The 144,179-nt window shown below is 36.4% G+C and overlaps 5 protein-coding genes across 12 annotated transcripts; 1 reads left to right on the top strand and 4 right to left on the bottom strand.

Annotated features, from left to right (window-relative positions):
* Window positions 1-4,481: 4,481 nt before the first annotated feature.
* Window positions 4,482-7,621, bottom strand: LOC148880001 (membrane steroid-binding protein 2-like). The gene is made up of 2 exons (XM_088961790.1): window positions 6,834-7,621; window positions 4,482-5,137 (listed from the first exon to the last, which is right to left on the bottom strand). Exons 1-2 carry the CDS (start codon window positions 7,133-7,135, stop codon window positions 4,777-4,779), a joined length of 663 nt encoding a protein of 220 aa, XP_088817916.1. The 5' UTR covers window positions 7,136-7,621; the 3' UTR covers window positions 4,482-4,776.
* A 20,702-nt stretch (window positions 7,622-28,323) lies between these two features.
* On the bottom strand, window positions 28,324-42,048 carry LOC148880000 (F-box/LRR-repeat protein At3g48880-like). 3 transcript variants are annotated; one of them, XM_088961787.1, is made up of 4 exons: window positions 41,882-42,030; window positions 41,097-41,149; window positions 29,285-29,693; window positions 28,324-29,148 (listed from the first exon to the last, which is right to left on the bottom strand). In XM_088961787.1, exons 3-4 carry the CDS (start codon window positions 29,641-29,643, stop codon window positions 28,536-28,538), a joined length of 972 nt encoding a protein of 323 aa, XP_088817913.1. In that variant the 5' UTR covers window positions 29,644-29,693; window positions 41,097-41,149; window positions 41,882-42,030; the 3' UTR covers window positions 28,324-28,535. The 3 variants fall into 3 exon arrangements, with proteins under 3 accessions (XP_088817913.1, XP_088817914.1, XP_088817912.1); XM_088961788.1 differs by lacking the exon at window positions 41,882-42,030 and adding an exon at window positions 41,271-41,419; XM_088961786.1 differs by lacking the exon at window positions 41,097-41,149 and having other exon boundaries at window positions 41,882-42,048.
* A 7,961-nt stretch (window positions 42,049-50,009) lies between these two features.
* On the bottom strand, window positions 50,010-63,787 carry LOC148879999 (putative DEAD-box ATP-dependent RNA helicase 48). The gene is made up of 10 exons (XM_088961789.1): window positions 61,270-63,787; window positions 59,239-59,345; window positions 58,635-58,690; window positions 58,311-58,535; window positions 57,796-58,002; window positions 57,616-57,702; window positions 56,769-56,864; window positions 56,481-56,696; window positions 55,873-56,055; window positions 50,010-50,631 (listed from the first exon to the last, which is right to left on the bottom strand). Exons 1-10 carry the CDS (start codon window positions 62,298-62,300, stop codon window positions 50,401-50,403), a joined length of 2,439 nt encoding a protein of 812 aa, XP_088817915.1. The 5' UTR covers window positions 62,301-63,787; the 3' UTR covers window positions 50,010-50,400.
* A 12,804-nt stretch (window positions 63,788-76,591) lies between these two features.
* Window positions 76,592-114,913, bottom strand: LOC148879998 (Vacuolar sorting protein 39). 5 transcript variants are annotated; one of them, XR_016104418.1, is made up of 15 exons: window positions 113,336-114,790; window positions 110,234-110,509; window positions 109,520-109,716; window positions 109,202-109,343; window positions 108,695-108,967; window positions 108,535-108,607; window positions 105,014-105,062; window positions 103,589-103,877; window positions 96,107-96,162; window positions 95,916-95,984; window positions 90,526-90,637; window positions 88,685-88,774; window positions 78,372-78,456; window positions 78,084-78,254; window positions 76,592-77,018 (listed from the first exon to the last, which is right to left on the bottom strand). XR_016104418.1 is itself a non-coding variant. In XM_088961782.1 (14 exons), exons 1-14 carry the CDS (start codon window positions 114,623-114,625, stop codon window positions 76,926-76,928), a joined length of 3,180 nt encoding a protein of 1,059 aa, XP_088817908.1. In that variant the 5' UTR covers window positions 114,626-114,913; the 3' UTR covers window positions 76,592-76,925. The 5 variants fall into 5 exon arrangements, 4 of the variants coding, with proteins under 4 accessions (XP_088817908.1, XP_088817910.1, XP_088817911.1 ...); XM_088961782.1 differs by lacking the exon at window positions 78,372-78,456 and having other exon boundaries at window positions 113,336-114,913; XM_088961784.1 differs by lacking the exon at window positions 78,372-78,456 and having other exon boundaries at window positions 110,234-110,531; window positions 113,336-114,798.
* A 13,018-nt stretch (window positions 114,914-127,931) lies between these two features.
* Window positions 127,932-138,417, top strand: LOC148879997 (uncharacterized). 2 transcript variants are annotated; one of them, XM_088961780.1, is made up of 3 exons: window positions 127,932-128,065; window positions 128,214-128,419; window positions 138,143-138,417. In XM_088961780.1, exons 2-3 carry the CDS (start codon window positions 128,237-128,239, stop codon window positions 138,215-138,217), a joined length of 258 nt encoding a protein of 85 aa, XP_088817906.1. In that variant the 5' UTR covers window positions 127,932-128,065; window positions 128,214-128,236; the 3' UTR covers window positions 138,218-138,417. The 2 variants fall into 2 exon arrangements, with proteins under 2 accessions (XP_088817906.1, XP_088817907.1); XM_088961781.1 differs by lacking the exon at window positions 127,932-128,065 and having other exon boundaries at window positions 128,092-128,419.
* Window positions 138,418-144,179: the final 5,762 nt, after the last annotated feature.

Below are 144,179 nucleotides of genomic sequence, written 5' to 3'. Positions count from 1 at the left end.
AAGGGAGTGGAGCATTCACAGGTGCCACTGTGAGAGGCACGTTCATGCTGGGGATCCCGTCCACAGAGAGGGGAACGATGAACTGTTCGATGCAGACAGTAGGAATCTGGGGTTGCTCCCCATAAGCATTTTGGCTGGCACCACGTTCAGCGTTGCTGGAGGAGGCCATGAATGCTAAGTTCTCAAAAGGAAAATGTAGAAACTTAGAGGAAGGCTTTTTTGAAGCGTTTCCCACAGACGATGCCAAATGATGCTGTGCAATCTGGGCACTCCTAGCTAGCAATTTACTGGCTCCCTGCTGGTGACGGACGGTACTTGAGAAAAAGACGGTGAAGGATTCCCGGGGGACTTGCCTAGTGGGAATACTCCGATGCTTAAGTTAGAACGCTGGAGAAAGCAGTAAAGAGTGCAAAGAAGGCTAAGAGTGTAGGTCGTGCTAGATCACTGAGTTAGCTCGAGAGAAAGTTCGAGTAAGTTCAAGATAAGATATCAGATGTTCGAGAGAGACTTTTCCTTTAACTAGGGGGCTCTTAAATACGAGCGTTCTTGTCAAATCGAGCGTAACCACCACTGGACCTCTGTCACAGTCGTCATCTGTTAGGCCTGCGCAGGTGATCGTTATAGAGTACTACCCAATCGGATGAGTGACACGTCCTAGAAGGACAAACACGCCACCATCTGTCGAGAGACGTGGGCGCAATCCTGTCGGGCTGGCAAGGATTGCACCATCGATCAGGAGACGTGGTGTAGTCTGGCGGGTGCGGTCTTGTCAGATAGAAGCTTCCTGAAAACATCACATCGCTTAGTAGCGAGTTGCCTTGTGGCGAGTTGTTCTGTCGCGAGCTACCTTGTAGTGAGCTCCTAGGGGTGCTTTGAGGTGATTCCTCTAAAGGTTGCCTTTGGGGTAGTTTTTCTGCCTAAGTATTGGAGCGAGCTGGTTATCCTAACTCGCGAGCTGGGATAGACTTTGTCTTGGAGTATTCCCTTTCAGTTCATCGGGGGTCCTCGAGCTCGCACTATGGCGAGCTCACCCTATGACAAGTTGTGATGTAGCGAGCTATCCTACATGCTCATTACTTAGTCGCGATGAGGCTATTGTCTTGAGCTGTCACTTGTACTGAGTCATGTCCACGTGTCACCATCTCAAGGGGTTGGGTCAAATCACCTTCCATCAATTGATATTAGTAATTTCAGAAAATAATTTTAAGTAACTAAAACTTCCTACTTACAATTTTTCAATAACAATCAGTATTAGTAATATAATAATAATAATTTAATAATTATAAAATCAGTAGTAATAATAATATTACAATCATAATTATAATGGTAATAATAATAACATTATTATTATTACTACTATTATTATTATTATTATTATTATTATTACTATTATTATTGTTGTTATTATTATTATTATTATTAAGTATATTCTTATTATGTATGTACTTAATTTGTGTATAGTAAGTAATTAGTTTTTTACTATTAAATTTTTAATTAATTAATGAATAATTGATTTTATAATTAATTTAGTTTAACAATATTGAATAATTGAAAGTTTTATAATTTAACATTCACTAAATCATATAATTATTGGATAATAATTATATTATTAATTATAATTATTGATAATTAATTAAACTTGATTTGGTTGAAAACCAAACAAATTCATTTGATTTTTTGATAGATTTTTATTTAATTGAAGAGATTTTCCATATTTTATCTAGCGCTTGGCCCCGTTATGGGGGAGTCACATGTAAGTATCATTTTGGTTTTTACATTTTTTGTTTATTACAGTAATATTATTTTAAATGGGTTTCACTATTTATTTAATAGATATATTTATATTTGAATTATTAATTAATAATAATATTATTAACCAATAATAATAATAGTAATATTATTATTATTTAGTAATTAATTTGTTACAATTAATGTTTTTAGTTAATTAATGAAATAATAATTGCATTTATAATTAATTTATTTTAATAGTATTGAATAATTGAAAGTTTTATAATTTGAATTTGACTAAATCAAATAAATATTGGATAGTAGTAATATTATTTATTATAATTACTGATAATAATTTATCAGTAATTAATTAGCAGTAAGTAATTATCATTAATATATTAATAATATATTATTAATTATAAAACTAGTAAAAATAATTTTATTATTACAATCATAATAATAATAATATTAATAATAATGATAGTATTATTATTTTTAAGTAATAATAATAATAGTATTATTATTATTATTATTATTATTATTATTATTATTATTATTATTATTATTATTATTATTAAGTAATAATATATTCTTATTATGTATGCACTTAATAATATTTTAATAATTATTAACTGAGAAAAATAATATTAATAATTAATATTAATGATATAATTATCATTTAATGATTATTCATTAATATGAATATTAAATAGTGATTATTAATTAATATGGATGTTAAATAAATATTATTAACATCACTATTAACTATCAGCATTTAATTAAATCGGGTTTGGCTTAAAAACAAACTAAACTAATTAATGTTAATTATGATTAACATTTAATAATTAATCCGGGTTTCGTTTAAACCCAAACGAAATTAATTAATGGTAATGATTATTAATGTCATTATTAATTATCAGTAGTTAAGTATAAATACTTGTTATTAATTATTAGTAGTTAATTAAAGTGGGTTTGGTTTAAAAACAAACTGAATTAATTAATGTTAATTATGATTAACATCTTTATTAAGTATCAATAATTAATTATATGTTCCTAGTTAAACTGGGTTTGGTTTAAAACCGAACCGATTTAATATTTTATGATAAAAACGGTAAATCCGCAAATATGAATTGGTCGAACCTGACCCGACCCGAACCAAAAACTGCCACCTTCTTCTTTACCCGACATTAATATGCGCATGTGATCACAACCAAAAGATGACCATTGGCGGCTTCATAAACACAAGGTATGAGCCACTCGGTCACCAGCGACCAAACGTATATGATTGCCGGTGGTCGGTGAACTCATCAGATATTAATGAAGAACAGGTGGTTGCTTGTATTAAAAAAAAAAAAAAAGAAACACATCCCCTGTTTAGCTGAAAGTCGACCACCGATGGCTTCATAAACACAACCTTATGAGCCTCCCAGTCACCGGCGGCCAAACGTAAACGATCGTCGGTGGCCGATTATCTCATTAGATATTAATGAAGATCCGGTGGTCGCCTGTATTTAAAAACACACACACACACACACACGCATCCCTATTTGGCTGAAAGTCGACCACCAACGGCTTCATAAGCACCACCGTATGAGCCTCCCAGTCACTGGCGGCCAAACGTAAATGATCGCCGGTGGCCGGTGATCTCATAAGATATTAATGACGAGCCTGTTGTCGCCTGTTTAAAATAAATAAATAAATAAATCCTTATATGGCTGAAACTCGACCACTGGCGGCTTTATGTACATGGAATGTATGACAGTCCCGACCACCGGAAGCCACACATAAATGACCGCCGGTGGTCGGTGGAGAGTGCAGTAGATCACCGGTGGTCGCCGATGGTTTCTAACCTTTAAATAGCAACTGTTGAACATACTAACGCCAAACTGTTGAACAGAAATTAAACTGAGCTAACCGATTGAACGTTAAATAAGCACCACCGTATGAGCCTCCCAGTCACTGGCGGCCAAACGTAGATGATCGCCGGTGGCCGGTGATCTCATAAGATATTAATAAAAGACAACATAATAATACATTAACCGATTGAAAGATTGCTAAACCGAACACCTTCAAGCTGCAGACTTCTCTGTTGTTGCAGTTTCAGAAACCGGAGACCTTAAGTTAGAGATTTCTCTCTTGTTGCAGTTTCAGAAACCGGAGATCTTAAAAGTTACAGAATTCTCTCTTGTAGTTTCAGAAACCTGACACCTTGAGAGTTTGTTGAACCGATTGGAGGAGACGAAAACTCTTTTGTTGCAGTTTCACAAACTGAACATTCAATGAAGCACACGATTGAATGGATTTTCAAGTCAGACGTCTCTGATAGTTTGGTTATTTCTTAATTTTATTGCAGTTATTCTAAGTTTAGTTATCTTTTACTCTCTTGCATATTGCAATACAGTGGGTTGAGAATGGAAGGTTTCCATTTTTTTAAGGAAAACATTGAGAATGGAAGCTTCCCATTTCTCACGTTTGGAGACTTACAATGTCGCACACTTGTAAATACAGTGGGTCTGAATTAGTGGCCTATGAAAGAGAACCACATATTTGACTGGGAGAGACTTTGCCCTGATTTCATTACTTATATATATATATATATATTTATATATATATATATTAGATGTGGAGCGAATTACATACATCCATGTCTCCAGAGAGACCAACAGGAAAGGACAGGCAAACTTTCCGTGTTCATTCCTCTGTAAAGTTGACTAGGCATTATAGTCCATAGCGAGTACATGAGAAGAATCCACTCAGGAAAGCTGACTAGGCATTTCATTGATCCCAAATCATCCGTATCCCATTTGCGAGTTTCAAATAAATGATCCAGGACATGGTATATCCAAATATACCATGCTGTCTTTATTTCATAAACATATGGAGCTTGCTTATAAGGGGAATATCTAACTACACTAACAAGATAGGACAACTAGTTGTACCAAGTTTGTCCATGCTAGCAATATTTAACTACACTAACAAGAGATTACACTTGCAGAGATGGAATACAATTGTAACCACTTGGATCTGTTGCTTGTAAAAGGATGGGAACTACTCTTTTTCACCAGCGCTGCCACTGCTGACTTCCTTGGGCTGGTGCACCTCCACATGTTCTACCTTTGTGCCCTCTGATGGCCCATCTCCTGCAGGCTTTGCAACACCTTGCTCGGTAGCTTCAGATGAATCACCAGCAGAGGCATCAGTGACTGCAACAGTCTTCTTAATGGTTCCGACCTTGACATATTTGCTCATAAACTTGTATTCCCAATCTTGCAAGGCCTCTATTTCAAAAGGACCAAGACCTGAGATATCACCTGTCAAATCCTTCTCTTCAAAGGACATCTTTGCAAGAGCCCTACTTGCATCTTTCCCAGTGAACAATGCATATGGCCCACCGGGTCCATAAAACATCCTGCAGGCAATTTGAGAAACATGTAAATTAATCATCACAGGTTATGGATCATCATGGGAAGCCAGAAACAAATCTTTCTTTGTTTTCCATTCCTTGGTTGGGTAGTATACTAGCTTTCATGTTATTAATCATTACGGGTTCTATTTTTTTTTTTTTATTGTTGGTGAATTCCATTTTTTCAATCTTATGCTTTTTGGACTAGCTTCACTAAGAAAACATGGCATTGAATCCTCAACTGGAAGTAACTCCAGATTTAAAAACCATTCAAGGGAATGAAGCATAAAGAAAACAAACAGCTAGCAGTACAGCAATAACCAACACAAGAAAATGAAAACGAGAAGAGATCACGTAAAATTATTAAGGCAAATCTGACTATCTGAGTCATTCCTGTTGGAGTTGGAGTGAGTAAATAGACAATGCCAATGCAATTGGGTTACAAGCTCACTTCTGAACTGCAGATCAATCTATCCAGACAGGCAGGCATCCATGCACGCATATATTAAATGAAGCAAATAATAGACCTTCTACAAAGTCAATTTCGTTGCAAGATTAAGGATAAAAACCACTGAATAGATGGATCTTTGCAGATATTGAACTAGAATTCTGTCAACACCTACGAGTCAATATGACATTTAATCACTGTGGCAATGTAACTGTATCAGAGCGGAATACCAAAATCTAACAATCAATTAATTCCATCTGTTATCTGTTCTATGAAAGAATTAAGGGTTCATTTGGTTTGCAGTTGGAATCAGAATCTAAACCAGAATCAGAATGGTCTATTGCCACAGTCTGTTTGGCTCAGACAAGAATAAGAATTGGAATCAGATGGAATGAGATTTCATTCCGAAGGGAGGGGAGGTAATGGCCATTCCCTCAAATAAGGGAATGCCATCCCATCTGGGATTCCAATTCCACGGAACCAAACAGTTGGACCATTCTGATTCTGAATCCAGACTCCTATTACCGCAAACCAAACGGGCCCTAAATAACACCAAACCCCGTGAAAAGGAAGGTAGGATTGCACCTATGTTCAATTTCTAGATATCTAAGTTGAAGCAAACCATGCATAGAATCTTCTGAACCGAAGATAAGGACTAAAGAAATAACCCTAATTTCATGACGGGTGAAAGCTAATCTAACTGGCGATTTCTTTAGTTATTAAGTAAGAGAAAAATGATACAGATCAGACCATGAAAATACTTGAAGAACACTTGATCGTATCATTCGACAGTCCAGACAAAAAGGAAGTAAAAAGGAGAAAAAACAGAAGAGCAAGTTGCTTTAGTGGTCAAATTTCAAATTCCCGAAGACAAAAGATTGTATCGAATTTGCTGCAGATCTCATATACTAGAACCACGCAAAAACTCATTACAATAAAAGAAAACGGTATGATCAAACAACTGGATTCCGGAGAGAAGAAAGGCATATATCAAAATCCATAAAGTATTCGTGTCTTTTCCCGCTAAAGCTGGAAGGACAAAATCACCTAGAAATCGGAAAGTTAAAGAAAAGGGATGGAAATAGAGAGAATCAACAAGGGGGGAAACATAAAGCAACCAGGGAATATGAAACCCCAAAACGAACACAGACAAACAGTGAAGAGAAAGCCCGCTAAATAAGAAGTTTATTTCCTAACCAGGAAAATCGAAAAAAGTAGAATGAAATTGGGAGAAAAGAAAAGTTAACTAAATACCTGCTCTGAGATACATCATAGATCTGGCCCTTGATAGCCATAAGCAAGGGCTTTTTAGGGTCGGATCCATCGTAGGCCTTGAGCTCCTCTTCTGTGATTTCACCAAGCTGAACAGGAGGAGGTAGAGGCTCCATCTGTTCATGGAAATCCCTTGACTTTGGAGGTTCCGAAGACCCAAAGAAGCCAGAAATGGCATAGTAGAAGGCTACAGCTAAAGCCAACACCGTGAAAAAGGTGGCGGGAGAGAACCCTGTATACGCTGTAATCGCTTCTTTCAAAGTTGCCCAAAGCTGCAAAGCCATGCTTTTCAGCCAAAAATTAGCAAACGAGAAAGAAGAGAAGTAAGGAAACAAAAAATAGAGTAAGCGTCTGCCGCAACAGGAAAACAAAAAGGCCGGAGAGACAAAAAAGAGAAGAGACTCCCTCGATATTCTCAATCTATCCCCACTTAAAAATCTCTGCAAGTCGGGAGTCAGCACAAGCCTGAGTTCACATCGGCGCCCCACATCTCTGTAAGTCGGGAGATATTGGTAATATCTCTCGGTGATTTCTTATCGTCTTTTTCTTCCATACTATCATCGGAAAACGTGGCGTTCGATGACAAATGAGATGTTCTCGGTACACGGTTGAGATCCCAATATATGGTGGGTATGTGCTGTGGAACGTTGTCGGGGGCAATGTTGTGTGTAGGGATTGCAACGAGTCAATCTTTTAATGAGTTGTTGGAGCTCAAGTTCGAGTCCAATGATTCGATTATTAAATGATCGAAGTCGAGCCTATTAGAATTCGGTTCGTGAGGTTTGTGAGTGGGTTCGAATATATATATATATATATATATATATATATATATATATATATAATTATAATAAATAATATATATAACAAAAATATTATAATTCGTAATTATTATAATTTTTAATTTTTAAATATAAAATAAAAAATTTATATATAATTTTTATTTTTATAAAATATTTTTATAATAAAATATTTATAAAATATAAAACGAGCTAAATTAAGCTTATGAACTTTTAACTCGAGCCTTGTAGAATAGTCTTGAGTCAAGCCGAGAGCTTGATACTATTTGACTCGGCTCGACTCCAATCCATCCCTAATTATGGGGATTGATTTAAATTCCAATATTGCATGTGTTTGGTATACCTTCCTTTATTAAATAAAAGTTTGTATTTGATTTATGTTTAAAACCGAGAAAAGTATTTAATAAAATAATTAGCCACCATTAACGATAAATCATTTATTGACAATTAGGCACTACATCTCTGAAGACGGTCCTCGAGTACCAAATCCAAGTTATCTAACTAGTGACATGCTTTTTATCTTCCTCTCATTTTTCATACATATAGTTATTTATTTTTAGTTAAACTATAAAAAAATGTAAGCTAAAAAAAAAAAAGCCCACTTAAGTCTTTTTTTTTGTATGTGTATAAGGTGCCAACCAGCTAGTTAGTAAGGTCTCTTGTTAGTCGTAGCAGAGACGTGGGGTCGAATCCCATCTGCACCTAGGTTAGGGGATGGGATACCCCAGTTGTGTAGCCTTTCAAAAAGAAGTAAAAAAAAGTCTTAATTTTTTTTAATAAAATTCATCACTACTCTCTAATAAAATCAATTCTTTAACTCCCTCCCCATGAAGTTATAATAAGTTAGAGATAATTAATGTTGGGTTCTAATACTAGGTACCCTGAGGCTCCATTTGGTTTGTGGGAAGATTTGGGTGGTATGGGGTGTGATGGGAAAGTATAAAAATTTAACTTTTCAGTGTTTGGTTTTACATGGGAAAATAGTAGGAAAATTATCCAAGACAAACAGAGATCTCAGAGGTTCAATCCGCCCTCATCGTCGGTGAATTCCTACCATCGTCATCAATGATGTTACCAGCAGCAGCAAATCTAGTAAAGGTAAAAGGGCAAAAGGTAGAAGACGAAACCAACAATGGCAGATCTAGTAAAGGTAGAAGGGCAGGAGGTAGAAGATGAAACCAACAGTGGTAGATCTATTACCACCAGTGGCAATTACCAGCATATGCATGAGGGACGATGAAGACGAAACCAGCAGTGGCAGATATGTTACCAGCAGCGGTGATTACCAGCATATGCATGAGGGAGGATGAAGACGATCTGTTACCAGTGGATCTATTACCGACAGTGGTGGCAATTACCAACATCAGCGATGAAGATGAAGACGATCTCGAGTTTTTCCACCAGGTCGCACAGTTTTGATGCGACCCCGAATCCTCGATTTTGGGATCTCACATCCCACCTTTTTCTCACCCCATCCCCCTCTTTCCCTCAAAATAAATATGAGAAAAGGGAATATTTTTGGAATATTCCCTTTTCTCTTCCCATTCCACAAACCAAAACTATCCCAAACCCTCACCAAAGTGCTCCTCACATACCAAAATCCCGGAATTATTCTTCAAAAGAAGATATTGTTCATCGCCTTCTTTCTCAAGATTAAACCAAAGCAGTGGAACCAAGGAAGGAGGAATGGCAACGGGGTAGGGCGGGGACAGGGAGCCTCTCCCCATCCCCGTCCCCGCTAACGAGGACAAGGTTATCCCCATCCCCATCCCCAATTCTTTATAATGCTAACCATTTTGTTTTGTTTTTTTATTTTATTTAAAAAAAAATAAAATAATTAACATTTACAATGGCATTAGAAAATATTCAAACATATTCAACCATATTTTTAAAAATATTAATATATAGATGCATGTTTACATATTTACATATATAACATATGCATATATATATTAGTGGGGATCCCACAAAGCAGGGATCAGGGTCCCCGTAGGGCAAGGAATGCTCTCCCCATCCCCGCCCTATCCCCACTAATGGGGATGAAAATTTCCCCATCCCCATCCCTGCAGGGGAAAATCATCCACATCCTTATCCCATTTGAGGCAAATTCCCACAAGGATCGGGGAAATGAAGAAAATTGCCATCCCTACAAGGAAATGCCTCTCCTTGTATTTTAACATGTTGTAAAAGTTTGATCTTTAAAATAGGTTTGGAGCCAAGTAATTGAAGCCGGTTAGAGTGTTCAAAAAACATCAATTTGAGTGCTAGCCAACAAACTGAACCCAATCAGACGTCAGAGGTCATATATGACTCTCAATTGGCAAAATTCAAACTCTATAGTTTGAAAAAATGTGTGGCATAAGAAATTTCTAAGACGCATAAAAAACAAATTTCTAAGACGACCTAAAAAATCCAAGACCAAAATCAACAAAAACCCACTCATTATACACCTCAGAAACCAAAGTAGATTCAAAACAATCAAATGAAACAAAAACTCATCTTCTAACTCATTGTGAACTAACAATCCAATTTAAATGGGAGAAAACAAATGCAATCAACAAACCAAAGCTCAAGTGAATCAAACAAACCAATTCAAACACCTGATATCGATTTAACTCAATATAGAGAAGCCAACCTGGGTAGTAATTCTTAAGCCAACATTGTAACTCAATATAGAGAAGTCTCCTCTAGTCATTTGCTATTGAACAATGACTTGGTTAAGTGGTGCTAAACCAAGTTGACTTCAGGTTAGAACCAGAGGCCTTTTGAAGCTAAGCTTTGAGCAAAAATGAAATTTCCTCACAAGTAACAAGTAACATTGTATATTATAATAGCTGGTCTTTTGTGCTTATATATATGTTTTTCATCTTTTGAATCGTTCAATGCTATGCTTCTCCAGGCTGTCTTCATTGTTGTTCAGATCATTCGGGTTATCGGAGAAGCTATAATCTCGCTTGGACGGGGATAAAGAGGAGATGGGTGAGAGAAGAGAGAAAAGTTCAAATGAAAGAAGGTGTGCTTCGATATGTTTTCACCACAGTTCCACTTGGCTTGAATCATCAAAGTTGCAAATGAGTCGGGCAGAGAAGAGGAGGAGAGCACACATCTTGCGATCGTTGTCACATTATTCTCCTATATTCTCATCATTGAAATTTTTATTTATTAATGGCTATATAAGAAAGAATAAGCGAAGGATAGTTTGGTAATTGTATTATTCACTACAACGCTCATTATTGGTATTCGATTATAATGGCATTTTTCAGAAATTTAGGCTCATTTTGGAAGGAGTACAAATATAAATATGTACAATACAAATACATATAAAATAATACAAAATACAAGGGTTTACTCTCTACATATTTGTATTTGTACTCCTTCCAAATGGAGTCTTTGATACAGTTGTATGTTTCAAAGTTCAAGTACTAAAGTGAAACTACTGAGGTAATCTTATGCAATTTACCCCAAAGAAAACTTTTCCAATCCATATAATTTATATTTTAAGTGGAAAGAATATATTTAATGGGGAAAGAAAATGTAATAAAGATTAATTATTGGAGATGAGGAGAGAGAGAGAGAGAATTAGGAATGATCTTATTTTTTAGAGCAAAAGAATGATCTTATTAGTGAAAGTAAATGATGGATTTTATTAAAGAAATGAAGGCATAAAAGGGTTTGTTGCAACTTCTTAGATTTTTAATAATTTAATTTAAAAGTAGATAACCACATGTGTGAAAAATGAGAGGAGGATGTCTATGTGGAATTGGGATTAGCTGAACGTGATGGCTGTTCATGGGCCCCACTGTAAAAGGTGCAGTCCCATGTATTTAAATATTGGCATGGAACCTTATTGTTGATGACTTAATTAGAGATCAATGATGGATTTATTAGAGGAAATTAATACATAGGAGGTTTTTTTATCGTAACTTCTTACATTTTTATAATCTATTTTATTGTAGCTTTTTTAGCCCCTTCTATTGTAACTTCTTATATTTTATTGTAACTTCAACCTCTTATAACCCCTTTCACCTGTAACAAATCACTACTTCTAACTAGATTTGGTGTTCTTCTATGCACTTGACAAAACCATCTTAGTTTACTCTCTCTCTCTCTCTCTCTCTCGCTACTCCTCCATTTCTAGGGATGGATTTATTTTTTTATCCTATCTTTTCTAGTTTTCCATTCACCCATAAAAATAAAAAAAAACTTTTCACTCTATTTCTTTTAGTCTCTTATCACTATTCATTTTTCTTTATTTATTACACCTAAATCAAAAAACCTTTTCATATGTTTATTGGAGTTGGGGAAAGTTTTGAGGAAAAATCTATGGTGTATCCTCTACATATGCAGAAAAAGCATGATTGATTGAATGAAATGGTAAGTACACCTTGTTAAAAGTGAAATTACATTTTGTAAAAAGTGAACAAATGGAAAGTAAGTAGACTATAGCATGATTGGTTGGGATCTAGATTTAATGGACAACTAATATTAGTGAATGCATTATAATTGAACTTACATTTTAGATATCCTCAATAGAATTAGAGATGCTTTAAATAATTTTTCAAAATTTTGATTGAAGAAATAGTTTCTCAAATTCTTTCTTATATTTTATATCTTGTTGTTTTTTTGGGTAAATATTCTCTTGTGACATTTAAATCTACTATAAAGGCCCAAAATGTTGGTATTGCTTCTTCCTTAAAATCATAGCATGCCTTGCAAGATCCCATCACATTTTTTACATTAATTGTTCAAAGTTTTAACTTTAAGATATAATAATCTCCTAAAATTAAGGTCTTATTGTGGATGCTAGGCATGTGTCTTTTATGAGTCCTATGACTCGCATTATGGCCTTGTTCGTTTTTCAAAAGGCCACTTACCTAGGTAAACATTTATTGGGTAACAATTACCCTTGTTGTTTTGATTGCCAAGTAAGTAATATAATGGCTTTTTTGCCCATAAAAAGTCAATATTAAAATGAGTAAACTTGTCCCATTATGTTTTATAAATCTTTTTCCCAAGTGGAAAAATTACTTACCCACTTAAGGAACGGATAAGTTTTATCCCAGTAAATGAAATTAATTTTACCACAGGGCCCAATACTTATAGGAAAAAGAACACTAAGTTGGTCAATGTATATCACATTTCCATTGACCAAATTTCCCCCTCTTATTTATTGAAAAACAAACAAGGCCTATTAAGTAAAGGCCATACAAACCACCATGCATGATTATTTTAGAGGGTTCCACTATGATGCCATAAAAACTTATAACCAATCAACCAGTATTTAAAAAAAGTAGTAATGAACCAGGTGGTATTTATCAAAATTCAAAGGGATTGATTGGTCATTGTCTTTTTGGTATCATGTCTTTTCTGCACCATATAATTTTCCTATTTTAGGCTTTCAATTAAATGCCATGTATAAGAATTCTGATGCATTCAGGCTCACTAAGGTCATTTCACAAATTTTTTTAATAAGGTTCCTTCAATTTGGTCAACTTATACTGCTTCTCTCTTATTTTCTATCAAACCAATAGCACCAAGCCACCAACAAACATTCTCATGTGTGTGATTATTCATATTAAAATTCCACTTTATTTAAAGAACTTGTTTTCAATTTCTAATTCCCGCCTTGATTTTATAATAGAAAATGTGACCCTTAAAGAACTTGTTTTCACCTATGACCACAATTCTCTATCGTGATTACTACGTACCTCCAATTAGAATTGCGGGTTGTTCACCTTCTCTTTGACCCTTGGCCTCTACTCTGACTTCATTATATGTGAACCCTCTAGGAGAAACTGATGCTATTTGGGTGGGCTTGGGCTAGAGTTTTTTGGGTAAATTCTTGATGTATCTGGCCTGAGGGGATGTAATGTTGTGTAAAATCGGAACTGAATTATATTATTGTACCTAAAATAATAGAGAAGGGCAATTAAAGCTTCCCCCGGTGTCACTGGTTGTGAAACTGAATTTTGGTCGTTTGCTATATCCTTGAATGTTTATCCTTTAATTATTCTATGCACCTAAAAACAAAATAATAAGTCATTCAGTTCACCTACTTCAATTATTATCAAACGGTTCCTCATTACAAGATCAGAACCATTCTCTCCCAGGCTGAAAAGTTAAAATGGTGTTCTAACTAATAAGAATTCGGATCATCTGCAAATAAAACGCATTCCATTAATCTTCTATCAACGTAACTTCATACCACACATTTCATACATGGCGGATTCCACTTTTATGGTGAATCCCAGTTTCATAGTGAGATGTATGGTGTTAGATCAAATTAGTAGAGGATTGGAACGTGTTTTATTGGCAGAAGATTTATATACAACTAATAAAACAGTTGCTAAAAAATAATGGTGAAACAGGATCCTCATTTTACATGCTTTTTGTGTGTGTGGGGTGGGGGTGGAGGTATATGGTGATATGCCCAAAAATCTCCCAGGGTTTATCCTCTCCAAATTTGATGGTAACTCAGGTCCCGTCTCTATCAAAACAAACCAGCTAGCATGCCATCTGAGCTATGCTATTGCTCAAGAATAAGACGTGGTAGGAAAATGCCAAATTGCCATTCTCAAGCTCAATGTGCCTTATTTGACCGGCAATCCAAACAAAGAAGATTTTTGGGGGGTGGGAAAATTATTTGTAAGACCAGATGCCCATCTTTGACCATGTTTCCATTACGACTGGGAAAAGAAAGTTGTTATGTTTGATTTGTGAAATTAATTAGTTAACTTTCTCTCAACTTTCTATTTCTCTTATTTTATTTCACATCTTAGACAGTCAGTCATTGATATTGTGAGGTTGAATGTTGATTCTGCTTATATTTTTAATTGGACAGTTGAACAAGACAATTAGGGGGATTAATATATGGTTGCCTTTGTTTTTGTTTTTTATTGATGTCACAGTTTATTTTGTTTTCAAATACAAAACTAACCACCATTTTGTCAAACACCCCCTAAAGTGCTTGACTGAGCTTTCCTTTATGGCGCTGCTCATTAATTGGCTAGTTTTTTTTTTTTTTCACCTCTTCTCATTGGCTCAACAGGTACGGTGGGGTTAAGATTTCTGAGGTGGACTGAACAATAAAAACCCTTTTTTTTTGGGATAAATAAATTGCACTCTATCTCAAAAATCTAAAATTACTGCCCCTCCTTATTAATATCGCCCTATAAATTGCATTATTCTCGTAAATTTAACATCAATCCATGAATAAGATTCATCCCACCTATATGGTGGGGTTAAGATTTCTGAGATGAACTAAACAATAAAAACCCCTTATTTTATCCCTTATTACTTTTCTAAACCTGTTTAGTCGAAAATTTGAATGAATTATTGAGTGGTAAGTAAATATATAATATTTTGTGGCATAAATCATGATTAAATGGTCTAATCGCTGGCTGGTGGTAGGTGCAAAGTGCAAATGGACAGAGATGCGAATCCATCTTTTAGTCCGGTGGTTGCCGCACCCAGCCTATAAATTTAGGTATGATATAAATATGGATTTAAATACTTCCCAGTACACTTTTGTAATTTTTTTTGTACAATATATCAAAAATATGCATTTGTAAAATATAAATACTTTTTAATTTATGTATGCATGTACGTATGAGGAATGTTTAGGAGAATTTAATGCAAAAAAAGTCAATCAAATCTTTAATTTCTCTTGATTAAATCAAAGGGTTTTTTTATTATTATTATAAATTTTACATCCGAAGTTTGTTGTTTTCCTCACTTCTCTTTCTAAGAGATTTATTTTTTTATTGATTTTTTATATAAACTAAATAAATTAAGTTGTTTCTTTTCTTCTAAATTGTTGGGGACGAGAAATCTAATATCAATTATATGAATGATTTATCATATAATCCCATTGTGAAAATGATTTTGATGATGGAGATTTTTTTAGATAGAAGATGATGCAGAATTTTTTGATAATCTAAAACATTATGATTAGTCATTTGAATAATTGGAATCTTTAGATTAAAATTTGAAATAGATTGTTAGTAGATTTGTTATCATTTTGTTTATCACTAAAAGTCTAGAACTTATGGGAAAATCAAAAGTTGGATCGAGGAACTAAAAAAAGGCTGCTCCTCGATATAAAGAATCAAATCATCAGTAAACTTATTTAACCGAAATCGTAACAAAACCACTTGCAAAAAGAACTGTGAAGGGGTAAAATAGATACCTCCCTCGATTAAATGGTTTTGTAGTTGTTCTTCATTCAAGGAGGACGTTCTTTTTTTTTTTTTTTTTGTTGCCCGTTTTCTTCTGCGTCGGTGCATTCGTCATGGCATTTTTTCTTTTGTTTTGTTCTGGTCTCGGTTGTGTTGTGGTTGCTAATATTTTTTCTCCTATTGTTTTGTCTCGAGGGTCTGCTGATGCTGGTTGGTGGCGGTGGTGGTGAGTTTGGTGGCTTCTCTACTATCTACTCCAGTGTTTTTTCCATCTCGGTTGTGCTGCGGACATGGTTGGTGCGGTCTCTGTCGTCTTTGGGTATTTGGTGGCAGTACGATGGTGGCCCTCATAGGTATTGGCGGTTACCGGCGATCACAACGCTGTGGGTTTCCCGTTCTACTTCTACATGATTTTTCTATGCACCTCTATTCGTTCCAAGGTTTTGATCACGTGATATTGGTCGGTGTTATATATATATAATATCTCTCGGGTACTATACAATCTGCCTACATGATTCTATAATGTTTTTAGTATATTTTTGTTTGGTTTCTTTTCCTGCTACACATTTAATGCACGCAATCTGCTTGATCTACTAGCTAATTTTGTTTGTCTCTTTGTTTCAGCTGAGAGTATTGTACAATTAATGATGGTCGGCTGCTGTTCTTTGATTTCTACTTGTTTATAATAAGGTTTTTAATGGGCTCTATGGTGGATTTTCAAATGTTTTACCTGCGAAGTTGGCCATCTGAATTGACAAGTTCTATCTGTTTTTTTTTTTTTTTCTTGGGTTTGCAGTATCTTGTAATCATGATTTATGCCTCCACTTCCATTTTTTTTTAATTGATGTGCATTTGCATTTCTTGCTCATCTTAGTTATATATATGCTGTTGAGATACAACATTTATCCTTCTCTTCTTGGAAATTTGAGGCATCTTAAAGTTCTTTAGTTTGTGCTCTGTATCTTGTTCTTGCACACTTGTTGTTCCTTCCTATGTAATCTACTTCATTATTTTATGTGTTTTCCAATTGTATGTTTCAACCAAATGTTTTCTTCTCTAATATTATGATTATTTTTTCCAAGCTATCTGTTTGGTATTTAGTTTCTTTCGTACCTTTGTATGCAATGTTTTTCCCTCTGGTGTGTCTGCCTTTCTGTGTCTTAGTTTCTTGTCATTTTTTTGCTTGCTTTTTTTCTGTCTTCTCAAAATTCTTTCATGTGTTTGTGTTGCTTCTTTTTTCCCTGCTTTACTTTTCAAAACTTTGTATTTCAAAGATATTTAGTTCCACCTGATCAATTCATAGCCTTGGATGAGAAGTGATACATCGGATTGGAACAATTTCATTGTGGAAGGAGACTGCCAAATTGTAACAGGTTGGGTTGCAGCAAGGTAAAGAGGCTTTGGTTCCCTTAGACAACTAAATGGAGAAGTGAGTTTGGCATCCAACATAAACCACTCATTCATGTGGTCACCTAGATTAGCAAATGTCTGGCTTTTTAGCAAGGGATGAGATAACAAGAAATACGGGTACTACTGTATAACTTGGTCCAACTTCTTATGAGGCTATAAGCATTAGCCCTTGGGCTGTTTTTCATATGGCCTCCTTTGTTTCAAACATTTGAGATGGTTGGGGTTTCTCACTTGTATCAGTCAAATTATGATATCATGTTGTTGATCAGGAATATGAAAGATATTACAAGGTTCTAAAAATTGGTAGGGGTGGATTCAAGTTGAGCCGAATCGAATAGTACGAGGCTCGAGCTCAATTCGAGCTAGAACCTTGAGTTCGAGATCGACTTGAGACAACTGCCTTATTAAAAAAAAATTATATACAAAAAATATGTTTATTTGATATTTAAAAATAAAAAATTATAATAATTAATTATTATTATATATAAAAATAAAATTATTATATATATATAATATTTTTATTATATATATAGCTATTCGAGCTCAGCTCGCGAGCCTCACGAGTCGAGCTATATTAGGCTCAATTACTAAACAAGCCTATAAATTGGGCTCGAGTTTGGCTCAAAGCTCGGTTGAAATCGAGCCGAACCGAACTCGAGTAGCTCGTGAAAAACTCACCTCGTGGTCACCCTAGGCATTGGGTAAAGAAGAAAAATACTTCAGGGTCAAGAGAAATGGAATAAATAAGAATTGGGCGGATGGTGCCATTATTAGCAATTTCCAGGTAAAGAAGAAAATTACTGGATGGTAGAGGTTGCATATCACATAAATGGAGAAAATTTGATATTTTCAAGTGACAAAAATGAAGAAAAACTTTTGGATTTTATTTATGTTTTATATTTTCTGCTTTTTTAAATAACTTACGGCTTATGTCTTTATAATTTAGAAAACATGTCTATTCAATATATTTGTCATATTTTTTATCAAGTAACAAATTTACAGGTCATCGGTTTGGGTTGGAAAGAAAATTTCGGATTTTATTTATTTTTTATATTTTCCATTTTCTAAATTTTCAGCATAAGTGTTTATATTTTAGAAAGTAGTTCCTCGACAAGCCAAGTTGAATACTCATCACCAACCCACTTAACTCATTTCTTCACTTGTTGGACTAGAGTTTTTGAATTTTTTTCTTTAACTTGTTGGACTATCTATGTTTTTGAATCATTTCTTTATACTTGTTGGAGTTGCAGCTTTCTCTGTCTCTTATGGTTTTACTCTTCAATTCAAGTGGAGTTCTTTGTGGTTCTGGATGGATTAAGTCTTTGCCTCCAACTTAAGCTACAACACGTAATAGTAGAGAGTAATAATAAAATTTTGGTTGAAGTGATGAATGGTTTAATCTCAACCCCATGGATCATTCATTATACATTTATACCCTCTCAAGATTAAAGATTTGGTCTCCTCTATGAATGTCACTTCCATTCACACTTTGGAATGGGATTCAGTCAGTGCAAAGCCCGTTCAAACAATCATCATAGCCTTGTATTGGGAATATCTCATCATGAAATAAAACATATAAGTATTGAGACATTCCCGATGCAAGGTTATAAAGGTTGTTCGAATGGGCCTTGCACTGACTGAAGCCGATCTCTCACACTTTACGTAAAAGGCTTGTGCTTTAGCAAATATAGGTATTGATGAAGAGGCATTTCAATTTTATTTTAATCTCACTGAGATCCCACGAAGAACCAGAATTTTCATTATAGAGGATTGAATTGGTCTTCACTTCGTTAGGAGACTTGTATGGGGTTGGGACGAGTGTGTGAGGGAGAGATTTGTAATCTCGAGTTTTAGGGCAAAGTCCTCCCATGTTCCTTGTTCTATCATATTGATTTTAATTAATAAAATTTTTAGATGGTCATCCCTCTACCTCGAGAAAAGTTTGGAATTAAAAAACTCATATTTTATTGATATTTATACCTTATGTCAGTTTAATTCGATATGTCATATTTTATTTTATAATTTATAACTTTATTTAATTTCTTTTTTAATTTTTGAGACTTGAGCCTACAATGCTTGAGGCTTATGTCTCACCTTTTTGGGTCATTGTGCCTTATTTATGCCTTCAACCTTTTAAAACCTTGTACGTAGTCTGAACCAAATGTTTTTGTGAGCGTACAATGAAAATGTTCCACTTTATTTGGTTGAAGTACCATAATCTATATCTATATAAATATATTAAGTTGAAATGTGTGCATAAGAAGGTAGGATGAAGAAAATGGAATCTAACTATATATTTTGTCTTTTTTTTCATTGAAATTATATGAATGCCACTCTTTATCAATTCTCTCTTTTCAAATTACAAGAATGCCACTCTTTCTCTTACCAATTCTCTCTCTCTTATAAATTACAAGAATGCCATCTCTTCTTCTCTCCTTATAAATTATAAGAATGCCACTCTCTCTCCAATTGAGGGAGACCTCAGCTCGGTTGCTAGAGGACTTGCAATCAAAGGTAGTCGAGTTCAAGTCGAGACGAGCTTGAACTTCTGAGTTGAAGCTCAAGTCTCTAATTTGAATCGAGCTCGAGTTAGACGACACCTCAACCACTGAAGGAGACCTTGGCTGGGTACCTCGGTTATTGAGGGAGATCTCGGTTCAACACCTCGACAATTAAGGGAGACCTTAGCTTTGCACCTTGTCAACTAAGGGATACCTTAGCTCGACACCTTGCCTATTAGGGAAACCTTAGCTCGATACTTCAGCAGCTAAGGGAGACCTTGATTTGCCACCTCAGCAATTGAGGGAAACTTCGGCTCGTCACCTCAATTGCTTGAGAGACCTACAATCAAAAGTAGTCAAGTTCGAACTTCCAAGCTTTTGACTCGAGCTCAAGCTCAAGTCTCTAATTTGAATTGAGTTCGAGCTTGATAGTTTGAGTGAGCCTTGCAACGTAGGACCCCCTACACTAGTAAATATATTAAGATGAAATGTGTACGTACGGTCTAAGATGAGGGAAATGGAATCTAATAGTATTTTTTGCCTTTTTTTATAGAAATTACAAGAATGTCACTCTCTACCAACTCTCTCTCTCTCTCTCTCTCTTTTGCTTTTTTCTTTCAAATTACAAGAATGTCTCTCTCCTACCAATTCTCTCTTATTTTTTTATTTCAAATTACAAGAATGCCACTCCCTCTCCTACCAACTCTCTTTCTCTCTATTTTTTTCTCTCTCCTTATAAATTACAAGAATGCCATCTCTCTCCTTATAAATTACAAGAATGCCACTCTCTCTCTCTCCAACTAAGGGAGATCTCAACTCGACATCTTGGTTGATAGGGGACTTACAATCAAAGGTAGTCGAGTTCAAGCTGAGTCAAACTCGAACTTTTGAGCTCAAGCTCAAGTCTCTAATTCGAATCAAGCTTGAGCTATACGACACCTCAACCACTAAAGGAGGCTTTGGCTCGACACCTCGATCATTGAGGGAGATCTTGGTTCAGCACCTTGTCAACTAAGGGAGACCTTAACTCGACACATCGTCTGCTAGGGAAACCTCAGTTCGACACTACAGTAGTTAAGGGAGACCTTGATTTGGCACCTCAGAAATTAAGAGAGATCTCGGCTCGAAATCTTAACTCGACACTTTGGTTGTTTGAGAGACCTGCAATCAAAGGTAACTGAGCTCGAACTTCCGAGCTTTTGAATCGAACTTGAGCTCAAATTTCTAATTCAAATCAAGTTCAAACCTGATAGTTTACAAGCGAACCCCTGCAATGCAGCCCCCTCCACTAGTTTTATTATTAAAAGACAAAGAGGTAAAAAGGAAAAAAAAAAAAGACATTTTTAAATTTTGAAAGGTTTTCATTTTACTAAATTATAATTAAATAAAATATTTTCTATTTATCATATTTCTCTATTAAAATATTCTAGTTTAATTTTTATGGCCTGGATGTGACGATAAGGTGAAAGTGTTGCAAAATCATTATTGTCGATTCAAATGACTCTTTCGTGTGCTGCAAGGTAAACGGTTATTTCCGGGTGTTATTGAAGAATCCGGATCTCTGCCCATGTCTATCCACAACACACTACCTCATAAATTGGAAACATAATCCGGATTCGTTGCTGAATTTTTTTTTACTTTTCAAACATGTTTTTTCTTTGTAAGAGGTTGTGTGTGTGAAGAGTCGGATCTGCTCCTCACCAGGGGCGTCTCACAGTGTCTTCACAACAGCTGGCTGCGCCACTTGTCCCCAGGCTCAGATGGGAACAAGGCATGAGAAGAGACGAAGAGGGAGAACAAACATCATTGACCCTTTGATTCTGCTCTCTTCGGGTCAGGGCTGAAGCTCTCCCTCTCTCCACCGGTTGCAATCACATCCCCGGTGATCACCGGTGAGATGAAACTCCGGCAATGGTCATCGATGGGAGTATTCTGCAGTTGAAAAAAAAAAAAAAAAATTCTCAATAACCTTTTCTTCTTAGGATTTTGGGAGAGATTGGGTTTGAGTCGTCGGAATCGATTCGTCGATGTCCATCACACCGGAGAGATGAGAGATTTGGATCCTAAACTTGACCTGAAGAAAAAAAGGGTTTGGGTCCTTCATGAAGAAAAAAACAGGGATGAAAGATTTGGACAGGAAAAAAGGAAAAAAAAAAAAAAAAAGAAACAGAATCGCTGGAGTATCGTTTCACCGGTGACTGCCGAAGATATGATTACAACCGGTGGAGGGAAGCCTTCGGTCCTAACCTGAAGATAACAGACGCAAATGCAAAACCATCGAATTTAGGTGAGGGGAGTAACGTCTGTCCATGCGACGTTTTCTCCCCTTCACTCGTATTTGACTCCCACATGAACTCAGGGTCGTGTGTGAATGCCAATACGTGGGGTCTTTTGGGGAAGCAAAGGTAAAGCAACAACTTAGCTCAAAATCCAAATTCTCAGAAAACTAAAAAGGCCATAATTAATAACAAACTATAAGTAATATTTTAATTGATTGATTAATTAAAATCGAGACTTCACCAACCAACTAAATTTATAGTTGGTTAATAAATTAGTGAGCCCAACTAAGATGCATTTCTAAATTTTTACATGTTATAAAGATGTCATATGGTTTATTTATTTTTCATTGATTGACGATTTGTGTAATATCATTAAAGACTATGATAATTTTAAAAATGTAACTATGACGTGTCCTTTTATCAATGGTTAGTTCGCACTTGAATTATGTTGCAGCAATTTCCATAAATGCACCATATATGTTGCTTAAATTTAAATTCACATCTGCACCCACGGAGGGCATCTCACAGCACATTAGGGGTGCTCATGGTTCGGTTAGTGGACTTATTTTTGAAACTGAACCAGTATTATCAGTTTTTGAAAAATCAGTAATCAAAACCGAATTGAAGCCGATCGGTTAACCAATTGATCGGTTTGGTTAATTATCGTTTGATTTGTTGGTTTTTTGGTTTTTTATATTTATAATATATGTTATAAAAATTTTATAAAGATATAATAAAAATCAGAAATATATATAAAATATTATATCTTAAATAATAAATAATATATTATATTATAAATATATAATGTATATTTATTAATTCATAATATATGGAAAATATATAATATATATAATATATGTAAGTATACCAAAAATATATAGAATAATATGTATACCAATCAGTTTGGTTAACTATTGGTTTTTTATATTGTTAACCGAAACTAAATCAGTACCTTTGGTTTTTTAAAAATATCGATTCGATCGATTTAGTAAACCGGGGTTTTGGTTTGGTTTCAGTTATTTTTCAGTTTTTCTTACTCAGCCCTAGAGTACATCCCATCCATGTATTGAAAACATTTTTATTTCTGTAGAGCGCCAATGTGAACTCCCTAAATTTGTACATTACAATTTGCAACCAACATCTCTACCTAAAACAATTTTCGGAGTGCCCATTTGGGAGTGGAAGCGGCAGTTGGGCTCTCCAAATTTTTCTATCAAACATAGCTTATAGGCTATTCATAAAAGGCACATCACAAAAACCCAAAACCCATTGCACTTCAGCCCTCTCAAATGGGTACCCAAATTGACTGCCAGTCAGTCATTTGAAGGGCTGTCCGCTTCAATCTCTTTGAATAGTTTGTCTAGAGCACTTAAAAAAAAAACTGAACCAACTTAGCTGAATCTTCAGCTCAACCCTCTTGAACAGGCTATAATTTGCATCAATGAGATTGTGCATCACTTAAATTAGTGGCATGACAATTATAGTAAAATGTTTCAATCAGCATCATATTTATTCTTCGTCTCTTTAAAGTGCCAGGGTTCTCTGTTAGATGGTGAATACTATTCTTTTCTTATTTGATTTTTTTTTTTTCATTTTTAGTAATACCAATTTAGAGGTAAAACAAATAGATGAAACAGTTTTGAGGCCCAAATATTTGAGCTATACTTTTTGCCACTTTATTATATTGTAAACTTTGTTTCCCTTGTCATACACATGAACAAATTAAAAAAGAATGGTAAACAAAATTTTCACTCTAATACGGGCAAAAACAATAGTGAAAATATTCCATGGTGAAATGAGAAAGAAAAAAAAAAACAAAGTAAGATTGTTTAATCACTTGCATATACAACACTCGTAAAAAGAAACGATCCATTACATCGACATACCAAAAAGGACATGAGATAAAGTAAAAAATTAAATGATTTAAACACTCATCATTTAACAATAGATATTGACTTTAAACAACAAAAACAACAATTAAAAAGTGGTGTTTTTAAGTCATGTGTTTGGTTCCGTGAGTGTTTATCAGATGAATGCTTTATTGGAAAGGGTTCGACTATGATATCAGAAAAGCGTACAGCCGATCATTTAGCATCATAAATGAGATGACCGATCAGGTGGTGTTAATCAAAATTCATGGGGGTGTTTTGATTGGTCAAAACTCTTCTCACACCATGTCTTTTCATTATCATAGATTTTCCCTATTGAAAAACATCACTTTAAACGTGTTTTGTTGTTTGGTTGGATGTTTCAAGTAACATCTCATAGAGTTATCTTCTACCTCATCTTACAATGCACTGCCAGTTCAGCATTGCATTTCGATAAATATTGGGCTGTTTGGAGAAACCAGAATTTGAAGTTTTCCCCAATGGCTAATACACATGCATCCAAGTATTTCTATTTTTTAATTTTTTAATGTATATTTGATAAATATTGAACTCAAACAATGGTTTCATGTACAATAAACACCAACGCCTAAATGACACTGATATGATATGACGGTATTTTTTCCAATAAACACCCATGGAACAAGACATACAGCAGCTAGTGTTGGAAATGATTCAACCATAAGCATGAACGACCAATATAAAATTATAAATAAAGAAATTAAAATTGTAGAATGTATGCCATTTTGTCCTTCAATTGGAAATAGGGAAAAACGGTTCAAAGGGCAAAAAGATATTGAACATTAGACAGGACGGCTTCATGTCACTATCGTTGTTTCTAATGTCGTTTATTTCGTCATTGCAAATGTCGGTTTGTCCGTTCAAATACTCTTATTGTTCTAAGTTGAAACGTCGTTCAATTAGAAACTACAAATCAGAGGGTTCATCGATCGGATATGCATGACATTTCCTCTCCTGCTAATTTATTAAGACCATATTTGTTTCTACCAAAATAAATAAATAAATAAGACTGAATTTGAAGGTTAGATGTATAATTTGCTTCTCTCTAGTACTACATGAATCTGGCATATGGCACCTTATAGGGAAATGAGAGGAGGGATGATGATGATGATGGCAGAGAAACCACAATAAATAGTAGTTCTATCAACTCACGTGACACCCAAATAACTTGGTATATTTTGAAACAGGTTGAAAATTTTGCTGATCATACGTCATTTGGCATGGGCTTTCCATCCATGTCCATTATCTACTCATCAAATGGACTTAGGCCACGTTCCGGAGTGATCTTTACATTGGAGAAGCCAAAGGCCCAAAAAATATGGTGAAATTGTGAAAAAGCTTAGGGTTTTTTGCACCAAAGAAAGCCCATTTGAGACAAAATTCCATTTGGCTTTTTTAAAAGTTCATTTAGACAAAAGAAAAAAAAAATAAACACGGCTTAAAAATGTCATAAAACTGTGGTTGTTTTGAAAAACACAACCTGGGCTGTTTTAAAACTTCATGTGCATGACATGTGATAGCATGGGTGTGGGGTAAAACAGTAATTTTGATTGATGTTTTTTTAATTAAAAAGACAAAGAAAGGACTCAATGGGAAAATGTGTTATAGGCAAGCAATATTTTGTTTGACTAAATTATCTCAATTTTTTAATTTGACCCCTCTCGAATTGCAAGGATAGAAAACAATCACTTTTTTTATCATTCAAATTCATTTCATTAAGTTTCATATTTAAGATATTAACTACCATTAATATTCATTGAATCATATTCTTGACTAGAATACCCCTCTAATTAAATCTTATGCATTGAATTTGGTCCCTCTCTAATTGTAAGAATGGAAATGTAATTTAAACAACCAATTTTCTCATCATTCCAATGTCTCTCATTAAGTGTTATATTTAAGGTATTAACTGTCACTAGCATTCATTCAATCATATTCTTGACTAAAAATACTCCTATTTTTTAAGGCGTCTCTCTAATTGTGAGGGTACAAAATATAATTTGAATGATTATATTTCTCCCCATTCAATTCCCTCTCATTAAGTCTTATATTTAAGGTATTAACTAACATTCACTCGTTGAATCCAGTATTTAACTTATTATTTTTATCAATAAATTATATCAATTAGATTTATATCTAATACTTTGGATGATATAAAATACATGCTTTTTAAAACTAACTAAAACTATTCTTCCATCTTGGTGGCAAGTAAGCAATTCAATCATCTAGGCCAAATGGGTCAATCCTTGAAATGAAATATAAATTTAACACCAACCCAAAAATAAAAATTATTTTTTGTGGTAGGTAAAACCTTGATATCAAGATTAAATAAAAATGAAAAAAGATTAAAAAAAAAACACATAAACATTATGTAACAATACAGAAATTTTGTAAAAAAAACATCTAGCCACTTATCTAATATTTTATATTATATGATTAAAGTATCGGTATCAGGTATTGAATCGTGCAATTTGGATATAAATACATATACAGATACATTTTGGAAATGCATGGATACAGACAAAAGATATGAAAATGCATGGATATGCTAGGAAAATATATACAAATTCCATAAATACATCAATTACATTAACTTTAAGGTCAAAATAGCTTATCATAAGTAAGGTATAAATACATAAGAATGTATACTTTAATACTATAGATATTATACATTTTTATTGATAATCCATCAATCAAGAGTCCAAGACTCATTATATATATCTTTACAAATTAACACATGCGTAAAGCCATTATTATGTTGTATTCTATTCAGTCCAATTATTATATTTTAATTACTATATCAATTATTTTCTATTTTACAATTTCTACTCTTCAACATTAACAAAAAAGGTAAACTAAATATTAAATTTTGAAGTGTTTGTATATTTATTTTTTTGTAAACAATATATAATATTAACATAAAATATTTTATGTTATTATAAAATATCAATTAAAATGTTATAAAATATATAATATTAACATAAAATATTTTAAATCTATATATATATATATATTAAAATTTTTAATATACATATCATATGCAAACTCATAACTTTTAATTACTAAAATAATTGTTCCTTTATTAACATTTTTATTTCTATAAATTTTTTGAAATAAGAAATCATTTTTTATATAAATGTAAATTGTGTATTTGTTAGATTTGATTTAATATTATATTTTTGAATATTTTGTAAACAATTTTTTTTGTAAATAATAAATATGTTGTTATCTAGTGTAAATTAAAATATCAATTAATAATTTATAAAAATATATTAAATTTTAAGATACATATCATGTACACTTTTATGAATTTTAAGTATTAAAATAATTATTCTATTATTAATATTTTTATTTATCATCACAAAATAAAAGGTGGCTTAGTGAAGACACTTAGTGCTAAGTGGCATATGAGTTGAGAATTGGGTTTGAATCATGATATTTGCATTTTTTTAGTAGAAATTGTGCATGTATCTGTGTATCAGCATACATTATTCCAGGCGTAGCATATCCTATATCATGGCCTTTGATTACTGATACATCTAATACCATACCTTTAAACAATTTCTTAAATCCCAACCTTATTATTATAATTGTTCCCATCTGACCACAATTTTATGGGCAACATCCTCCCTCTATCCCTGATCTCTCCCTTGTTATGGATTATCAAATCAAAGTAACCGAAAGGATTACAATGAGATACCTCTCTGGCCTCCAATCCTAAGGCTATGTTTCATTTGATAGAAATAAGATAGAAACAAGAAGTTAAGGGAAAGTTCTATTTGTTTCTTGCTTGCTTCGTATTAAACCAAACACAGTATAAGCTAATAATGAATTACATTTCTAATACCATTAAACTTAATTGTGAATATTCTGTTTTAGTCCTGGTTATTAAAAACCTAGGTACTTAACCATAAATCTAATTCTGCATTTAATCCTTCTTTGTTTTCATACAAATTAAATTACAGATGTAAGCATCTTTTATTATTTAATGGAAAGGGCTATCATGTGATTACACATTTTCATTTGTATTTTAATGGGAATTCTGCGATGGGAGATGTTGAGCCTATTCTTCAAAAACAAGGAAAACTAACTAGTTTCAAAAAGTACTTAATTTCCAAAAAAATTAAAAAATAAAAAACTAGTCTCAAAAAAGTATAGGGGAAGTTTTAAGTAATTTACTAAAAGTACAGGGAAAGTGCACTAGACAGTGGTGATATCAGGTATTCAAGTCTGAACAGTAGTGCTATAAGGTCATATGAAACACAAAAGGGAACCTATTAGATGGACCGTCTGAATCCTCATCCAAGAGGAATAGTTTCAGATCAAGAGGTCCAATATAAATTGGCCCCATCCAAGAGCTATGTCTTCAATTTTACCACTAAAATAAAGAGCCAAATCCAAAGGAGTAACTGTACACATGGTCATTGATATCTTTTTAAAAGAGATTAAAGTACAGTGACTATGGTACAATGAACTTGATGTCAGTGTCCGAGGACCTGCAAAATAAAGTTGGATGATAATGGAATGGAAAACTCAGGCATCAAGAAGACAAGAGCATATACTTTCTAGTTAACCAAAGGTTGAACTTGTTATTAAGTCATACTTGTATGAAACTAAGAGTTCCATAGAGATCCACCTAATACTATCTCACTGTGATGCTGCTCACGTCCATGTGCTAGGGATCGAACCTCATCCATGCGCCACAAACCCTCCTCGTACTTATACCACCTCATAAGACCTTCATCATTTATTGTGCGCTGACACATAATGCATGAATCTTCCTGACAAGTGATGAACTCACGAAGCCGCGAAGCTTTCTCTCTGATTGTCTCGTCAAGTTCCCTGAGTACTACTTTGGGTGATGGAGGTGGAGGCACTTCTATGAGGAGGCAATGAGAGATGTTGAGCACCTCTAGATGTTCCAAGCAGTCCAAGATAAGGATCAAGGCTTCCTTATATAACATTGAGCACCGTAAGCTTAAGACTTTCAGCTTGGGAAGGAAAGAAACTATAGAGGAAGCAAACAAGGTATCACATGTACCCATGACCTTGAGTTCAGTGAAGTTCTTGCAGCTTTCACTAATTTCCTTCATGATATAAGGGGGATAACCAATACTAGGCATTGTCATAGATTCCAGCTCTTTCCACATGCGGACAGCTTTACAGATTCCAATCTTTGTAATTCGATTCCAGGCTGGTAAGACCAATCGTTTGAGCCTTGGACACCTGCAATAAGAAGAGTCATATGTGTCAATTTTCCATTTCCCCTGGAAAGAATGGCAATTAAATTAACAGGACTCTCTAAGTGGTTTTAAAAAATTATCCCTATTATTGAATCTTCTGGTAGAAAAATGCCTAATACCTTTCAGCAGTATAGATTAGGTGATCGTCCTTTAGGTACAAGTTGAAATGAAAAATCAAGCAAGTCACTATTCCACCGCTGAGACCCAATGCAACCTTCAAGATTTGCATTAATTTCTTATCAGAACTGTCAGATACCCAAACATATGGTGACGAGGGAATTTTGATGAAGTTGGATTTCAATAACCCTAGATCAAGAGTCCTCCAAAGCTGTGGATCGCAACAAGCCAAGCGCCATGAACTACAAACTCGGGAGATTCCTGAGGTCAACTCTATGATGTTGAATGATTTGAATATTTTAACCATTATATCAATTTCCATATCCTCCCATCTCCTCTCTGTTGATTCGCCATCTTCCATGGATATCAACTTTGTAAATATCTGAGGTGAATCTTAGTGCATCATGGTGCCTGGACAAACCAAATAAAAATTAGTTAAAAAAGGAACAGTGATGTTGTTTAGTGACTTATAAGTATAAAAAATAAAAGAGAAACAATATATTGGTACGTTTGATGGAATCTGTTAGATCATCTTGTGCAGACCTGTTTGCTGTCTGCACAAATGTTTATCTCCTAGGTTTTATGAATAAGGTTATACCAACTCTGGCTTACCCTAAGAGATATTCATTAGAAAAATTCAGGAATCTAACATCCAGAAAAGAGAATGCAAGCTTCTAGATCAAGGACGTGATGAATATTTGCAATGTGGTCAAGATCCTCGTTAATTGGTCTGCATCAGGAACCATCTCAGTGGCCTCCTGATGTGGGCGCCGGCAGCAGCAACAGTAATTTAGTGCAGCAGCAGCAGTAATTTAGTGTTCTCAGCAGCAACAATTTAGTGTTGTCATCCTATCTTATCTATTCAGTATTTTTACCTTATCTGCTTTCAGTAACAGGGATTAGTAGGAGTCTTATCTATTCAGTTATCTTATCTTATCAGTTCAGTTGGATAGATTAAGGGAGTATTATCTTATCTAATTACAGTTCTATCTTATCTTATCAGTTCAGTAGGATAGATTAAGGAAGTCTTATCTTATCAGTACAGTTCAGTCTTATCTTATCAGTTTAATAGGATAGAGTTGTAGATTAGCAAGGAGTCTTCCTAAAAGTAGGATTCTACCTCTTGTAATCTCCTATTTAAGGAGCTGATATTATTCAATAAACATCGAAAATTTCAGTCAAGAAAGAGAGCAAGGAGAGTTAGGTGATCTCTTAGACAAATCACCATTAGGGTGCCAAGATAGGTTCATCAAGAGTAGGGAGGAACAAGGGAAAACAGGAGGTTTTCCCCGTGGACCGACCCGTGATGAGATCCTATTCCCGGGCCCATAACACCTCCTGGTCCATGGAGTTATCATTGATCCTTTCTGATACCAAGGCCACATTCTTCTCAAATAACTGATTTGCTACCACCACACCACTTTCTTCAAAACCATTCCCTTCAACTCCATCTGCCCTGCCATTGTTTTGAGTATCATAACCCTGTACATTAAAACAAACTGCCTCATGAGCTAAATTGTTGTTCTCCCTACCCTTCAGAGGACCACCAAAGCTTTCCTTGCAAATTCCTCCCTCTGATAAAAAACAAACCCAAGGATTTACTCACCTCCACTTCCGTATTAACCACTGTTTCCACATCAATTGTGCCCTCAACTTTATGAGCTCCGTGAATGCTAACATCTTCCTCTGAAGATTCACTCAAATTATCATTACTACATTACTATCTTTGGCCTTCCACCTTCATTTTTACCCTCTACAACCTTTGCTAATGGAACATGAACATAGTGGTTGCCAAATTGAAGGTTGAAGTGGAGCATGAACATAATGGTTGCAAGGTGTTTCAACATGTAGTGGTGATGGTCAGGTTCTTCAAAAGTCAGAGGGGCTACCGAATTTGGTTGGACAAGGAGGATGGTCGGACCTGTGGAGGGGCTGCACTAATACCCTCCAGAGAGGGATCAGGTCATCATAGTTCCAGCGACCTTCTCCAGTAGACGAGAACGAGAGAGAATGTCATTAAGAGAGACTATATGTCCAAAAGTGAGGAGGGAGGGAGGGAGGGAGGGAGGGGAAGAGGGGAGAGAGAAAGAGAGAGTACTCAGGTCCCCTTGTTGGATATGGGTACCCTTTATGTGTATTTTCTCGATCCTTTTCTGGATGAAGAATCTTCTAGAACTATGCCATGCCATCCAAGGTGGCCAGCTGTCAGCCACTAGCTTGTGCTTATACTACTCCTATAATCTACTCTAGATTACTGCTTAGTAACTGTTAACAGCTGTTATTTTTTCCTATGTATAGTACCGCAGGGGTACTATTGTACTTTTACTCCTTTTTATTTTAGTTGCTGTCGCCCTAGTATATATATTAAAAAGGCTGCGCCGCCAGCAGTATCTTTTTGCTCTCAGTTCTCTCTTCTCTCTTCTCTCTCTTTTCTCTCTTCTTCCATTCTTCTCTCCTGCATAACATGGCATCAGAGCAGGACTATCAAATCTAAAAGGAGAAGTCGAGTGAACAGTTTTTTTTCTTATTCGCACCAGATTTCCACACTGAAGTAACTTTCCTCTCTCTCTCTTACCTTTTTTTTCTGGTCGTGTGTCAGGGCAGAACCTGTACTAGGTCTGCCGATTGAATGTGGGGTGATCAGCACCTCTTTCTTTCCTTTTTTGTGGGGTCGACTGATCCCTGTGAAACTGTAGGTCGTGAGACCTTTTTGTGTGCTGCAACAGCAGCTTTTATGGTGAACTGTGGGTCAGAAAGTGACCAGTACCTCTTGTGTGTTGCAACAGCAGCTTTTATGGTGAACTGAAGGTCAGAAGTGACCAGTACTTGCTGTAACAGTAGTCCTGTTGATGCGTAGGTCAAGAGATGACCTGTATGCACTGTGGCAACACTTGTGTTGAGCTTGTAAGTCAAGGGATAACCTGTTAGTGCTGTAACAGCACCTGTAGCAACACTTTAAGACTGTGAACACCCATTTAAGAGTTATTTTTGAATCTGAAATCATGAGTGGTGAAGATTCTGCTACATCCGGTGTTTCCTCAATGCTGAATAAAATGAGTGGGGGTGTGAACCTATCATTTCCCATGACTGTTATTTCCTCTTGATGGTTTAAATTATTTAGAGTGGTCAAGAGGGATCAAGTTGTACATCACTACAAGGGGAAAGATAGGTCATTTAATGGGAGAATCAAAGAACCACATTCTGGGAGTGCTGAATATGACAGATGGAACCAGGAAAACAGCATGGTCATGTCTTGGCTTTTAGTTTCTATGCAACCTCAAATAAGAAGGAATTTCATGTGGGCTGAAACAGCAAATGAGATCTGGGAACAATCAAAATCAACATATTCAGAACTGCGATACTATGCAAAAATCTACCAGCTATAGGCAGAATCGTCTACTCGTAAACAGGGGGAGAGGTGTCTATCTGTGTACTACTCAAACTTGACCTTTGTCTGAAAGGAGTTAGATCATTATCAAAGTGTGGATTGGAAGTGTGATGAAGATGCAAAACTGTACAAAAAACTCGTTTCCCAGCAGAGAGTGTTTGCTTTCTTACATGGTTTGAACCCTACATATGAATCTATCAGAGTCCAGATCCTAGGTAGCAAAGATCTTCCATCAGTTCAGGAAGTTTATGCTCTTGTACAATCAAAAGAAAGCAGAAGGAATTTGATGAACAGTTCTGGAGGAGATGCAATTGTGTTGGCAATGAAAGGGAGTGTTACTACCAGTGGGGGAAATACTTCTAGGAAGGGGAATCTTCAGAAAAAGATGGATGGCAAGGACAAATTGTGGTGTACTCATTGCCAGAATCCCCGACACACCCAAGACACATGCTGAGATCTTCATGGGAAGCCGAAATGGGCTCAAGATCTGAATAAGAAGCAAGGTTCAGATATGAATAAAAAGTCAGGACAGCAAGGTACAAGAAAACACACTATGGCAAACATGGCTACTCAGGAGAATCAGCCCCCCATTCATACTATGACTCAGACACATTCATCTAGATCTGACCCAAGGGAAGATATTATAAATTCCTTCCACGACCATTTAGAACTCTATGGTAGAGCAATTCATCAGATGCATGCTCCTCACTCAACTTCATTTGCATCTACATCAGGTAACTCTGCCACAGCTTTCGATGTTGCTTCTCATAACCCTGACACTCCCTGGATAATTGATTATGGAGCTTCAAAACACATGACTGGTATGTCCCCTTACTTTCAAACCTATCACCTTCTTTCTGGAAGAGACAAGGTGAGACTAGCTTATGGATCATATACTACCATAGCTAGTCAATGAACCATTTCTCTCCCTCTTGGCCTTACCCTCTCTGATGTTTTTTACATGTTCCAAAATTTCCCATTAATTTGTTCTCTGTTAGTAGTATTACTAATTCCTTATACTGCTCAGTGACCTTTTTCCCTTCTTACTATGTGATACAGGATCTAGCCTCGGGGAGGACGATTGGTAGAGGATGTATGGTTGATAGACTTTACATGCTGGAAAATAAGGTTGGTCTTCAAGTCACAAAGTCTAAGAGTCAGTCCTGTAAGAGTTAAGTTTATTTATGGCATTGTCGTCTTGGTCATTTATCTTTTGAGTATTTTGAAAGTGGTGTTTCCAGAATTGTTTAATTCAGTGTCCATTTCAAATTTCTCTTGTCAAACTTGTCAATTGAGTAAGTAGTGTAGAACTCATTTTCTTTCAAAAAATAATAAATCTGAATTTCCTTTAAACATTGCTCATTCTGATGTGTGGAGCCCTGTTACTTTACCATTTGAGAGTGGCTACAAGTATTTTATTACCATTATCGATGATGATTCTAGATATACATGGGTATATCCCATGCGGACCAGGGATGAAGTACCAAAAATTATCCAAGATTTTCAGCAGATGGTCTTCACCCAATTTCAAACTGAAATCCAATTTTTTCAGTCAGATAATGCCAAAGAGTATTTTCATAGTGATCTCACGAATTTTTTTGCGTCACGTGGTTCACTTCATTGTAGCTCTTGTGCCCGAACACCACAACAAAATGGTGTTGCTGAAAGAAAGAACTGACACCTCCTTGAAGTGGCCCGGGGTTTACTACTCCATATGAATGTCCCAAAATGCTTTTGGCTTGAAGTTGTCCTTTGTGCTACCTACCTCATCAACCGTATTCCCTCTCATTGGTTAGAGTGCAAAGCCCCACATCAGCTTCTCTTTCCTAAGGCCTCCCTTCTTTCCATTCCTCCTCGTGTGTTTGGTTGTCGTTGCTTTGTCCAAAATTTGTCCCCCACTCGTAGAAAATTGGATCCTCGTGCTATTCCTTGCATATTCCTGGGGTACTCTTTCACTCAGAAGGGATATCGTTGTTTTGATCCTGTTTCTCGGAAATTATATGTTTCCATGGATGTCTCTTTCTTTGAGAGTGAGCCTTTTTTCCCTGTTTCTCCTCAGGGGGAGAGTAGGAATGAGGAGAAACTGGTTCAGATCCCTCCTCTTCCTGATCCTTCTCCTTTTCGTGTCTTCTTCTGTCGTCACAAAGGCCAACCAAATTCAAGAGCTGTGGAGAATCCAGAAATTGTACCTCCAATGCCATTAAACTCTTCGGGGGCGAATCATACTCACTCAGGTATCTTGGTTCCCATTGATGTCCCTGACCCCATTGCAATTGATACCTCTATTGCTAATGACCTTGACCTTCCTATTGCTCACAGGAAAGGTTTTAGATCGTGCATCACTAAACAACCCATTTCCCACTTTGTTTCCTATGAAAACATTTCACCCTCTTTTCGAGCATTTCTCACATCCATTGATAGTGTCTCTATCCCTAAGAATGTGGCATAAGCTCTTTTAGTACCTAAATGGACAGATGCTATGAAAGAAGAAATGAATGCCCTTCATAAAAATGGCACGTGGGAACTTGTAGATCTTCCTAAGGGAAAGGATCCAATTGGATGTAAATGAGTGTTCACAGTCAAACATAGGGTTGATGGCACGGTGGAGAGGTATATAGCTCGTTTAGTGGCGAAGGGGTTTACACAAGTGTAAGGAGTTGATTATGCAGAGACTTTTGCACCCGTTGCCAAGATGAACTCCATTAGAGTTCTATTCTCTCTTGCTGCTAATCTTGACTGGGATCTACATCAACTTGATCTCAAGAATGCATTCTTGAATGGTGACCTTGAAGAGGAAGTTTACATGATACAACCCCCTGGTTTTCAAGCTCAAGGCAATGAACAAAAGGTGTGCAGGTTGAAGAAGTCTTTATACAGGCTGAAACAATGACCAAGAGCCTGGTTCAGCAAATTCAGTGCAACAGTTCAACAGAAAGGATTCAAGCAATGTCAATCTAATCACACATTGTTTGTGAAAAGAGGAGAAGGTAAAATTGCTGCTTTGATAGTATATGTTGATGATATAATTATCACTGGCGACTGGAAGGATGAAATCCAAAAGTTGAAGAGTTTTCTTGCCATACAGTTTGAAGTAAAGGATCTAGGTCCTCTAAGATACTTCCTAGGAATTGAAATTGCCTCAAAAAGGGGTATCTTCATTTCCCAAAGGAAGTATGTCCTAGATTTACTCCAGGATACAGGAAAAATGAGAGTGAAGCCAATTAATTCCCCTATTGATCCTAATCATGAATTAGGTGACAGCCAAGGTGAACCTATCAAGGATGTGAAACAGTTTTAGAGACCTAAAGGGAGATTGTCATATCTTTCTATGACCCGCCCAGACATTACTTATGCAGTTGGTGTCCTTAGCCAATTCATGCTTGCCCCTATGACCACTCATCTTAAAGCAGCAGAAAGAATCTTCCAATACCTTGAAAGGTTTCCAAGTGTTGCTTGTTGTTTCAAAGGCACGGACATTTGAAAGTTGAAGTGTGTACTGATGCAGATTGGGCATGATCCCTAAATGACAGAAAGTCAACTAGTAGCTACTGTACCTTCATAGGAGGAAATCTAGTTACCTGGAGAAGCAAAAAGCAAAGTGTGGTAGCTAGATCTAGTGCTGAAGTTGAATATCAAGCAATGTCTCATGGGGTGGTTGAAATTATGTGGATATAGAATTTGTTGAGTGAGTTGGGTTTTTCAGTGGACAGACCTATGACCCTATTCTATGATAACAAAGCAACCATAAACATTGCTGCTAACCCTGTGCTACATGATAGAACTAAACACATCGAAGTCGACAAGTATTTTATCAGAGAGAAGGTTATCACAGGGGAAGTGTGTACTCCCTATGTCAGCTCTGAGGATCAACTTGTAGACATCTTTACAAAAGGACTACACCACTCACGACATCATGATTTATGTGACAAGTTGGGCATGATTGACATCTATGTCCCAACTTGAGGGGGAATGTTAATAGCTGTTATTTTTTCCTATGTATAGTACCGTAGGGGTACTATTGTACTTTTACTCTTTTTTATTTTAGTTGTTGTTGCCCTTGTATATATATTAAAAAGGCTGCGCCGCCAATAGTATCTTTTTGCTCTCAGTTCTCTCTTCTTCCATTCTTCTCTCTTGCATAACAGTAACCTAAGTTAGTCAATGGACCAGACTAACTTGGCTTAGTTCCAATTCAAGGTGGATTAAATCAGGTTTGTGGTGGTTTGCATGTCCATGCTCTTGTACAAGGAGCTACTGAGCTAGAGGTAAAAAATGTACAAGCAAAAAAAGATAAGGGTTGAATAGGTTAGGAAAGGTTTGCAGATCTGCCCCAAATTTGTTAAAAGTTATGAATTGGAGAAAATAGGTACAGGATTGGAATTTTTCAATAAAATTTTGTATGTAAGTTTTTTCTACATAGGTGTCAACCAAGTATGGTAAGGTTTGGAGTGCATCTTCCACAAAATGACAAAAAATCTAGGGATGAGAGAACCCAAAAACTATAAAATTTAGGGTTCCAGGTGAAACTTTGGGATGAGTTTCAGAGAAATTAAAAGATGTAAAGATGTATGGGGGAATCCAAATATGGACTAACTAGAGAAGGTTTGTCACAGAACAACAAAAAATTGCTAAAGCAGGATAGAAAGCATGGTCTTGTTTGTGACCTCAGCTTAACCAAATAGGTGCTATAATGATGAGTATTCCTAAACTTGTGTTGCTAACATGACAGTTTAGGTACCACGATCTAAGACTATAGACTAGGAAGACCAAATCCATAAACAATATGAGTGTAATTGAAGCATGGCACACCATTCCTAACTGTCTTAGTCACTTGTATTGCTTCAAAACACCTTGTGAAGTAGTCTGTAGCAGTGAGAACAATCTCTAAACCTCTTTAAATTTTAATAAACAGCTTCTTAAAAGATTATAAACTAATAAGATATTCTTTATCTTGTAATCTTTTAGTACTAGCCAAGTTCTTAGAATAATAACATTAGTTTTGACTTCTTCCCACCATGCCTTACCACTTATCTACATCATTTATACATATATCTTACAAATACATGAAACTAAGACATTTTTTTGGAGAAAATCAACCAATATGTTTATTTTTTATGTGATTAGTATAGCTAGTAAGTATTCCTCATGACCGCATGATCTTAGGCATTATAACAAAACAGATATTGTAAAATGTTCAATATTTGACTCACTAAAGATTTTTCCTGGTCAAAATAGGAAAGCTTTGAGGAGATTATAACCAAGGGAACTGAAGAAGATTAAGGAGTGATTTTTTTTTATCAATAACAGGAATCCATTAGATTAATATAAAATTTTAGTTACAGCACTCTAGAGAGAGATAAACAGGCTTAACTCTCCCCAAGAGGACAACAAAGAAAGAAAAATTACAGAACAGCCCAAAACATTTGATCCCTTCCCACCCCCTGCTTTGCCAAAGCATTTCTGTTCTCTTGACCCACTGACACTGGATTTCCAGTCCTCTAGTTAGCCATTTAATCTCCCTCCTCTCATTAGCAAACTTCCAAAGTCCACTACCTTCTTGTAACCAGATTAAGACCAGCTTTGAGTCCCCTTCAACAACTAACTTTTGTATATTCAGTTCCTTAGTCTTCCTTAGACCCCAGTACAGCATAGACCTCAGCTTTAAGAGAGTCCCCAACCCCAATGGGACCTGAATACAATGCAAGCACCTTCCCATCCTCATCTCTGAAGACCCATCCTGCACCTGATGGACCTGGATTTCCCTCACCACTTCCATCAAAATTTAGCTTTGTAAAACCACAATCTGGCGGTGACCACACAGGACCCCTCCTACACCTGATTAAGGAGTGATCATCATCATCATCATCATCATCGTCCATTCCTTATCCCAACTATATGGGGTCGGCTACATGAATCCCGTTTCACCAATCTGTTCCATTTAAAGTCATATCCACTATTAAATTATTAGTGCTTAAATCATTTCCCACCACTTCTACCCATTTCCTTTTTGGTATACCCCTAGCCCTTCTAGCCCCTTCAACTTGTAACAAATCACCTCTTCTAACTGGTGTTGTTGATGGTCTTCTATGCACATGACCAAACCATATTAGTCTACTTGCTCTCATTTATCACCTATTGGGACTACTCCAAGAACCCTACAGATGACTTCATTCCTGATCCTATCCTTTTTAGTTTCTCTGCTCATTGCTCATCCATCTTGGAATTCACATTTCTACCACTCATTTTCTGGACATATTGTTTCTTGACTGCCCAACACTCTACTCCATACAACGTAGCTGGCCTTACAACTGTTTTATAGAATTTTCCTTTAGTCTAATTGATTCGCCTATCACATCAAAGTCCAGATGCACCCCTCCATTAAGGAGTGCATGAATTTACCAATGAAATTTTAAGGAATGCCAAAATAAGTATAATAAGACTCAAAAAACTATAACTAACAACTACTGGTAGCAAGAAAAAAGTTAAGATACTTAAATATGCATTGACAAAAACATTCAGTTCATTATTTTTTGATGAATAACATTTGGTTCATTATTATCAAAAAGTTTCTTACAATCAAAAGTCCTCAAAAATGCACACAACCAGATAAGCCAAATACAAGTTTCCTTAATACCATCACACATAGAGTTTTGGGACAGGTCTAGATCATCCCTATTTGAATGAGTAGTCATAGTCTCATAGAATCCCTGCCCAACATAAGTACAACCACGTCCCCAGTTCATCATTTTATGAAATACACTTGTATTGATTATGTTTTTATTTTGTTATTAAAAATAGCAATATAGTTCCATACGATCCATCGTATATGGATGTCAAATAGCATTACTTGTATAGTAAAAATATTAAAAATAAAATCCCCAATAAAATTGTTAATTCAAGGTCTTTAGTCAACAAAATTAGCTTTCTTCTTACCAAAAGAAATAAGAAGTATATAGTTTTAGAGCACTTCCAAATTCCCTATCATGTCCAATTGGTTCCATAGAAAAGAACAATGTTTCACCAATATTGTGCCAAAATATGGAACACATGGACAACAATTATTTTTTGATACATCATATATTGTCAAAACATCAGCAAGAGTTACAAGATTATAAAAAAATTAGACTTCCTATATTCCTAGGAGATTTCATATTCCCCACTGTGAAAAAGGGAGATTTTGCTAAATCTCAGTGAAATTTGCTCCATGGGGAGTAGTTTGGAGCTGTATCGCTGTAATTGCTCATAGCACCATCAGCAAACTTGCAATAGCCAAGACAAGTAGAATCTAGAAACACTGAGAATTCTTTTAGCATGCTACTAAAATGCTCAAGTTGAAAATATGATTAACACCATCAACATATTGGCAGTAAGCAACTCACTTGCCACCAACTTGAAAATATGATTTACACTCCTAGATAAATATGTCTGAAGTGGTAGTTTGCCTAAGGGTGGTATTCTTTTCTTTTACTTTTTTAATAAACAGTAGGATCTGGAACCCTAAGATACCTGGTTACCTGTACAAGGTGTCATATCGTGTTGGATAGTGTATATTTTGTATCTGATACTCTTTCTGGCCATGTCCTTGCTGTAACCAGGTAACGCAGTTACATGGCTGGGACCTAAATAGCAATTTTATGCAAGGAGCATGAGAGAACAAATGACCGCTTTTCCATCCATAGATCAATTATTGAAGAAATTTTTTTGGATTCGCCCATAGTTTGGGGTTATGTGACCGCTTTCTAAGTCACTCTTGGACTTGGTTGAAGAGCAGTGGATTTTGGAGATAGAAGGCATGTTCTGCTTAGCCATTTCTTGGTCACTCTTGAATAAGCAGAAAATCACATTTTCTAGGAAATTTATGCAATGTTAAAAAAGTAAGGGATCATTTACATTCTGAACATCCATTCTAAATGATTTTTAATAGGTAAAGTAGGGTCATTTTATTGGAGGAGGGCCAGTTCAATTCCTCCTTTTCTCCAAGTAGGTCTTGCATTTTAGAGCATGTAATTTGGCATCATTAATTACTGAGTGAACCTCTCTTTCCTTTCTATATTCTTTTATTTCAATATTCTTTATTTTAAAATAAACAACAAAGTAAGCGCATAATGTCAACAAAATACCTGAGAACTATATAATATGAACATAAACCCTCAGCATGTCCAATCCGTAATTATTAGGACAAACACTTCAAAAATCATTCCTATCAATTGTTAACAAAATTGGAAACCGAGCGTATAAAACAACATGGTACACCAGAGGGAAAAATAGTCTGCATCCACTATACAAAAAGGAACCGATTCTAAGTTTCTAACTAGCCATGGCTGTCAACTGGAAGAGACTTAAGATTATTTATGCAGGCAACGTGCAGCACATAACTTACAGAATTTCAGTGAATTAATTACTAAGATGGAAGAGAAGTTTATTACCACATATCGCATGCATTCTTACTGGAAACCTAGTCGTTTGTCCAAATATCTTACTGAAAAAGAAAAAGAAAAGAAAAAACCTAAGATTTTAGGGGCATTCCAATCAGCCCATTTCAAAGTCAATGTAACTCGTAACAAAATCAACAGGATAAACTTTGTATGTCGCATGCGTACTGCTTTATTTAACGTTTCTTTTTTGCTCCCCTTGAACCTTGATCAGTGGTCGCTTATGTATCAAAATCTGAAAATTTTGTCAAATTCCTACTGAAAACTTGAAATTTCAAGGGCACCACAATCAGCACATGTGAACGATCTATGCGCCCCTTCCGCCAAAAGAAATAAATAAATATGCAAAAAAAACAACTGAAATTGAAAGAATTGAGAAGTTCATTATTTTCACAAGCACTGGAATATGCCCAGTTTCTTCCTAAATAATTCTACCTTTCATCTTTCTAATTGATGGGCTTTGTAAAATTTTATCAGAGATTATTCCTCCAATCTCTCATTTGTCGAGGAGACAAAAAAGTTTTTAACAAGAATGCTGAAACAGAACCTTTACAGAGCAAATCATCCGCAAGATTTACATCTAAAATTAAGACAGAAAAATTTTAACGGAGAAAATCCCTCCAATCTCGTCACTTGTCGATGAGATATAAAACTTTTTAACAAGAATACCGAAACAGAACCTTTACAGAGCAAACCATCCGCAAGATTTACATGTAAGATTAAGACAGAAAACAAGAAAACGGGTAAATAAAGTTCTGAAATTATATGACGATGCTCACCTTCAATATCTTCTTTCTGGACTTGCTCTCTGTAGTTGAAACCTCGAAGCAGGAAAACGATGGAATTGAAACTGGCTCCTTCCTCTCACCAGTCACCAATGAACTTGAGCTATACAATCCAATGACCCTGTACTAACCACGGGGCAACTACGTATCATTGTTTTCTCATTCTTTTAATAATGTTTTTTTATTTAATTTAAATAATTAATCAAGTTTAATTTGTAAACTAAAAAGTCTTATAATGGTTCTTTTGAATTAGGAAATTGAATTGGAAAGGTTAATGTAAGTGAGAACCAATCAAGTGGTTTTTTATCAAAATTCTATTTTATTAATTATGTATTTAAATTTAGTATTTTTTCCTAAATTCTACTATTACATCGAAAAAATGTGATACTGAAAAAACTTATAACCAATAAACCAATATCGTAAACAAGTGACAATCAACCGGTGTTCATTAAAATACACCAAAGGCCCCTTAGTTTTTTGATAAGTTATTTATCTAGGTAAACACATTTACTTTAGTAGGTGTCTTTTAAGAAAGGCCTGGGTAGGTGCATTTATTCATGTTCTTTTGTTTTCTAAGTAAATAAGACAATGACTATTTTAACCATAAAAATTCATGATTAAAAGGGGTATTTTTGTCCCATTCAATTGTTAGTGACTTCCTTAGGTAGAAAATTTATTTATCCACCTAAGGCATGGGTTTCTTGGTCATTGGGAGCCAAAATCCTATTGATCAACTTTCCCTTCTCAAAATCCAAAAAAAAAAAGAACACCCCCAAATGCTTTGATTGGTTAAAGCTCTTCCATTACTATATATTTTCAGTATCATAGACTATACCATTTTGTGTTGAGGATGGAACTAGTATAAGAATGGGATGTATGTCTAATTCATTTGAAAGTTGAATGTTGTGGGTACTATTTTTTGAAAAAAATAGAGGCCCCATTCACTTTTCGGTAAGATATTTACCCAGGTAAATGTACTTACCCGACCCGGGTAAATGTTCCTTAAGAAAGGCTTTCCCGGGTATGTGCATTTACCCATGTTCTTTTATTTCCCATGTAAATAAGGCAATGACCATTTTAGCCATAAAAATACATTATTAAGAGATCCATTTTTGTCCCATTCAAGTGTTGGCAATTTTCTCATAGGTAGAAAATTATTTACCCACTTAGGAGATAGGTATCACTTACTCGAATAAGTGATACCCAAGAAAATAAACTTTCCCTGGTCCCCACAAAAATCTGAAAAAAGAATATGAAATTCTTGATCAATAAGAATCAAAATCTCATTGACCAACTTTTTTTTGTGAAAACTATATTATGTGTTGAGATCAATACATAATGTTACACGTGAAGCCCATTATACAAACTTTGGGATGCAGGTTGGGCCCGATTAGCTCGGGTTGAGATCAACCCTAACCCAACCTGAGTTGCTGAACTTATAACCATAACGATGACTTTACATATTGGGTTGGGATTGTCCTAGTTTCTTCAATTGTGTTTCGTCAAAATATTTTCATTTTTTAAACCGAAAATAAACAAATGGAGTTAGTATTATTACACTTATAATGACAAAATACGGTGCTCTTGTACAGCTATATATATGCATACATTCTTAAATTTATAATTGCATAGATAGATCCATACATATTTATAAAATAAAGAATTATGAATCCTATATAATATTTATATGAGCAGTTGATAAAGAAGAAGACACGTTTGATTTGTGGGTTTAGTCCATTTCTAAGGCCTCAATTTAACTCAAGCAAAAGTTAAATTAGGCTTATATTTTTCAACCCTAAATCCCTAATCCAAACATCAACATGACCGAATTGACCATTTTTAAGGTTGGCTTAGGGCTTAACCCGGCCCAAGTCTCACCCCTAATGTAAATATCTTGATTATTAAAAAAACATTCTTTATTCTTCATTGATTCTTCACCATATGGACAAGGAAAAAAAAAGTATCCTTCATGTCTGAAGTGAAAAGAATTTTTTTTTCAAACAAAGAGCAAAGAATCTAGTGATATCATAGTTCTCTTATTTATAAGTTACAGCCAATTATAAATTAGAGTTGGTCTGGCATGGCGCACGGCCCAAGCCTACGCGAGACCGTGCCAGGCTGGGCCGAGACTTGGGCCAAGCCAGGCTGTGGATTGGGCCAAAGTTATTTATTTAAAATTTTGAAAAGAAAAACTTAACATTTTAATTTTATATGAATTTTGATGTATACAATTGCTTATATATACAATAATTAAATAAAATAATATAGTAAAATTAAAAAAAAAATTGTTTATTTTATTAATATATTATATACTATATATTACTATATAATTATAATTTATATAATATATTATATTATATATAATATATAAATATTACATATATGTGGGACGTGCCATGGGCTGGGCCATGCCAGCCCGTGGGCCATGGGCGGCACGGCACGACAGTGCGACGTGCTGGCCTGACCCGTTGACATGAAACCCCAAACCCAACCCATTGACCCATACAATCGTGTCACACCGTGACACGGCCCATGGACCATCGGGTCGGACCACGGGTGGCACGACCCAATTTACACCACTACCCTCAATCCAGCGAATTAACAATTCTTTTATTGAATGGCACCGTAGCATTTAAATAAATAGTCATACTAGAGTTTTAGCTTAAGCAGTAAAGAAAAACCATAGCGTTTATCTAACATTACATTTAAATAATTAGCCAAATTGTTACGAGTATGAAAAACAGCACAAAAAGATACATATATCACATTCAATTTTTAACTGAATTGTTGTGGGTGAATGTAAATAACCTTATACTTAATTTTATAGTTTTAAAATTTTAAAAAACCAAAAAAAAATTCTAAAAGGGTTGAGAAATAATAGGGAAATCTGATGTGGTATGAATAGCCTCAAGAATATTTTTGAAAATTTTTGAGGACCAAATTTACCCCTCTATATTTGAATTTATTACTAAAAAATAATGAGAACAAATAGGGTAGTTGGTTATTGATATTAAATTAGTTGTAAATAGGTAATTTCAAGATATTCAATGCATTCAACTCTCATTAAATCCAATATTTATGGTATTAATTTGCATTCACCTTCATTGAAATTATATATTTAAGACTTTTTTTCTCATCATTAAATTCTATAATTAAATTCGTACATAATAAATTAATAATTTTAATAACATAAAACTTATACTTTTAATATCTACCTGGAAAAAAATAGTGTTTTCATCTAAGTGGTGGTAAAAATTAAATGATTTGAGTCAAATGGGGCAATCCGTGTTGACACAATTAAATAATAAAATGAAAAAAATATAGAAATTAAAAAAATTGAGAACGTTTTTAACATCATATATTTGACATACTAAGAAATAATAAGTAGATAAACAATGTTTTAAAAACCAACCCGGAGGCCAGCCCACTTTTGCCTTCGAGTTATATAGGTCACCAGTTCAACTATCAAGGTCAAACGTATCAAAACATTCTGCGTGTCAACACTATATATGTGTGTAAAAATACATATTTTATTAATAAATAAGATGATTATGTTTTGCATATAATATATGTATTATGTTACATTTATTTATGTTGTTTAAATCAGATTTTAATTTTTTATTTATAAAAATATTAAAAATTGCAATTTGGGGCCAAAAGGGGTTTCTTCGCAAAAATAGCAAGGCAAGGTGCTTAATGCCCATGGGATGTATAGATCTTGAAAAGTTACTCAAAAAATAAAAAAAATATAACCCCAGTTAGACATCAGAGTGCAAAGTTATAGTTCCAAAAGTTTGCACATAATTAAATGCATAACCTGCAATTTGGCTACTGAGTTGAATGGGGCAATGATTGAGAGCCGCCCGGGTTAGACGGTTTTTAATTGAAATGGGAGTTTCAACAGAACCAAACCCAGGATCAAGGTCAAGTGACGGTTTGAACAGTTCAATCGCCTAGGTCAACGACAGGTTAAAAACATTTATGATAAATAAGATTTTTTTTATTAATGATGGAAATGGAATGTACAATTTAGAACCAATTGAAAGTAAAACTATTTTCCTATTATCTCTCATTAAATCTCATATCTAAGGTATATTCTCTTATTAAATCATATATTTAAGATATATTTTTGTCATTATTAAATTCTACTAATTAAATCTACAACATTAAATTTAATAATATAAAAAATAAATATTTTGAAAAATAATTTGAAAACAAAATCATTTTCTTCCCTCTCGGTGGTGGGTAAACAATTCAACCATTTGGGGTCAAATGCATTAACGAATAATGTCATAATTAAATAATAAAAAATAACTTATATAAAATATATAATAAAAAAAAGAATTAGGCACGTCACTAATATTGTATATTCATTACACTAAAAAAAAATAAGTATGAAGTGTAATAAATATTTTTATAAATGATAAAAATGGAATACCAAAATTAAAATCAACCTAAAAGTGAAATGATGTCATAGTCAAATAATAAATTTTTAAAAATAGAAAATACAAAGAATCACAAAAATAAATGTTATGTTATATATTTATAAAAAATAAAATATTGTGTATATCTATAATATTATACATTCATTATATTGAACAAAAATAAATATTATGCATAAGATATAATTTTATCAATAATAGAAATGTAATACAAAATTTAATGTAAACCTAGAAATCAAACTTTTTTATGAGTCATGGTTTAGTGGTTTAGGTCAAATGGATTAATCGATGATATGATAGTTAAAAAATAAATATTTAAAAATAATAAAAAGTACAAGTAATCAAAAGAATATATAAAAAATCATATATTAATTATGTCAAACAAAATTTAAATGTGATATGTAAAAATTATTTATATAATGTAGATAAAATATATAATTTAAAACTTATCTAAAAGCAAAACTATTTTCTTATCTAAATGGTGGGTCAATGATCAAATTTTTCAAAAAAAAAAATCATGATGTCATAATTGAACAATAAATATTTAAAAAAGATCAAACACAAAAAATAAAAAAGTACAAAATTTTGTCAAAGACATTTTAGAGCATTTCTAATGTTATATAATCATCATATTAAATTAAAATAATTGTTAAAATAAAAATCATTTTTATTTAAGACAGAAATGGAACATAAATTTTAATAATAATAATTGTAATTTAAAAAAGATCAAACACAAAAAATAAAAAAAAAATACAGAGTTTTGTGAAAGAAATTTTGGTGCATTTCTAATGTTATATAATCATCATATTAAATAAAAATAGTTGTTAAAATAAAAATTATTTTTATTTAAGACAAAAATGGAACACAAAATTTAATAGTAATAGTAATAGTAGTAGTAGTAATAATAATAATAATAATAATTGTAATTTAAAATTTCCACATGTGCTCATTTAGTATAAGTATTTAAGTTTATTTTTAGTCATAATGTTACTTTTATTAATCTTTAATTTATATCTTAATATGATATATCTAAAACTCAAATAATTAATATAAAAAATTCATACGTACAACGCATGTGCTTAATTACTGGTATTTCTAAGTGAGAGCATCACCCATCAAATATCATATACTGTATTAAATTAAAAAAATGAAAAAAAAACCACTTTTTGAGTTGCCTCATTCTTAATTTCTTATCGTAAACATTCATGTATAGATATTTTTAATGTGTAGTGGGATATCTGGAGGGGGGAGTGCATCGCCATTCTGCCGTTGTGCGTCCTCATGAACAGTGTTTGAGGGATTATGGAATTGTTGAGACAGATAGGGCTATTTTAGTAAAAACAAATGCATATTAATTCATAAAAGGGTAAAATAGGTATTTTGAAAAAAATATCATCTCAATAACGTTTTCCGTCTTGGTCATTAACGAAAGGGATGTATTTGTTGAATTTTTCAAAAATAGAGGGAAGGTTTTTGCTAAAATAAAATTATAGCGGAGGATTTTGTATTTTACCCTAATATAAAAACAAATAAATATGCAAACACTATTTATACAATAAAGACTATATCATTGGCCTCTATCACATGCATCCATCCTTTGCAGTTCTTCTCTTAAAAATACAAAAAGATTAAAAAAAAAAAAACATTCCTTCAACCAAAAAATGATTTCTCTGAAGATTCCAATTAGCCGGTTGGTAAGTTGGTGGGTGCAGTTTCGACTTTCAAATGACTTAAACAGTTGGACCGATGATCTAGCATTTCCTCAAGTGGGAGAGTGAATGTCATAATTTTCAAAAAAGAAAAAAAAAAAACTGATTAGACCATCAGCTCGTAATTTTGCCCTGAATTTTCTTTTACCATGGCATGTAAATTTGTGAAGTTGTGGTTTCTTACACACCCACCAAAATTAAATAGTGAAAATATCATCAGCTAGGTTTATTTTCACCAAAGTTTTGAAATCGTCAAAACATTTAAACTCCAGCCACTTATTTTTATATTTTTGTGCTATTAATAAGATAATTAAATTTTATCAAAATTATAAAATTAAAAACTTATCATAAATTAAGGGTTTGATACGATATTACGATCAAAACCGGGTACGGCAAAATCAGATTTATGTATCTGACCCATATAATTTTGGGGTCATTTAATGAAACACCCCTTATAGTTTTAAAGGATTTACTAAAACTTACCCTAGAGTTTGTGCTTAATAAAACATCTCTTATTTACTTATTCAACCTTCTACTGAGAACCTTCTGTATTGTTCTTTGGAAATGGTCATGTGACCATCTAAACAAATTGGGAATATGATTAAGGGTATGGGCCCATGATTTTCATTCCAAATGCACCCTTCACACTTAATATCAAGTTTTTAGAAAGAAATGGTGTTTGTATTCCAGATCTACCAAACGATATTTGATTTTAATAGAATGAAAAAGAAGAGAAATCAATGGCATTCAGACTTTTGGTTTGCAACAACATATACTACTTCTTCAAACAGAAAATTGACTACATAAGGTGGGTTGCTCGTGCTTTTACCAAAGGCAATAATGATGTTTTTAATTTTAATTTATTTTGATTAAAATTATTTGAATGGGCATTAGGGTCAAAACTGTCATTTTTCACTCCCATAATTCCACTTAACAAAAGGTCATAAATCGGTTGCAGACTATATTAGGTGTTTTTAGTAAAATATAAACTATAGGATAAGCATTAATAAATCCATGAAACTACAAGGGGTGTTTTAGCAAATGACCTTACTTTTATCTTTTAATTCATGGTCTCCCAACCTTGGTGACTATGGGATTTAATACAAAGTATCCACTATAACCAGGCAAACAGACATACCTACTTTGCCACCAACAATTAGTAGATGACACCGTATTGGGATAGCTTAGATGATGTTATGACCAAAATCTAAAACACTACAAGTAAATAAGGCAATGGCTGTCATAGGCATAAAAATCTATTATTAAAAAGGGCAATTTTGCCTCGATCTCAGTGTTCAGTGCTGACAATTTTCCCTCCAAGTGAGAAAGTCACTTATCCATTTAGGAGATAAAAAGAACATGAACATCTTGATCAATGAGAACCAAAATCTCATTGACCAACTAAAGACTGATAACCTAATGTTCACGTCGAAGCAAAAAGGTTTATGGGATGATGGAAAACCTAGAACTCTAATTATCCAGGGCAAGTGTTTCTTGGCATTATCTAGACCTTCAAAATCCGTCTACCAAATTTCATCCAAAGCCGGTCATTTTAAGAATCAATTAAGAAAACATTCACTTTCAACAAATCAAGAACGACGTGATAGATCTCTCAAATGATAACCAGGATCTAGTGAATGGTACACATCATCGACCCACCATATTTAACCCTTGTGAAACTGGTGTGGTGAGATTTTCTTACATGGACACAGAACACGAGCATCCAAGGCCATCTTAAAATGGATGGGAAATGTGCCATCCCATCATCATTCAATCATTATCCATTTGACTGAGAGCCATTTATCAATTGGTTCAAAATCGGTGCCTTTCTGTATGGATGGAGTCTTCTCAGTACTGTGGTAGCCATTAGTCCTCTAACTTGATCGGGTGACTAGCACGGTGGCTCTGCGTGTAAAAGTTAGTTCCCACATCAACATTTACAATACTGGTGAAGACAAGTGGATAAGTGGATTTTTCTTATCAAAAATATTTAAACCAGACCCCGTTTGCTGTCTAAACTTTTGCAGGTACATATGATATTTAGTTGTTTTTCATAATAATTGTTCATTTACCATGAAAATAAAGCATCCTTTTTTGAAGTATTCTTCTCGGAATATTATAAAGAAGGAAATAACTAAGAAAATCCGAGAATGAAAGGAAGAATATGCCTATTTTCACTTCAATTTACAGAGATTGCAACTTTTGTAAATGGACTAGGTTGGGCAGGACCACGTACAAACCCAATGTGGCCTAGTACTTGAGGAGCCTGACGTAAAACATTGAACCAAAACTGGGATTCGGCTGCCTAAAAGCTTGGCTGGTCCGTGTGTTTGGATCACCACCATTACCACTAAATATTGTTCTATTTTCTGATACGGATGCCAGGGATGTCCCTTAAACCCATCTTGGATGCTGTTTTCCGGAAGAGTGCAGGAGGCTTTTGCAAACCAATTGAATTGCAGAACCCATTAGCAAGTTCTACCAGCATGGTTTTATCTCTTCCTATCTCTCTTATTGAATTGTAATAGCCAAGCCAGGCATGATATGCTGCCTCCTTGGCACTGGCATCAATCTTTGTCATCGAATCTTCCACCTGTACATAGAGAAAGTTTTGTAGATTAAGTATTTTACTTGGGCAGATGTGTCCTATATGAATATGTAGATTAAGTATTTAAACCGTCCTGTGAAAATATTAAAGTAAAAAATGAAAATTTTTTATTAACTCAAAACACCTGATATGCATGTTCGTGTGTATTGGGTGTAATGATACTTTGACCCTTGTACGGAGATTACGACAGAAGCTTTTCTAGAAGATGTATTCAGTTAAAGAGATTAATTGTGGTAGCTATATATGTAATTGAATAGGCTGAAGCAGAGACAGACCATACACTAAATTCTAAATTTGATTATAGCCAGTTAAGAATAGGTAAAACAAGAAAAGGCTCCAACGCAAATTTAAGGCAATAACATGAAATACGCAAATATGAAAAAAAGTACTGGGAGCATATATGAGAAAAAAATCAGAAGTGTATCCTTTGGATAAATCAAAGCAGCTTAACCAGCCAATTAGTACAAGAGATTGCTATAAATAAATCAAAACAAAATCTGATCTTACACTAATTGCAAAAATTCTATACAAAGAGTAAGCATAGTCAACAAGTGAAATTAATATGCTAGCATCAAAGTTGTTACTTAACCAGTCAAAGTATCAGAGAATGCAAAAATCCCATAGAGAGAGTAAGCATAGTCAACAAATGAAATTAATATGCTAGCATCAAAGTTGTAAGTTAACCAGTCAAAGTATAGAATGCATTTGTTTGAAGAAACAAGGAAGACCAACCAATCACAGGAATTCTTCTTCCTCTTCTGTAACTATAAACAGGGGTTTCGCCCCTTCTCCATTTTTGAATAGGGGTTCTAGCCCCTTCTTTTTTCTTTTTTTTTTTTACCAATAACAGGAAGCATTTCATTAAAATAAGAGACTAGAATACATATTAGGGGAGATAAAACATCTTATGTTTTGGCTTTTTAATTCTTTTTCTACAACAAAAAGAAGGTGTTCAGCCGCTTTTTTCCTGTCATTTTCTGAGACACTAAGAAAATCCTAAGCAAGGCACTCCCCTGTCAAAGTATCTGAGAATGCATTTGTTTGAAGAAACAAGGAAAACCAACCAATCACAGCAATTCTTCTTCTTCCTCATCCTTTTCTGGAACAGGGGCTCTGCCCCTTCCTCTCCATTTTTTAATAGGGTTTCCACCCATTATTTTCCTTCTTATGTTTTTTTTTTTTACTTCTTTTTCTACAACAAAAGCAAGGGGTTCAGTCCCTTTTTTCTGAGACACTAGCAATGCCTAGGCAAGCAACTAGACACTCCCCTATCAAAGTATCAGAGAATGTGCTTGTTTGAAGAAACAAGGAAGACCAACTAACCACAGGAATTCTTGTTTTTTAATTTTCTTTTTTCTAAAACAAGAATAGGGATTTAGCCTTTTTTTCCTTCTTATGTTCTGTTTTTAAATTCTTTTTCTACAACAAAAAGAGGGGTTTAGCCTTTTTTTTCGTGTCCTTTTCTGAAGGACTAAGCAACGCCTGGGAAAGCAACTAGGCGCTCCCCTGTCACCTAAGTTCACCTTTGCTTATTGAAAACTACAGTTGCTAGAGTTATAGTAAATAGTTTTTTCTCTGATATGTCCTGAATCCATCTTTTCCAATTAGCTGAGTCCTGACATGTGATGCATTCTGACTCCCGTGTCCATTTGATGCAACACTAATCTCAGTGGTTCTCCAAGGCCCAAGCTAAGTCAGCAAAAATCCTTGGCACTTAGCACTCAGACAAGACATGATGATGGTAAAATCCAGAACTGACAAGTTTGAGGACATGGGTTCAAGTCTGAGAGTTTTGCAAGAAAAGCCAGAGGTTAAGCCCGCATCCAGTCCACCCCTCCCAAGACCCCAAATAGCTGGGACCACATTGAATAATTCCCTTTTTAAGTATCTCAGTGCATGGGGACAAAATGTATGTATATATAATGGGAACCAAAATTGAAGTGTTAAGTCCTCATTGGATGTACCCTTCCTTATAATCATGTTGAGTGCTAAGTGCAAGGGTGCCTAGATGCCATAAGTTTCCTTTAAAAGAAGCTTAAAAAATCCCAAGACATGTGATAAAGGCAGATATCAAAACCCACCACAATGAAAGAATGATATACAAAAAATGGACTATAAGTCATAGATATCTTTTTGACACACACACACCCAAAGAGATTAATAGCCACTAGAATGGTGTATCCCTACACATCAAGAAAATGGAACTTGTGCCTTTCCTCCACCAAAATAGAGGGTTAAGGTTCTATATACCTTGTGACCTGGGTTTTGATACTTACGCTTTGGCATGGTGTAAGAATCCTTTTGTGAGGTGAGGAATCATCTTTTGTATTTTTGAGTCAGAAAACTTCTCTTTGGGAAGAGAATTACTTCTTCGAATTTGGGCAAGCATACTTTCCTTGGGTAGTGTTATTTATCGGTAACAATAATAAAAAAAATTCATTAATGTGAAGATTTCAGAAAACTCCAAACATCCTAAAAAGGAAAAGGGAAAAGAAACAACAGCACAATGCTGACCATGTCCTACTATCATCAAGAAAAAATGTCACCAACTCACTACCTTAGAAACTTACCCATGAAGGCATAGCATAGACAACTAGGCACTTGTAGTGGGCACTAGCCTGAAAACATGGCTTAAATGAAAACAAACACCCTTCTAGGCAACAAGGCACCAGCCTGGGTGACAAAAAACACAAGGTGAGTGCCTTTATTGTAATACTATTACTATAGCTACATTTTAAGCCTTGTTCGGTTTTTGGTAAGTCATTTACCCGTGTTCTTTTGATCAAAAGTGTTTCCCAGAGGTAAAGTTAAGCAATTGACCATTTTTACCCATAAAATTTCATTATTAGAAGGGGCAATTTTGTCCCTTAATGTTTTCACAACTTTCCCCCAAATGGGAAAGTTACTAATCCACCTGGGAAATGGTACCTAGGTAAGTGATATCCATGGGAAAAGAAATTTACCATGGGACTCACAATTACTGAAAAGAAAACACAGGATAGGTTGGTCAACGGGTGCAACTTTTCTGTTAACCAACTCCCCACCCCACCCCTCCATTTACCAAAAAATGAATGGGGTGTTAATACAATGTGTTATGGTACATCCTATAATATATTATGTGTGTTATCTATATAAAAGAAGATAAGGATAGAGAATTACGGTAATACATCTCTTTTATGTTAAATAGAAAAAGAGCTTTGCCCCTAGGTCTCTTTCCCTCTTCATTACTCTCTTTAGTATAAAATTATAACCTTTTTAGTTGCTAACATTTTTTAGGGAAAATTGCAGATTTGTACCCTGTACTTTGGGTCTAGTCTCACTTTGGTCCCTGAACACAAAACGTGCCAACCCAGTACCTAAACTACCAAAACGCGCCAATTTAGTACAAAACCATTAACTGCCATTAAGTGGCATGTGAAAGGACACAAATGCCCTTCGAGTGTCATCTAATTTTCTTTATCAATCATCTAAATGTCCTAATCTCTTAAAAACCAATAGAGAAAAACAATTTGTCAAAAACCGATCTGTTGCTTTGGTTCAATCTTGATTCTTGAGGAAGATGATGAACAGTGTTTTAGGGTAATTTTGACATTTTTAAAAGTTTTAAGTCACACATGTCATCATGTGATAGAGATAACTGATGGACTGTTAATGGCAGGAACTAAACTGGCACATTTTGAAACTTTGGGGACCAAAGTGAGACTAGGCCCAAAGTACAGGGTATTAATCTGCAATTTTCCCTATTCTTAACATGAAATTTCTCTAGTAAATAATTATTTTGATATATTGATATATTTTTTTTGAAGCCCATATATTGCTGTGGTTGAAACAGTAAAATTAATTGAGTTAAAATTTAAAAATGCTGTTGTCTTTTAGATGTGATGATTTGATATGTTCTGAGAGACAAATTAATATTAATCCTGAAGAGAATTTCTATTTTCCCAATTTATATGCATGTTAATTGATACAGTTAGGGAACTAACCTAGAATTTAGTTTTTCATTTGTAAAGTTCTATTGCCTAGGCAGTAGGCACCCACCTAGGAAACTAGGTGTTCCACTGCCACCTAGAATCACTTATGTGCCTTAACAATTATGTTTCTCCTGGCCCTGGTGCCCCTCAAACTAGGTCCACATCTTGGGGAGAGTGTTGCTATAGAGAGAAAGCTTATTTGGAAAGAGAATCTCTATTTTGTTTTTGATATAATTCTTGTAGTCTTTTAGCTTTATTAGTAAGTTTTCTTTTACTCTCTTCACACATGGAAATAAGCATCTTGCTGAATTACATGAATCTTTGTGTCTTGTCAGGGTTCATTCTCTTCTATGTATTTTCTGGATTTCCCACCAGTCCCATGATCAAATATTTGTTTACCAAGTTCATATCATGATTTAGTACCGCACAAAACAAAAGTGCCTTCTACTTGAAAACATCATTGCCATAATTAAACATGGAAATGGCCCTGTATCATATTAACTGAGAAGCATTGACAAAAGCACGTAAGTTTCTCACACAGGCTATCCCTACCTAATGTCTTTTCTAGAATGAAAAAAAAAACATACTAATTCAAGCAACACAACTTAGGGAATACAAGAAGTGGAGAGAAAAGCTACAAAAAACAACCATAGTTCATTGTTACATCTATAAAATAGAAGCAAACAGCTACAAAATGTCAGGATTGTAGTTATTTCCATAACCTATCGACCTAATTCAATGAAAACATTCAAACTAGAAATTGATTATCATCTTGATTTAATTTAAAGTATCACAAGAGATGGAGGAGGAGGATGCATCCAGAGTGTTATCTGATATGTGAATACCACTTAAAAGGAAATTTCTATAAAACAGTTGCTAGGCCAGCAATGTTATATCGAGCAGTGTGTTGGGCAGTCAAAAAACATGTCCAACAAAAGAGTGCAACAGAAATGTCTATGCTGAGATGGATGAGTGGACAAACTAGAAAGGGTAGGTCAGAAATAAAGCCATTCGAAGGAACCTAGGAGAAGCTCCAATAGGTGATAAACAGAACAGAATGGCAAAACAGTATTAATGTAGCTGATCCCATATAGTTGGTATAAGGCTTAGATGATGATGAAAGAGGGAAAATAATAGTGCCAAATGTGTTTCTAGAATCTAGATACCTTAATATACCAAGAAGGCAAACACAAATAAAAATAAAAGAGGGGATTAAAATCTTCACATATATAATTTAAATGCATTAGAGAATCACCTTCAATTTTATATCTGAGTTTAATTGTGGTAAAGATGCCTTTTCAATAGGCAGGTCTTTTATTTCATCTAGGAAATATTCTTCCCAAGGTGCAAGCAATAGAATGCCCTCTCCTTCCTTGCCTTCACGCCCTGTCCTTCCAAGACGATGTATGTACTGCTCCCGGTCAGAAGGAATACCAACCTAAGGATCAAGAAATCAGAAATCTTTACATTAAGTGTACTCACACAATGTTATGTTCAAGAATGATAACACTACTAAATAATCACTGAATCACATGAATTTACTTTTCTGTTTGGGTGCATTTCACCAGCTGCTCTATTAACTTAGTTCTTGCCCTACATAAGGGGGAAAAAGTTGAAAAAGCAGCACCATTCATATTATACAGTCTTCTTATGCTGAACATGAAAATTCTATGAAGTGTCAATGATAAAATACTCTTCGTAATGTGTTATTATTAAGCGCATTTCACTAAAGTCATGCATAATGCATACAGTACACATACCTACAGAAAAATAAAGGCCTCAAAGCATAACATATTAGTATTATATACTGGCTGTGCATTAAACAAGGCAGTACAGTGACAACATGCCAAGTTTCATTGCTACCTGAATCACCAAAGTAACATCAGGATAGTTCATTCCACGAGCTGAAACATCAGATGTTACAAGAATTAGTCGCTTTGATTCACGAAACTCATCAGATATGCGGGTTCGGTAAAGTTGAGTTTTTCTAGAATGCATTTCTCTGACATTCATTTTCATCTCCCGGAGAAGTAAGAACATGAGGGATGTCACCATTGCAGTTGTACAGAAAATAATAATCTGTGTAGGTTGAACAATGAGACTGTAAGTATTACTTTATCTACAAATAAGAAGAAAACCAGAAATAGATACCTTATAATCAAGCATATGCGAGATGTGCTCCTTCAAAAGATGGTGTACTATTTGAAAATGCAGTTCGTGTGGTGCAACCAGATACGACTGTTTAACCTACATTCAACAAGCCAAACTTACAACCATATAGTTAGCCATGGCAAGGTAAGCAAAATTACTTGCTATCAAGATCTGGAAGTTGTCAACCATCAACAAAACAAAAAGTAAGGTATTCATATACATTGAAAAGTGTGTTAGAGAAACATAGTGATAACTTGAGCACATAACATAAACTGCAACACCCCTAATTGATTGACAAAACTACTTATTTTAAAAGAGAAACACCCCTATATATTAACATATCGCCATAAACAGAGTTGATCCAGCTTTATCAAAAATAGCATCTGTGAAACCAGCATTCTAAACAAACACAAATCCTTTATAATATTAAAATAACAGAACCTCTAACTATATACAACTACCAATACTGTAAATCTTGAATAGATTTTAGGTACCACTGCATTTGAGAATAGTCAAGATTACATAGAAAATATATTGAGTAATCCTGTGATAATTAATTAATTATGATATCACCAATTCCTTCTTTTTGAGGATGGCCTTTTTTTGAGGTCCTTTTTGTACAGCTTCTCAATGTACACAGGACCTTTTATTAATACAATCATACTTTACTTTTTCTCAAAAATAAAAATAAAAAAACTATATCATCAATTCCTGTTTGCCTTTTCTTTTCCCCTGTTCGTGTACTAAACCACAAAAAACTCCTCGGGAAGCAAGTCATAATAATCATTTGATGCTAGATAGCTCAAAAATCAGAAAATCAGTACAGAAGATGCATCATGCATAATACCTTGGAATGAGTTTCAGTGCCGCCCAACCCCACTGTGTCAATACAAACATGTTCCCTTTTCAAAACAAGTTGTGAAATGCGACGCACCTGTGAATTTGTAAATTCAGCAAAAAAAACAGCATTATATTTTAACTATAAAAGAAAAGGAAATAAGTAGGATTTTTTTGAGGATGGGGGCACCTCTTTCGGAATTGTAGCAGAGAACAGCAATGACTGCCTTTGGCGTGGCACACAGTCAACAATTTTCTCTATATCCTTCCGGAATCCCAAATCAAGCAAGTGATCAGCCTCATCTAGTATCAGCATTTTCAGGCCCATCAAATGCACAGAGAAGCCAGATTTATTCTCTATATGATCTAACAACCTACCAGGGGTTGCAACTATAATCTGCAACGTTTACAATGGATAACATGAAAATCAATACTAAAATGCATAGATGTGACAAGTAAGAACTAAATGAGAAATGCCAGGGTGTTAATATAAATTGTTCTAATGCCCTTCCACTATTTTTGACATTACAACTAACACTTAAAAGTAAAATATCAGCAATATATTGATAAAAATCAAAATGATGTGGTCAGAGACATCAAACATAAAAGAGACTCTTAATCTACTTAGGAAACTGTTAACACTTTTGTACGCTTATGAAACATGTGGGTTCTGGATGGGATAAATAAGATTTAATATCAAGTAACCTGGCATGGATGGGATTCTAGGCGCTTCAGGTCATCCTTGAATCGTGTACCTCCAATTAATGTTTGGACACCTATCCCGTCATGGTACTTTAGCATGACATTGGCTTCTGCAGCAATCTGACTAGCAAGCTCCCTTGTGGGACAAAGAATGAGGACAACAATTGGTGGCACTCGTTGACTTGTGCTGTCACTTGTGGTCTTCAGAACTGCTTCAATTGCAGGAAGCTGTTTTCATTGAACAAGGGCATTGGGAAAAGAGAAAATAAAGAAACAAAAGAAAAAAAAATGATAGATGAGATAGCACAAAAGTAGCATATGATTTACCAGAAAGGCTGCACTTTTTCCTGTGCCAGTTTTAGCTTTGACCAAAACATCCTTGCCTGCTCCAAATTGCACGATATACATCATTAATTCACAAAAAATAGTAGCCCATCAATGTTTTATCAGAAGAATCTTTCCTTAAGAAGAAACAACTCATGTATCAGAAATGACTCAGATAGGAGCTACAAAAATGCATATACAAAGATTGGAACAAAGGTAGAATGATAAATAACAGTCAAATTTAGCAAATATATTAACATGAATAGCATGTCATCGGTATGTTGATATCCATTACCAAATGCATTAATTGATAGTAGTATGTAAAAACTAGAAACACCCAGGATTTTTGTCGAAGAAAATATCCCTCTTCCACAATAATACATATAACACCTTTGTTTATTAGTAATAAGGTTTTCTTGAACGAGTTGCATTGCAATTATATGATAAAAAATTTCCAGGGTACGCAACATCAAGAACTTATGGGGTTTGGAGAGTTAGTATGCATGCATGTATGCATATGCATGCATCTGTTTTCCACTGAGAACATAAGAGAACAAACTGATGCACCAGCAAAGATCCAGTTTAAAAGAATTGAAAAATCCAATACCATCAAGGCAAGCAGAAATAGTGGCCTCTTGTACCATGGTCATTTGCACATAGCCAGCTAACAAAAGTGCCTTTATTGTCAATGGAGTAATGCTGCATTCGTCAAATCTGGGAAGAAACAAAGAGGTAGGGTTATCCAGATAATACTTAAACATTAAAGATAAATTAATAAAGTGCCACAATATCCAGCCCAAATGCTATGGTCAATTTCCACGCCATGGAGGCTTTCAACTCCCTTTTGCAAGTTAACATTGTCAGTATTGTAAAATTGTCAACCACATTCAAATTTTCAAACAGATAAAAGATAGGTAGGTCCTTCCAGAGATTCTTAGCTGTAGCTTCAGCTGGTGCCTGGATCCCAAGAGAGTTTAATCATGTGGCTGATCAGTTATCTAAATCTGATTCTGAGAGGAATAGCATGTATAGTGGAAATATTTTACCTATTACTTGAAAGGGCCCTTTTATTTTATTTATTTACTTTTTTTGTAAGACCCTGATTTTAATATCCTTATCATGTACTCAACTTTTCTTTTTGAATGAAATGTTAACCTTTCTCAAAAGAAAAAGAAATAAGAAGAATAAGTAGAAATAAATACATTCCGAACCTGTCTCTAAATTTGATCTATTCTCAGAACTTGGCTTGAATTAGGACTTTGGTTTTAGAAGGGGCCTGAGAGATAGTGAGTGTGACTCCCTTGTTCTCCTACTACCAAAGATGAAACTGTCTTTCTGGACCCTAATATCTCAGAAGGAAGAAATCTGGTGCAAACCTATCCTTCCCAATCCCCAAAGTATAAGCTTTGTGTTGGGAAGTGTTCCTTGGGAAGATCAACACCTGTGACTTGCTACAAAAAAAGAAGGTTAAACAAGTGCCTCTCTCCTCATATGTGTATCCTTTGCAAGGAAAGTGATCAGACTCTTCCTCACTTGTTATTTTCTTGCTCCTTTGTTTCTGGTATTGGAAACACCTCTATTCTCTCTTTGGTTGCAGATGGGTACCCCCACATGATGTGGTAGGCTTGTTCAACTCCAATTTCTTAAGGCAACAGAAAAATAGAGGAAGAACTTTATGGAGGGAAGCAAGAGCAGTGTTGGTACGGACAACATGGGAAGAAAGGGATCAGAGAACATTTAACAAGAAGAGCAAATCTAAGGAGGACTTGATTGAAGCCATAACAGTAAGAATGGCATGTTGGGTAAAAACCTTGGATCTTTTTAGAGAATTCTCAACAAATGACACATTAAGATCCTAAAGTGAAGTGGCACAAACAGTCAGACCTGTTGAAAGTCTAAAGATTGGATTGGAAACCTCCAGCTATGAATAAGCTAAAGTTGAACTTTGATGGAAGCTCAATGGGTAATCTAAGAAGAGCAGGAATAGGAGGAATCTTTAGAAAGTAGCTTTATTTTCAGAACCAATTGGTTTTGGAGATTCAATTCAGACTGCAACCCTGGCTCTCTTACAAGGCTTGAGGCTTGCAGTACAGCTAGAAGGGAATTGGAAGTTGGAGACTCACAATTAGTCATCTCATGGACCAGGAAACTCAGTTCAGCTCCTTGAAGATACAGAAATGCTTTCAGGGAAATTGATATCCTAGCAAAGAGGTTCAATTCTACTTTTAGCTGGATAAGAAGAACTGCAAATGGGATGGCAGATATTTTCGCAAAGCAAGGAGTTGACAGGGCCTAGTTTATTTTGGGCGAAGTTGTAAATGTGATGTACTTTGGAGCTCCTATGTAACTTGGGTTTGAATTTTGGAGGATGACACTCTGGTCATCAAGTTGTATTATCTATTTCTTTAATCAAATCTAATGAAATCTATTTTCTGCTGATCAAAAAAAAAAAAAAAACCATAACCAACCACACGTACTGTTTCTTTCTGGCAATAAATAATTTTTTACTATGCCCTCAAAAAAAAATGACCATGATAATTATCAAAAAAAAAAAAAAAAAAAAGACCATGATCTTTTCACCATAGGATTACAAATCAACCCAAATGTTACACCACGAATCATATCATAATTTGCATACCTTTTCTGACTTAAAAGCGATTCCTCCTCATTCTGTTTACCAACGTCTACTAAATTTCTATGGCTCAGCTCGTCACGGATTGACTGAATTTGACTGGAAATATCGCTTTGATCTTCGAGCAGCTTAGGAACTCGTCTCATTGTCTTCATATCATAATTTCCCAAAGTAGCTCTGCTCATAATTTTCTTTGGATTCGTTCTACCTTTGAAATCCAAATCCTCCTCTGGCTCCTCTTCGCTGAAGTTAAACCTCGGCCATCCTGACTTTCCCATAACTTTTCCCCGTACTCCCTTGGGTTCACCAGCAAAAGGCTTTATTAAATCATCCTCCAAACTGAATTCTTTATCATCTTCACTAGATGAACTCTCATTTCTAAGATATCTCAATCTAGGACTCGGTTTCCTTCCCGCTGTAACCGAATAATGTCTAGGTCTTGATGAATCCAAAAATGACCTCGGACTAGCACGATCATCTGTCAGACTACGCCTATCCCCAATCAGTTTTCTCAAATCAATAGGGGGTTCGATTGCCTGATGCCTCCGATGAGAACGATTAGGAGCTGACTTCAGCGGCCCATCGTCTTCATTCCAAAGATCTTCAGCACCTTCCTTCATGAACCGATCAGCGAGAGCCTTAATTTGATCGTTGGCGCTCATCGGTTTGAAATTTGAGGCCGATTTTGGATCCAACGACGGCTGATCATCGGATTTTCCAGCGATTTTAGCACGGATTTGAGATCTAATTCTAGCCTGGTAAAGCTGTTTTTCCTGCTCGAGAAGTTTTTTCTCCTTCTCTTTTGCTTTCTTCTCATGTAGGCGTTTCCACTGCCATTTGTTCAGACCACCAGGAAATGTCCGGGGGCCACCGCCCATGGAACGGACAAGCAAAAGGTTGCAGAGGATTTTCGGTAAAGCTGTAGAGTGCTCACGAAGCCGAGATGAATACATGGAGTCCCGTTTCAAAGGAGCATGCAGAGATGAAAGAGTAAGGTAAGGTTGAGTAGGGTTTAGGGTTTTAGAAGCCCCTAGCATATACAGTATACTGATGATGGATGAATCTGCCCCCCACCAGTTTGCGCCCAAAAACGTCCCACATCGTTAGAAGTGGCCGCGTGTCGTCTCACACGCAAAAACCTCGTTCTCATGCGGAGCTAACAGGACAGCCGTTAGCTCATTCCGTTAGCTCCAATTTCACCTAAAACCGGGTGTCACTCCCCTCTTTCCCGCTCATACTCGTTCCCTCACTCCTCTCGACCTGCCCTCTAAAACTAAAACGGCCCCACCTCCTCCCCTCCCTGAGACTGCTGAGAAATCCGATAGACAATCGTTCCGGCAGATACATCGGAGTTATGCTGTTTGGATCTCTCTCAGCTTGAACTGTCTCAGATTGTCGAGGCTTATAAACCAGCCTCTTGTTTGTCTGTGCCAGAAAACCAATGAGTTCAAAAGTTGGTTATTAATGAAAATTTTTGGTCGGTTTCTGCTTTTGAAGAGAGATTGTTAATGGGTATTTCGTTTGCAAATATTTATGCTCAATATTGTTTGGGTCTTCTGGTTCTTCCGCCACCAGATGAAGAGGGCGACTACTAGAACGAGAAAGGAGGAACTGCAACGGCTAGTTTCTAGGCCTTGCTTTTTCCAGAAAATGGTAGAGCAGAGCTTGTCAGATTGACAGAAGTGAGAAAGAAAGGAGAGGAAGAGAGAGAAAGAATGGGAGAGATACCGTTTGCTGAATCTATGGAGAAGGAGAGTAGGTATTCCAGAATAACACTCAGTGGTCGGGCTTCAACAAATGAGCGGGTTTCCTATAACACTGGAAGACAACACAAAAATGGAAAAGTGAGAGAAACCAGCGCAGTAATGGAGGAAATTAAAGATGGCAAGAGTTGCAGAGAAGTCTTAGTTGAATGTTCTGGCGGGAAATTTGGGGACTAGACCACTGAGTTGTTGAAAGACAAGCCTCTTAGTCGTAAAACGAAAAGAGATGACAACCCTTAATCAGTTTTTGTTTGAAAGAAGCTTTTTCTTGTGCAGAAAGTCATCAGAAATTGTGGGAAGTATTTTTCTAATTTCAAGACATTGAAACCACAGCAGAACGGAACTAATACTCACAAGAAAGCAAGCTGAGGGATTTTCGCTTAAAGACACTGGGAAAACTCCAAATAAGCTGTTATTATTCAGCTTCCTACTCGTTTAGATGCAAAAGAAACAAGAACAGAAAAGAAACGATAAATTGGAGAAGACCAATTAAGAAAATTGGCCCAGAGACTCGGAAATCTTGCCGGAGAACCGATTATTGGAAAGATTCAATGTCTGAAGTTTGGCGAGGCTTTCGAGCTCCGTCGGGATTTTCCCAGAGATGTTGTTTGTAATAACTTGCAAATTTCCACCAAAAACCCAAATATGAAAATAAAATCAGAATGGGTGGTCTTTTATTTTCCTACACTTGATAAGATTTGTAAGGAGATAGGGCGGTCTGAGGTCGAGAGGAGTGCAAGAGCGACTGAGCGAGTATGAACAGGAAAGAGGAGAGTGAAATCCGGTTTTGGATGAAACAGGAGCTAACGGGACGAATTGACGGCCTTTCAGTTAGCTCCGCACGAGAATGAAGCTTATGCGTGTGGGAGGACACGCGGCCACTTCTAACGTCGTAGGATGTTTTTGGGGAGCAAGCTGGTGGGAGAGACTCAAACTCGCGTATGTAAATATTATTTATATTATATATTAAAAAAATATATTTCGAAATTCCCTCTTTATTTTAAATAAAATTATCTTTGAATATATATATATATATTTATGTATACATATAAAATTATTTATATTATATATTAAAAAAATATATTTCGAAATTCCCTCTTTATTTTAAATAAAATTATCTTTGAAAAGAACTTTAATTAAAAAATTTTAGGGATTCGAGTCCCTTATGGGGAACTCACCTCCATTAGGGATAAGGATGGAGGATCACTTTTATCCCCAACAAGGATTAGGGTCTAGAAGGAATTTATTTCTATTATGGTCCTAGCCCCATTACCATTCCTAATTGCATATAGGAAAAAGAGAGGAAAGTGGGGGTAAAACTGAAATTTTAATGAAATCTAGGACACATGTGATGTCACATGCAAACAGCCCAAAATGTTTTAATGGAGAGCTTTTTTGTGTCAAATGGAACCACCCCACAAGTAGTGCTCTAAAATGGGTTAGAGTCGCCCGTGGCCTACCCAAGGAACTAGCCGTTGGGGCTTACAGAAATACCCCCGATAGCTATATAAGGGATATTTATGTATTTTGGCTTTAGGGTAGAAAATGATAAAAATGCCCCCCCAACAACTATATAACAACTAGTTGGGGGCATTTTGGATAAAGTGATAAATGACTTTATAATGACCAAGCACCCCTCCGAACAACTAAAAAATGACTAGTTTTAGAGTATTTTATGCAATTGAATTATTTTTAATTCCTATAAATAGCTCACTTCTCCACCACTCTCACTACACCAATTCAACAATTCTCTTCTCATACTCTCTCTACTCTCCAATTCTCAAGTCTTGACTTTTTTCAAGTTTCAACAAAAAGAAGGATTGTTCAAGTATCTCAAGTTAGCAATTTGGGAGGTTTGGAGGCTTCAATCGTTGAAATCAAGTTGAGATTCTAAACCGATTCGAACAAGTGCAATTAAATTATTTTTTTAGAATTAAAAAATGGCCAACTCCTCCCAAAACCAATTCCCCAGCATGTTTAGTGCCAACGGTATTCGGTCGCAACATGATAGCATTAGCATTGATATGGATGCTACTGAAATTGTCAAAGTTCCCACCCCTAATATTGGTACTATTTCTATGGGTAGGAAAAAGAAGGGAACTAAATTGACTAGCCTAGTTTAGAAACTATGTAAAATAAAGGAGGTTGAGGGGGAGAGAAAAGGGCCGTTTGCCAAAAATATAGGGGTGACTTTAGCTATTATAGTAAGGTTGTACAGGCCACTTGGGTAGACATCTTCTTATCCATGAGAAATAAGAAGAAGAAGAAGAAGAAGAAGAGCAAGGGAAAGAAAATTCCTAAACACAAATTAGGAGGGGGTTTTGGTGCTTTTAAATATTCACAAGAACAAATGAGGCAAGAATTGAGAAAATATATTGTACATGCTGAACAACCATTTTTATTAGCTAGTGATAGTAAACTTGAATTTTTTTTGCATAATTATGTAAATCCTCAATTTAAAAAAAGTTTCTAGAAATACTATTAGAATGGATGCTTTGAAAATTTTTTATTCATATAAACAAAATTTAATTTCTATTTTATCAAATCTTAATTATGGAGTTGCAATTACTTTTAATACTTGGACTTTTAAATTTAACATAATTTATATTTGTGTTACTGATCATCTTATTGATCAAATCTGGCTTTTACAAAAATGAATTTTAAGCTTTACTGAATGGCCACATACTTGCCTAGCTATTGCGACAAGTATTTTAAATACTTTACATGTTTATGGAATTGACAATAAACTTTTTTCTATTAGTTTTGATAATGCTGCCAATAATGATTCAGCAATAAATATTTTAAAATCTCAATTAAAACATTATTTTAATAGTAAATTATTCATATTAGATGTGCATGTCACATCTTAAATTTATGTATTTAAGATGCTTTAAATATTATTTCTCATCATATTTCTAAAATTAGAAATTATATTATATATATTAAAAGCTCTAGAGCATGAAAACAAGAATTTAAATAGTCATGACCTAATTATGGTTTAAAATCTAAACATTTTATGTTAGATATTCAACATAGATGAAAGTCTACCTATTTTATGTTAGGAAATTGTATTCCCTATTAACAAATTCTTTTTTATTTTTATAATTCAAAAATGCCACATGATATTATACTTACGAAGATTGGGAAATGGCTATTTGCATAAGAAATTTTTTACACAATTTTTATGATGCAACTAAGGAATTTTCAGGTGTTTATTACCCAACTAGTTGTCTTTTAGTTAATCAATTATTCGTGATTAGTGAATGTTTTGCAAAATATAAAAAATCCACAATTTAAAAGTACTATTGAAATAATGAAAAATAAATTTAAAACATATTCGGAGAACATTTCTCCTCTTTGTTGTTTAGCTACAATATTAGGTCCTAGGATTAGAAAATGTGGTGTAGATATTTTACTTGAATCATATTGTGAAAAATGAACATTGAAATTGGAAATCAAAAAGAAAAAGTTAATAGTTTATTAGTTGAAATGTATAGTTTATATGAATCTAATATGGTAGGGAATAAAAAATCTACAATTTGTACAAGTACAATTTCCACTTCTAAAACAACTAATTCTAGTAGTGCGAAAGATAGAGTTTGGTCTTTAATAAGTAGGAGGCAGGAATTTGTTGCCACTTCATCAACATGTTCATTTACTGAACTTAATTTTTATTTACAAAAAGAAAATTCTAGTTCAAGTGATTCCTTCGACTCGAAAGGAATGAATAATTTTGATATTGTAGCCTGGTGGAGTGGATATGAAAAAATATCCTTGTCACCATGGCACATAATCTACTAACCCTCCAGAGGACATTATACTACTCTTGATGATTCACCTGAAGTAGATGATCAAAATCGAAATGGAGATGGATGTGGAACTTCAAGAAAAATGATGAAGACAATACTTTTTGTATATTCAATAATTTTGTACATTTTTTTTAATTATTATAAATTTTGTTATTAAATTTTATATTTTTATTTAAATTATTTGTTATTTTTTCAACAATGTAATTTTTAATTTTTAATTTGTAATTGTATTATATTTTTTATATTTTATTCCATTTTTAAGTATTTTTTGACCATTGTATTGTTCAACTTTCAAATTTCAATGAAATAAAATTCCTATTTTTTTAATTTGTTGTCCATTTGGCATTTTGTATTTTGTTAAGTATTTTTTTAATTTATTTGTTAAAACTTTTATTTTTTTCAATTTGTTGAATTGTTCCCAAAGGAAAGTTAAGTATTTTAGTTTTACTTAACAAAAAATAAAAAAAAAAATCAAAATGTCAAAAAAAAAATGTTTGGCTCGGTTTGGCTCAAGTTCAACCCATAGCCCAACTCAATAAGGCCTAGGCCTATAGCTCACGGCCTGGTATGGCACGACATGGGCCCGCATGGGCTCGGATTGTGGGTTGTGCCAAGCTGACCGCCAACTTATCCCAAGGGAGGGAAGCACAACCTATGTGCCGACACGACATGGGTCGTGCTATGCTTGACTTACAGCTCTACCCACAAGGTGTAGTCAAGTAGTGTTGAAAATTATATATAGAGCTTGATGAGGGCAGATTTGGCCTTCCAGAGAAATTGTGACACGTGGCACCTCGTTACAACTAGGAAAACATCCAGCCAACAAACTTACAAAGTTGGTGACCCACCCGGGCACCAGTCTGGCCGGCCTGCGCGAACTACGCGCGGCCTAGCGCACGGCCTGCGCGACCTGGACTAGCCTAGCGCATGATCCAGCCAACGCGCCCACTGATGACCTGGCCTAGACACTGACCCACCAACTGACGCAGGCACCCCTCTAACAACCCGGCCTAGGCGCTGACCTGGCCGCCTGACACAAGCACCAGCCTGACGACCTCGAGGAGTTCACCACCGTACCCCGGTTCTGACAGGATGCGACGAGTCTTACCGTTTGGAGGTTTTTCACCCACCTAACCCGCGAGGACTACAGTATATAAAGACCTCACCCCCCAAAGGGGAGGGGGGAAAAAAGAAAGGGAAGTAACCCTGCTCTCTAGCTCTCTCATATTATCTTCAAAGCTCTCTACAATAAGAGTGCTAACTTATGCATCGGAGAGCCCCCACCGGGAAAATACCCCTGGGACCTCTGATTCAGTTCTCGGAGGTCCCTTAGCTCTCGCCACCTACAAAGAGAAGGAAAAGATGGAGTTCTCGCAAGTCTCTCAGCTCCCGCCACCTACAAAGAGGAGGAAAAGATGAAGTTCTCACAGGTCCCTCATCTCCCACAGCCTACAAAGGAAAGAAGACCACCTCATGCTGAGGGCAGTCGGATTGCGCCGCACCAGGGAGCTCCAACATTCTCTAAGGCATCGACCGCCTAGTAGGGAGTTCGCCAGGCAGTTAGCCACCAGGGAGTTCGCCCCCAGGAAGTTCGCCACCAAGGCAGTTCGCCCCCAGGCAGTTCGCCACCAAGGCAGTTCGCCCCCAGGCAGTTCGCCACCAAGGCAGTTCCCCACCAGGGAGTTCGCCACAAGGCAGTTCGCCCCCAGGCAGTTCGCCACCAAGGTAGTTCGCCCCAGGCAGTTTGCCACCAGGGAGTTCGCCACCAAGCAGTTCGCCCCCAGGCAGTTTGCCACCAAGGCAGTTCGCCACCAAGTAGCTCGTCACTAAGGCACGCCACCACCGGGTCGAATAACGAGGTACTTTGCCAAAAAAATTTACATCACAAAACATTGGTACGTGGCCGAAAACGGTTACATCAATTGGCGCCGTCTGTGGGAACACGCTACAAAAAGCTAAGTTCTCATCCTACCAAAGCTAAGTTCTCATCTTGCCAAAACTAAGTCCTCACTTTTTAGAAATTGAAGCTATCGCTTTATAGTTTTACATTTTTTATGAACTCGGAGACTATGCAGGGAGATAATGGACTAAGTAGCTCTACCAACCTTACTTTCAATTCAGATAATGCCACATCAGTCCTCTCCGCAAGGTCCCCCCTACAAAGATGAGCTCTTCGTGGCTTCCGCGGGAGTTGGCGGCCAACTGACTACATAGGCGCCCTTACTGGTCGAGCCTTCCAAGGCTCCCGTGTGAGTTGGAAACCTAAAGTTAGTGGTGTTGCCCCCGAAGGTCAAGCCCCTAGTAGCTTCTTGTAGGAGTAGGTGACCGGAATTACGAAGCTGATGCAGGCCAAACCTACGGGCCACATCACTACTTAAGACCCGGTCGCCTCTCCGGCACGGGCAAAAGTCAAAAAAGAGTAGACTACGAGTCACTCCCAAAAGCCTACGACCACATTACTACTTAAGACCTGGTCGCCTCTCCGGCACGGGCAAAAGTCAAAAAAGAGTAGACTGAGTCACTCCCAAAAGCCTACGGGCCACATTACTGCTTAAGACCCGGTCGCCTCTCCGGCACGGGCAAAAGTCAAAAAAGAGTGGACTACGAGTCACTCCCAAAAGCCTACGGGCCACATTACTGCTTAAGACCCGGTCGCCTCTCCGGCACGGGCAAAAGTAAAAAAAGAGTATACGAATCGCTCCCAAAAGCCTACGGGCCACATTACTGCTCAAGACCCGGTCGCCCCTCTGGCACGGGCAAAGTAAAAAAAGAATAGACTACGAGTCGCTCCCAAAGCCTACGGGCCACACTAGTAATTGGATCAGCACTTACTAGCTCATCGACTTACGGGCCAAAAGAAATCTACTCCCGAGCTGAGTTACTATTAGCTCGGGAGTGGGGGGCTATTGATGAGGACAGATTTGGCCCTCCAGTGAAATTGTGACACGTGGCACCTCGTGACAACTAGGAAAACACCCAGCCAACAAACTTACGAAGTTGATGACCCACCCGGGCACCAGTCTGGCCGGCCTGGCACGGCCTGACGCGCACCTGCGCGACCTGCGTGAGGCGCGTGCGCGGCCTAGTGCACGAACTGCGCGACCTGGACCAGCCTAGCGCATGATCCAGCCAACGCGCCCACTGATGACCTGGCCTAGACACTGACCCGCCGACTGACACAGGCACCGACCTGACGACCTGGCCTAGACACTGACCCACCAACTGACGCAGGCACCCCTCTAACAACCCGGCCTAGGCGCCGACCTGGCCGCCTGACACAAGCGCCAGCCTGACAACCTCGAGGAGTTCACCACCGTACCCTGGTTCTGATAGGATGCGACGAGTCTTACCGTTTGGAGGTTTTTCACCCACCTAACCCGCGAGGACTCTGGTATATAAAGACCTCACCCCCCAAAGGGGAGGGGGAAAAAAAAGAAAGGGAAGTAACCCTGCTCTCTAACTCTCTCATATTATCTTCAAAGCTCTCTACAATAAGAGTGCTAACTTATGCATCGGAGAGCCCCCACCGGGAAAATACCCCCGGGACCTCTGATTCAGTTCTCGCAGGACCTTCAGCTCCCGCCACCTACAAGGAGGAAAAGATGGAGTTCTCGGAAGTCTCTCAGCTCCCGCCACCTACAAGGAGGAGGAAGAGATGGAGTTCTCGGAGGTCCCTTAGCTCCCGCCACCTACAAGGAGGAAAAGATGGAGTTCTCGGAGGTCCCTCAAATCCCGCCACCTACAAGAAGGAGGAAAAGATGGAGTTCTCGGAGGTCCCTTAGCTCCCGCCACCTACAAAGAGAAGGAAAAGATGGAGTTCTCGCAAGTCTCTCAGCGCCCGCCACCTACAAAGAGGAGGAAAAGATGAAGTTCTCGCAGGTCCCTCATCTCCCGCAGCCTACAAAGGAAAGAAGACCACCTCATGCTGAGGGCAGTCGGATTGCGCCGCACCAGAGAGCTCCAACATTCTCTAAGGCATCAACCGCCTAGTAGGGAGTTCGCCAGGCAGTTCGCCACCAGGGAGTTCGCCCCCAGGCAGTTCACCACCAAGGCAGTTCGCCACCAAGGCAGTTCGCCCCCAGGCAGTTCACCACCAAGGCAATTCGCCACCAGGGAGTTCGCCACAAGGCAGTTCGCCCCCAGGCAGTTCACCACCAAGGTAGTTCACCCCAGGCAGTTTGCCACCAGGGAGTTCGCCCCCAGGCAGTTCGCCACCAAGTAGCTCGTCACTAAGGCACGCCACCACCGGGTCGAATAACGAGGTACTTTGCCAAAAAAATTTACATCACAAAACATTGGTATGTGGCCGAAAACGGTTACACCAGAGCTTGTTCAAGTAGTTTGTCAAAATCACAATGTATATTTAAATAATTACTTTTTTTAATGGGCCACACTGGGTGGAAGCCAAGTGAGTTGGGTTGGATTTAATCTGAACATATGCCAAAACCTAATAATTGGACATAAAACCTGAGCCTAGACCAAGCCCCATTTACCCAATTCAGGCCGATCTACACTGTAATTTGATACACTCAGGCCCCGTTTGCTTTTTGGTAAGTTACTTACTTGGGTAAGTGTTTCCCAGGAAACCCTTTCCTGGGTAAGTGCATTTGCCCATGTTCTTTTATTTCCCATGTAAATAATGTAATGACCATTTTAGCCATAAAAATTCTATTATCAAAAAGGACATTTTTGTCCCATCCAAGTGCTGGCAACTTTCCCCTAGATGGGAAAGCTAATTTACCCACCTAAGAGATGGGTAGATACCTAGGAAAATAAACTTTCCCTGGTCAAGCAATCCTATTGACCAACTTTCCCCCTCTCAAATTTCCAAAAATGAATTCCCTCTCAAGGGATTTGAATTAGCCGTAGAACCAACGATAATGCCTTAAATAAATTACATGGAATGCCCAATGAAAAGTTTAATGGTTGTGGGAAATATATTTTATGAATGATGTAGAGCATTATTATTTAGGGTTCGACTATGATAATGGAAAAATATAATATTGAAAAATGTCTTACCAATCAATTGAAATCATAAACGTGGTAATCAACAAGGTGTTATTTTATCAAAATTTATGAGTAGGTTTTGATTGATCAAAACTCTTTCCATACCATGTCTTTACTGTATCATAGATTTTCCCTATTATTAATTCTACGAACCGCTGAACGACTATTGTGTTTGATAAAACCAATCTCATTGTCCACAGGTATTTGTGAATTACTGTTCTTTGCCATAATACTCTTTCTTTATGATAGTTACTAGTGGGGACCCATGCAATGCACTAGATTTGTCAAAAATAATAAATCTGATAACTACAATGCTGTTTAAAATAATTGATCTTTATTTTTGTGCTTTGTTTCAAAAATAATAAATTAATGCTAATTACTTAATAAAATAATTATTTTTTCCATATTATCCATTAGTTTTCTATTTTATTTATTTTACTTTATTAACATTTAAATTAATCTAAGCCCGAGCTTTGGTTGACTCTCAACCCCCTAAGTTGCAACCCTAAGAGCAATGTGACATTTGTAGTTATCTGAACCAAATTGAGCTATGAGGGATGGGATATCCCCCACTGTGTAGCCCAATGAACCAAAAACATAAAAGATATTGGGCTAGATTTTCAGTGTATTAATAATTGTATAGGTTTTCTAGATAGATTTTTTCTATGTTTATTATAATAAACTAAAATTAAATAACAAATTAATTTATAAAAGAAATCATAGTTTTATAATTAACATAGGCATGATTGTCCCTATCCCTGGCCTGGACAAATATTATTACACTTGGGGTGTGGATCCAATTTGGCAAGGCAACCTTAAAAATTGTTAATACAATATTAAAATTTGACCTAAGATCTTTTATTTTTTGGTTCAATTGGCTACACGAATGGGGATAGCCCATCCCCCATAGTTCCTTTGGCTTCAATATTAATAATTTTTATATAAACTTAGTTAAAACCCCAAAAATAATGTATGGATGGGTTGTCACTGTTTTGGTTCAATCCAATTATGCATGCCACATTTCTCTGAAGTGTGCAACTTGGGTGGACCGGCTTTAATCATTAATAAAGTAAAATAAATAAACAATTATTTTATTTAGTAATTATCAATAATTTATTGTTAGCTATACTCGTGTTAATTTTTATTAACTTTTCTATTAATGTTTATTAATTTTCATCATGGTTAGATAAATTGTTATTAAATTTTATAATTCTAAATTGAATTTAAATGATTGTTATTTTATTAATTTCAATTAATTTTTGTTATAAATTTGTTTAGATACTATTTTTATTAGATTTTTATTCACTTTCATTTATTTTAAGCGGAATTTAAATGTATGTGCACTACACAAATAATAATTTCAAATTAAATGTCTAATTGAAAACATCTATTTAAATATTACACATATATATACTTATTTTAATTTCCATAACTTATGTTAGTAGTATTTTATTGTTACTAACTTCATTTGTTGGTATTATTAATTTTTTACTACTAATATATCTAATTTTGTATTAATTTAATCTCTTAACATGGTGTAATTTAGGAATGGAAATATAGCATAGACCACACTCCAAAGATCCTGATAAAGTTCTCTCGTTTTGCGTTGACTGAAAGAAAACCGATAGATAATTGCACCTGAAGCAAACCCCGAAGCGTCTAATTCTATGCTTCATTTTGCATTTATTTCATAGTTTTTCGTTCAGTCATTAGAACATTCAACTTGCAATAAGAATAAGAAGAAAGGAAAAGGAGGAGGAATAAGAGGAGAAGAAAATGAGGACATAGAAGAGAAGGGGTTGAAACATTTCCCAAGAAATGCTCCATTCGAGAGAAAACCCTCGATCCAACGATGCTTTAATTGAGGACAGTAAATGATTAAAAGAACCTTGTTGCTTTTTTAATTGTAACGGTAATAATGTATTTTAAAATGAGACCATTCACCTGCCCTCTTTTTGCAAGAGAGTTGCTCACATGGTACAAATATAATCAATGGTTGATAATGATTAATTTGTTATATTTTTAAAATAATAGAAAATAGAAGAATACAATAAATTGAGAAAATAGATAAATATTTTCTCTTAAAAGAGAGGTATGTTGACATGGACTGTCTTAAAAGAATATTTTTTTAATAAATAACAAAATTTCAAAAATTATTTGAAATGCAAGATAATTTAGTGTAGTGTGCCAAATGAATGGATGGAAATGGAACCCACTAATTGCTATTTATTAAAAAATTACTCTTCAACTTTTTTTCTAATTTCTTTCCATTTATTCTATTTTCTTATATCTGGCAACCAAACAAATTCTAACAGATCGTCACTTCTCTTGTAGTCATGTGAAACCAAAGGAAGAAAAAAATCAAAGCCAAAAATGCTGGTTTAAATCAATGTTTTCAAAACTGGACCAGACTGGAAAAACCAAGAACCGACCACCTTCGTTTCACCCCAAAACCACTTTTTGGCCAAAAACCATTGATTTGGTTAGTGAACTGTTGGCCTAGGTGATCGAACTATCGACCCGAATAATAGTTGTTGATCTTTTTTTTTTATTTTTTTTTTGCCAAAGCAGGCCATCCATTTTGGTCCTAACGATTGGACCATTCGACCCAAGAACCAAACCCATAATGGTTCATGTCTAGTCTGGTTTTAAAAACCTTGCTTTAGATCAAGGACTTTTTTACAAAAAATAAAATAATCTTTTATTAATTGACAAAATCAGTGACGTATTGAGGAAAAAACCATTCGAATCATGTCAATGATTTATGGGTCATGAGGGCATCTATAGTGATAAAGCATGACCCTAAAATTAGAGCTTTATCACAAAAATCACTGACTAGTAGGATGCTCACCGTTCGGTTAACCAAACCATGGGGCTATTTTTCAAATCGAATAAGTACTACTGGTTTTGGAAAACTATGAACCAAAACCAATCAGTTAATTGGTTGATCAGTTTAGATTTTGAGTGGTTTGTTTTTTTTTTTTTTTTTTCAGTTTTTGATAAACACAACTAATGACTAGATCATGCTTAGCCATTGTCCATGGTTTTTGATATAAAAAGACTCATCATTCCTGGATCACGCTCCTGGAATAAGAGCTTAACATCACCCTCCATCGATCAATAGGGATGGGTTTGAGCCAAGCCGATCTAAATAGCTAGTTTTTCGATCTTGGCTCGCCAAGATAGTAAGCGGCTCGAGCTCGATTCGAGTTAGATACATGAGCTCAAATAAAAAGCTTATAAGCTCGAGCTCGGCTCGGTTTGAGCTCAATTGTGAGTCAAATGCTTTATAAAAGTAAAAGATATATATAATTTATTTTTTATTTGATATTTAAAAAATTAATAATTATAATAATTAGTTATTATTAATATATATATATATAAATAAAAATATTACATATGTATGTATGTAGAAGCTCAACTAGGCTTGCAAACCTCACAAGTCGAGTTATATTAGACTCGAGATTGGCTTGATTAGCAAACAGGCCTATAAATTGGGCTCGAGCTTAACTCAAAACTCGGTTTAAACCAAACCGAGCCGAACTCAAATAACTCATAAAAAACTCAACTCGTTGCCACCCCCTATCGATCAGTACCTTTTTCTTTGCTTTTTCCAGGACATCCTATGCTTTCTGCTACAAAAGCTAGATTTTGCATTGCTGCGCCTTAGCTAGGATTCTAATCTTCTCCACCACCTTAATTCTCTCTTGTTTTCTCCATTATCTCTCAGTCCCAGAAATCTTGGGTTTTTGAGTCTTTATAGCTGTTTTTAGAGTGAAGGAGTTCTTTCTCTACCGTCAAGTTCCCAACCAAAGCAGAGTTCTAGGATCGCCACAGGGTCTCAAATTGCCAGATAAACGCTAGAAGCAATAGAGAGCTCTTGGTGGGTTTTCTCTTTCTGTTAAGGCTCAGTTTGGAAAGAGTACAGATGCAAATATGTACAACGTAAATACATACAAAAAATAAGATTTTGCACTCAACATATTTGCACTTGTACTCCTTTCAAACTCAGCCTTTTAAAAGGATTCCAAAAATTTCATGACTTTACGTCAAGACAAGAACAGAGCATAATGCAGAAATTTTCGACGAGAAAGGGCAATCTTGTCTAAAACTAAACTTTATTTTATGAGCTCACTGATTTGAAAAATATAACCGATTTATCAATCGATGAACTTTTTTTTTTAAGAAGTCCTTAAATCTCTTTTGGATTAAACCAACAGCCCATACTTAACGAGTTGACATCAGCTGCAATCATGGTCAAAGCAAATTCCTGTGACAGCCCAGTATAATATGAAAATGCAAGCGATCCAATCAAAATCAAATTTAACATTTAAACTATAAAAAAAAACAAAAATCACTAAACCATCTATGTGTCTCTCGCAGTGGAGGACTTGACTATTAATAAAGCAATAATGATGATGGGCATTCTCATTCTATGACAACCAAAAAATATTTTCTTCCATTCAGACGCAGTTCAAAACCAAAGAAGTATTGAATATCTAATGCAATTGGATGGAGCACCATTCGATTGGTCAATTTTAATTTCCCTCTCATGGTATTAGCTATTATCGCTCAGTTTGTAAAGAGTACAAACTGAGCCTAGAAACAATCCCCAGTCATTTCTGCAATTCTTTCTTTATAGTAAACAAGAATTTTACCGAGAGAAACCTATACAATTTTCTCTTTTCCATCATTAAGAAGTTAATAATAATATTTCAGGATGATGGTAGACCATTTAAAACCATGATAAATCACAGAAAAAACTAATTATTCTGATTACGTACAATTACACAAAATCTATCATTCTTAAATAAATTTGTTCACCAAAAAGGAACCGCGTCTACTACAAACTAAGTTTTAGCGTCCAAGACGAAAATATTGATACATAATTACATATTCTACAGGGATGGAATGCTAAAAATCTGGGTTAGAAAAATCTGAGAACTTGAATCCAAGTCCTTGGCCTACAATGAGCTGTGTTCTGGCGGCAATAGTGGCTTGTTCAGGACATCAAGATGGAATGATTCCTACAGCTGTGCTTTGTATAGAGTAGTATAGAGTAGAATTTGTCAGCATCTTAAGGTTATCTGTTAACAAGCCAACCTGGTTTGAATATGATATCTCGCTTGAAGTTACGTCCTGTGACTGATGTGGACTCACCCTGACGACGAAAACACTGCACCAGAAAGATGTAGGTAAAATTCCAGTTTTAGATTTAAGTAATACTGTAGCAGGTATATAAATCTAAGGAAACAAAACTCTGTTATGATCATTTTCAAAACAAAGTTATGTAGGTCCCACAATGTCTGTAGGTCAAAGGTCCCAAAAGTTGCATTAAGATAAAAGCTGCTTACTAGCATTTCTCATAAAGGAGAAACTTCTCAAATTTATATTTCCCCACAAGAATAAGAGAGCAAAAGGGAAAATCATACTTTTCTAGGCACCAAGGCGAGGCTAAGCGACCGGGGGGTACCTAGTCACCTAGGCGATGGATTTTTTTTAAGTAAAAACATGTATCCTAGGGTAGTTCCCTAGGTTCCATAATCTATTTCCTTAATAAATATCCATAAATTTCATAAAAAAAAGTATAAACTTCATGTTGAAGTATAGAAAATCAACATATTCATGAGAAGAAAAAGAAGAACGAAAAGAAAATTCAAAAAATATAGGGGCTGAACCCCTATTTCTGTTATAGGAAAGAAGAAAAGAAAAGGTGGAAGAAGAAGAAGAAAATGTGTTGATTCGACAACATTTTATGTTCTTTCTTACTTATTAGTTCAGGTTTTGAAGTCTTTGAGGGTTCAATACAGCATTTAGCAATGTTTGTGTTGATTAAACCCTAACAAATAAGAAAATAACAAAAAGAAATTAGCATATAAACACACAAAATGAATATTTTAGTTTAAAAATGTCTATTTTATATTATGACCTCAAAAAATTAAGAACATAAAAGTTTGTTATTACACACTATATAAAACTGCTTAGCGATTAGGCGAGGCGAGACTCCAAGGGCGCCTTGCCGCCTAAGCACCCACCTAGGCGTCACCTTGACAACTATTGGGGAAAATGGAATCAAATAAGGACAGAGCATACAAAATCAACATCCTATTGTTCAAGGGAATTCACAATCTCTGATTTAACATTTTAATTTATAACATCATCAGAAGTAGCAAGAACAAGAATTGCACTATTAACCAAGCAACCTCTATTACTCTCTGGCAGAGAAGAGAATATTACCAACCTTGTAACAAACAATAGAATCATCTGGATACATTGCAAATAGCTTTGTGCCAAGGCGGGAATGACAGGAATCACACAGGCTCTCATCATTAATCTGGACATGCCTTGATCTCTCCTCCAATCTTGATAGCCTTGTATCTATGTCTATGGCGTGGGAAAGATTGTGTACAATCTAAGAAAGGAAATTAACTTATCAATCCAACCAAACTGATGGAAAGCAATTTTCAGAACCTACAAACTATTGTAGAGTGCATGAAGGACAAGGGAAAGCAATTTAATCTGTAATTACCTATCTTACTATAGGACAAGAAATGAGGGATCAGAGAAAAGTGAAGGGGATTTTACTGTTCATATAAATTCACTTTAAGAACTCTCTGTAAGGAGGGAATAAGAGAGGCAATTAGAGCTAGGGTGGTGATTTAGCAATGGAGAAGAAAAAACATCAATAAGAAGAACAAATTAGTAACAGAAGTTCTAATAGACTAACATTCAATCAATAAATGAAATACTACTGTGAACTAAAGATGAAGCATAATGTAGTTAGCACCATCAGGCTTCTCTAGGCACCAGCAAGTAGAGATGGAGTTAGTACCTTCGTAAGTATGTAGTCAGAACCAAACACGAAGTAGAGAAACTCTTTGTTCATTCTTTCATTTATTCATCAATTGCTCAAATGAGCTAATAATAGAGTATATAAAGAAACACAATAGATCCTCTAAGATCTACAAAATATTTGAGTTTCCTAAACACAGAAAGAACTAAAAATACTTGAATTACAAAACCTATTCATAATATCTTGAAGATTGAAGTAAATCTTGAAGAAACATCCTTGTTAATAGCTAATGGTAAAATTTATTTATTGATTAAAAGAATTGTTATGTGCAAAGTACCAAGCACCTCATGGTACAGGCCAGCCTAAACTGTCTAATGCCTTCCTTCTTTTGAGATAAAGCTATTGTCTTACAAATATCCCCCAAAACATCTGGCCCCTGTTTCCCCCTTGTTTAGAAAATTTATCAACCAAGGGTTTGATGATCTTTTGCCCCATAAATAAGTGATTGTGAGATCCTTTTCCAGATGCCTTATTTCTCTCGTAATGTTTCTATACTGCCATGAGCTCTCAGTAGTGCTTCTTATCCATCCTACTACCACTTTGGAGTCGCCTTCCACAACTAACTTCCTGGATTTAAGTGATCTGTTCCATCTCATTCCCCAATGCCTCATACTCCCGGGTTTCCCATGCTACATCAGTCAAAGTTCAGCATAACAGGATTCTGATCATAAGGGATTAAATGTACGAAAGGGAGAGATCTAGCTATGAAAGATTGATCCAGTACTGTCAATTCTTAGGATATCATTACTGGGTCCGCTTGTTGACAGCTAACTGATTAGGCCTTCTAGAATGGGTAAAACTTGGTGGCCCTTGGGCTCAACTCAATGTGTTGAGATTGCTTAGACAGGGGTGTTTTTGGACCTTTTTCTCTTCCTTGTACTCTTTTTTGTATTTGGGCGCCCAAGTAGGGGCTTCCTTGTAATTTACTATTTTCAAAGTATAAAGATCTTTTGAGGGTGTGAATAGTAACAAGAACACACCTCTCGACACATTTCTTCTTCTTCTTCTTCTTCTTCTTCTTCTTCTTCTTCTAAACCCTAGTTTTAACTTTTGCTTGTCAACTTGGTAACAGAGCGGGTATGGGCACTTGGGAGTACCTCTCCTGCTGATCCTCTCTCCCGAGGTGAACTGCTGATGTCAGACCGCCGCCGGATGACATCAGCAATCTGTACAGGTGTCGACAACAGCCAATGAAACTTACATGGTTTGATTCTCCCTGATTCTAGAGGAATTTTGGTATGACTCTTGCCCTCATTTGAAGGTTCTATGATTTTTAGTGATTTCTTCAAGGAGAAAATCGCAGAAATTTCAGATCTGATGTCGAGACTTGTACATCATGTTTAATGGCTTCTTCTGCTGTAAAACCTAGACCATTCAGGTCGTTTTACTCTTTGGGAATGATAGAAAGTGGTCCCGTAATTTTCTGAGCCCTGTATAATTTTTAGGAGTTTTTTTCTCCCATTATTTTGTTGCCAATTTGGTTTTTTGGCCTCCTTTTGTATCTTAACCGTGTGGTGACCTTGGTTCTTGGGTCTACGGCTTTGGTTAAGTATTGGGAGCCTTTTTTGGTTGGCGAGAAAGTGTCTTTATAGAATATGGAATCATCTAAGGATGTTCGGATGGTTTCCAGTGTGTTCCTGGGAAGTGCAAATATTGCTAGTGGGATGACAACTACAGTTAAACTTGATGGAACCAATTATTTAGAGTGGTCTCAATCTGCTAAACTTACCATTACTGGGAGAGGTAAACTGAGGTTCATCACAGGAAATGAGGTGAAGCCAAATTTCGAAGACCCAAAATTTGCAAAGTGGGAACAGAATAACTCCCTTATTATGTCATGGCTGCTTTGCTCAATGCAACCTCATATTTGGGATAGAGTTATTGCCACTTATTCCCAAGTTAACAATACAGCTACTAGAGTGTACCAGCTTCGGAGGGAAGCTTGTAGTATGCATCAAGGGGAGAGATCTGTGGCTATGTATTTCTCTTCTCTACAATCTATTTGGGAAGAAATAGATCACTTGAAAGCACTCGTATGGAAGGACCCTGAAGATGGCGAGCAATATCAAAAATACATAGAGGAGAACAGAGTCCTTGATTTCTTGGCTGGCTTAAATCCAGAGTTTGATTTTACCAAGCAACACATTCTTAGTGTTGGCATTATCTCTCTTGCTTCCACTTACTCCCTTGTACAAGGGGAAGAAAGTTGAAGGACCACCATGATGCAACCTCCTATGATTGATCACTCTGCTTTTATGTCATCTCGACCCAAGCAAAATACTAGCAAGAAGCCAAGACACACTAAGGAAAAGTGTTGGAAGCTCAATCCTAATTTAAAGCCAGAAAAGTACAAAACTGAGAAGAAGGGCAATGCTCACTTGGCTACAGTTGGTAATGGTGTTCAACCTTCTAATGTGCTTGACCCCTCTGACGTAATGGACAAACTTAGGAATATATTGTTGCAGCTGGAAAAGGGTGGTACATCCTCCTCATCTGGTTCTAGACCTACTAATCCATCTAGTTCATATGCCAAAACAGGTACTGCACTTGCTTGTTCCACATCTTTTAGCCCATGGATTGTAGACTCTGGAGCTAGTGCCCATATGACTGGTATACTCTCACATTTTACCTCATATAAGTTAACCCTAGGGAAGAGCAAGATTACTGTTGTCGATGGATCTTAGACCCCTATTTCGGGTCAGGGTGAAGTCAAACTCACTCATAACCTTTCTCTTGGATTTGTTCTTCATGTGCCTGGCTACATAAAAAATTGTTGTCTGTTAGTTCTCTCACGAAATCCCATAATTGCTCAGTGAATTTTTTTCTTACCCACTGTGTTTTTCAGGACCTGAGCATGAAGATTATTGAAAGTGAGCGGCATGAAGTTGATGGAGTCTACCTCTTTAATGAACCTTTAGAGCATGGACTGTCAAGCCAGACTGAGTTTTGTTCAAATGAAAAAAATGAGTCTTTTGAAATTATGGCACTGTCATCTTGGTCATATGTCTTTCAATTCTATAAAACTTTTTCTTCCAAACTTGTTTGACTGTGTGCCAAAGTTGAATTTTGAATGTCAAGTTTGTTATCTATCTAAACAATGTAGAACCACATATTTTGCAAGTCGTAAAAGAAGTAATGTTGCTTTCCATTTGATCAATACTGATGTTTGTGGCCTATATGCTATCCCTTGCATGGGTGGGTATTAAATATTTCATCCTCTTCATTGATGACTATAGTCAGTATACATGGCTCTACTTGATGAAAAGTCGGGATGAAGTTCCTATGATTGTTCAAAACTTCATGAATATGGTAGAGACTCAGTTTGAGAAAAGAGTGAAGATAATAAGATCTAGCAATGCCAAAGAATACTTTGAACATTAGTTGCATAAACTTCTTGAAGATCGGGGTATTATTCACCAAAGTTCATGTTGTCATACTCCACAACAAAATGGGGTGGCTAAAAGGAAGAACATGCATGTCATTGAAGTTGCTCGTGGTCTACTATTTCAAACTCATGTTCCCACTCGTTTCTGGGGTGATGTTGTTGAGACAAGGGTCGTAAACCTTCATTCTCCTCATTAACTCCTCTTCCCCAATGAACCTCCTTTTAATCTACCCCTCAAGATCTTTGGTTGTGTTTGTTTTGTTCATGATATGAGTCCTTCCCGGCATAAGTTTGATCCTAAATCAGTTAAATGTGTATTCCCCGGTTACTCTCCAGTCCAAAAAGGCTATAGGTGCTTTGGAGATCGGACTCCCTTTTGCCTTCCTGTTCCTACCTCTATTCCTACCTCTCTCTTCCTTGTAACGATGGTATTCCTTCTCCTCCTCCTCCTCCTCCTCCTCCTGTGTATCGACCTCGGTCCTGGCAGCAGTTTTTCATCAGGTGCAGTAAGAGAGTGACTCCTAAAGCAGAGTGCCCATCACAATCTGATTCCCCAGACTCAGGTAATTTTGAACCTCCTAGCAATCCTATTATTGATTCTATAATCTTCCTATTGCCATTCAAAAAGGGAAGAGGACATGTAGAAAATATCATTTTACTAACTATGTGTCTAATGATGCTCTCTCACCTTCCTATTGTGCCTATATTTCTTCCATCTCTTCTGTTTCCATCCCTCGCAGTGTTACAAAGGCAATGCATTCCCCTCACTGGAAGGAAGCTATGAACCAAGAAATGGAGGCCCTAATAAAGAACCAGACTTGGGAGGTTGTTCATTGCCCTAAAGATAAGATTCCTGTTGGGTGTAAGTGGGTTTATATTGTTAAGCACAAGGCAAATGGCTCGATTAAGAAGTACAAAGTTCGACTTGTAGCCAAAGGATACACTCAAACTTATGGCATTAATTATCTAGAAACCTTTGCTCCAATTGCTAAAACAAACTCTATTCGTGTGATATTGTCTCTTGTTGCCCATTACTCTTGGCCTTTATATCAAATGGATGTAAAGAATGCCTTCCTTAATGGGGACTTGCAAGAGGAAATGTATATGGACTTACCACCTGGGGTAAGCTTTCCTAATAGTGATGGAAAAGTCTACACCTAAAGAAGTCCTTGTATGGGCTTAAACAGTTTCCAAGAGCTTGGTTTGACAAATTCAGAAATGCTATCTTAAATATTGGGTTTGCTCAATCTCAAGCTGAACACACCTTATTCATTAGAAGAGTTGATGGTAGAGTAACAATGTTGATAGTATATGTTGATCAGATTGTTGTGACAGGTGATGATATCACAAGTATCTCTCAATTAAATTCCTTCCTCACTTAAGAATTTGAGATTAAAGACCTTGGTGATCTTCGATATTTTCTTGGCACTGAAGTTGCAAGATCCAAGAAGGGAATTTTTTTGTCACAAAGGAAATATGTACTTGATTTGCTTCATGAAGTTGGGAAATTAGGGTGTAAGCCTGCAGAAACCCCAATTGATCCAAACCACAAGTTGAGTTCCATTGAAGGAAAAGTTCTTCCAGACAAGGGGATATATTAGAGATTGGTAGGCCGCCTTCTATATTTCTGCTTGACTAGACCTGACATATCTTATGCTGCTGAAGTGGTTAGCCAATATATGCATGAACCCATGACATATCATATGCAGGCAGTTAACAGAATTTTAGCTTACCTAAAAGGATGCCCTAGTAAAGGGATGTTGTATTCCAATCATGATCATCTAAAGGTTGAGGCTTACACAGATACTGATTGGGTAGGGTCCATTGATGATAGAAGATCTACATCTGGTTATTGTGCCTTAGTGGGAGGCAATGTGGTTTCATGGAGAAGTAAGAAACAATCTATGGTTGCTCGTTCTAGTGCTGAGGTAGAGTACAGGGCAATAACTCATGGAGTGTCTGAACTACTCTGGTTGAAGACCATATTGACTAAAATGGGCATCCAAGTAGATATCCCAATGAGACTATATTGTGACAATCAAGCAGCCATAAATATTGCCCACAACCCTGTCCAACATGATCGTATAAAGCATATTTAGGTGGATAGACACTTCAATAGAGAAAAGGTTGCTAGCGGAGAGATTTGCCTTCCTTTTGTAAGGTCGGAAGACCAACTAGCTGATTGCCTTACTAAGGTGTCCACCATCCAAAGTTTGCTAGGAACCTTGACAAGCTAGGCATGATTGACATATATGCTCAACTTGAGGGGGAGCGTTTGTTAGACAGTTTTGTATGCCCTTAGCTTCAATCAGAATGATGTACATTATGAGTTTATTGTAAATGAATAAAAGTACATATTTGATTCATGTTCCCTTGGTATGTTTCTGTGTAATACCCCTAAACTGGACACTTAATGAGACTCGTGTTAGTTTAGAATGTTCACAGCCAGTGGGTCGGTCTGGGGAGACCTATCCTGATAAGGCTGACACTGATGTGCCGCCAAGTCGGTTGGGGTCGCCTGTCTCAGCTGCCAGGATGAGACCTTAGGCACATGCAGTGTAGGATTAATTGAATCTTTGAACTGAACCTGATTTCCAGTTTTGCCCTGGACATTGGAGATTAATGGGCAAAACTGGAAAGTTACACCCGACCCCTAGACTCGATTATGATAATGCACTAAGTGTCGGATTGGGTTGTCTTTGATGTACCAATCAGTGAGATCCTTAGCGGGGGTCAAAACCTGGGTATGTTGAGATAGTCTGAGAATTCATCTGAGTGGGTGATCATAGTGGCAGGATCAGCCCCTTTGTCGGACAAAGGTAATGATTGGGGATGCACTCTCACTGATGGAAACCAAGACTGCCGGCAGCCAATTTCAATCGTTGAGATTTGTTTTGCAAAGTATATTTTATATGAGATATAAAAGTATATATATTATGGTTTCTAAAATGTTTGCAAAAGGTTTTAATTCCCGGGATCCATATAAGCAGAGAGTGTAACACTGTTCCTTGCAACCGAGGGAGAGGTCCTCTCTTGTCGAGCAATGTTTGATCATTATGGGCTGAGAGGTTGAGTGTAAGACCATTGAGGATAATACCTGATGGGCTAATCTTGCATCTGCCCACAGTCCTTGGGTGTTGCAAGGTGGCACGGCCCAAGGACCACTTAGGGTTAGTGTTGGGCCCATAGAGCCCATTTGGTGGGTTTCAGGGGGTGCACTGTCCATAACAGTGTATCGGCCAAGCCTTGTAACAAAGGCTGGGCCAAACCCATGTGGCTGATGTGTGGATCAATGATTGGGTCCCACGCCATACAAGGAAGCCCAACTGGGCAGCAGATAGGAAGACTAAGTGAGCACATAACCTTAATGGGCCTTAAGCCCATTTCAAACTGGGCTAATTTAATAAGTTAAATATGGGGCGAATTCTGAGATGGATTAGCAGATAGGATAGGGTCTTAACCCTATCCACTCAGAGTCTCCAAATTTGAATGTGATTCAGATCTAGAAACCTCCTAATGAGATTAGGAGAAAGCTGATCTAATCTGCAGATAAGATAAGAATTTATCCTTATCACCTAAAGGGATGTCTGATCCAAATATGATTTGGATCAGCAACTCCTAATTGGATTAGGAGTTGATCCTTTAGGGTTACAAAAGAAGGAAGGGGCGGAAGCCTTTAGAAGATACATACTCACATCCTCTTCAGAGCTGAAATTACAGAAGAAAGAATTAAGCAACCTTGCAGAATTCTTTCTTGCCGCCTCCTTGCCGCCTACCTTGCCAGTTCAATCTCCAGTTGAGGGAGAAGTCAAGATTTGATCTTGATATCAGTTCTTTGTGAAAGGACTGATGGGAAGCTGTGCTCACGTGCCATCCTACTGTTTCTTGCGAAGGAATAGGTTCTTGGAGAAGAACACTGCTAATTTTGCTCCATCTTGCACTGCATCATCTTCAATGGGAGCAGTCTTTGGATCCTTCCTTGGGCGTGAACACCTCCATTGGGAGATATTACTTCTCCGTATCATGTATAATTCTCTCCCACTACTTTTCTTCAGATCTGGTTCAGTTTATGGTTCAAGATTGATCCTTGAAAATATGATTTTCTAAATAGGGAATTCAATTCCCAATTGAAAGGGAGAGATTTTTTTTTGAAATTCGCCCACCTTATTCCGCAAGATTTGGGCGTCCATACGATGGATCTCTCATCCCTTCAGTGTTGAGATTGCTTAGACATGGGTGTTTTTGGACCTTTTTTTCTCTCCCTTGTACTCTTTTTGTATTTTGACACCCAAGTAAGGGCTTCCTTGTAATTTACTATTTTCAAAGTATAAAGATCTTTTGAGAGTGTGAACAGTAACAAGAACACACCTCTCAACACATCTCTTCTTCTTCTTCTCTCCTCTTGCTTTCTCTCTTCTAAACCCTAGTTTTAACTTTTGTTTTTCAACTCAACGATCCTTTCGATTTAGATTGACTGCTACAACATTGTAGGCCCATTAAGTTCATGTGAATTTGTGAAATCCAATTGCTGCCTTGCTGGCCCATGTGATAGCCATATTGATTTACTGTGAAATCTTTGATTTTTGTTAGCTGATTTGAATTGCCAAATATCAAATTCGACTAGCACTGTTGCTCACTTAGATTAAATTTCCCCTCATAGGTAATGCAATCTCATCACCATGTTCTATTTTGTCGATTCCTCTCACCATTGTTGTTTAGTGAATAGTTTGGTATCTATTAGTTTTGGTGCCTCAGTGCTTCTTGCTTACCATTATAACTAGGAAGTAATCTGACTTTTGGTTTCTTTCATCTATCATCACCTAGATGATAAGGTGCCCCCCTGTCACCTAGGCTAACCTATATGCTTTGACAACTATGATTGTAATTCAGATATGGTAGAGTTCCATCTCTATGCCAGTATGCCGTCTCAACTAGGTTTTGATGGGCTTGAATCAAAGGAACATTGTAAAAGGAGAATTAACCAAAGGTCTTTGTTGAGAATGTAGAACCAAAAAGGGTATTGAAAATAGTCTCACATCAATGATATTCAGAGTATTGCCTAGGAATATCTAGAAATTTCTTATTCTGAGGTCAGCTAATAATGACATGGATTTCTCGACGAAAAAGGTCTTATCTTCTTCTGTACCCTGATTTTCAAGAGAGTTTTGAACTTAGCAAGACCCAAAAAGGAGCTACAGTGCCAGCAGTAACTCTGATCGACAACAACAAGATTCACTTTCTTGGAATGACTTTTTTTCCAAATCTTCAAGAAATCTTATAGATGTTCACCATAATCCCTTCGAATTTAGACCATTATGGTAAGCACAAGCTCAATTGCATTACTCTCAAAGAAGTAGATTCTCAAAATCTATAAAACCTTCTTAAGGTTCCAATCCAAAATATTTTGCTTTAAAATCATGCTACAAGGCCCACAACTATTGCAGTGGATTTACCACTGGGGAGGCAGGGCAGTGGGTTCACCACCTCTGTTATGATTTTAAAGTTCCTCTAGTACTAGATGTATGTAAAAGTCCCAATTTCTACTAAACCAATTAATACTTCCAAATGTTCTATGTGATCAGAAATGAATGAAATTAGGCAGTAGCTGGAGTAAGTTGCAGATCTTTTTCTTTCTTTCATTTTTTTTTTTTAGGAATCAGTAGAACATCTATTAATCCACCATGCCTATCTTTTATGAGATCTGGACTACTAGAATATCTCTATCCAATTGGTTGTGCATGTAATGAAAAAGGCACTTCTTTAGTTTCCATGTCAAACAGAGTCTAAGTCAAAAATATTCTATTCATCCTCCTCCAATCCCGTTTTACTGTCTTTAGATTCTGGTTTTAATGTCTATATTTCAAATGAAATATAAAAAGGTGTCATTGCTTGGCTGCTGTAAAGTTTTGGGCTGACAAATGTGAGAATGCAGGTTTGAGTCTGAGACTGGGCACTTCATACCAGAAAAAACTGGAGGGTAAGTCCATATCCAGTTCACTCCTCACAAGACCTCTGATACCAGAGAACAGTCAGCATGGGATAATGGCCCTTATTTCAACTGAAATATATTTAAATAACATAGAACAGATGAACATATGCTCAAGCAAAGAAACATAGGGACCATTTGGTAACAGCTTAAGTGGCTGAACTGAATAACTTATTGCTTTGTATTTTAGTGGATTATTCACTAAAAGACAAAGCAATAAGTAATTCAGTTCAGCAATTGTCAAATGGCCCTTTACAGTAGGTGGTAAGTAATGCTGATTGATGGTCAAAAAATATGTTAATAACCATATATAAGGAAACTCACCATGCACTACCTCATGCTATAAGAATAGTCATGAGAGACATGCATCAAATCGTCATCATTGTTCAACCAATATTCCCCAAATAAATAGATTCAAAAGAAACAATTTAGTACTACTGATATAAAGCTGGAAAATTTTATTTTGCAATACAAGATACAGAATGTAATGATTGAAAACAATCAAAACCTAAGATGATATAAAATGGTAAATGGTTATACGTAGGCAAATTACCCAATGCAACATTTATCAATCCAAAAAAATAGAACCTGGACAAAATTCAGCTGCTGATATCTTACTTGTCCTTGGCGATGATGATGAACTCGAGCTCTCAGCATTCTCAATATTGTATCTGATGCTAGTTGTAAAGGCATATCTGGTGACAATCTCTGCAACAACAAATTTCAAACTCCCTAGCAACAATCCTGGAGAAGCATCTAGAAGTGTAAAAAAGAAACAAGCAGTTCTACTGTTCCAGCAAAATGAGGCTGATAAGTTACTGATCATTCACAACAAGAAGGCAGACAAAAAAATATCTAAAAGTCCAGTCCATGGATCCATATTCAGCATCTTTTTCTTTTTTTAACAAATAGATGAAAGTTTTCTATAGCTTCTGCTACAACAGGTTTTCAGAATTTTATCATAAGACAGACACAGCAGATCATACGATAGTAGTGAAAAATTAGATTTGTTCTTTCAATAGGAAAGAAATCCTTTAAAGAAGGACCAAGACAACCAAATTTATTTTGTAGTTAAGTGAGGATTGACATAGGTAGTCTATGATGTCAATCCTAGGCATCCCAATTTCTCTCTTCCAAAGGAGACATGAGGAATAAGTTACTCGTTCTAGAACTCTACCAAAAGACCAAGGCCTCCCTTTTGTAGTGGCAAAACATCAAAGTCTCTCTCGTATAGCCAAAATGATAGTTCACTGCTTGCTAAGATATCTATGGATCTAAAACTTCATGGTACTCATTGAAAAACCACCATACAACAACCAAAAAAAAAACAAAATGATGCATTCAAAGGTTTTAATGATTTATTGAGGATAAAAGGCTTAAACATACCCCAAGTTTTCATAACATACCCGAGTTTTTCAAATAGACTTAAATATACCTCGTGGCCATAAAAAGATTGTTTTACTCTTCATTGTTCTTTAAATTTTCAAAAAGAACCATAGAGACCCAGACACTGTTCATCAACTCCTAAACACCATTATTCAAATAGAGCTAAGCTGCCTCATCTTTCCCCATTCTCTCCCTCCCCTTCTCCTCCTCCTTCATCTTCATCTTTCTTTCCCTTCTATTCTATCTCCTTCCTCTGCCCCTTCAGTACTTCACTGCTGAACATAACAGAGAGGTGGCAAGAGTGGCAACAAAAACAAAAACAGCTTATCACCACCTCCTCTTCTCTCACCCGCCACCATCCACCTGCCCCTATTTCAATCTGCCTCCCCCTCTCCACTACGTTATCCATCCACCAGCCCCCTATTTTAATCCAAATCAATCCAACATCTTTTGTTCTCCTGCTACGCCATGGATCAACCACTGGCCCCCACTTGATTCATCTCAGGCATGCTTGTTCCTCCTTAACACATAAGTTTGATCTGTGCAAGCCTACCAGAAAGCTCCATTCTCAACAACTTGAACCGTCTGTATCTGTCAAAGATTAACTTCATTCCCTTGTGCTGTATATTGTAAAGATTGTTTCAGTTGCAGAAACAGAGCAAGAAATAGGTATATTGTTTTAGAAGACTATCATTTTCAAAGGGTAAAATAGGATTTTTAAAATATTAAAAGAGGTTCATGAAAATAGGAGAAGAAATGAGGGTATGTTTAAGTTCACTGGGGTCAGCCCACAAGGTATATTTAAGTCTATATGCAAAACTCAGGGTATGTTTAAGTCTTTTACCCTTTAATCAATTGTTTCCTCATCTAATAGTTCTCATCCCCATTTTAAAGTCTCAGCTGGTCAAGTCAGGAGTTAATTGATCAACACTTCAACAGGATGCATCTTGTTATCCCCATCCTTGGGAAGTTTAATATTGTTCTTTTACTTAACAAAGAAGCTTGCATGTTTTCACATGCATACGTACACATGATTGTGAAGAGAGAGAGAGAGAGAGAGAGAGAGACTTTACCTCCAGAACTTGCAGTGGATCCAAAGATTCTCCATGATTGTGAAGAAGGCGAACAGCAGCCTTAAACATAGGCTCCTTCCCGTCTTGGGGATCCAAATACATATCAAGTAGCCTGATGTAAAAATTGGATCAACCGTCAATGAGCTTGTAAACAAGACAGAAAAGATTAAAAGAAATGGTGTACACATATTGTAGAGAAACTGATGTGGGCCCCACAGCTGTGGGGCCACTCTGTCCGTAGGGTAGAATGTACCTAGTCTATTTGTTATATTTTTCTGTTATTCTAGTTGTTATTTACTTTTCAGTTTTATATTGTTAAGTGTTATGATGTAAACACCAAGGGCAGATGTGTCCTTTCCTGTAACTAGCATAGCATATAAATATTAAGTTGAAGTGGCAGCGGCAGATCAGTTAGAATCTGTCCCTCCTTTCAGCAACTTGTGTTCTCTTGCTTCTCTTCTATTCTCTCCATTTCTCTCATCTTCTCTTCTGTTTTACAAACCTAAAACCTTTTAGGATTCAAGACTGATTACAGTCTTGATCTTCTACATGGTATCGGAGCCTATCTAGGGCTTCTCATGTGTATCTAGTCCAGCCGACCACATGAGAACTAGCTAGGGCTGGAAGTCTTGAAGAAGTTTTTCGGCGGCTGAATCTTGGAGATTACCAGGAGAGGTTCACAGCAGTTGAAGACTTGCCGCAGCCTGCAGAGAGTTGGTAATCAGGAAGAGGCAGCGAAGGTTAGGGTTCAGGTAACCCTAGAAGACAGTACACCGAAGGCAGGTAATCAGTAAGTAAGTTTGTTTCTTTACTGATTTTTAGAGATTGCAATCAGCCAAGATAGGTTGGACCTATCTAGAAAGAGGGGCCGAACTGTGTTCAAGTTTGCTCTAGGGTTTGATTGTTGGGCCGAACCCTCCTCTTCAAAAGGGATTAGTTTTTAGGGTTTCACAGTGCCCTACGACAAGTCCCACTGGTGCAGACTGCTTGGAGAGTGCAGCTGAGCACTTTAGTGATTTCAGATCCTCAAACCTATAGTTGAAACCCTATTTTTGCTCTCACAGTAGTGGGCCCCACAGTAGTGATTTCAGAGAACAGCATCTCAGATTGATAGGCGATTGATTTCAGTCAGTTTTGTGTTGGTATTCCTGATCAGATCAGACCAGTTTCAGATCACATCGGTTTTGTGTTGGTATTTCTGATCGGATCAGATCAGTTTCAGATCAGTTTCGGATCAGCTTTCAGACTTACTCCCTTGACTCTGTTTGAAAAGTAATTGTCTTTTCAGATCAGCTCAGTTTCGGATCAGCTTTCAGCTTTCAGATCAATTCTTTTCTTGTAAGTCATTTACTTTTCTAAGAAAAGATAGGTTGAAGTGATCTTGCGGCAAGCCCTAGTGCTGGACTGAACCTTATGATCTACCTAGAGCTGTCCTCAGGTCTATTGTTGGCATTGATCAGATTCTAGGGTTTCACATTAACCCTACTACAAGTCTATCTATACAGTACTGATTAGATTATGCAACTGAATTGATCACTTTAAGGACTGATTAAAACCCTAATTCTGCAAAGGCAAATCAGACCTCCTTCTAAGCTGTTTTTCAGAGTTTTTTGGGGTTTCGAACTCTCTTAAAGGGGTTAGAGCTCTACGGACAGCCACTGTTGTGTTTGTTTGTTGGTTTCATATCAGAGTTATCCCAGTTGTGCACATACACTGTGAATACAAATCAGGCCTATACTGTTTTTGGTTGTGATTGGTAGTCCAAGTGCTGTTTTAAGACTTGACCGAGATGGAGTTTAAAAATCAGGTAGAAGGCAGCTTTGGGAGCATCAGTTATGGTAGTGTTTCTGAGATGGGTTGCCAGCTTACAACCGTAAATTCAGGTACTCTAGCTTCAGCCTACCATGCCTCAGCTCCAGGTACTACTAAACCTTGTTGGGTAATAGATTCAGGTGCATCCGACCACATGGCTAGCTTGCCTTCATTGTTTACCTCTTACCATTTGTCATCTGGTAGGGATAAAGTATCTATTGTTGATGGCTCCCTGGTTCCTATTTCTGGGAAGGGGGACATTAAGTTATCAGATACAATCTCCTTGTCTTCTGTCTTACATGTTCCTAAGCTTGATACTAACCTCCTTTTAGTTAGTAGTATTACCAAACACATGAACTGCTCAGTAACTTTCTTCCCTGACCGGTGTGTTTTTCAGGACCTGGAGACGAAAAAGGTGATTGGGACTGGCCATGAGACGAATGGGATCTATATGCTCGGGGAGAGTTCTCGTCGGGAAGAGTCAGTGGGTAAGAGGTCACTTGTTTCCCAGAGTGTGAGTTCGGTTATGCTTTGGCAAAACCGATTGGGTCATTTGTCTTTTCGATCCTTAAAGAGTTTGTTTCCTACTTTGTTTGAGTCTGTTGAGTTGTCCCAGTTGCAATGTGAAAGTTGTGAGTTTGCTAAACATTGTAGAAACTCTTATTCATTGAGTAATAAAAGGAGTAATCGCCCTTTTGATCTCGTGCATACAGATGTTTGGGGGCATATCACATTCCTTCTATGGGTGGGTATAGATATTTTTTGTTATTTGTTGATGACCATACCCGGTTTTCTTGGGTTTATCTTATGCGTTCACGAGATGAGGTTCCCGCCTTGACCCAAAACTTTCACCAAATGATCCTAACCCAGTTTGATGCCAAGATTAAAGTTCTTAGATCTGATAATGCAAAGGAGTACTTTGCTAAGTCATTGGCATCTTACCTTCTTACTCATGGGGTTATCCATCAGAGCTCTTGCCCTCATACACCTCAGCAGAATGAGGTTGCAAAAAGGAAGAATAAGCACATCTTGGAGGTGGCTAGAAGTCTTATGTTTATCTCCAATGTCCCTATTCGCTTCTGGGGTGATGCTATCCTCACGGCGGTCTATCTTATTAATCGGATTCCTTCCCGAGTTCTTGATTTGCGATCTCCTTTTTCCCTTCTATACCCACATGAGGAGTTGTTTTCTATTCCCCTTAAGACTTTCGGTTGTACTTGCTTTGTTCAGCTTCTCAGACCCCATCACTCCAAGTTTGAACCCAAGGCCTCCAAATGCATTTTCCTTGGTTATGCACGAACTCAAAAGGGGTATTACTGCTATGATCCCGTCTCAGGGAGGAGGTTCGTCTCCATGGATGTCACTTTCTTTGAGGAGACACCCTATTATCCTCGGGTTTCTCCTTAGGGGAAGAGTAGTGAGAGTAGGGGTTTAGGTCCATGTCTTCAGGGGGAGAGCAGTGAGTGGGGTAGTTCCTTTACCTATTCCATTGGGTGATGGGAGCTACAATGGTGAGGGTGGCCAGAGGGATCAGGAGTTGAGGGTCTATCACAGGCGGTGCAGGCAGGTTGATCCCGACCATCAACAGTCCAGGCCAGCTCCAATCTCATCTGCGGCTCCAAGTCCAGGCATTACAGTCCCAGGACCCACAGAGACTTCTTCTATTGTTACCATTTCACCTCCTACAGATGACCTTGATCTTCCGATTGCAGTCCGTAAAGGGAAACGACATTGTACCACATCTACAGCCCACTGTATTTCCCAATTTTTATCCTATGAGCGCCTATCACCTACCTACAGGTCCTACCTTAGTTCCACTTCCAATGTCCCCATTCCAAGAACAGTGCAAGAGGCTCTATCAGTCTCGAAATGGAGAGGTGCAATGCAAGTTGAAATGGATGCCCTGTTGAAAAATAATACCTGGGAGCTAGTTGACTTACCCAAAGGAAAGAAACCAGTTGGATGCAGATGGGTATTTATTGTAAAGCACAATGCAGATGGTTCCATTGAGAGGTACAAAGCTCGGCTAGTTGCAAAAGGGTTCACTCAGACTTATGGTATAGATTACTTGGAGACGTTTGCCCCGGTAGACAAGATGACCACCATTCGGGTTTTATTATCTCTTGCAGCAAGCCACACTTGGCCCTTGTACCAAATGGATGTTAAAAATGCCTTCCTGAATGGGGACTTGCAGGAAGAGGTTTACATGCAGTTGCCGCCTGGATACTATGATACAGAGACAGGTAAGAAGGTCTACCGGCTCAATAAGGCATTGTATGGTTTGAAGCAGTCACCTAGAGCTTGGTTCGACAGATTCAGACTAGCTCTTGGGAAGTTCGGTTATGTACAGGCCCAGTCAGATCATAAACTGTTCATCAAGAGGGTGGAGTCTTCACTGACACTACTTGCAGATACACCCATTAAACAGAATCACAAGATTACTGCAGAGAGTGGAGAGCTGCTTGAAGACAAAGTTATGTTCCAGCGGTTAGTGGGAAAGCTCCTATATTTGTGCCTCACTCGGCCAGATATCAGTTATGCAGTTAGTGTTGTCAGTCAGTACATGCATTCTCCTAGAACCACGCACCTTCTAACAGCAGAAAGAATACTAGCGTACTTGAAGAGATGCCCGGGTAGAGGTATATTGTTCAAGAACAGTAACCACATGAAGTGGAGGTCTATACAGATGCCGATTGGGCTGGGAGTTTTGATGACAGATGGTCTACCTCAAGATATTGTGCCCTTGTGGGAGGAAACCTTGTCTCCTGGAGAAGTAAGAAGCAGAGTGTTGTCTCCCGGTCGAGTGCTGAAGCAGAATACAGGTCCATGGCCAACGGAGTGGCTGAAATCCTATGGCTAAGATCTCTACTTGAGGAGTTGTCTATTGAGTATGAGAAGCCTCTGATGCTGTATTGTGATAATCAAGCAGCTATTAATATAGCACATAATCCAGTGTAGCATGACAGAACCAAACACATTGAAGTTTACCAGCATTTTATACGAGAGAGGGTCTCATCTCAAGAAGTATGCCTCCCTTACATCACTTCCAGTATGCAACTAGCAGATATCCTCACTAAAGCCGTATCAAGAAAGAAGCTAGAAGCGGATCTATCCAAGTTGGGAATGATAAACATTTACTCCCAACTTGTGGGTGAGTGTAGAGAAACTGATGTGGGCCCCACAGCTGTGGGGCCACTCTGTCCGTAGGGTAGAATGTACCTAGTCTATTTGTTATGTTTTTCTGTTATTCTAGTTCTGTTATTCTAGTTGTTATTTACTTTTAAGTTTTATATTGTTAAGTGTTATGATGTAAACACCAAGGACAGATGTGTCCTTTCCTGTAACTAGCATAACATATAAATATTAAGTTGAAGTGGCGGCGGCAGATCAGTTAGAATCTGTCCCTCCTTTCAGCAACTTGTGTTCTCTTGCTTCTCTTCTATTCTCTCCTTTTTTCTCATCTTCTCTTCTGTTTTACAAACCTAAAACCCTTTAGGATTCAAGACTGATTACAGTCTTGATCTTCTACACATATCATTAAATAACTTTAACAAAATGAATAATAAACAAAAGCTTACTGCATATAGGCATCAGGTCTACCAATTTCTGCACAATAATGTTCAGCTGCTTCACTGTCCTCCAGCTTCCTGAAGATAATTGAAAATCACATGTAGGTCTCCAACTAAATCCAAAATTGATAAGCTTAAAATGCATATTTAGGATGACAACATGCAACTATGATTTTTTCTACTAGTACTGTAGAACTTACAAAGCCAAAATTTGGAGCACCAATGTCTCTTGCCCAAGTTTCCTGTAAAGAATAGCCTGTCATAGAAAGCCAAAAAAATGAGGGAGAAGGCAATAGAAGGTCTCTTGTTCTAACAGAAAAGTTCCGGAAAACCATTATCTGAAAATGGAAAAGGAAGACACAAACTGTCCTAGAGCATCCAGTGCAAGATATAATTGACACATGTTGCAGGTCTTGCAGCATATATATATGAACAAAGTTAGAAGAAGTACATGAGAAGATGTAGTGAAGCCTAGACCGGCTTGGCAAAATAACAAAGGCAAACAACTATCACTCAACAAGATTTCTCTAAAGACCCCTGATTTTGCTAGGCTATCAGCAGCTGTGTTTTGCTCCCTAGGAATCCAGATCAGCTTCACATTCATAGAGACTAAGATATCCCTAGCTTCAGCTATCAAGTTTACTAGTCTCCCAGGCCCTCCTTCCTTCTCCCATAACCATGTTATAGTATTAGCAGAATCCCCTTTGATGGTTAAAGAGGAAAAACCTATCCGTTTGGCAAGGCAAATTCCTGTGAGTGCAGCCAAGACCTCTGCCTTTGTAGCATCTGCCCTCCCAATTGGACCACTATTAGCCGAGCATATATTCCCCCTTTCCCCTCAGATTACACCCCCAATTCCTGCTTGACCTGTGGAGCCTTGGGCACTACCATCAAAGTTTAGAGTCATACTCCTCCTTCTCTAAAGGAATGTCTTATAGTCCACTCAGATCTTGGAGAGGAGTGAAGGATTTCTGGAAGGTTGCTCTGAAGATCATTTAAGGAGAGACTTTTGAAAACTTAAGTATTAATCACCCAAAGGTTACAGAGAAAAATGATGTAGGAAGTTAGATCTTCAGCATTTCTAGCCTTATTTTCGAAAATCCTATTATTCCTTTCTTTCCAAATGCCTGGCAAGACTGCATGGGTTACTGTATTCCAGTATAACCTTCCTCTTTTTCCTAAACCTCTGCCTTGTCATTGCCACAGGATGTTCACCACCTTCCCCGGGAACACCCAGCTGTAACCAACTAAGTTTAGGAAAAAAACCAAACCTTCCTTGTGACAAGGCAATGGAGAAGCAAGTGATCAGATGTCTCTCCATCACCGAGGCAAAGAGGGCAAACATGGAGGGAGATGCATAATCTGCCTCTAAACTTATTCTGGATCAAATCACAAGTGTTTATTCTCTTTAAGTAGGCTTCCCAAACAAAGAAGGAGACTCTAAAGGGGATGTGTGAACTCCAGACTTTCTTAACCGGAAATGGAGAACCCTGATCTGCTGATACTAGAGCCTTGAAAAAGGAATTAGAAAAGAACTTGCCGGTAGGATTAAGTTTCCAGATTCTCTGGTCAGGGGTAGCAGGAGAGATGGAGGCCTCATTAAGAGACTTTAGCAAACTTGCTATATCAGCAATCTCTATCTCTCTCAAGGGCCTTCTGAGGTTTAGATTCCAAATGGTTCCCAAAGAAGAGGGGCTAAGGCTTAGAAGCTACCATGGCTTTTTTGGACTGGGACAAGTTAAAAATTCTGGGGTAAGAGTTAGCAAGGGTATCCACTCCCCACCACAAGTCAGTCCAGAATTTAATTCTATTTCCGTTTCCCACTTGATATCTAATAGAATAATAAAAAAAAAAAAAGGTCATAGGTAGAAGAAATAGCTTTCCAAGGGTTAGAAGCTTTGACCCGGTTCAAGTAGACCTTGCTATCCCAACTGTTGCCATGTCTCCCGTACTTTCTCATGATGATTTTTTTTTATCAATAATTCTCATGATGATTTTTTTTATCAATAATTCTCATGATGATTTTTGTCCATAAAGCTTCCATTTCCAAGGGGTACCTCCACAGCCATTTTCCAAGAATGGTAAATTCCTTTCTTTGATATGCCCTAGCCCCAATCCACTGATTTCCTTAGGCTTGCAAACCTGATTCCAACAAACTAAACGACACTTCTTTTCACCACCTCCTTCCCAAAGGAAATCCCACTGGAGCTTTTCAATTTTACTTTTTACTTTTCCCGGGACTCGAAAAACCGAAAAGAAATAGATTGGCAGATTGGCAACGGATGCCTAAATAAGTGTGAGTTTCCCCCCTTTTGAAAGGTAGCTTTTCTTCCATGTGGCCCATCTTTTCCCACATTTTTCCACCACTAGGTCCCAAAAGCTTTGACTTCTCGGGTTCCCACCAAGAGGCATTCCCAAATAGGCAATGGGAAGCCTCTCCAATTTACAACCTAACAGCTCCTTAAACTTGTCCAAGAGAGAGTCACTAACATTTAGGCCCACAATACTGCTTTTAGTGAAATTGATTCTAAGTCCAGTCACCATCTCGAAAATAATTAACATCCTTTTTAGGTTGGAAATATTCTCCCAATCCACCTCCAAGAATATGATGATGTCATCAACAAACATCAAGTGAGCAACCTGAACTGCCTCCCTACCTATCTCAAATCCTTTCAACAAATTTAACTCCCTCACTCTTCGCAGCAAATAACTAGGATATCAGCCACAAAAGTGAAGAGTAGGGAGGGAGAGGACAGCCTGGTCTCAGGCCCCTATTTGCAATAAAGTATCCAGTAGGTTCACCATTTATTAGGATTAAGAATCAAGCAAAACTTATGCACCCTTTAATCCATCTCACCCACTGTCTACCAAAACCTCTCAGGCTTAGAATCTCTACCAAGCAGTCCCAATTCACTTTGTCATAGGCCTTTTCTAGGTCCATCTTGATTACAACCCCTGCCTTGCCACTTTGCCTTCTTTCTTCTACGCATTCATTAGCCACTAGTATACTGTCAATATTCTGTCTTCCATGCACAAAGGCAAATTGGTTGCACAGAATTAGATCTTTCAGCACATTCTTTGGTCTTGCCACCAAAACTTTAGCTACTATTTTGTATAAGCTTCCCACCAAACTGATAGGTCTTAAGTCCATAACTTCCAAGGATCCCTCATTCTTTGGAACTAGGGTGATAAAGGTTGAGTTGTTACCTTTGTTCACAATGGCCAAAAGATATAAATCTGCAAACACCTCCACCAAATCAGACTTGATTGTGTCCCAGCACAGTTGATAGAAACCGATAGAGAACCCATCCGGACCAGGAGTTCTATCACTATCCATCCTAAACACTATTTCCTTGATATCTTGTTCTTCAAAGGTTCTCTCTAGCCACAGCCTTTTGTCTTCAGACAGCTTAGGTCCCTCCCAGCTGTTCAGAGGAGTTCTACTAGATCCATCCTTTAAGTAGAGCCCTTTGAAATATTGCACAATAACTTTTGAAATTTCTCCTTTGTCCTCTCTCTCTCTCTCACTCTGCTCCACCCTCAATTTTGAGATATAATTCTTCCTTCTTCTCCCTAAAGTGTAACCATGAAAGAACTTCGAGTTATTGTCTCCCTCCTTCAGCCATCTCACCCAAGACCTTTGTCTCTAATAGATTTCTTCCCTTCTTATAAGCTTCTCCCATTCCTTTCTAATAATTTCTCTTCTGCTTCTACCATCTACATCCAAATTCCCCATTTGCTCACTTTGCTCCAAATCATCAAGCTCTTGAATTAGCTTATTCTTATCTTCCACAAAAAATTTTAAAACTCCTCTTCACCCCAAGCTTTTAGCTTCCTCTTCAAATATTTTAATTTCTGCTGCAATCGGAATCCTGCCCAACCATCCACTCTGCATTCCTCCCACCAAGAAGCTATTCTTTGCTGAAAATCCTTATGAGTAGTCCAAACCTTATCCAACCTGAAAGCAAAATCTTGTGGCGTTAAAGTCACCACCGACACACCAGGCCAGGTCATCAAATTCAAGCAAGGAGTCCAATTCCTCCCATAACCTCCACTCTGAGAAGGAGAATTTAGCCCATAAACTCCTGTCAGAATCCAGTTGAACCCATCGGAAGTGTTTGTGGAAAGGATTGAAAGGGTGACCTCTCCTTTGTCCACTTCTATCCTAGTAACCACCTCTTCTTTCCACACAAAGAGGATTCCTCCCACTGTTCCCATTGCTGGGAGATCTGCCCATTATCTTCCTCTGATTCCCAAATTGCTTTAATCAGTTTTCTGCTAATTACTTTTTTTGTTTCTTGTAAAATTACTATGTCTGGGTCTTCTCTCCTTAGAGTGTCTTTAACCAGATTTCTCTTCAAATTCCCTCCAACCCCCTTACATTCCAGCTCAAGATCTTCATGATTTGTCTACAACTTCCTTTCCCTTACCTAACCTTCTATCAGTGTTATTTACAGGTCGACCTCCCTGGTCAACAAAGCCCCATTGAAGCCTTTTGAACTCTTTGTTTGTCCCTTTCTTCCCCCCAGCTTCCAACTTTTTCCCCTTACTGCCTCCTTTTAACCCTCTCTGCTGCTTGAACCCATCCCCATTGTTCTCTTGATCAACATCTTTCTGGCAGATCTTCGAGAATTGAGCTTCTCCTTGTTCACAGGAACTTGCCATAGGTTGGGATAGAAGGCCACCATCACCAAAATCAAGAGAAACAAAAGGAAAATAGTGAAGCTCAGAGCTAGAAATGCAGGGAGAAGTAACACAGGAGGAACAAGCTAAAAGGTTAGACAAAAGGCCTGGAATGGATTTTGCCGCAAGTTTAGTCTTTCCTCCTCTCTCAAGGTGTCTAGGATCAGAGTGATTGTAATCTGGGTTCACCAGCTGCATCGGCTCCAGGATTTCCCTGCTACCCCAGTTCTCTCTGCTCTCGAACAAGGATTGGGCTCTTTTTAGGGCCACCTCTCGGCCATCAACACCTCCACAGATTCATATGAACTCAACTTTGAGTCGAAATCCTCTTCCAAATATTCCCTATCCAAGCTCGATCTTCCTGAAGACATCGGTGTAGGAGGGCAATTAGCATCTCTTACTTCCCCTCCAACGGATTGCAGGGTATCTTGAACGTCTTCTCCTAAGAATAGAGGGGGACTGTTGTGATTGTCTTCCTCATAAGGCCATTCGGTTTGGGCTTTTGTGTTTATTCGGTCCACATTCTCAGGTCTGACAAGGCCAAAAGAAGAGGTTTGGTTCGGATTTTAGGCAGATCACCCACCTGAGTCATGTTGTCCTTCTCCCCTGGGTTTCTTTCTACTTAAATTTTGAAATTTAAACAAAATTTCCTTTCTTACCTGAGTTTCTTCCACAGTCCAGCCAGCCTTCTTTTTATAGTTCTTGTTCTTGACTTTTCTTCTATTCAAAGTAACCTCTTCTGCAGGTGGTTGATCCTACACCACACACAACTTCACCTGAGAAGCAGTTGGCACTACAACTCCCCCTAACATGTCACGTGTGCTGGAATCAACTTGGTGAGTTGACTCAGCTAAGCTTTGCACTAACTCGTTCATCTTCTATCCTCGATTGAGCAAAAGAGCCAAACGTCTTTGTCAAAGATAGGGATTACGCGGGGCACTGCAAACACTCCTCTGCTTCTCACCCTAGTCCTAGCGAACCAAAGACCCTGGAAGCCTCTCATTTTTTCATTGGTACTTTCCAATCCACCACAAAGGCTTCCTGTTAGATTGAAGACCTCCATTGTCTAGAGATGAAAGGGGAGGCCACGTATCACTAGCCATTCGTCAAAGCTCAGAGAAGCAAGGTTTGTATTCACTTTCGACCACCACTGTTCGATCAAAGCCTTCTTTCCATAAATAGACACCAAACCCAATCTTGCCCACCTGCTAACTATCTCCTCCAATGGGGCAAACCCCACTCCCTTGCTCATCTCAAAAGGTTTCAGAGTTAACAGCTCTGAGGAATGCAGATTTGCAGAGAATCCTAACTCCATGTCTCTCCAACTTAACTCCTCTTGTTTGGTGCAGATGGAGGTTGTCTTCCAACTTCCAAATGGACCAAGTCAACAAACCATGGAGATAAAGGCTCGACCTCCGACCACCACCACTCTACTCTTGCCTTTCTCTAAACTTGGAAACTCCTCCAATGAAGGGGCGTCCGATTTTGACCTTTCCTTACTGACGATAACCAATTTCAGAGCACTTGTCATCGTCTCCCACCCAAAGGTGTTGGCCTCTTCAAGAATGCAGATACTTCGCATTTTATTCGCACCCTCCCAATGGCTTAGTCTAATGAATCTTCCCCATCTATTTTCTGCAACTAGGATAGTAGTTATTCTTCCCTTGTCCACTAAACTTAAAGGTTCAGATGTTCTATTTCGATTTTCTAGAATTTTTTTTCCAAAACATTCACTGACCATATTACCTCTTCCTTTACTCCTCTTTTAGAGAGATTATAGTCCAACCCCCTCTTCCTCACTCTAGAATCACCAAATCACAATCACTAGAAGACCGGCTTGTGTCCAGTTTGAAGGTTTTGGAATCAATAGCTATACATTTGCGCCAGCAGGCCCAGCACTCCGTCAACATTTGAACGTCGCTCGTCAAAAGAAACACAACCGTAGATTCCAATTACCGTCGGTCGTCGGTTACTTCTTTCTGTTCATCTTCCACATCATGCAAGGCAAAACTTCGATCAGGGACATAGCCAAGCGCCTTCTCTTAATGTAAAGTATAAATTGGAAAAAAGAAAAACAAACTGAAAAGAGTAACTGCATGGACAGCTCAATCATAATTTCTTTCTTCTTTCTTTTTTATTTTTAGGGGGTGTTGTTAGAAACCCTTTGCACATTTTTTTATTGATCAGTAACTGATAGAGTTTATAAGGAGGGGAAGAAGTATGGGAAGATAGAAGATGAAAGTAAAGAAAGTAAAAATAAAGAAACAAAAATTAAGGTAGTGGAGGTCTACTAGACCTTTCAATGTTTTCTCTAGACTTTTTGCTTAAAAAAAGAAAAAAGATGCTTGTTTTTTCTTCGGATCCATGGGCATACACAATGGAGTAGCCCATCCCCATAACCACCCCCCCCCAAAGCCTGATAAAGGTGGGATTCAACTCCAAGTCTCCACTACAACCAACCAGAGACCCTACCAACTGAGCCAGTCAACACCATCAGGGGTGGAGAGGAACTTGAAAGTGGTGATTGAATGGATGAAGAACAGGAGGGAAGAACCATGGTGTCTTAGACATGTAACCAGAGAGATAAGATCTTTGTTATCCAAGGTGAGCATCATGCTCCATTAGATTTGAGATCAGCAAAAGAGCTGGAAGCTACTTGGCTGGGAGGATGTTGGTAGAAAACAGATAAACTGGACCAAACTCCCCAGTCTAGGGGTCTATAGATATATTGGGGACCTGATTACTCAGCCAGGGGCTTGCATGTTTATCTTGTCATCTCCTTTACTGTACTTTCATGTCTTCTGATTGAATAATTTTTTGTTCATTTTTCAAATATAAGGAAAGAAATTTTTCATTAAACAAAAGGAAATCAGTACAAAGCTGTTGAGATGGCACCGAAAGAACTTAGAAGTCTGAATAGCTTGCATCAGTAAATAAGAACAACCTAACCATCTCAAAAGAAAATTAAAAAAGAAAAGAAAAGAAAAACCCCAACAAACCTTTTCGAGCCATAACTCTGAACTTTCGACCAAGTGAAGGACTTCTTCTGGATCATACAAGTCTGAGGACTGTAGGAAAAACTGCAGTCTCTCTCTGACTGAATTATGAAAGATTGAACCAATCTCAACATCAGAAATATTTGTCTGTTCTGATGTTGCAGTGCCCAGGGTTTGTTGATTGATTTCCATTTCTACAGCTTCAATAGCTGATTTGGCAAGTGAAAGAGCATATAAAGTATGGAATCGAGTATCATAAGAGTCTTGATCCTCAATCAACCATTGCAAATACCTGCACAGATTAATGAAACTTAAATAAAATCCACTACTGTGAATTATTATTATTATTATTATTATTATTATTAGTAGTAGTAGTAGTAGTAGTAGTAGTATTTTGGATATATCTACTGTGAAGTATTATTGCCACAGCAGTTTCGTAAGTATTATGTGAAAAAATAGTTTGAACAAGATATTTTCTAGACAAAATTCAAGGTGGAAGTTCTGTACACCATAAAGGGAAGTGACATCCTCATGGTTCATGAATTATATATATAGTAGCTGACCTTCTATTCAATGAATCAAAATAACTGACTAGAGCTGACAAAACCTACTAGCATAACCAATCCAAAATACTGATGTTTTCATTCATTCATTCATTTGTCTATTTGATCAGTAACTGCACTTGTGCTTGTATTTTTCCATTTCTTTTCTTTTTGTACAGATAAGGTAAATATTGTATTTGTAAAGATAGGCAAAATAACCATCACAAGCAATGATTTACACAGCAAAATGACAAATACACACCAAAGAAGGAGAAAAAAGAAAAATATATATACAGTAAAGGAAAGATTAAAAAATCAGACAGTCAATGACTTCTGCGCCTTTGGACTTTCAGTGGCCCAATAGGTAACACAGACTCAACAAAGGCTGAAGTGATGGCAGCACTCACTGGTATCAGAATAATAAAAAGTTTAGGCATTCAGAAATTATCCATTGTTGGAGACTCTGCTAATACTATCAAATGGCTGAAAGACAAGGAGGGGGGTCCGTAGAGGTTGAGTCATTATCTGTCAGAGGCAAGAGACTCCTTGGAAAATTTAAATGTTAATCTGATGTGGATACCGAGGGAGATGAATCATATTGCAGATGGATTAGCTAAAATTGGAGCAAACTTAGAAAATTTATACAGCAACAGGCTTCCCCCCTTGTAATTTTGCATTTCTGCTGTTTAAGTTCTCTTTCCTTTATTTAGTACATCTGCTCATGTACTCCTTGTTCTATTTAATGAAATCTGATTAACTTTTTCTCAAAAAAAAAAAAAAAAAGACTTCTGAGCCTTTGAAGATTGATCCCCTTCAATGGAAACAAAAACAAGTTCCTTGACCTTCCCTATAGGATAACTATTTTCATCTATAATGAAGGGCATACCTCTGAAGAATCTCCACCTTTTTAGGATCAATGGCAGCAATAACTTCGTCTGTTATAAAAAACACAAAATTTATTAGTTTAAATCCCAACAAATGAAGAACCAACTGATTTGCAAATATATATATATACATATATATATATATATATATAAAAGAAATGCATGCAAATAATAAAAAGCAGCTTGTATCATTAACCTACCAGGAACCAAGATCAGAATCTAATCAGTTGCACACCCTCACCAAATTGTTATCTAGAGTTCGGGAAAGAGGAAGGGTATTGATTGGAAAAATGGTAAAATCTTAGGCTGAAGCATGAGAATGCAATTGCAATTTAATCTGGTCCGGACCGGCATTGGGTAACACTGGAAGTTCTGTTGGCCCAGTCCACCCCTCCAAAAACCATGGACGGCCATAGTCAGCATTGGGCAATGCCCTTTTTAGGATAAAAGACTTAAACTTCCCTTGACCTTTCTCCTGAATACTAAAAACTCCCCTTTCTTTTCAAAGTGGACTAAGACCTCCCCTGTCAGAGTTATGTCTAACAGAATGTCAAAAGTCTCTTTTGCTCTTATTAATTCTTCAAATTTTCAAAATAAAGGCAAAGATACGCTCACTGTAAACCATTCAAGCTATATAGGCTGGTCGAACCCTGCTTGCCTATGGTTACTTTGAACACATAAGGAGAATGGCAGTCATCTGTTGAAGAAGAATACTGTTTCCTTTTCCCATGCACATAGTCAGGAAATGATCTTTAAATGTGCCTTGCAATTTTGGGATATAAGAATTGTAGTCATTAGGGATTGTTTGAATGCCATTCTCCTGATGAAATCTTCCATGACTCCATCCTCTATGGTGCCTTGGAGAATGAGAGTCCAACATACTATCCTAAGGAAATACGCTCACAGTCTGTAATTTTTATTAGCCTGATGCAGGAGCTGAAGAGTCAAAATTGGAATTTTATGAAATTTTATGTACAATAGGGGTATTTTTGTCATTTTGTCACTTTCTGTGGGGTCCAATGATAGGGTTTAATTTGTCTGGTTATATTTTGTTTATGTTTAAAATTTTAGAGTCATTGAGTTATTGAATAGGATATGATAACTTAGTTTAAGTCTAAGGCTGTGTTTGGTTGCAGTGCAAATTCATTTGCACTGATGCAAAACTATGGTAGTGCAAATAATTTGGGTGCAAGTTTTGATTTATTTTTGTTTCAAATTTTACCTTACTTTGTTTGGTTGCTTTACAAATGAAGTAGAATAAGACCCAAAGAAAAATTAAGTAAAATCCAAAACAAAATTAAACCAAAATTTGCATTTTTTTTTCATTTGGGCTCCCATACATTTGTACTAGTGCAAATAAAATTGCACTGCAACCAAACACAGCCTAACAGTTTGATTCCTAGGACTATTATGATTCTAACAGTTTGGCTCGTAGGATTATTATGAGTTTAGAGTCTATAAATATGCATGGATGTTTTACACAGGCAACAAAATATATTCAGTTTCTTCAGCTTATGCTAACTATGGTAAGTGATTCCCATGCCCTAGAGTGGTTCTAGGCACCCTGTGAGTGATTCCAGGCATTTTTCTCTCTTCTTTCTATCCCTATTTTCTCTCTTATTCCTTCAAGAAGCCATTACAGCCATAAATTTTTTATCAAAGAAGACCATTCAACATTCTTTAAGGACTGGAAGCAAGCATGTTCTATAGGCCTAGGGTATCTAATGAACAACCATACAGGTCTAAAACCAGTGATGGTTGGGTTTCTAAACCATATGAAGGGTCTTTGGTTGACTTATTTGAGAAGATGGTCAAAGAAAATAGATCTAATAATGTTAGCTACGGGAGTAAGGTTTTCAAAAATGTTAGAAGAGAAAGGGAAATACCAGATTTCAAAGGAGATGATCCACAAGCATTCTTTGATTGGGTTGTTGAACTAGAAGAATATTTTGGTTGGCATGATATGTTCGACAAACAAAGGATTAGATTTGCGTGCATGAAGCTAACGGGTTATGCTAAAGTATGGTGGAGGACTCTTGAGCCTAGAAAAAAGAGGCGATCATCCAATTAATACATGGGCAGAAATGAAGAGGTGTTTGCAATAAAAGTACATCCCACTAAACTTCCACAATGATCTATATGTTGAATAATTTCGAGCAAAAGAAGAAGCAACAGAAATTGATTCCCATCCTAAAGCTGAAGTTGAGGATGAAGCTAAAGAAGAAGAATTTCAAGCTATAGAAGTTATAGATATTAAAAATCAAGAGGATGCAGACCAAGAAAAAACAGAAATTGATGCAGTTTCCAACACTCATGATCAATTTGAGGTTAATTATTAAGAAGAAATAAAAGTCGAGCAAGTTAAAGAAATTCAGGTGCAAGATAAATATGTGTTGATTGTAGTAGATCCTAGTAAGGAAGTAAGTGACTTTACCTTACAAGTCCAACTAGAACTAATTCAAGAATTACAACCTAGCATAGCACAAGTTCCACCAACATCAACAATGGAAGGAGTCCTAGAGTTTGTTGAAGAACCAAGGATAGCAGAACACATAGAGATGGTGATTCCTAAGATAGAGGTTGAAGGAAAAGTTCCAAATGTTGCAGTTGAGGGTTTGGAAAAGCGAGGAGAAGATTCATCACAATGGCTGGTTGATGAATTAAGTGTTCAAGAAACTAATATTATTGATGATTTAACAAAGATGGTTATGGAAGGCAGTGTTTCAGAAATACGTTTCTTTCAAGATCCTTTTCTAGTTCTGTATGTGACCTCTACTCTACAATTCAAGCATGTAGCTGTGGGAAGTTCTACAGTTTGAATTGAAATCCCATCAGCATTGAATTGAAATTTCTTGTGATTCATGCATGACCTTAGCTGATATGGGTGCTATAGTTTCTCTAATTCTCTATATTTTCTACCCTAAGACCATTTTTTTCATTTTATTGTCTTATTGTAGCCAAGCCTTAAATCTTACAATCTGATTTGGTGAAAATGTAAATTTTTAAGCCTATTTCTTCAAAACCTAAGAAGTATGTTTGTTTCTTTTCCCAAAAGGTCCTATCGCACCCACCAAAAGTCCTGCATCGTCCCCTCTAGAATACTTTTCCTCCTTCCAGAAGAGAATTTCTTGGTGATGGAATTCCCTTTTGCCCAAATCTTCTATATCATTTGTAACACCAATTTAAAGTCCAACACAAGAGCAACTTTAAAGTACAGTATCTAGGGTTCATAATTACCTTTATAGAGAAAATATTTACCTCCTAAATGCAACAGCAATATTAGAAGACCGTCAAGAAGTAGTTGAATTCCGTTTCACTATCAATTATACAAGGATATAAAGAGAACTTTTTCTATAGTCAAAAGAACAGTCTCTCATTTAATCCTGAGCCACCACCACCCCCCAACCCTAATACCCAAAAGAAAAAAGAAAAAAGAAAAGAAAAAAACACATTGACATGTAAACCAAAGTGCAGATAATCAAAGCAAATGGGCAATGACTAATAACATTCACAAAGGGCTCACCAGGTGCAAGCTGATTGTCTCTTTTATCTGATGTTAAAATTCTAACAGCAAGCCCCTGGTCCACGTCTGCAACCTAAGAAGAGTCAATTTTCTGATTAGCTATTGAACTAATGCAGGTAGAAAAGCTTCAATCATAGCTTCTACAAGAAACATTACATACCCATCCAACATGTTGCAGAACCATGTCTTCATCAGATGACTCCTCAAGAAGTTTTGTTGCTTCTATTGCAGCAGTCTTCTTACCAGAGATAACATTATTGCAGGTATCTGAAGTTTCATCTTCAACTACAGTGTCTTTCCATAGGCCAGAAGAATAATTTCTTGCCAAAACACGCCAAATTGCAAGAGCTTTTGAACTCATCCCTTTACTTGCATACAAGAAAGCAAGTGTCCTTAAATGCCCAGGACCATCTAATAGAGTCTCCAACTCTTCCTGCATCAGCCATGGAAGTTGCAGGGTCATCCTTTGAGCAGGCTTCTAACAATGATTTCTTTGCTTTGCAATACACAAGAATACTACAATTACATTGATTTCCAACATATGCACACTGCACATGGTCTTGAGGCCTATAATCACTAGTTTATCTATAACCACAACTATTTAAAGACCGCATGTGTCAAATGATAAAGTAGAAATAACAAAAATAACTAAAACACAAGATCATACCACTACACAACTATTCTCTGAAGATGCCAACTGTTCCATATCATCTACACGATTAAGGGCTCTATAGAGATACATAAGAAGAGTGTCAACACCCTCTTTCACTGATGGTGTCAAATCCTTCTCCCGAGAAACTTGTAGATACCTACAGTATTAACAGAATGTTTGATAAAGTAATGTAATCACAAAAATGTTGACACAAGAAAAATGAAACATAATTTAGCAGCACTTGTTTAGTATTTTGATTTATGTGCAATTAACAATGGGAACCAACAAAATGTTAAATTGATATACAGACCAAAAGCAAAAGAAGAGATGAACCTGATCATGTTTTGGATTGCTGACTCCAATAGATATGCTCTACTTGGTGGATTCAAAAGAAAATCTTCATTAGTTGCAGTCTCTACACCTGCCTTCCTAAGAAATCCAGCTCTTTGAATAGCCATTAACCCATCATCTATAACATCTTCAAGAGGTAAAGGCGGTGGATGCAAGCTCCAGTACCGCTTCCTGGGGACCTGAAATATACAAGTTCAGTTTCTTTGTTTATCTTTTTGTCTTCATAATAATGGGCCGTGGATATTATACATGGTTGCTCACTAATCCACATGCACAAACCTTGGTGTAATTTATAGACATGCAAAAGCATGCAAATGCATTAGAGGGTGAGTGGGAGTGGGGCTAGAGGCAACTCCACTATGATTCAGATCACAAGAAAAATAGTGCTTCTCCACAGAAGAGTGTCAAGAATGTTCATTGTTTGGCACAACCAAACATGACATTTCAAAATAAATTCTATTGCAAACAGCTTGTCCAGTTAAAAAGGAGAGTCTGTACATGCTTCCTAGACCCTCATAAAAAAAATGGAAAATAAAAAAGTTTGCAAGCAAAATTACAGGACATGGATCATAAGATCCAGTTAAAAAGGAGAGTCTGTACATGCCCAAGGGAATATGTTCTTTCCAAAATAAGGCATGTAACTGGAAAATATATGGCAATAAGAAATCAAAAGAGCAAAAAAAATAAAAGAAATACCAGCAGTGACCAGCGGTTTGGATCCCGCATTATAAATGGAAATACTTCAGAAGGTTCCATCATTTCCGACAGCAAAAAATGGTTTATGGCTTCCTCAAAATGCAAATCAAATAACAAGAGAAACCCCACTTGAGCATGCACAAAAGAAAGCATTTCCTTTGTCATTTCACCATCACACTCAAGTTCTTCTACTAAAGAGATGGCATCCTTAAAATTCTTCTTCCTCAATAGGTCTTTTATTTGTTCTTCAGCAGATACTTTCCGATAACAAATGGCCTGTAGAAGTGAACATGAAGTTCTGGTAACAACAACATGAGAATGAAATGAGAACAGGTGCTTCAACCTAAGAATGAATGCATACCATAATGCCCTGTCAATATGACCACGAAGTATGATCTATCTACTTTTAAGCCAGAAATATAATTGTTATGTATTCAGTACCCAACATAAGATTCAAAGCTTCCAATCTTAAGCATAATAGAATTAGAAAATTTTCATTGTACTTCTAAAGGATGGTAATAACAAAATGGCTGCTAGATTTTCTGGCAAATTTAACTCCAGTGAAGAGAGAACAAACTCTGCTGGGAAATATTGATCCCACTCTCATTACAAAATACAATAGAATGTTTAAGTCCTTATTTGGGTAAAATAACATTTAAGCCATTGGGTGTGAAAGTTAAGCCTTTTTTATCAATGAAAGTTAAACCTTATCCCAAGTTCCCAACTATATGAGGTCAGCTACATGAATCATGTTTTGCCATTCTGTTCTGTTTAGATGCCAAATCCATTGTTAAATTATGAGAGTTTAAACCATTTCTTACTACTTCAACCCATGCCCTTTTTGGTCTGCCCCTAGCCCTTTCTAGCCCCTTCAAATTGTAATAGATTGCTGCTTCTTATAGGTGCTATAGATGGCCTTGTATACATGTGACTAAACCATCTTAATCTACTTTCCCTCATTTTGTCAACCATCAAAGCTACTCTTAGGTTCCTCCGAATGACTTCATTTTTGACCTATCATTTCTAGATTTCCACTCATCCATCTCAAGTATACAAATTTCTACCACACTCATTTTCAGGACATGTTGTTTCTTGACTGCCCCACTCTGCTCTATACAGCATAAGACTTATTTTATGGAATTGACCTTACAACCATTTTATGAATTTTTTCTTTTTAACCTAAATGGAATCCACCTATCACATAAGATTCCGGATGCACCCCTCCATTTTGTCAATCCTGCTCTAATTCTATGAGCAACATCCTCCTCAATCTCTCTCTTGTTATGAATTATCAAACCAAGGTAAGGGAAAAGGCCAAGCAATGGGGATTTCAAAAATTTGAGGTGGAGGGAGACACTAAACCGTTAATAGGATGGCTGCAAACAAAAGTTCAGGTGTATGAACTTTTAAACAACAAATGAGGGAAATACTTTGCTTAGCAAAGGATGTTGGAGTAATTTTCAAGTGGGTAAGGAGTTTAGCCAATTCTGTGACTGATACTTTGGCAAAGCAGGGGACCTTCAGGGAGAACCTTTTTTGGGCTTTGTTGTAACTATTGAAATTGATTGGGGTCAACACGCATACTCTGAGTGGTTGACAGTGTATAATGATTAACTGCTATTTTTAATGAAAGTTACCGGTTCCAATCAAAAAAAATTCTCTTGGTATCCAATCCTAAGTGTACCCTGATTTGCACTTCTATTATTATTAAATTTAAATAGCATATATTATGTTTTAGTCCTTTGTTAGTTTCATAAATCAATACAATGTCATCAACAAACAACAAGCACCATGGGCATGGCTGCAAGTAAAACAAGGACCAAGTGCTAAGCCTAGGTGAAGACCCATTATATCTATAAAATCTGATAACTATCCCACATGTGTTCTAACATTGGTTGTTGCATCCTCATACACATCCTTAATTAGGTCGACATACATATTAAGAACTCTTTTCTTTTCCAAAATGCATCAATATTATCTCTCTAGGGACTCTATCATATGCTTTCTCTAGATCATTGAACACCATATGAAAACCTCTCTTCTTCTGTCTAAACTTTTCTGTCAATCATCTAAAAAGAAATATAGATTCCATGGTTGATCTCCCTAGCATAAACCCAAATTGATACTCTAATATGCTTGTTTCATGTCATAACCTTTGCTCAATTAGCCTCTCTCAGAGTTTCATAGTGTGGCTCATGGTTTTAATCCTATGATAATTATTACAACTTTGTATATCAACTTTGCTTTTTAGTATAGACACTGTAGTGCTCTTTCTCCAAACCACAACTAATTCTGTTGCTTATATTTTTTCACCATCAAGAACATACAAAATTAAAGGTATGTGCATACTCAATTTTTTAATTGGTAAAGATATGATCATAATATACACTATAAAAATCGAATTGGTCATTGTAAGCATGTCTGGCCTGGCCAATGATATGATTTGGAAGGAACTCAGAAAAGGGCTCCACAATTTTGGGTGGAAGGATGCCTCCTCAGAAAAGGGGCCATACTGACTAGGCCCAGTTACTGTTTACCAAAGGATAAGGTGCCCACAAAGTCTAAGACAGTATACTGAGAATGACACTTGCCCAATGTCAAAAGGTCAAGGAAGTTGGTGAACTAGTGACAAAGAGCTGGCAACCAAAGCATACAGCCATATGTGAGCATGAGTAGTTGTTCGATATTCAAAAAAATTATGCATACTAAATGCATGTACGTTATACAACTTAGATCTACATCTCAATGTGAAACTGCAAGCATTCATGCAAATGGCATAACAAATTCTTGAGACAAACTATGTCATATGGTAGTCCTGCTATGTTCATGGCCAACATACTCAAGCTGGAAAAGTACTAATATTTGTTTAACCTAAATTGTACTTAACATAGACTATTTACTAGGACCAGAAGCACAGTCAAATTAAGGACACATAACTTTTAAGAGTTTGACATGAACCATGGTCAATACCATTTGGACGTATGGCATACTTAGGGTAAATCTCATCCAAGGTCCGTTGGCTCCAATCTTTTTTATTTTTAATTTATGTTTATCTCAGTCAGGAAGCTTATCATCATACGTGGACAAATATCTCGAGTATACCTTAGAAGGTGTTGCAACAACAAGAAGTTCCCCTGTTCTGCTCTCCTCATTTGCGACAAGACAAGGCCCAACTCCTTCCCCTGCAAAAGAAAGTGACTGAATGCAGAGACTAGTTCTCTTGTGGTATAAGTCCATCCTTCCAGCCTTTACAACTATCACATGGGAAGATATCTCCCCAACAGAATCTGGAAGATTTCGGAAAACTAAACTCCCTCCAACCGGCTGTCCAAAAGCATTGACAGTGATCCCAACATTATCAACGAACAGAAGCACATTATGGTCTTTCAATAGACATTTAAGACATGGAGGACTGGATGAATCCGGAAGGGAAAATATAGGAGCACTTTGCCCAGTAATGCAAGAAAATAAAGTATACCCATTACCAGTACCGACAATTATTGAGTCATCAAGCCACACCATGGTCTTGATTCCCTCGATACCATGGATTTCTTTCAAAACCATGAAAACACCCCCCATATCCGCATCCCTATCTATCCTATCAGTTCTGCAAGACAAGAGGAGCTCTATCAAAATCAACCTTTTGCCAACTGCAACGGCGACAACACAATTACCTTCTCCCAGAGATTCAGGCTCTCTAGTTTTCATACCATTTGTCCTAATCCCTCCTCCTAGCTTCTGAAGAAACCGCTGACCGGCGCTAGATAACTCGGACGGAGGAATGCCATCCCTAAGTAGATCTGAACTCGTTGAATCACCAGAACGAAATCTTCTGGCAACGACAGTTGCTCCTTTAGGAAAACTCAATCTCCGACAGTGTTGTAACAGAAACAGATCAAGCAAAAATATAAATCCATCCGAAACTACCAGAATTTTCTGTACTTCGACGAGTACATGAATTGAATCCACTGGGCAATCACTAATCGATGTTGATCTCAAAAAGGATAAACCTTTGGAAGAAGAAACATTAGAGCTAGTGGAATTTTCTTGTTTAGTCCCGTTTTCATCAACCAAGATAGGAACGGAATCACGAATATCAACAGAAGAAGGGTTTAGGGAGAGTAGAATGATCTTTCCTCTTGCAGTACCGATATAAATTAGTGTTTGAGAATCGGATATTGTCGAAATTGCTAGAGATCGAAAAGGACGAGTGGTGGACGGAGGCAAAGTTGAGGCCTTTGATGAATCGAACTCTGCAACAGCTTCCAGCACCGTTCGAGACTTGGGTTCAAGCTTCTCCATCGAAGCTAAGATGTTCGGGTTAGGAGATGAACTGAAAACAACTCCCACTCTTCGAATTATCGAGAGAGGGGAATGGCAGTCCAAATTCATGCTAGTGAACTTCCTTTATGTTGCTTCATTGAGTATGTAAACCATGAGTTTCTTGAATCTTGACGTCGTTTCCTTGACTGGCAGATTTCGGAGTTCGGACCTCGAGGAAGCCGGTTACTAACGAGTAACGAGAGTCCTCGTTATCGTAGAGGGCTTGAAATATGTGCAGTAATAATAGGAGTATGCAACTGGTTGTAAATTTGTAATTAGGTTGGGTCGGGTAGATGCAACGGGGTTATGCAAACCCAAACCTCTGTACAAACTCTGAAAGCGTATAAATCCAGCCGCACATTGTGGTCATCTATCCATAAATTTTAAATATATGTATGTAAATATTCCTATGTACAGTTAGATGTTATCTCGAAAAGTTTTTGCTTCCAAGATATTCCAACTCAGGATACTATCTAATAAAAGAGATTCGGAATAGGGGTGAGCAATCGGTTCCGAATTTCGAAAAACCGAATTAAAAAAAAATCAAAATCGAAATTGAAATCGAAATTTTTCGGTTCGGTTTTTGATTATTTTTGGTTAAAACCAAATTTTAATAATATATATTCTATTATATATATTATAATATATTATATATTATGAAATTAAATTTCAAGATATTATATATTACATATAATAATAATGACTTTGATTAATTCGGTTAACCGAAATTCTAATTTCAAAAACATAAATCAAAAACCAAAAAACTGAATCGATTTAATCAAAAACCAAAAAGCCAAACCGAAAGAACTAAAATCGAAATTTTTTATTCAATTATTTGGTTTTAACCGAAATGCTCACCCCTAATTTGGACTCAGTATTGGGTTAGATTTTAGGTCGGGTAAATGATTTATGGATTCTACATAGAATTAGCAACACACCACAGGGTGTGCTCTAGGGCTTCAAATAAGAGGGTGTTTGGTAGGGGTGCAAATGATCCGATCCTATTTGGTCGAAACTATATCATATCGGGTTGGATTCGGGTTCCTTGTCCGAAGCAATAATGGCTTATCCAATATATTATATATTTATGAATATAAATATATATAATACATATATATGTTATTTATTTATTTATAAATATTTTTTTTATAAATTTGTTAAATTCTTTATTCTTTTATAAAAAAAAATGTATATATGATGAGAATAACTAAAAAATACTCATATTTTTTTGTTTTTATTTTATTTAAATTAGTATATTTAAATTTTTTTTAATAATTTATTCATTTTTAAAGAATACAAGTTGGATCGGATCATATCCAAAGATCTAACTTACCAATAGGATTCAAATTAAAATCGAGTCCTAACAAATCTAGTCAAATCTTCGGAGTGGATTGGATTGGATCCAACATGAACAGTGTCGGGTTGGATTCGAATATATCATAATTCAAATCCGATCCGATCCGTTTGCATCCCTAGTGTTTGGTTATGTAGACGTTTATTGAAAAAAGGGGGAAATCCTTATCAGTACCCTGTACTTTGGCTCGAGTGACAATTTGGTCCCCAAACTTTAAAATGCGACAATCCAATACCCGTACTTTCAAAATGGACAATCTAGTACTCAAACTTTCAAAATGTAACTATTGTTAATTAGTCCATTAATCAGCATTTAAGTGACATTTGAAAAGTAAAAAATGTCCTTCTAATGGCATCTAATTCTCTTTATGAACCATCCAAACATTGACAAAAAATTGAACAGTCCTAAATCTTAGCCTCTTCTATTCAAAAAAGTTGGTGAATGTTTAGAAGAATCTACAATTTGGAATTGTTCATTTTATTGTCAATGTTTGGATGCTTGATAAAGAGAATTATATTGCATTATTTGGGCATTTTTTACTTTTCAAATGTCACTTAACGATCGATTAATGGTAGGTACTGGATTGTCACATTTTGAAAGTTCAGGTACTAAATTATCATATTTTGAAAGTTTGGGTACTGGATTGTCATATTTTAAAGTTTTGGACCAAATTGTCATTCGAGCCAAAGTACAGGGTACTGATAACACCACCACATCAGCGTCACATAGGTGTTGGTGTTTATTGCATATGAAACCATGTTTGGTTTCATCATTTATCAAATAAATGCTAAAAAACTAAAATGCTTTAATTTATGTGCATGGAGCATTTAGGGAAACGTTAAATTCTCGTTTCCCCTAATGCCTATGACACTTTTATGGGGTGTTAATTTGAGGTGGAAAGTAAAAATATTTAAAGTAATGCCCAACCAAACAACAATAACAATAAACATTTAAAGCAATAAATGGCACATCTATAAATGCCCACTGAACCAAACATATACTAAGTCATCAAATCCGGATTGACATGCTTGATCTGATTTTTATTTAAGAAATATTATATATATATATATATATATATATATATATATATATATATATATATATATATATATATATTATAAGTAAATAAATTATATATGTTATTTATTTATAAGAGCAAATTTCTTAAACTACCATTACTATTTAGTTAATTGACAAATTGTACCCTTATTGTTTAACTATTGTCTTAAAGCACTCCTATTGTTTCTAACAATTGACCATCTCTGCCCCTACCAGTAGCATCCATTAATATTTCATCAAAATCCATACGCACATGACACCATGTGACATTTTTTTAAAAACCCAATATTACCCTTCATCAAAACGAAATATGAATTTCTTTTTATATTATTTTCTTAAAACTCACTAGAAACAAAACTTTGAAATGTGTTGTCGACCACCTGGCATTTACTTTGAACTAATGGCAGAGATGAGGTAGGAGAGAGCCCAATCATATTCAAGTATACCACTCTGCCACGCTCTACTCGAGGAGAAAAAAAATAAATGGGGCAGCTAAAACAGCAAAACGATAAATATAAGAAAAAAAATAATTGCCTCCTGAAATCGGATTTCAGGAGGACCGTTGCACAGGCCACCATTGCTAGTCCCAAAGGAAATAAACCTTTTTTGGGATTCCACATTCTTGAGGACCATAAGTACCTCAATGCTCCATATGGAGGAAATGAAAGCAAAATTAGTTAGTATACCTTCCACATTTAATATCTTTTAGTGGTTTTCCCAAAGAACTTCATCTTTAACACAACCTCAATTTTGCTTATTCATAGAGTTAGTATTTAGAGTCAAGTAATGTAGGTTGGCTTCAATTACTTAGTGATCCTAATCCCGTCTCCCCTTAAAATTATTGATGACGAGATCGCAATAGCATCCTATATGTACACTCAGCATGCATTAGGAACATCATAGAGGGCAATATTTTGTTGGTATACTCGTACAGTAATAACTTTTCACTCATTAGTTCTTGCTATAATTCCATTAGTCCAGAGGCCATCCTTTTTTATGCATCAAAATTTATTTTTAATTATATTAACTTTGAGAGTAATCCATTATCCATGTAACTTCTAACCCACACCAATTTTCCAGAGTCATATCTTCTTCATGAACCTTCATAAGCTCTATTATAGCCTTTAATTATGACTTTGGCGGGTGGGGCAAGTATTAGGAATGGGGATAGATTCCCCACAGGGATTAAAATTGCCCTCCATCCCCAATCCCTAATGGGGATAGATTCCCTGTGGGGACCCAAATCCCAAAAAATATTCTTAGATAATAGTATTTCTTTGAAAAATAAATTTACTTAAAATAAATAAAAATTTAAATTATAAATAATGTTTTAAATATATGTTGATATATAATATATTTAACACAAATAATATTTAATATATATATATATATATATATATATATATATATATATATCATCATCATTTTCACCACCATAAATTGGACATTCAATGTCCTCTAATACCCCCTAATTTTTGTAATTTTATTTTATTAAAAAAAATTTCCTTCCAATGTTACGATAATGAAGTATTTTATTTTAATCCACCTCCCTTCATTCGTCATTATTGATTCACTCAACCAATTCTTTGGCCAATTTGATAGTGAACCAGCCATTATGATCACACCACCAACTCGTTTTGTCCTCTCTCTCCCCTTGATTGGTTTGGGTATGTCTCTAATACACATCCAATCTTCACCTGTAACCATATTATGCAGTTTCTTGATGCCACATTCCCTTGGATTGGAATGATAAAACCAATTACTTTATTATCAATTTATGCTTGAGATTTTTTTTTCGTAAGGTTTATCCCCTATGAAACTTGTGGCAATTGTTCAACATCTTGATCTACGTTGTATATGTCGCCCCACTGAAATTTGAGAAGTTTGTATATAATAATGTAAATTTTAATTTTTTTCATAATTGCTCCACTCGAATAAAGTAGTAAAAGGTATTTTTTTCTTTTGTAATAAGTAAAGGGAAAATAATGACACCTATATTGTAGGACCTACTTAAAATCTAAAACTAAAATAATAAGAATTGAAGTGACTATTGTACCTTCTTATTTCTTAAAAAATGACAGTTGGCAATCATTAGCCCTAAAAGCTAAGTGGGTCATTCAAACAATTTATTCTCTTTTCAAATTTAGGGTTGGACGCTTGGAGTAGGTTGTTGGATCATGAAAGAGATGAACCAAGTAGAGTCCTTCTATTCTATCTTATTCACTTTAACATTCTTCAATGATGAACACACTTGAGGAGATATTTCTCTTGGTGTTTTACAAATTAAAAAACCTTAGTTATTTATACAAAATTGTTCTATCTATTGTTGTGTTAGGATTAGGAATAATGTTTTTTTTTCCTTCATTTTAGTATTTAGATCAATATATGCTTTAAAATGTTAGGAAAATCTAAGAGAAAAAGTTGATCCATTTGTGAGATGTATATATTTCTCTTAAAGTGTTTAGAGTGAAAATATTTTAATCTTCTTTTTTTTGTTTTAATTATTCAAATGTTATGACTAATTTGATGTTATGATAATGCCTGCCCCATTGATTAAAGGTCATAAATCCACCACTTCTCCTACCCATATATCATCCCAAAAGTTGATTCTTTCCCATTAACAACTCTCTAACCTATTCCTTTCTTTAGCATATCTCTATAATGGAGGATACCCTTCTATGCCCGTGATATTCTTCCTCTAATTTTAGCAATAAAAAATTATCCTTTATAGGTAATTACTTGTTCTAACCCATGCTCAAATGTTGTTTAGTCAAGTGAGGATCTTCCATCAAATCTTGACGATGTAGGTTGCATTCACTAATCTCATTTTTGCATCCAATCATTGTCACCGTTTTATCATAAAAACTATTGTTGAGCCTTATCCAATATTTTTTAAATAGATGATAGAAAATAGAAACGAACTTATGAGAAACTAGGGGATCATACTCACAATGTATTTCAACAATATAATTCCACTGCAATAAAGAGTGGTTTTTGTTTCTAGTTTTATACCCTCTCATTTTTCTTTTATTTCTCTCTTGAACTTGAAAAAAAATAATGTTTAAGTTTTATAAGATAAAATCCCATTCCAACATGTCATAGGCATTTTGTATGTCAATTTTGCAAGCCATAACTATTGTTTCTTTTTTTCTTTTTCCCCCTTTGTAGACATTATCATATGCAATTAGAATGTTATCAATTATTTGCCTTAGTAGAATAAATGCACTATCAAAATGAGAGATCATTTAACAAAGATAAGCCTCACTATATTAACTAGAATGTTAGTAATAATCTTATAAATTACACTGGACAAACTTACATGTCTAAAGTTGTACATTGTTTAAGAGAACTTTTTTGAGAGATTAATGTTATAAAACTTTTCTTTATTTATCTCGTCATTCCCATCCAAGGTTTTAAAAATTGACTTGGAAACAGAACCATTCTAGTTACCAGTTTCTGGGTTAGTGATTTAACTGTCCAGGTCAAATGGTTCGGACGGTTTGCTATATTATGGTAAATATTTTCTCATTTATAAGTTTCACAGGATATTGAGAGGAGATTGTGGAGTTGTCGGTTGAGAAAAAAAAAAGAAGGAAAGAAAGAAAATGAGAGAAAGGAAATAAAAGAAGAAGAAGGAAGAGGAGGAAGATTTGATGTTCACTAGTGGCAATAATGGAGACGATGAGGCAGTGACAACAAACACAAATATCATATATGAGATATGAGAACTCAGATATGAGATATTGATTTCTCTCCAACCTATTCTTCTTCTTCCTTTATCTATTTCAGTCGAATCTCAAATCTGATCATTTGGGTTCGTGTTTCACTTTCTCTCCTCTTTGCCCTCTCCACTTCTTAAACCACAAACCGTTGTTTGGGTCGATGAATTGATGGTTTGGCCGCCTAAGTCAGCAGTTATCTAACCCAAGAACGGATTAAGGGTGAAATGGAATCGATTGCCAAGACAACTTTCAGGTCAAACAGTCCGACCATCTGGGTCAATGACAGTTCAAAAACATTCTCCTACCCAAGTGAAAAGGCCTTCACTACTCTTTCTACAAACTCCCTAATGATGGTCATATATATATACTTTCCTAAAATAATCACCCAAGGTTACATCTTCAATGAGCTTTTCATTCTATTCCCTCGTCATACAAGAATCTAAGCCATGAAATGTTTCCTTAAAATCTATACTTCCCTAAAAAAATCTTTTTTCAAACTTTGAGTGGAAAACATGATATTTTAAAAATCTTGCAACCAACCAACAAATGTCATAAAAGTGGTAACCAATAAGATAATATTTATCAAAATTGATAGGGGATTTTACTAATATGGCTTTCTAGCTAGTATCATGTCTTTTTGGTAGCATATAATTTTTTTTCAACACTTAAATATACCTTGAGTTTTCATAAATTGGCTTAAACAATACCTCTAAGCCTTAGAGATAGAGTTAAATATACCTTGAGTTTTCAAACTTTGTTAATTGTAGACGTATGAAATATGGTTGTTTTTTGCATTGAAATACCACCTTATTCCAACACCATATTGTTTGTTAAAAAACTCCAAAGAGCAAAACTCTCAACCCTTGTGGTAAGCCTCACTTATTAGATTTATTAGAGTTGTACTCGCTAAAAGTTGTCGTTAAGGCTTTCAAGGGGATTATTCAAATGCCAACATTGGAGTAAGTACTACCACGTAAGCATCTTCAACCTATGAGGAAGGATTTTAGGAGACCAAAGGTGTTTCTTCATTGATGAAGAGAAATAAGTGCATGCTTCAACTATATTTTTAGTGATGTGCAATAGTGCTATACATCACTAACATGGCTAGTAAAGATTTGATCTTAAGTGTTAAGTTATGGGAGATTATTGCTAATGTCTGGTTTTTAATTTGTTTGGCTTTTTTTATTTATTAAAATTATCCATTTTGTGTATTTAGAGTTGATATTGTATAATTTTTTTTTCATAATTCTAAGCTATGTTTTAGTGTATGTATGAATTGTGTTCCCTTTTAGTTCATCTAGTACTTTGGAAATTTGAGATATTATGCTCAAAATTTTATTATTTGAATAATAAGTTATGGGTTAAAAGTGGTTATTTTTTATATCAACTTTAAACTGATTATTCTTTCTGATTCATTTGAATTTCAATTGGGCAAAAAATGATGCTAACTCCAAATTAAAATGGGGAACTACGCTCGTTTTGGGTGGGGATTATAGGGTTTGACAAAAAATGATTTACAATTAAAGATAGATAAGCTCAAACACAGTTCAATGATTTACATATTTGAAAAAAAAAACAATCACTAAACCCATATAGAAAATACAAGTTTTAGGCAATCATATGGATTCAATTGAGGAAAAGGCACCACTTTGCAAAATACAAATGGGAAAAGCTTCTCACCGCAAGCTCTAAAATTTGCCATAAACCACAAAAATTATTCATTGTGGAAGATTCTTTGAGGCTTAAGTCGAACAAAGAAGATAAAAAAAAAAAGAAAAAGAAAAAAAAAACATAAGGAGAGACAGGGTTTCAACAACATAAGTTGTGAAGTAAACACATTGGGTTGAATGCCTTTATATTGAATAAGGTTTTAAAAATCAAACCGGAAACAGAACCACATTAACCATCAATGTTCAAGTCAATAGTTTAGCCGACCATGTCAGACAATTAAAACAATCAAGTACATTAAAACATGTACTTTTAATTAGGGTAAGAGGGATATATATTATTAGTATTAGAGGGAAGAGAATGTGAGAAGTGTGGTTGTTTGCCGAGAAAGAACAAAAGAAATAAACCAAAAAACAAAAATGAAAAAAATAAAGGAAGAAGGAGAAGAATAATAGGTGGTGGTGGTGATGTTGACTGGCAACTATGACAGCGATTATGTCATAGACATCATCAACGATTGTCGTCACCACTTGTTTCTCCCCTCCTCCCTCTCTCTTGATTTTCATTTCCCTCCCACCATTGTAGACAATTTCCATTTTCTGTTTGGGTTGTTTTAGTTATTAAAAAATAAACATTTTATTAATTTGTGAATCGTCATTTGGATCAAATGGTTTAACGGTTCAACTATTCATTCATGCTTATGGTTTGTTAACCAATTCAACAATGTTTTTTTTTTTTTTAGAAAATCCATGCCATGTGGTAAATGGAACTGTACAGGTGATTGACTCTTAGGTTGAATGGTTTGACCACTTGGGAGAATGATGGCTTTAAAACCATGATATAGAGGGGGGATATGGTTAAGGGAGGATTATATTTTCTTATTTGGCATGGTTTTTTATGTTAGTCAATCTTCCACTTTAAGATTTCCTCTTTTACATTCTTTTGCATCGATGCCTTTTTCTCAATTTGACCCTTACAAGGGCCACATGTCACTCCTAACTAGTGGTTGAAAATGGTGTTGTATTAGGTTATAATAACTAAAAAACACATTTTCTTCTATAAGATCCATATGGACAAAAATTGTTGGAATTTTTTTTGCATGGATTAGATAAAAAATAATAAGCTTGAACTCATAACATAAAAAAAAAAACCATTAATCACTAAAATCATATAGGAAAAAGACAACTTTTGGGGGGGTTTTGGAGTGACAAAACCTTGTGTGTTTTTTTTTTTTTTTTAAACATGGGAGATTGGGATGAGTGGAGTAGAGAAGAAAAAGAGTGAACTATAGAATGGAGATTTGTTAAGAGAATAAACTTATGTGAGTCTTTAAACTTTAAATTCACATGCCTTCACTAATATATCTATAAAGGGTAAAATTTGAGTTGGGATCTATTGGTGTCATTTAACAAGTATTTTTAACTAGATCACTCCATTAATCAGAAAAATGTGCTAACTAGGCTTGTTGTAGTTGGTCTTCATAGACCAAATACCGTTCGGTAGTCATTTATTTTGAGAGATCTTGTCACTTGATTCAGGGGTGGCAAGTGGGTGAATTGGGTTGGGTTGGGTGAGGGTTGAGTATCAATCCACCCACAATTGACCCTCTAACCCATTTGTCACCCCATTTACTGGGTCATAGTGGGTCAGAACCCACCCATATGACCCACTACTCCAAGGCAAATATTAAGAAAATACAAACATTCTACCCAAACAAAAAAACAAACTTGAAGAAAATTACTAACATAAAAAAGTTGCAAAAAAATCATGAAAAACATAAAAGTTGATATAAATTTGTAGGGGAAAGGAAAATGATAAAATAAAAAATATTGTTTTAAAAAATAGAAATTGCATAAAATTCCAATATTGAAAAAATAAAACAAAATTTTCAACCCAAAACTTATGGAAAAATAAGAAATGATAAAATTCAAAAGAATATTTTTTGAAAAATAAAATAAAAATGTATAATAACACACAAAAAATAGGAACACATAGAAAACAATACAGGAACATCGCAAAAAATATATAAAAATTAAAAACAAAAAATTATAGAAATTGCAAAAAAAAACAAAAAAGAAACGTAAATTGCAAAAAATGGAAAATACAAATAATGGAATTTTCATAAAAATAATAAACATTATAAAAAACAACAAAGAAATATAAAAAACAAAAATTGCAAATAAAAATACATAAAATTGTATAAATTACAAAAAATTTGAAAATGCAAACAGTGTTGTGCAATGGTGGGAAGACCAGAGAACCAATTGAGAAATGGTGCCTTGTGAGAAGGTTTGGGGGAACATAGATATGGGCTCGCACCAGATCTTGAACCTCTGTCACCGATTGTTGCTACAAATGCGAAAAAAAAAAACAAACAAACAAATATCCTATTGTGTTTCTGTAATTGAGGAAAGACCAAAAAGCTGTGGGAACTCAATATTAGTTATCAACTATCATTGTAGTGATAAAAAAAGGTTCTTTGGTATTGTTCTGCAATGGGGGAAAGATGGATCTACACAATCTTCCATCAAAGGTGAAAAAAATAATAATATTGGAGCTACTTGAATCATCATTTGTTAATTGCCAACTACTGTTGCATCTCCCTTTTCTCTCTTTCCATCGGTGATGAAGAGAAACACAATCCTCACGGAGCAATTCAAAACTCATTCGTTAATTGCCGCTTGCTGTGTGCTACATCTCCATTCTCACTCATTTTATCAGTGGCGACGAGTAAAAAGTAAATTGTTGTGAACCTTAGTTTGCTAGTCATCGATTGTTCCTGCATCTCCTTTCTCTGATTCCACCCTTCACACCCTAAAACCCTTACCCCTCGTCGATCCTTAATGTTATGACCCAATGGATAACTCTTAACCAACCCACTTTGACCCTTTTCTCTTGACCCCAATGGGTCACTTGACCCACATAAGAGATGAGTGGATTCAAATTTGCTATCCCTAGTTATTTGAAAGATATAAAGTTTTCTTTTTTCTTTTTTTTTTTGTATTGAATTTTAGGTATGCCTGAACCCCCTATAGGGGTTGTAATTATTTTTATGTTTTTTTTTTTTGATACAACATAGTAGGTAAGCAGCATAGTAGATTGAAGAATCTGAAATTGTGGAGGTGGAGCTAAATGTAGTATTGCAAGGAATACAATTTGTATCATCTATCTCGTTTGGGCATATTTTGATTTGTTCAGACTCGAAGCAGGTGGTGAATGCTACGCAATCTCATGTTTGGATCCCATGGTCTTGCTTTTGGCTAAGATCAGGGAAGTTTGTTGCCATTTTGCTTATGTTTCTTATTCTCATGTTAATAGGAAGTTTAATGCAGTGGTCAATATGTCAAAATTTATTTCCCATATTACCCATATCGGATGTTCAGAACTTTGTGAATATTGTGGAATTATAAATTAGTTTTATACGTAATAAAAAAAAGTAACACTTAATTCTTGAAAGTCAGTGAAAGCTATTAGTGAGACTCGAATCCAGTTAACAAAACCACCACTTACTTGGTAAAGGGGATTTAGTTAGCATGGTTTTGCTCTTCTTCTTTTTTTTTCCTTTAGGTTTAATTTGGAAAGAGTATAAATACAAATATGTACAATATAAATACATAAAAGATTTCATACTTTACATATTTGCATTTGTACTCCTTCTAAACTGAGCCTTATGGAGGGGGTTTATTGTTTAGCCCACCTCAAATAAAGTATGACTCTCACATGACTCAATTAAATTCATTTGTGCTAAATGGATTGTGGCAAGGTTCAAAATGTTGCAACGTATTGGACCATATTAGTTGATACGTATTGTTCTAGTATAAGTCCGAAACACATAATACATAAAAATTATCTCTAGCGTTCCTTTCGTATGCATCGGTCTATATCGGGCCATGTATCAGACTATTTCGGGTCTATATTGGCCAATACGGTTCCAAAAGAGTCCGATACAACCTGATACAAGTCCCATTCTCTCTCATTAATTAGTTAATTACTCCTGTAACTAATGAATAATTTTAAATTTCAATTTCAATTTTAGCGCCTAATTGGAATTATCTTCTCATTAATTTCGTTAATTAATAACCCTTTTTCTCATTAAATTTGCTTTATTAGTATAAAACTATAAACTTAGCAATAGCAAGATTCAAACCTTGGACATTAGGCTTTAACAACTAGAGGTTCACACTAAGCCACATCCATTTGCTTGTTATAGGTTTATGCATTTTTATTTTTAAATAAATCTTCTCTTTTTCTTAGTGTATGCTTATCAATAAATGTTAGAATTAATTATTAACATTTATGTATTAATAAATATAAAGATAAATTATGTTGATTGTTTTAAAACTAATATATATCAATATACATTTTAGTTTTTTTTTTGTTTTTTCACGTTTTAGTTATTCCATCATTTGTCAATAGTTACTAAGTGTGTCCCGGTATCTTGAATTTGATATAGACCATTAAATTATAGTTTTTTTTTATTTTTAAATAACTTATTTACAATCATATAAAATTTATAATTATCGTTATTAATATATTTTTATGATTTATTTGAGTTTTTTAGCATATTTATGCGTATCTTGATTTTTCGTTCGTATCTATACGTATCCAAAGCATATCCTGACACGTCTCTTAAAATTATCTTTCTGATACATCTTACCTTTCCAATACTTAAACCTTGGATTGTGGTATGAGTTTACATGTACAAATTTTATACATGTATGATTTCAAGAACATTTATACATTTACACATGTGTGAGCTCCTTCAATATAAAACCTAAAAAATAGATATATGGGCCCCCACCATTATACATAACTATGCAAATGGGGTGTATGGGTCCCACCAACACACAAGCTTCCACAAAAATGTTTAAAAGCTCTACCAACACACAAATCATACATGTACATTGGTCCAATTGATAAAAAAAACTTTTAGAAAACAAATATGTCTCCCCACCAACACAAAACCTAAAAAGGGTGGAAGAAATGGCTAATCCATTTATATGTAAAAATGTTTTTATGATTTTATCGAATAGTTCAGGCTGAAGTTCCATTAAGCTCAAATAGAGTTTGTATTTTGAAATAAATTTGATTAATTATTCAAACTCGAATTCAACCAATAAAAAATTCAACCCAAGAGCCCATGATCCTGGCTTTATATATACATATGTATTATAGAATATAAAAATATATTTTATAATATATACTATAAAATATATAATATAATATAAAAATATACTATATTTGATAAATATATATCATATATTTATAAAATATAAATATATATCCGTTTTTAAGGCTTTCGAGCTGAGATAAAATTTAAGTCAAACTCGAATTTGAACCTAATAGTATTTTAATGGAACCCAACTTAGCCAAAATCATGCAGAAATTCGTGGGATCGGTCCGATTCGATTACACCCACAAACCGTGGTGGATATCGGGTCCAAAGTCCAAACAGCTCAATTTCATGGTTCATTAGGGTAAAAGAGCCGGAACCGGAACACGTAATAGGGTTAGGGTTTGTCTTTGAGCATGAACGGTAGACTCACAAATCATAATCACCAGCTCTACACGTGCGTGTTTCATCTTCCGTGTAACTGCTCTGCTATAGCCTCTAGTGTAGCACCAAGCCCCATAAATTGCCCATGGCAGCCTAACATTTTCCATTTTCTCTCAAGCACCCCTCGACTGACCTTCACATCTTCACAGGTAAGAAAACTTTCTTTCTTCATCTTCCTCGTCGAATATCCTAATCTCTATTTCTCCAATTCTCCTTCCTACTTCCAAGTTTTCAAACGCTACAAAATACTCGGAGTTTCGTTCTGAGACATCCCTCGATCTACTCTCCGTATTGTAGAACTAGAGAAGAAGGGCGCATCCATGGGTGGGGGAGGCGAACACGGTCACGCAGAAGGAGCACATGGAGATTTCAGAGCCAAGGTATGGAGCATGACCGGAGGCCCGTATTGCAGACCTAAACATTGGAAGCGAAACACGGCAATCGCCATGTTCGGCGTCTTTCTCATCTGCATTCCCATCGCCATGAAATCCGCTGAGCTCGAGGTTTCCCTTTTCATTCTATTATACATTGCATACTTTCAAGCGTTGAATTTTATCATTAGATTGTTCGACAGTTTAAGATCTGGATCCTGTGCCTATACAAATGGTGATTTTATTAATTGAATTATGGGAATATACTTTTGCAGGATCAGTGCTTTTATGAACACTGAGTCAATTGAGTTATGATATTTACTTTCTACAGAATACATTCAGAATCTGAAATGGTATGAGGTTTGGGCTTTGGCAAGCCTGGAAAAATAGATGTACTTGCCGGGAATATTTTAAGTGCTTTATTTTTTAATAATACATTGTTTCTGTTAAATGAATAATGGGATAAATGTTGGGAAAGTAAAAAAAAGTGGAAGCATAACCAATGAACTAAACAATTAAAATAATATTATAACTGATAATACTAAATTATCAATTGCAATAAATAAACAAATCATGGCAAAATTTTATCCCGAGAGTTCATTGTTCTTTAGTCGGCTATTATGGTGTCAACAAAGAGAAGGGTCCCCTAAAATGTCATATAAGTGTTCACATGAATATGAAATCCATTTTGAAATGCCCATGTAACATAGTAACAAAGTACCTTTCAAAAAAAAAAGAAAAAAACATAGTACCAAAGTAAGGTGCTTGATCATTTTGTTGGGGAAGATCCTGGCTAATTCTGAATTAGGAGTCCAAACCAATCACATCTCTTGAACATGTGAGGAATTGCCTATGGTACATTTGTCTATTATATGATTTACAGAGGGGCCATTACTGGGTGTAATGGTAAAACCTCAGGCAGGCATGCATGAGAATGCAGATTTGAGTCTGAGGATGGACACTTTGTGTCCCTCCCTCCCCCCCGACCCAAAAAAAGAAAAAACCAAAAAAGGTTAGGACTGTACCAAGTATATCCTATAGCTGGGACCAACGTTGGGTAATGACCTTTTTTTTCCTTATTTATTGTGTGTTTCACATGTCTTCAACAAGTCATGTAATTGTTGGCAGTATGAAATGCTTATCATCATAATCATTTCACCCATTGATATTCTATCATTTGCATAGTCTCTCCTAGCAATATTATATGCTTTTTATTTGCTCCGAGTCCTGAAATGGAACCATGGTCTATTTTGACTAGTTTAGCAGCTGGAAGCTACTTAATCAACAGTGTATTTCAGATGCTAATGATTGTTATATAATCTAGGTATTACTTAATCATAATCTAAGTGTTCTGCCAACTATTTGGGGTCAATTCCATTAATTCTGTTTGCTCGTTCAATCTATCATTGGCTCTTTCAATATACAATTAAGTGCAAACATACTAAAGTAGCTCTCAACTTGGCAATGAAAGCTCAAGATACTTCTTGATATTTCTTCCCTCATAAGATTGTCTGGGAATAAATTGCTTGATCTAGGAACTCATTGGTAGGGGGTGTTCACTCTGCATTTCTAACATCCTGCCTCCCTAATCAATGTAGTTTTCAAGGCCCTTGGATCTATTCTTGTTCACCTCCCTCCTTGCAATCTGAGAATTTTTTGATAGCTAACAGGGTACCATTTCATTAATATAAACAAAGATTGCAACGAGGTATAAATACCCCTAAAATACTTGTCAAAAAATTAAATGCCCCTAAAACACAGTCATTACAAATGAGCCCAATACAGTTACCCCTTGACTTGCTAAGGAATCTGCCAACCCATTATCATCCCTTGGAATCCACTGAAAAATTACTGTTATTCCCCTTAATAACCACTTAATCTTCTTCACGACTTCTCATTAAGTCCTGGATGCCTTCTTTTCATTGCTTATCCAGCTTACCACCACTTGAGAATCCCCTTCAACTATCGGCCTTCTCACATTTAACTCTTGCTATTTGTGCCCTATAAAGTACAACAAGCAATTCAGCTCTAGTGAATCTCCTAGAGCATTAAGGCCCGAGAATAAGGCTATGATCCCATCTTTATCCCTAACCCCCCAATGTCTGAAGGGCCTGGGTTATCAAGGCTGCTCCCACAAAAATTAAGTTTTATAAAGTTCTGCAAAGGTGGTTGCTGAACTTTTAAGTATCCTATTCTTCCTTGTAGATGAAGATGCTACTTCCTTCCAATGTCTTATTATATCATCAAAAGAATAGGGTGAGAACAAGTCCAAGGATTTGACCCAATGAATCACCCTTATGACGTTACGTTCCAAAATTGCTTCCACATTTCTCTCTTCTTCTTGAAGAGTCTTGCAGTTATTTCTCCCCAACCTGTCCATAATACAACAGCTCTAGTGCATCTCCACAAAATTCTTCCTCTTTTCCTTGATCACCTGAAAGTTCTAGAGTGTTGATTTTTCCATGATAGACCTCCTAACAAAAAACCTCTATTTTTAGGGGAGCTAGTTTGCACCAAACCTCACACACGGGAAAGGGGGACCCAATGAGAACTTGTGTAACCAGGTACTGGAGGAAAGAGGCACAAGAAGAGGAGCCTTTGGGGTCGGGAGTCCAAATTCTCTCATCAAATTTAAAATGATCAATGAAATCTAAATCAAGGGTTTGCAAAAGTTCACTGACAAGGGAGCATTTAGCCTCTCTCAAATCTCTTCTGAAACCCAAGTTCCATGCCACCCTCTCAGAAATTGAATAAAAGAAAGAAATAGGGTCATTTTTGAACAAATAAATGTCATAATGAGAAGGGAAAACATTTTTAAAGTAGAAACACCCACCAAAGGTCCTTCCAAAACAAAATTTTAGACCTTGAGTAAGAATCATACCTGATGAGATTAAGGAAAAGGAATACCACATAGATAGCTTTCTAGGGAGAGGCTAACATAGCTTTTTTTGATACACCAACACCCTAGCCATTTTGCATCAGCTCATGTAAACTTACCATCACCTTGTGCCAAAGCTTCTTACACTCCAGAGGGAATCTCCACAACTATTTCCCCTGGAAGTGTTTGATTCTTGCAAGTCACATTCCCCACCCCTTAGGCCTCCATGTTTCTTGTTTAATACACTTTTCCTACTTCACTAAGTGGTCCTTCTTTCCTTCCCTAGGTTCCCAAAGAAAATCCCTCATTAGTTTCTCCAACAAGTTAGTCACTTTCTTGGGTACCTTAAACACTGAGAGGTAGCTAGGAGGTTTGCCAAAGTAGATTTTTTTTTTTCTTTTAAAGGGCTACACAACGGGGGTAGCCCATCCCCCAAGCCATAACCCCCCAACCCAGGTGCAAGCGGGATTCGATCAAGGGTATTCTAACACCTAAAGAAATGTAATTATGCTTCCAAGCTGCTAACCTTTTTTCAAACCTTTCTACGACTAGTGTCCAAAAACTAACATTCCTTGGATTGCTCCCCAATGGTAGACCTAAGTACTTCAATGGCCACACACTAGTTTGACAACCTAGGACCTCTGTAATTGCTTCTAATTCACTTTCTGCTAAATTCACCCTTGCTACACAACTCTTCTCAGGGTTTACTTAGCTAGAGATCTTTTTCAAAAAGATTCCATAACAACCTCAACCTTCTCATCTGTTGCAAGTTAAACCCATCACAAAAAATTATTGTATCATTTGCAAAGTGTAGGTGAGTGACTGCCACATCATTTCTCCCTACTCTCCACCCTCTTACTAGACCCTCTTGATCAGCTTTAGAAATCAGTCTACTTAGGACAAATGCAATTAAAGTGAAATTGGGCCTCCCTATCATAGGCCTTTAGAATCTGGGAAGAAATCCCTTACCACACCATTAACCAATACAAAGAAATGACTAGTAGACACCCAACTATCCACTTACACCATTTTCCCCCAAACCTAATTCTTCAAAATCTCTATCAAGAAAGACCAATCCACTAGATCATAAGCTTTCTCAATACCCAACTTACAGACAAACCCTTCGCTATTCCTTCTTTTCTCCTCCATGCACTCTCATTGACTATTAAAACTTGGTCCACTATTTGCCTATCCTGCACAAAGGCCCCTTGGGCATGTTTGGTAATAGAAGTGAGTACCACTTTCAATCTCAGAGAAAGGACTTTCACCACTATTTTGTAGACACTAGTCACTAGGCTGATTAGCTTAAATTCTTTGGGGTGTGCAGCCTTTGGATTTTTTGAGATCAACACAAGAAAGGTAGCATTAAGCCTTGGTTTTATTATGCCTTTCTCATAAAATGCAGTGAAAACCTCAAACAAGCCAGGTTTGATTATATCCCAACAATCTTGGTAGAAAGCTAAGGTAAAACCTTTTGTGGCCCTGGTGCCTTAGATCTATTTGTGGAGAAAACAACATTCTTCATCCTACCAGAACAAATCTCCTCTCCAACATAACTCTACAAGACCCATCTAGCAAAGACCAATCCAAGCCTTCCACTTGCAAATGATCCTCTGTTGGTTTCTTGAAGATTAGTTTGAAATGGGTGACAAAAATACTTGCTTTATCCTCTTGATTAGTGACCTCTGTTCCATCCCTTACTAACTTGGAAATAAAGTTCTTTTTCTTTCTCCCATTTACCACAACATGGAAGAATCTAGTGTTGCCATCACCTTCTTTTATCTACTTGTACATGGATTTTTGCCTCCAATTTATCTCTTCCCTTAAGAGAGTGTCCTCTAATTCTTTGTTTTTTTTTTTCTAAATTCCATCTTTGGGATTGATTGCCTCCTTTCTCCTCTGGTGTGGTTGATTTCTATGCCCACTTTCATCCAATTTCAAACCTCTTTCAGTCTTTCTTGGCTGTTACCACCAGACAACGCTTCCATTCCCCTTTACTCTTGCAAATGGAAAGTTTAGAAGACCCTGCATAACCAGCCAACTTTAATTAATTCATCTCCACTCTAGGAGCTTCTTGTGCTGAGAAGCTCGGGTTTCTCAACCCTTCTGCCTTCTTTGACTCCCCCCCCACCCCCGGCAACCATCAAAAACTGTTGGCAAGCATGTTGCCATCTCCTTCCATCCCTCTGCTTTCCATCCTTCAGGGGTACACACTATTTGCTTTGGACCTTGTCCAAAGAACTCTGTCAAAGTTATGTAGCAGCCTTTCCCATTTCCTTTTCTATCAGCAAGATATATTTTCCCCCCTGCTTCAGTCGAGCTTTTACAAAACCCACTTCTTTCAGTGCTTATTGCTTCATCTAAGAAGCCTTTGAACCACTCTGTTGCTACACCCACCAATAAAACTGTTGTCATCCTCAGCTTCCTGACCTTCAAAGTTGGAAGTCCTCGTACATCATCTCCTCAGCTACAAAGATCTTGGATTCGATCTTATGAGTTCTTTTCCAACCTGCTGTGTGAACAAAGTCTTCTTCCCCTTTCATTATCTCCATTTGCTACTCCAACTTGCCCTTGTTAAGCTTGAAGGTACTGACTCCTCAATCATAGCTACAGGCAATGATCAAAATTTTGATACAATGTGCCCCATGTTGGGCGTAGTATCTTTTTTTTTAATACAAAATTATATAAAAGCGGATGGTTTTTAATACAATGTATGTGTGTGTGTGTGTGACCTGAAACCAATTTAAAAAGAAAAAACTAGAAAAAAAATAAAAGCGGATGGTTTTTAGTACTGGTACACCTCTGCTAATACATGGGCGTAACGATACTTTGAACAATAGCTACAGGTTCCTCATCTTGGTTTTCATAGCGCCATCCTCTGAATCAGGCTGCCCTCATTTTAAAATCTGCTCCTCACAACACAAAGTAACATCTCACAAGTTGAAATTTGTTTACAATCTGAGGATTCATTGATATAGATAGTCTAAACTAGTGTACTTACTAGTTGAAGCGTTGCCTGGCTTTTGACTAGGCTACATATTAGGCACTTAGATGTCTGTCACCTTGTTGAAAAACTTTGGTAGGTGGTAACTGTGCCAATGATAAGTGATTATCTCACTTATTAATATATTTATGTGAGTTTGTGCAACCAATTTTGGGTTGACACAAGTGCATGTAGCACTCAAATTAGGTCTCTCTCTCTCTCTCTCTCATTTCGAATTGGGGAGGCTAAGAAAATCTTGTCCTTTTTCCCCTAAAAAATCAGATGACCTTCAATATGTATGATGGAATCAAATGAAGTTGAGCTACTTTCACTAACAAGGGGCTTAAACCAGCACAGTTATGCAGTCAATGTATATTGTCTGTGCATTTGTGCATGTATGTAATTATTCAGCCAGTTGGTCCTTTATATGCTAGGATCACCATTCCATCCTTACAATATTGCTCTATTATCATTTTTAGCCTTTCTCTACTCTTTTTAGTCTTTTTGACATATATGTCAGTTTGCTCCTTGCTTGTGCTACCATGACATTTGTTGCATGCAAGTATGGAACTAAGCTACCTTAAGTAGTCTTTAAACTAGATGTTATCACCAGTCACTGCCTTCCTTTGGATGATGATGACCTATGTGGGCATCGGGTTTGGGAATACATGATATGCAAAACTTGAAACTTTGCCATGGGGATGCTAGGTATTATGCATGTAATAATCTTTTGATGAATTAATTGATTGCTCTCATAATAAAAAGCAACCTTTTTTTGATTAATAACAGTAATCCATTAGATTAATAAAAAATGTAGTTACAGAACTCTAGGGAGAGATAAAAAGGCTTACTCTCTCTAGGAGGACAACAAAGAAAAAATTACAGAACAGCCCAAAACATTTGATCCCTTCCCACCCCCTGCTTTGCCAAGGCATTTGCCATTCTCTTAACCCACTGAAAAGGGATTTCTAGTCCTCTAGTTAGCCACTTAATCTCCCTCCTCTCATTAGCAAATTTCCAAAGTCCACTATTTTTTTTTGTAGCCAGCTTAACACCAACTTTTAGTCCCCTTCGACAACTAACTTTTGTATATTCAATTCCTTAGTCTTCCCTATCCCCTCTAGTACAGCATAGATCTCAGCTTTAAGAGAGTCCCCAACCCCAATGGGACCTGAATACATTGCAAGCACCCTCCCATCCTCATCTCTGAAGACCCCTCCTACTCCTGATGGACCTGGATTACCTTCACTACTACCATCAATGTTTAGCTTTGTAAAGCCACAGACTAGTGGTGACCACATAGGACAAAGAGATGAGAGAGCAGGAGCAGAATTTGCCACCTCCATCTAGCTATTCAGCAACATGTTTGTAGAAACATCAGCAAACAAGTCCAAGGATTTAAGCGAGTGCACCACCCTAATTGTTATTATTTCAACAAGGCTTCCCTATCCCCTCTAGTACAGCATAGATCTCAGCTTTAAGAGAGTCCCCAACCCCAATGGGGCCTGAATACATTGCAAGCACCCTCCCATCCTCATCTCTGAAGACCCCTCCTACTCCTGATGGACCTGGATTACCTTCACTACTACCATCAATGTTTAGCTTTGTAAAGCCACAGACTAGTGGTGACCACATAGGACAAAGAGATGAGAGAGCAGGAGCAGAATTTGCCACCTCCATCTAGCTATTCAGCAACATGTTTGTAGAAACATCAGCAAATAAGTCCAAGGATTTAAGCGAGTGCACCACCCTAATTGTTATTATTTCAACAAGGCTTCGCTATCCCCTCTAGTACAGCATAGATCTCAGCTTTAAGAGAGTCCCCAACCCCAATGGGACCTGAATACATTGCAAGCACCCTCCCATCCTCATCTCTGAAGACCCCTCCTACTCCTGATGGACCTGGATTACCTTCACTACTACCATCAATGTTTAGCTTTGTAAAGCCACAGACTAGTGGTGACCACATAGGACAAAGAGATGAGAGAGCAGGAGCAGAATTTGCCACCTCCATCTAGCTATTCAGCAACATGTTTGTAGAAACATCAGCAAACAAGTCCAAGGATTTAAGCGAGTGCACCACCCTAATTGTTATTACTTCAACAAGGCTTTCTTTACTTCTTTCATTTTCAGGAAAAGTTCTGGGCCTTCTGGCATTCCTTTCCTCCCATAGGGTTCAGCAAATAGCAGTCCTTACAGATCTCCACATAATTCTCCCCCTTTTGTTAGGCCATTGAAGGAACAAAGAGCTAAACAAGCTTTGAATATTTGGTAGTGGGGTCTGCCTACAACCAAATAAGGAAAGAAACCAAACCCAAAGATCAACAGCAAAGGGGCAAGAAATTAATAAGTGGTAGGAGCTTTCACCATTAGCCTTGCAAAGGATGCACCAATTAGGAGACATGCACCAAAAGGCCTTTTTCTTCGGAGTAAGTCAAATGTATTACACCTTTCCAGGAAGGCTTCCCAACAAAATGCTCCAATCCTTGGAGGAATCGACTCACCCCAGACATCCTTAAATGGAAAATTTTGTGCAAAATTATTGGTCAAAGGCAAGAGGGACTTAAAGAAGGAAGCACAAGAGAAGGTCCCAGAGGGAGCTAGAGTCCATAGTCTCTTATCCCTCTCAGAGGGGTCCAACACCACCTTGTTCAAGATCTGAACCAGATTCAAGACACCTTCAACCTCTACATCCCTTAGGCCTCTTCTGAACCTCAAATCCCAATCAAACCCAAAGTTAGACTGAGAAGGAACTAGAAAATTGGACACAACCTTGCCTTTATACCTGGAGAGGGAAAACAAGGAGGGAAATTGGTCTTTCAAAGGTACCTCACCCACCCAAGGTTCAAAGTATTGGGCGTATCGTATCTTATCTTTTGAAAACGATACGGTCTGAAACGCCTGTTTCCAGGGGTTTCGGATCCCCAATTTTTTTAATAATAAAAAATAGGTTATAAGCTTTCCAAAAAACCAAATTTTGAAAAGCAAACTAAAAAAATAGAGTTTTGGCCGTTTCTAAGTGCCGATACAATACAGCTGAAACTCGTATCGTATCGATACTTTGAACCTTGCACCCACCCAAATGTGCTCCCAAATTTTTACCTGATTTCCAGAGCAAAGGTCATACCTGATGTGCTGCAAAAAAGAAGGAAGAATGTGATGTATTGATTTCCAAGGAGAGGCACCCTTTGACCTTGCCAAAGTTTCTGAGTCCCAGCCGCCATCTGCCTGACCATGAAAACTCAGAAATACCCTAGTCCACAGCTTATCCTCTCACCTTCCAACCTCCACAGCCATTTCCCCAACAAAGCTTCATTTTTCTTCTGAATGTTACCTGATCTTAACTCTCCATCAACCCTACTTTTAGAAGCCAAATCCCAATTCACCTTGTGATCCTTCCTCTCCTCCCTTGGTTCCCACAAAAAGCCCCTCATCAACTTCACCAAAACCCTACTTATCTTCACTGGAATTCTAAAAACAGATACGTAATACACAAGCAAATTAGCCAATGTAGACTTAATCAAGGTAATTCTGCCACCTAAAGATGAGTAATTCTTCTTCCAAGAAGCCAATTTCTTAGTAAACCTATCAATCACAGGACTTCAAAAGCTCTCTCTCCTCGGGTTATCCCCTAGAGGCATCCCCAAGTAATTCAGAGGCCATTGAGACACCACACAACCCAAAGCTTTAGCCCTCTCCTTTATCCTGTTGTCATTGGCATATGATTTTCTAATTTTATGTTTGTGTTCTCTTGATTCTTCATTTCCTGTATACATAATGTATTGAACGTAAAACTCTTCTTATATATAGCCCTTTTGTAGGTGTGGTTCTCCTCTTGCATTAGCAGTTTTGTTCTATAAACAAAAAAAAAAAAAAAAGGAAAATAAGAAACTATTAAAAAGACTTAAAACAGATCAATATTTACTGTTCCTTTCTGATCCATGTACTTTGAAAGATTTTTAGTTCGAGAGCTAACGGGATAATTTTCTTGCAGCAACGTCCGCATCATCCTGTCCGTCCAATTCCTTCACAGCTCTGGTGCAAGAATTTTGGAAATAAGGAATATTAGTTGTAACTCTTTTAGACTATAAGGACAATAATGGTTAAACCTCCCTATCTTGCCATCTAGCAATGGCAAAGAACAAAGTGCTTTCTTTTGGTTACTGCAAAGGATCTGTTTAGTACGTGGTGTGTTTTTGTAATGGCTGGGAACAATTGAATCTGTACGCTTGATGGATCGACCAATCATCATCAAACTTGTTCATTCTACTCAGTGTCAAACATAATGTCGGATTAATCAGGCTTAGGGGTGTTAACAATATGTTTAATTTTGTTTTTCAAAAAAAGAAAGAAAAAACAACTGCTACATCAAAATCAATTGTTATAAACTTAAACAGGATCTTCTGAAGCATACAAAACATACTGAAAGCATGATGAGTTAAACATGCGAAGTACGGAAGATGTTCTGAATGTGAGACTAGATGCCATGTTCTGTATTCACACACGTTTTGCATTCAGCAAAATCCTAATTGGCCGATAAATCCAATAAATCATAGTAGGAAAAAGTATTAATTAATGAAAACTGGTTAGGTAACATCATATCTTCCCTTTCGGGACTTGTGCAAGTACGGTAAGGTGGGCTTGCTGATATGATACATGAAAAGGCGGAAAATAAAGGCAACCGCGTACTTATCACACTTTATAAATCAAATCCTTGAGATGGGGGAAGGACTGCCGCATCCCACACATACCCCGCATGGATGTGTGAGAGAGAGATGAACATTCATGATGCGATTATTCATAATTCGGCCTTTATTTTTCTCCTATTATGGTCAGATAAAGAAAATGTACAACCACCTCTCGACTCCTGTTGAGGTTGAAAAAGCATTTTGTGGGACACTAATCCTCCAACTGGGTAGGACCAAGTATTACCCTCATAAATCATCTTATCAATTCTCATTGTTGTAAGCTGATTTTCCTTTTTTTTTTTTTAAATTTCCAACTAGTGACGTACATGTGATACGCAAGGGAAGATTCAGTCCGCACAAAATTATGTCTACATTGTTTTCAAAGCCTTTTTCAGCGATGGACTGGAAACATCTCCATAATTGTCTTTTTATTCATGGGGAGGTAATACACGTCTGCAAGGGGCTGTGAGAGTGATTTTGTGAGGATCAAATCCGATTTTATATTATACATGTACATAGAGATAAAAAAAAAGTAAAAATATAAGTCGGGGTGCAAGTCGGGCCGGTTGAATTGGGTTTATGGTTAACTCAGGCCTGGTCTTAAAATTTGGGCTTAAGGCCCGAGTCTGAGGTTAAGCCTGATTTTCTCAACCTGAGCCCAACCCACCCTGTAATTTGATACACTCAGGTTGGGCTCAGGCCTGGGTTGGGTTCGAGTTGTTAATGAACCCACTCTAAAATTATACATATATAATTGTATTTATGCAAATATATTTACATATATTTATGTATGTATGTCAATATATATGCAAAATATCTATATCTATATATATATATATATATATATATATATATATATATATATATATATATATATAAATATGTATGCAACATTTTCATACACACACATATTTATAATTGGGTCAGGTTCGGGCTACCTAAAGATTTGGCCCAAGCCCAGCCTGAAAAATAAAAATGCTTGACTTCTTAAACCCGATGACTAAATATCTAAGCCCAGCTCATATAAAATTTCGGGTTGGATTGATTCAGACTCGGACTGGGCCCATCCAAGTTGCACCCCTACATATAAGAGTATATAATATGATACTCTTATCTAAGTTTTATAGTTGCACACTTGCACCTAAACTGATGTCCATTTTCTTTCAGCAGATCAGATTCTTATAAGTGAACCCATATTGCTTTGCTTTCAGCATGCATACAAAAGATGTTATCAATGTGTGATCGGGTGCCATGCTCTATATTCACACGACTTTTGATTTCAGTATAACGCTCTTATAAATTATAACCCATTGGAGCATGGAAGTTCAAATCCTAATTGGCCGATACATTATAGTAGAAAAAAGTATTAAACAATGAAAAACTGGTGTGACATCATACTCCGCATTTCTGACTTGGAGATCCTGTAGATCCTAAAAGTGCGTTAGGGGAGGTTTGCCAATTCTTGTAAAGGTGATATGATGGAATGCTTTAAACGTTAAGTTTTATGAATCTAGTCCTTAACCCCACCTTCCGGCACAACAAAAATTAAAAAAAAAAAGGCAAGTTTAAGCGTGTACAAAAAAAAAAAATGTTAGACTGCGATTATTACCAATAAAATAAAGAAAAAGAAAGGAAATGAAAGAAGAAAAAAAAAAAAACCGATGTGTGACTATTCATAATTCGGGTTTTATTTGGCTCCTACAATAGGCGAGTGAAAAAATTCAACCACCTCTTGATTTTTACACCCTAACCCTTCATTTTAAATCATAAATCCTAAAAGTTACATTAAAAATGCATTTTGTGGGACACTTATTCAATTTTTTTCTCAAAATTATTCATAGTTGAATTTTAAAATACCACTTATAAAATTATCACTAGTTGAATTTTATAAAAAGTACTTTATGAAAGTTTTTATAAAAGTGCTTTCAAAGGATATATTTTGAAATTTTGAAAGAAAATGAAGGACACAAATGCTTATTTAAGTGCTTATTAGATAAAAAGATTATCAAATGCCCAATACAAATAAATTAGGTACCAAAAGCACTTTAAAAAATTAGGTACGAAATACAACTAAGTACTTATTTGAATAAGTAGCTATTAAACATGGCCTTAATATGTTAGGTAGAGGGTTTTGAGTAAATCTCGTGAGGTTAATAATAATTTAAAGAGAAAATCTATGATGTAGAAAAGATATGATATGGAAAAAGTTTTGACCAATCAAAACCCACCTATGAATTTTGTTAAATTACACCCCCATGTCTGTGATTTCATTTTATTGGTCAGTTGTTTTCCAATATCATATATTTTCCATATCATAGTTGAACCCTAATTTAAAATGTTACATTGTTAGCATGGCCATGTAGGTCTCAAACATGCGACCTTTGTGCTATTAGCACGACGCTCTAACCAACTGAGCTAATAGGTAGGGTTGTTTAGGGGTTGGGTTGGGTTGGGTTGGGTCAATTTGAGTCATTTTTTTCAACCGACCGACTTGACCTAGTCGGTTTACTTATTGACTAAACAAAAACCGGCCGACTTTGAAGCAAAACCAACCCAAACATGAAGGGTCGGTTTATCAGTTTAGTCGATTTTTATATATATTTTAAACTAAAATATCTTTATCTAAATATCTATTTATATTTAAGTTTATTTCTTTTTAGTTTTTATGCAAAACCAAAATATATATTTAAATCCATTAATTTTTATGCAAAACTGATTTTTTGGTCAATATGTATTTAAATTTATACAAAACTTATTAAATATTGTACCATTGCATTACATTTGTATTGGTTTTATGTTTTTAGTTTTTATCATAAATAACAATTAAAAAAAAACACAATTAAAATATATCAATATTTAACATATAAGGTAAAGACTAATTAATAATTACTATGGATTCGATTTAACTTCGATTTTCATACATGAAAAACCAAACTGAATTGTTGGTTTATTTTTTCATACAAACTGAAAAACCCCTAATAGGCCAATCTCTACGTAGGTGTTACCTTCGCGTTATTAGCACGAGGCTCTAGCCAACTGAGCTAATAGGCCAGTCGGTGTTAATTTTTACTTCCTAACACTAAAATACAAGTTCAATCCAGCAAGTTAAAACGAAGCTTCGACCTGGCCCATACCTTCGCGTTATTAGCACGACGCTCTAACCAACTGAGCTAATAGGCCATTTAATTTTTATTTTTTCACTAGCCATTTATCAATAAAATTAGGGGTTCAAACCGGACTTTCCGACCTTGGGCCCGAACTTACAACTTACAACGGCCTGATTGTAAAGCTTTTTTTGGTCAACTCAAAATGTGCAACGGGATAAAGCTTTTGTTTATAAAATATTAATTATGTATAGTATACATGTATTTCTTCGCGGAAGTATGGACAGGCCCAATGAGATTTCTGATTTTATGTGTATAAAAATGTATTTTATATATTTTGTAATATTTAAAATTATAGTTGTCATATTATAATCTATATATAAAATATAAAGTATGACATTAAATAATATATATACACACATATATATATTATAAATTCTATATAATTATGGGTATGTTGAGTCTTAAGTATTAGGCCCAAACTTGACCCTAAAATTTGTAGATTTGATACGGGTTCAATCTTGGAATGTGCCTGAACATAGAACTTAGGCCCAACTTCAGAATTTGTGAGTTGGGTTGGGCTGGGTTTTTCGAGCCAGGCTGAAAATGATCACCGCTACGTGAAGATGATCATTAACAAACAAAAGTCCAGGCTGAGGTGCAATTTATTTATCATTTATTTATCAATCCAAGCCCTAAATGGTCATTAACCATGATGTTTGGAGAAATAAGTTGGGCACGTATAATGTGAAATCTGCATAATGGACTTTTCTCAATCAAAATACATCTTCCTCTGCCTCCTCCTTTAAATGGTCATTAATCCGGCAAAACTAAAGTACCTTTTAAATACCAAGTGTTTGTATGGAAGACTTTATGGGGAGGAATTTCCACAAGAAATAAGTTGAAAACATAGAATAGAAATGCAGAGGTACCATGCATTTTTTGCAATCATGAAGAGGAGAGTTTTTCACATCGATCTTTCAAATGTGACTTTGCAAGAGCTCTTTGATGTCAAGCCCAACTTGGTATAAACCCCAGTGAATGGTGAACACCTACAAACTTATTTTGAATTGGCTTCAGTCACTTGGACAATCTTTTAATGTAAATATTAGATTATGCTTTTTGTCCAAATTTCAAGTGTTTCTACATATGATTTTGGAGGCTCACAACAAGAAGTTCCATCTAAACAAGGATGTGAATTCCATCTCTTTGGTGGACAAAGCAAATGAAACAATTGTTGATTCGTGTTTCACTCTCCATCAAGACAAATCGGAATGGACTATTCCGATTCCAACAGTTTAGTTGGGCGGAATCGGAATCCTATTCTCACTCATATTGGAATGGCATTCCTCCATTTGAGGGAATGGCCATTCCCGGCCCCTCCCTTGGGATTGAAATCCCATTCTTGTTGAGTTTTTAATACCCATTCCCATTCCTGCCTGAACCAAATAGATTATGAGAAATGAACATTCCGATTCCTGCTGCGAACCAAATGGGCTCTAAATGCATTGCCCCTAAGCAACCATTATCTAGTATTCACAGATGGATCTTATGATCAACACACAGACAGTAAAGCATTGGTTTTGTCATAAAAAAATCTGATGACAGATAGATCATTGCAGCCCAAGGGTCAACCTGCAGAGCCATTGACAATTATGATGTAGAACATCTTACAGTCATCAAGGACTTAGAAGCTGCTATAGCATTGCAATGCCAATCAGTGTGAATTTTCTTGGATGCTAAAATAATAATAAAGAAGTTAAACTTTCTAATAATAGAGCGTACATGATCGATAAGTGCATTTTAGGCGAATCTTACATCTCCAAAGTCAGCACATATCTAAAATTAAGAACACTTTACCTTATTATGTTTATAAACTTTACCTTAAAATTAATTTTGGGCGAATCTTACAACTTTACTCACAATATAATTCAATCACCACTCTTTTGCCCGGAAAAGTCGTCAAAAATAAAGGAAAGCTGACAAACTCACAAAAAATGTAGGAAAAAAGTGTGGTCAATCAAGCTCTGCTTTCACGCCTAATGTTGGGAATAAGAATTAATACGCAGATACATTGAAAACTTGAAATATGGAATAACGAATAAGTTCTCGTTTAACAGACGCCCTCCATTAACAGCTGCAAAATGAAATTGCCACGACTAATACTTTAACAGATGAACACAGAAATTTGTCTGACATCATACATCAAGACTTCCAACCTTGTGGCAACATCAGAATG

Source organism: Nelumbo lutea, chromosome 1 (assembly GCF_056320005.1).
Source record: "Nelumbo lutea isolate HS-2025 chromosome 1, American lotus-T2T, whole genome shotgun sequence".
Taxonomy (NCBI): domain Eukaryota; kingdom Viridiplantae; phylum Streptophyta; class Magnoliopsida; order Proteales; family Nelumbonaceae; genus Nelumbo; species Nelumbo lutea.
The sequence above is the reverse complement of the archived record's forward strand: the minus strand, read 5'-3'. Positions and strand labels throughout refer to the sequence as shown.

Coding starts and splice junctions, on each gene's coding strand:
- LOC148880001 (XM_088961790.1), bottom strand. CDS start 7,135: ATGGCTTTGCAGCTTTGGGCAACTTTGAAAGAAGCGATTACAGCGTAT. Junction 5,138..6,833: donor TATGATGTATCTCAGAGCAG/GTATTTAGTTAA, acceptor AATTGCCTGCAG/GATGTTTTATGGACCCGGTG.
- LOC148880000 (XM_088961786.1), bottom strand. CDS start 29,643: ATGGAAGATGGCGAATCAACAGAGAGGAGATGGGAGGATATGGAAATT. Junction 29,149..29,284: donor CTAATCTATACTGCTGAAAG/GTATTAGGCATT, acceptor TTCTTATTGCAG/GTGTCCAAGGCTCAAACGAT.
- LOC148879999 (XM_088961789.1), bottom strand. CDS start 62,300: ATGCTAGGGGCTTCTAAAACCCTAAACCCTACTCAACCTTACCTTACT. Junction 57,703..57,795: donor CTGCTACAATTCCGAAAGAG/GTGCCCCCATCC, acceptor ACAAATTCACAG/GTGCGTCGCATTTCACAACT. Junction 56,865..57,615: donor GCACTGAAACTCATTCCAAG/GTATTATGCATG, acceptor TGTTGAATGTAG/GTTAAACAGTCGTATCTGGT.
- LOC148879998 (XM_088961782.1), bottom strand. CDS start 114,625: ATGAATTTGGACTGCCATTCCCCTCTCTCGATAATTCGAAGAGTGGGA. Junction 109,344..109,519: donor GCAATCCAAAACATGATCAG/GTTCATCTCTTC, acceptor TTAATACTGTAG/GTATCTACAAGTTTCTCGGG. Junction 77,019..78,083: donor ATTCTATTGTTTGTTACAAG/GTTGGTAATATT, acceptor TTTCTGGTGCAG/TGTTTTCGTCGTCAGGGTGA.
- LOC148879997 (XM_088961780.1), top strand. CDS start 128,237: ATGGGTGGGGGAGGCGAACACGGTCACGCAGAAGGAGCACATGGAGAT. Junction 128,420..138,142: donor TGAAATCCGCTGAGCTCGAG/GTTTCCCTTTTC, acceptor ATTTTCTTGCAG/CAACGTCCGCATCATCCTGT.